The 144,179-nt window shown below is 40.2% G+C and overlaps 2 protein-coding genes across 10 annotated transcripts; one reads left to right on the forward strand and one right to left on the reverse strand.

The window, feature by feature from the left end:
- Positions 1-3,108: 3,108 nt before the first annotated feature.
- simc1 (SUMO interacting motifs containing 1) lies at positions 3,109-98,055 on the reverse strand. Of its 9 annotated transcripts, none has more exons than XM_073067620.1 (13): positions 97,919-98,055; positions 93,028-93,076; positions 91,707-91,735; positions 88,618-88,681; positions 25,319-26,332; positions 17,144-17,409; positions 14,305-14,374; positions 13,293-13,453; positions 12,096-12,215; positions 11,269-11,397; positions 10,996-11,152; positions 7,582-7,669; positions 3,109-5,056 (listed from the first exon to the last, which is right to left on the reverse strand). In XM_073067620.1, the coding sequence occupies exons 2-13, from the start codon at positions 93,046-93,048 to the stop codon at positions 4,833-4,835; spliced, it is 2,343 nt and encodes a 780-aa protein (XP_072923721.1). In that variant the 5' UTR covers positions 93,049-93,076; positions 97,919-98,055; the 3' UTR covers positions 3,109-4,832. The 9 variants fall into 9 exon arrangements, with proteins under 9 accessions (XP_072923721.1, XP_072923723.1, XP_072923724.1 ...); XM_073067622.1 differs by lacking the exon at positions 97,919-98,055 and adding an exon at positions 97,492-97,613; XM_073067623.1 differs by lacking the exon at positions 97,919-98,055 and adding an exon at positions 97,269-97,453.
- Positions 97,857-104,463, forward strand: thoc3 (THO complex 3). The gene is made up of 6 exons (XM_073067628.1): positions 97,857-98,083; positions 98,928-99,084; positions 100,215-100,419; positions 101,035-101,196; positions 102,599-102,699; positions 103,263-104,463. Exons 1-6 carry the CDS (start codon positions 97,904-97,906, stop codon positions 103,424-103,426), a joined length of 969 nt encoding a protein of 322 aa, XP_072923729.1. The 5' UTR covers positions 97,857-97,903; the 3' UTR covers positions 103,427-104,463.
- Positions 104,464-144,179: the final 39,716 nt, after the last annotated feature.

Below are 144,179 nucleotides of genomic sequence, written 5' to 3' on the forward strand. Positions count from 1 at the left end.
TTTTCCAGTCTTCTGGCACCATGCCAGAGTCCAATGATTTCTAATCCCACAACAATCTCTAATGCTACCGTTTTCAGAAGCCTTGGGTACAGTTCATCTGGTCCAGGTGACTTAAGTACTGTTAGGTCTTTCAGCTTTTTAAGCTCCTTCTCCCTTGTGAAATACTGCTACATCAGACTTTACTTTCTCCCTATCAAATTTCAAGTTGAACTCAATCATATTGTGATCACTGGTTCCTAATGGTTCTTTTATTAAGCTCCCTAATCGCCTCTGGTTCATTACACAACGCCCAATCCAGTATAGCTGATCCCCTAGTAGGCTCAATGACAACTGCTCTAAAAAGCCATCTCTTGGGCATTCAGCAGACTCTCTCTTGAGATTCCAATCGACCTGCATGTTAAAATCTTCCATGACTACCATAGCATTGCCCTTTTGACTTGCCTTTTCTATTTCCTGTCGTAATCTGTGGTCCACCTCCCAGCCACTGTTGGGAGGCTTGTATATAACTGCTATCAACATCCTTTTACCCTTGCAGTTTCTTAACTCAACTCACAAAGATTCAACAGCTTCTGATCCTGTGTCACATCTTTCTTCTGAATTGATGCCATTCTTTACCAGTAGAGCCACACCACCCCCTCTACCTACATTCCTATCCCTCTGATAGAACGTGTAGCCTTGGACATTCAGATCCCAACTATAACCGTTGTTCAACCATGATTCAGTGATGGTCACAACATCATACCTGGCAGAGGATGTGATGATCCCCCACCCCTTGTTAGACTGTTTGAGGTAACTTTTTTTTAAAAAAAAATTCTTTTACTTCTCTTCTAATATTTGTATATCTGTGCACTTGTAATGCTACTGTGACACTGTAATTTCCTTTGGGATCAATAAAGTATCTATCTAATGGGTTTTCTGTCTTTAGGAACCTCACTGTATCGGTTGCTGGACCCTCTAAACCATAGGTGTCAAACACAAGGCCCGCGGGCCATATCCGGCCCGGCGTACAATTATATCCGGCCCGCGAGATCATTTTAGATAGATCTATTATTTTAATTATTAATGGCCCGGCGATATGAAGCGCTGATAACACACAAACTACAGATCCCATAATGCAGCGCAACAGCAGCCGATAGGCGTCTTAAACCTTCAGTTCCAGGGACGTGACCGCATGATCACTGACATGTATGATGCAGTGAAGGCATTTCAAGTGAAGCTGCTCTTATGGGAGACACAAATGCACCAGTGCAACTTGCCTCATTTTCCCTGTTGCCAAGTAATGTTGAACCAGGTCGGCGCAATGATGTTCCCAAATGCGCACTTTGCTGATAAATTGAGCGCACTTCGCACTGAGTTCGCACGGCGCTTTGGTGACTTCGAAGCACAAAAAATTAGTTTCGAGCTGCTTCGCAACCCATTTGCCGTCGACGTGGAAACTGCACCTGTACAGATTCAGATGGAGCTGATAGAGCTGCAGTGTAATGGGACACTAAAGGCAAAGTACGACACTGCAGGGCCCGTACAGTTTATTCGCTCCATTCCTGAAGCAATGCCTCAGCTCCGTCTACATGCGGCTCGAACCTTGTGCATGTTTGGTAGCACATATCTGTGTGAGAAGCTTTTCTCAGTGATGAAGATTAACAAAACATCACACAGGAGTCGGCTCAGTGATGAACACCTGCAGTCCATCCTGAGAATCTCCACAACACAGAACCTTACACCAAACCTAAACGAACTTATTGCCAAGAAAAGATGCCAAGCATCCAGCTCTGACAAAACGGCATAAGAGCAAAGAAAACTGAGTGTTTTGATTTGTTGTTGTTTTAACTTTTGCTGAAAAGCACAAATTTTATTTATATTTTCAGGGTTTTTTTGCAGCATGCTCATATTTCTAACTTGTATAATACTGACTGGAGATATTTTTATGGAAAGCAAAATATTTAAGTTATTTAAAGTTTTAGTTTATTTTTTCTGGAATAATATTCCTGTCTGTTTTTATTCATATTTATGTTCAAAAAATGTTTAGTTTTAGTGTGTTCAATAAATGTTTATCCTGTTCGGCCCGCGACCTAAAGTGTGCTTTGAGTTTTGGCCCCATGTGCAATTGAGTTCGACACCTCTGCAAACTCTCTACTAGTCTGTTTATATTATCTGAGCACTGTCATTCATCCAGTAACTGAGATCTCTGCTCAGCCCAAGCCTCATATTCTTCTTCCCCATTCAGTGTCAGCTTGACTCCAAAGAACATTCTCAGCCTACGATAACTTTGGCTCTCTGCTTTTATCAATCAGTAACAGCCAAAACCAGCTCAGAACTTAAATCAACAGCTGAAGGACATATTAGACTTCTCACATCAGACAACTTTTTTCCAAACTTTGCAGAAATTAGAACAACCTGTCCTTAAAGTCTTCACCCTCAGCTATGTTTTCCCCTTCTCTACAGATGTGGACAGGCCATGGCCCTGCCTCTCCAGGTGCCCCTATCCTATCGGGCAGCATGACTTCAGTCACATCACTGGTAGTCTGGACCAACAGGACATCTGCACCAGCAGGAATTCGGACATCCCCACTCAGAACATGTGGATACCCTCTTTGTATCTCACCAGACCTTAATCCCTGCAGCAGCCATAATAAAGTACCTTAATTATGGACCACACTTTCCACAAACACTAGTTTAAACATTGGCTTAAACACACAAATAAACTGCTTAGTCAATTCTTATACAGCATTCAAGCCCAGGGGAGCCCCCACAAATGCAATCCACTCACTGGGTTTTGTACACAAACTTGGCTGGTTAGTTAGGTCTAACAACCACATGACTCAGTGGTGAGAAGGACATTGTCGGTAAGTAACACACATTTAGACCCCAAACCAGTCTACTGTCCCCCAGAAATCTGATCCCACCCAGCTCTCCCAAACTTCCCTCGTATCCCACTGGGAAGAAAGTTACAGCACATACAAGACAATCCTGATTGACTGACACTACAATCCTAAATTGTACAAAATGGCTATTATCTTTAGCCAAAGCCACAACACTCTTACTATCAGACACCATTGTTTTTGTAGAAAACTGCTAAAATAAATACTTTACAGCATTCTAACCAGGGCATTACATATAAAAAGTATGAGAAATACTTTTATTCAGAATTTTTGTATTCAATGAATAACAAAGAAGCTCTTAATCCATACATGTTTAGCTAACTTTATAGTGCAATATTATCTTACAGTAGAATCTTCATTATTTACCATTACAGGGGTTCCACCTACCCCGTCATACAATGGAAACTAGTGGATGAATAATGAATATTTGACTTTGACGTACATTAATATTCATGTACATTGGCTTGCATACAAGAAATATTTTGAACTTGTTGACTATTATGAAAAGAACCCTTAAGATACATAAAAATGATCAGGATGAAAGTAAGTATGCCAATAATAGTAAGATCAGTAGTGTGGTGGACAGCACAGAAGACTGGACAAAGGACAAAGAGGGATATAGATCAGTTGCAAATATAGCTGAAAAAAAGGAAGATGGAGTTAAAACTGGCCAAATGCAAGGTGTTGCACTTTGGGAAATCACATATAAAGAGACAGTATACTGTTAAGGGATTTTGGGCCCAAGTGCATAGCTCCCTGAAGGCAGCTATACATGTCGACAGGGTGATAAAGAAGGCACAATGGCATGCTTGCTTTTACTTGCTGAGGAATTCAGTTCAAGCATTTGGGAAGTTATGACGCAGCTTTATAAAATTCTAGCAGACAGCACGTGAGTTATTTCATACAGCTGTTGTTACCCCATCATAGGAAAGATGTGGTCATTTTGGAGAGACTGCAGAGAAAGGTTTACTAGGAAGCTGCCTGGATTAAAAGGCATGTGCCATAGGGAGAGTTTGGACAAACTTGGGTTGTTTTCTCCTACAGAGTGATTTTTTCCTTCCTGTTCCTGACTTGCACCCATACTATCTCAGTAGACAATCTGTCCGGATGTCCTCCCTTTCTGCAGCTAGGCCACACTTTCAACACATCCCACTGACTGCAATTTTGACCTATCAACTATCTCTCACACAGTCTCTCTACATGCTGCATCTACCTGTATATCAAATGCCCCATTCTCTGACCTATTTTGCATCTCCTGCCAAAATAGTTTAAAATTGTACAGTTATCTCACAGTTATCAATTTTTAAAAGAGACATGATGGTGGAATATCAATCAATCTCTTTTGCATTCATAAAAATTAGAAAATATAAACACATCAGGTATACAATTTTAACTGCCTCAACCTTTCAATAAAATTCATCCTTTAAAAAAGTAGAGAAACTCATTGAGCTAGGGGAATAATCAGTGTCAAACAGAAAACCATAAATCCAGGCATCAGATGATACATGATATGTAATAACCATTGTTTGAACAAATCAACCCTGAATTTGTGTTTGACCAAATAGATCACACAAACACAAAAGATCCCCTCTCACTATGACATTGCACATATAAATTCCATTTCAATATATTGAAGAAACCTGAAAATATCTGACAATTTGGATTTTAAAATTCAGAGGGGCAAAACCAGTAAGGCAAGACAACTTTGGAGGTAATCCCAGTCTTTTGATTCTGAATAAAGAAAATAAAGCCACAGTAGACATCTTTATAATATATTTAACAAATAGGTATGTGTCTCATTAGGAGAAGCCTTAATGACATGTTTTGAAAATAAATTAAAAAATGGAGATCCAAAATTCCAGTGCATCACATTGTGCAGGAAATGATAGCTGGTTAAAGGAAATCACAGTTTATATTGTATAAAAAAGTCTTTTCAAAATAAATGTAAAAAAATTATGTTCTATTTGCTGCACAAAGCAGTAGACCCCTCAGTAGACTGATCTGTTCTTCTAATTGTGGTTTCAATGGTCTTCCCACATCATTGAATACTCGGCTGTAGAATTCCTCCATATCTTTCAAAACTTCTTTCTCAGTGATTACATCATGTGTTGTGAGCACTGGAGGAATATCAGATAGAACATATTTCAACCGCTCTGTGATTGAAATTCTCAGGTGACCTAAGGGACATATTAAAGATATATTACAGAAATACTTCAGCAGAACAATAGTCAAGACAAACAATAATGGAGAGTAAATACAAATATTAAATACTAACTTTTTCTGCCTACTCACCGCCACTCACTACCCTTTCAAAATTGAACTATGTCCACAAAGAATTGAATTTAGATGGACTGGAAAGAATCATATGTAACATACCAGTACATCATGATTGCCGTCTCAAATTATTCAGGGCACAATCAACATTTCCCATTCATTTATTGTTGGATATCATCCAAAAGGTCAATAGGAAAATACTAACTAAACCTCTCAGCTTCCTTTGCTGCCTCCAACACCTAAAGTTCAATGAATTAAATAAAAGACAGAAGACTTATACATGAAGAAAGCACCCTTTTGTTGTTTTCTAAATAGGCACCATGCAAAATAATCTAAGTGGGTACTGGATAAAGAACCTACTACTTTCACAGTGTAGTTGAGGAAGCTAGATAGTTACATAGATGATATGAAATATACTCATGGTTTAAAAAAATTTCTTCTGAATTACTGGATTGTAAGTATCTTATACTTTTTAACAATAGTTCTCATTTTCTCTGGAAGTAAAACTTTTCCCCAATTACATTATCCCAGTCTTGGCTGATTGCCTTCAAATTCAGCGAGGGAACTGCACTCTGCATTTCATTTATATTTTTACACAGAAAACAAAATATTTGTTTTACACATTAAAAAAAAAGAGCCTAAATTCTAGTTCTGACCTATTGAACTTCAAGACAAGAAATTTGTTAAGCTACCTCTTGTTACACCACCATAAAATTGTTCTTATAAAAACTAATCTAAATTCTAGAAGTATTTTCCAGTCTACACAGCGGCAGAGATTTTGTGCCTTTGTCTTATTCTACCAATATGTATAACAATAGAGGCCCTTTGGCCCATCATGCTAGCTACTGGAAGCATTCAACCTATTTCCCCACACTCACATATTATTCTCTCACATATTCTCAGCCCTTTTGAGTATTTTTGCCATTTAGTTGCACAGAGGCGTAATTCATAGTTGCTAACTAAATTAACAACATCTCACTGGAATTAGGAAGGAAAGTAAAACGGCCATGGGGGAAAGTGTAAACTTCACAGAGAAAGCATTCAAGGTCTGACGAATCTTATAGAATTTTTTGAAGATGTAACTAGTAGAGTGGATAGGGGAGAGCCAGTGGATGTGGTATATTTAGATTTTCAAAAGGCTTTTGACAAAGTCCCACACAGGAGATTAGTGTGCAAACTTAAAGCACACGGTATTGATGTGAATAGAGAATTGGTTGGCAGACAGGAAACAAAGAGTGGGAGTAAACGGGAACTTTTCAGAATGGCAGGCAGTGACTAGTAGGGTACCGCAAGGCTCAGTGCTGGGACCCCAGTTGTTTACAATATATATTAACGATTTAGACAAGGGAATTAAATGCAGCATCTCCAAGTTTGCGGATGACACGAAGCTGGGCGGCGGTGTTAGCTGTGAGGAGGATGCTAAGAGGATGCAGGGTAACTTGAATAGGTTAGGTGAGTGGGCAAATTCATGGCAGATGCAATTTAATGTGGATAAATGTGAGGTTATCCACTTTGTTTGCAAGAACAGGAAAACAGATTATTATCTGAATGGTGGCCAATTAGGAAAAGGGGAGATGCAACGAGACCTGGGTGTCATTATACACCAGTCATTGAAGGTGGGCATGCAGGTACAGCAGGCGGTGAAAAAGGCAAATGGTATGTTGGCATTCATAGCAAAAGGATTTGAGTACAGGAGCAGGGAGGTTCTACTGCAGTTGTACAAGGCCTTGGTGAGACCGCACCTAGAATATTGTGTGCAGTTTTGGTCCCCTAATCTGAGGAAAGACATTCTTGCCATAGAGGGAGTACAGAGAAAGTTCACCAGATTGATTCCTGGGATGGCAGGACTTTCATATGAAGAAAGACTGGATCAACTAGGCTTATACTCACTGGAATTTAGAAGATTGAGGGGGGATCTTATTGAAACGTATAAAATTCTAAAGGGATTGGACAGGCTAGATGCAGGAAGATTGTTTCCGATGTTGGGGAAGTCCAGATCGAGGGGTCACAGTTTAAGGATAAAGGGGAAGCCTTTTAGGACCGAGATGAGGAAAAACTTCTTCACACAGAGAGTGGTGAATCTGTGGAATTCTCTGCCACAGGAAACAGTTGAGGCCAGTTCATTGGCTATATTTAAGAGGAAGTTAGGTATGGCCCTTGTGGCTAAAGGGATCAGGGGGTATGGAGAGAAAGCAGGTACAGGGTTTTGAGTTGGATGATCAGCCATGATCATACTGAATGGTGGTGCAGGCTCGAATGGCCAAATGGCCTACTCCTGCACCTATTTTCTATGTTTCTATGTCAAGATTGAACCTGTGAAGCACTACCTGTGTGACACTGCCCCAAGATGCCAGGGGCATAGGTTTTAGTGTTTACATCAGTGTCAGCTACATAATAAATTGAGACTGTGAGAAACAAAACTACTTACGTTTTGTCACCTCTTGATAGCTTAGAAGCAATAAACAAAGAAGTTGGACAAATTCATCCCAATATTGCCATTTGCTTGAATGATGGTCCTGAGAAAATGAACATTAATGTTGAATACCTAACATTTGCTTTAGAATTATTTCTCACTCATGTAACCTGAAGTTGTTTTTCCACATCGCAGGTCCAGGAAGAGGCCACTTATACCCAATAGCCTGCTTTAGCATTTAATCAATCTAGCCTGTTTCTGCTATTTTCTATGTACCCTTGATATCCTCACTTAACAATCTCATTCCTAAACACCCCAAATGCCCAGAATCTACACTATTTTAGAAGGAAGACCCCAATTTCACCTATTGTTTTGTGTTTAAATGAGCTTCAAAATTTCACTCATCTTCAGTATTGCATTTCATCATTACAGAAATCAGTCTGGCTACATCTCCTTAATCATATCTTAAACTCCAAAACAGGTTAATCTTCTATCTCCTATATTCAAAGAAACAAATTAAGTTTATGCAACTAGTCTTTACATTTTCACACTTTCAGTTCTGATATCTACTGAATGAAACAGTGTGGCACCCACTCTACTCTCAAAATATCTGAGGCACGTTGCTTCAAATGGATATGGATTTTAATGTTCACAGAAATGTCAAACTGGACAACAAAGTTAGACTGTCAGAAACAACTCTATGTGATAGAGGCATTCATTATTCAACAAGAAAGAATATTTATACAGGTGTCCCCCGTTTTTCGAACGTTCGCTTTACATCAACTCGCTGTTACGAAAGACCTACATTAGTTACCTGTTTTTGCTAACAGGTGTATTCACTGTTACGAAAAAAGGCAGCACGCGAAAAAGGCAGCATGTGAAAAAAGGCAGCGTGCGTGTCGAGCAGACTAGCTCCTCCCCCGGAACTGCATTCTAGCCCGCATTGCTTAAACATGTGCCTGTGAGCATCTGTGCTTTATGTCGATTTATTTTGTGCATCCGTTAGCAAGATGAGTTCTAAGGTATTGGAAAAGCCTAAAAGAGTGCATAAGGGTGTTACACCTAGCGTAAAACTAGACATAATAAAGCGTTTTGATCGTGGTGAATGAAGTAAGGATATAGTGAGTTTGGCTAAGGGTTTGTGGAAGTTGACGAAGATGATGTTGAAGAGGTTTTGGCATCCTATGACCAAGAACTGACAGGTGAAGAGTTATGAACAGGAAAGGATAATTGAAGCCGAAAGCAGTAGCAAACGGCCCAAAAGTGAAGATGTCCAGGAACTGAACGTGAAGCAACTGCGTGAGATATTCGCTACGATTGACAACGCTGCAATGATTGCAGAAAAGTATCTTTAATTTTGAAAGGGTACGTAGGTTTAGGGCAGGTTTGCAGAATGGTTTGAGTGCTTACAAAGAACTGTATGATAGAAAAATGCGTGAGGCTAAGCAGTCAAGCATACTATCGTTTTTCAAGCCTTCCACAGCAGACATGAAACTCGACCTTTGACATTCAGGCAGGTAGACACAGAAGAAGGTGACCGGCCTGCCCTGATGAAAACAGACGACAATGAGGTGACACCCCAGTGTCCCACTACCCCAACCTCTGACGACTCAGCCTAACACACCATCATCAGTGTCCTCACTGTCTTCCCGATTCCGGTAAGTGAAACTAAACTGGGCGTACATTATTTCCACTTTATATAGGCTGTGTATTCTTATGTGTTATTCGGTAGCTTCATAGCTTAAAGGTTACTGGAAAAAGTGCTTCTGCCGGAAGCGCTTGCGCTGAGTGTTTCTGTCGGGAGCGATTGCGCCGTGTTTTTGCCGCGAGTGCTGCTGAGAGCGCTTGCATGAAGTTTTCGCTGCGGTGGACAGTGCTGCAATAATTGTAGAAAAGTATTCCTACATTATATAGGCTGTGCATTCATCAGATCATTCCTGCTTTTACTATATGTTACTGTTATTTTAGGTTCTATATGTTATTTGGCATGATTTGGTAGGTCATTTTTTGGGTCTGCGAACGCTCACAAATTTTTTCCATATAAATAAATGGTAATTGCTTCTTCACTTTATGACATTCCGGCTTACGAACCGTTTCATAGGAACGCTCTACCTTTGAATAGCGGGGGAAACCTGTATCAGCTTCAAAGGGAAATTTTGCATAATTAAGCAAATGTTTCTAACATAAAGACAAACATTGTCAACTTTTTTGGTTGCTTTTTAGTACCTGCCCACTGGATGTTACAGCAAAGAAGAGAACCTCTTGGGCACAATGCAGCCATCCAAATGGTATTGAATTCAATAACTCAAGATAAATTATTTACTCTGTTTGTATCAGAATTGGGCACTGCTACAAATGATGTTTTAATTTTTCTCCATTTACTAGCAGCCTGAATTTATGTACATTTCCTATATCCGTTAGCATTTACATTCTTTTTCGGTGCCCCTTCTCTCTCTCTAATTATTCTCAATAATCCATCAACCAGATATATACCCTTTATCCTATCTATCCCTCTCCAACATCTTAACTTAAAGCTATCTTAATTTCCATTTCTGGCATAATATCTTGACCTGAAACATAACTCTAATTTTCATTCTGCAAATGATGCTTAGTCCATTAAGTGTTTCCAGCATTTTCAGGTTTTGTTATTGGAATTTAATCACTAGTATGCTTTGTATCTGATTATGTCTCTGCAATTCCTGGTTTCTATTTAGAAAATGCTCCATTTATTTTCCTGAATCCAAACTTGCTGAACTTACTCACAATGAAATCCACGTGTTATGGTTGTGGCTATTTCATCAGTCTCTTTCCTTTTGCAACATTCTGGTCCTATCTGCACTATTTTCTGCCCTAGCTGATGTAGAAAAATTAGGGTTTATACGCAAACATTAATTCTTCATCAAATGGTATACCAAAATAAGCAACAAAGGCTTACAACATAAGCACAATTTTTAAAACAGCAGCTTTTGATTAATTAAAAAGTACATACCATTTATTTAAATTTTGCATTAATACACAGATTGCCGTTACGTTGCTTATAAAACCATTGTCACACAGCACACAAATGGGCCTTCCAGCCCAACTCATCCACACCAACTGTGTTGCCCAGTAAACTAGTCCCATCAGGCTGCATTTGCCCACGTGGCCCAAGCTACCCCTTGTGCTTTTTTAAAATCTCTCATTTCTGGTCCTAAACCTTTGCCTTTTTGTTTCTAGCACCCCCTCATTGGGAAAAAGACTGTGTTTTCACCCGTCTATGCCCCTCCTGATTTTATATACTTCTGTCAGGTTACCCCTCAATCCCCTATTTTCCAGCGAATAAAATTCGTTTATGCAACCACTCCTTGTAAATTGGGCTGCCAAATATTGAATGTTGTTTAAAAAACTAAAACAAAATTTTTAAAAAACGGAGGAAAAAAGTGTACTTACATCAGTTTCCAAGGGAAATTTTGCATATTTAAGAAAATGTAGCACTTTTCCCAGTGACATCGGCAGAGCATTTTGTTTTTTAGTGCAATGGTCAAAGAGAAATTCTAGCAATTTGCAGCGCAGGAGTTGGCTCTCCATACTTGTTAACAACGTTAATCTTCAAGATGTAAGGAAAAATAGAAGTTATATTTAAACAGTCAACAGATACAGCCTATACAGCTGTTTGTATCATTTTCAAAATGTTAATTAATATAAAGAAGTTTCTGTGTTTACCTTTGTGATCTTTCAGAAATATAAATGAAGTGTTGAAATATTGCTTCTGCAATTTTATTTGAGCTGCAGGTTGGTGATCTGTCTACTTCTACAGCCAAAGTAAGCATCTTCTGAAGAAGACAAATAACTCTGGAGATTCAAGCAGAACAAGTGACAAGCACTGATTAGATTCAGATAAGGAACAGAGCCATGTCACAATTTGCCACCTTAAAATTTCTCATTAATTACATTGATATTTCAGTACTGGCCTTTATATAATAAACACATCTTTAAATATGCTAGCAAAATTCCTGAGGTTTCAGTACATACTCTATTCAAATATGCAATTTAAATTCTTAACATATCACTTTATTAAATGGACCATGCACACATCAGTTGCAGCACAAAATTAAAAGTGCTGCTGATTCCCACACATTTACATTCCAGGCACATCAAATGAATGATGATTATTAAATAACTCAAGTAATGTCGGCTATACAAAAAGAGTTCCAAATTACATATGAATAGAAGACATGCAAATAATAGGGCATAGTTACTGCTCCTTAAATAATTGGAATCAGATATGTGCCTACACTGAGAAGTACCAGAATTAGGAACCATTCAAACTGATCCCTCTCTCCCATCAACCATAACATAACTTAGTGAAGATGTGATTTCAGACTTCCTTCAGATGCCGCTTATTTCAATTTTTTTCATCATTTTGGTCCATATCTCACCAGCTGCTTAAGTTACTATAATGTCTAAAGTTTTCTATTTTATGCTCATCACAAACCTACAAGCTCATTAATATGGGTAACAACATATTGAAACATTTTACTGAAATTTACTCTGGATTTCTAGTGCCCACCACCGGATGGTTATTAGATGCTGATGATGTGGGGCCATTTTCCTCTTGAATTTCTTCAGAGTTCTTGGAGATAGTATCAATAAGCCACTTAATGACACTCCTGGCACAGAAAACAACAATATTTTAATTTATTGTTATTCACTTGCAGAATATGAAAAAAAAAGAACATTAACTTGTTAGGCACCCTGACTGAGATTAGATGCAGAATGTTTCAAGTAATTAATTATCTTTCTCAAGTAATCATAAACTCCCATTTTTAAAGAGGGGGTTCTAATTTCCTTTGATTGTTAACTGCCTAGCTTAGATTTCCTGAAGAAATGGAAAGGAACCATTTAGTTACGATATAGAGTTATTCTGCTCTACCTTCCTAAGAAGTTTTATGGATGACATCACATTTTATGCTGATGGCCATGTTTGATATATTTTAAAAAGCAGTACAGTTGTAATCACAGATCTAGAACTACTGCAACAACAGGGATTTTTAAAAACTCATTTTTAGGATTTACTGTCCATCAGCAGTTACATTGAGATGTTTCTATACAACTAAGAACTTTGTTTTAATGGATAGTAAGGATGTGTGAGTTGGAGTTACATATACAGATTTCCTCTTGTAAACAACATTTTCCTGATTATTAGTCCAGGTCTCTGAATTAATATCGACTATGTTACTGCAACCTGACATGGATGTTTAGGTTTGATGCTAACCTTTTGTACTTGAAAGAAAAGACTTAAGGTGAAAATCTGAAAAGACAGTATGGTATTCGGTAAAGTAAGAAAGATGAGTTTCTTAGTGTATTATTAAGGATAGTTCTACTGAAAGATCATTATTCAAAATATTGACTCAATTTCTTTCTCTGTAGATGCTGCTGTATATTTTCAACATTTATTGCTTTTTTTGGTCCAGACTTCCAGTTCATTATTGTTTTTCAAACTAAGGACTAACTTACATAGATCAATTTTCTGCATCTTCAGGGTGCTGTAGTTCATTTTGAGACTTGACATCAATACATCCAAACTTCAGAAATGAGTATGATGTGCAGATGTATTATGTCATGCATTTAACACTTGCTGATGCATCTACCAATGTACTTAAAAATATGAGTCTTTCAACAAATTACAATGTTTTCCTGGTAATAAAATGAAAAATTGTAGATTTGAAGAAGCTAAGGGCAAATACCTTACATTCGAAAATTTATCATCACAGGATAGAACAGACTTGGCTATGGATTTTTGGGGCATGTCATGTTTCAGTTGAAAATCATCTTCAAGAGTCTGAACAACATACTGCAGGAACAACAGTTGATTACTTCTGGCTAGTGAATCATTCTTGTGATGGCCCTTGAAATGCACAGACACAGGATTAGATAAGGACAAAGTTAAATGCATTTATTTTTGTTCATTGGCTCAAAAATAGTACATTGTACTTAACTTTACTTCTGTCTTCAAACTAAAGAATGCTATCACCATTGATAAATCAAATTGTAGCCTCCTCTATTATAGAATATAGAGACTTCTGTGAACAGTGGCCCTTCCATTCTCATGATATCACCCAGGTAACTTTAATTTGAAAACCTGAATACAGAAGTCACTAATATTGTTGATTGCAAATAGGTATATTTTTACAGGAATTCTTTTTAATAAGTCAGAATTCCAAAGATTCAAAGTGCATTTATTATCAAAATATGGATGTATACAACCATGAAATATGGATGGTAAGTATACAACCATGAAATCTGTCTTTCTGCAGACTGCCACGAAACAACGAAACACCATGGAACCCATTCACAGAAAACATCAAACATCCAATGTGAGGCCCCATTCAAGCTGACACCATTTTTCAGCTTTCGACCTACAACCAAAACCTCTCCAGTCCACATACCTGTCTGAACATCTTTTAGAAGTTGTTACTGTATTTCCCTTGTCTAATTTTTCAGGCAGCTTATTCAACACACATTGTAAGTGGGGAAAGGGTACACAAATAGTACAATGGCAGAGATTTTACTGTTACTGAAGAAAGATACATCTTCAATCTTAGCAGCAATTCAGCATCTCATGGAATCCGGAGGTGATAAAAATGAAGGATATATGAAGTGTACAAAAAAAATAAAATAAATTTAAAAATTGTTAAACTCTGCATCTAACATTTTAACAATAGTAATTGTCATTTTAAAAAACTCTATCTGAATTACCTTTTTCTCCACATGATAAGCCAGTTGTTCCCAATCCCACTGCACTGTGGAAATATTTGCAGGATGTAGCCTATTTAAATATAATGAAGCATTTATCAGATCTCATTTTATTAAACAGTCAATTGGTCAATTACTAAACACATACTTTGTAACCTGCAACAGCTCATGCGGTAAGCTCACAGCAATTGTTTTTTTCCCCTCAGACGCTGAGGAAGAGACTAGTTTCAATATTTTTGCTGAATTTAGCTAGCTGATTTTGGGAAGCTGAAGATGAGGCATGGTTTTGCATTTTGCCTTATAACCTTTGTGTAAAAAAAGGAATTCTGCTCACTACTGACACCCCAATGATGTTTGATGGAAAGCGACATTATGGCTGAAGTCAGAAGAGCACAAGACAATCTCCTGTTCAAAAACTGTCTTTGTAATGAGGGTCAGGAGACGGTTTGCCTTCTTAACCACTTTTTGGACTTGTCTGCTAACTTTTTTGAATCCTGCAGAATACCTAGATCTCTCTGAACTTAACTCATTTTCAATCTTTCTCATGTAGGTAATAATCTGTCTCTTGATTCCTCTTAATGAATTGTATGATGCCACACTTGCCCATATGTAAACTTCCATTTGCCAAGTATTTCCCCAACCATTTAATCTATCTCCTGCTATTAAAAAATCGCAATGTTTTCGCAACATGCCCTTCAATCTATTTTCACATCATCAGCAAACTTGGAAACAGATGAAGTAAAAGAATTAAGAAAAGGTACTTTAGGCTGTTTTGCAATTCATCAAGATCATGAGTTCTAATTTGCCTGAATTATATTTTCAGGGCAGTCTCCATATCTCCTTCATTTCTTTAGTATCATTCAAACAAAAAGAGTTCAGCACAGGAATAGGTTCTTTGATCCAGTATGCCTGCAATGACCAGTGCCAAATTAAACTAATCTTGATTGCCTGCGCATGGTCAGGATCCATCTATCCCCGTCTGTTCATATACCTGTCAAAATTCCTCCTGAGTGTTGCTGTCTCTACCACCTCCCCAGGCATTGTGTTAAGTATCCAAAACATCGACAGCTTACTCTTTTCCATAGAGAAGGGTCGTGGCCCAAAACATTGACCGTCCACAGATGCTGCCTGACCTGCTGAGTTCCTCCAGCCTTTTGTATGTGTTGCTTTGGATTTCAAGCACTGCAGACCTTGTGTTTGTGATAATACCACTAATACTGTGAGGTTTCTTTGGGGGATGCCTACCGTGAAGAAGTTCAAATCTTTCCTTCGGGGGTGGGGGGGGGGTTCAGTGAAACCTTATCTCACTGCTCCCCCTCTGTGATCTCTGCTGCCCTCCGACTCATCTATCATTGTCGTGGCTATCCCTCGAGGTCGAGGATGATGGTCTTAGTTCCGTTTCCACAGAGCGAAGATGCCTATGCGTGTATTTGTTTAACATGTACTTGATGTTGCACTCTAAGAAGCACACGATACTTCACAAATCAACCAACTGATTCCAATGGCATGGAAACCATGACGACTGGAGCTGATGGATTTGTCGCAGCCTTCATCCGCCTTCACAGCCGTTGAGTTCGAAGTAACTTCGTCCATTCGTTCCACTGCTGAGGTCTTGGTTGGGTTGTTCTTTGTCAGGGACCTCACCACCATGGGTGACCCTACCAGAAGCATAGCTCCAGACGTCATCACTCTCTGGATTTCAGGACCACACAAGCTTCTCCACCACGACAATGTGACAATCCAGGGAGAAGACGCACCTATCTCGTATCATCTTGTACTTCTTCCTCCTCTCCCCCCCACCTTCTTACTCAGACTTCTCTTCCTTTCCAGTCCTGATGAAGGGGCTTGCCTGAAACATTAACTGTTTACTCTTTGCCATGGAAAACTTTGAGCTTATCTGGAAGTGAATTCCTGTTGTCGTCTATGTTGAAATGAGAAAGGATGGACTGTTTCTTGTTTGGTGTTGTTATCATGCAGTATCTCAGACGCTTGAATATGGTTGGCCGATGGTGGTATATAAACTGCAGTCAAGATCACAGATGAGAACTCCCTTGGTAAATAGAATGGACTGCATTTGATCATTAGGTGTTCAAGGTCAGGGGAACATGTGTGTGGCAAAACTGCCACATCAGAGCACCACAGAGTGTTTATCATGAGACACACACCTCCACCTTTTGCCCTTAAAGAATCAGCAGTTTGGCCCAACCTGTGTAATGAGAAGCCGATGATAGTCATATCTGGCAAGCTGGCAGTAAGCCATATCTTGGTAAAACACAGAACACAGCAAGTTCTCATTTCCCTTCGATACATTAATCTTGCACTCAGGTCCTCAATTTTGTTCTCTAGTGACTACACATTTGCTAGCAAGATGCTGGGTGATGGGGGGCGGGGGGGGGGGTCTCATTCCAGTGTTTCACCCAAATTTGTCCAGCCTTTTTATTATAGCTAATACAATTTACTCAAGGTAACATTCTAGTGATCCTTCTCTTAGTGTGGTGAACAAAACTCTCATTATAAAATGATGGCCTGAGTTGTAGACACATCAGGCAGGAGCCTGTAAGAATTTTCTAATTTTCAATGAGTTCTTCTATCATTTTTCTGAACTCCAGAGAATACAGAATAAAAAATATGCTTTAATACTGGTACCTTTTTTGGTAACTTCCAACTTGGTCAGAAAACACTACATTATTGGTGAATCAACCAGTGCCAATGTGTAAATAATGCTGGAAATCTGTTTAAAAACAACAGAATGATACTTCCTGCAAGTGAACATTAAATGGATTGATGACACCAAGGTTAACTACATAAACTTTGATCTTAAAAAAAACAAATTAGTACATACTGTTGGATCTTCATTAGGGTCATATAAGCAGACATAATTGTGCTGGAGGATTCATTGCTCAGTAGTATCTTCTTGATTGTATACTGCACAATTTTATGAGGCGGATAACGGTGAGGGGATACAAAATCCATCAGAAACTGAAGGGTTCCTTGGCAAAAGTTTTCATCAATGGTGCTGTTTATCATACTGCACTGTCTCTGAGAGATCAGCTCTGGTTCCTTTGATTTATTTAGACAAGCTGTCGATGAATGAGAATTTTGATTTACCTGGTGTAGAGGAAAAACAAACAATGAACTAATTCATCAAGAAAAGCATGGTAGTTACTAAGTTAATTTCAACTATTTGAAGCACCGACCTTCCGGTTTGTGGTGTTGCTGCATTGTGCTGATTAGGATGGTGATACTGACTAGGAAGGTCAAAAAGCCACAAAGTCTATGCAAACAAAAGACTACATATCACAGTTGGTAATGAGTTAGCTGATCTCACTAGGAGAGCTCTGATAGACCACAAGTTAGGAATGCAAATCAGCCAGAGTTCATTTATCCTCTTGGCTGCCTTTTTGACACTGAGGTGAGGAGAAAAAAGGGGTTTGGCTCAGAGGCCTCAATTTTCAAACAGAAGTTAGTCTACAATTAAGGTTTATATATGGGGTATGGAGAGAAAGCAGGTACAGGGTTCTGAGTTGGATGATCAGCCATGATCATACTGAATGGCGGTGCAGGCTCGAAGGGCCGAATGGCCTACTCCTGCACCTATTTTCTATGTTTCTATGAGTGGTGGACATAGGGGCAAGGTACCAGATTGTGTCAGAATGAGAGGATAACCCAAGCCAGGCATTAGTGCTTTCAGGAACAGCCTAAAGTAGTAAGAACACTTCTCAAATATTAAAATTAATAAAAAATGCTGCAAATTACCATATACACTAAAAAATTCAGTGTTAATTATAGCAAAGATTGATAATCCAGCATCCTCAAGACTCTGATGGTGATGGAGAAGCAGATTTCTGGACTATTGGATATTACTCCAATTATACCTCATCACACTTTTACTATTATATGTACAAAAAATGCTCTGGTGAGCCTGGTAAGTTTAAAGAAGCAAACAAAATGGGGCCCCAGTGCACTTAAAGGGAGCATAGGAAACAGAGCCTGGTGAGCCAGATGCCAAAGCAATGGAATTTTCTGACAGTTATGTCGTGGATCACTTACATTTTACTGTATAAATACTTGTACCTCTTCTCATTATTTTCTTCTCTTTAACTACTTCGGCTACATGGGCCAGAAATGACTCCCAAGTTTCTGTCAACTCTGTGTCCAGTTAAGTTGTTTATAGAGGTTGGTCAGCAACATATTAATTTTCTGTATTAATACTTCTCCTCCTGCTACGAACCCAAGAGCATACAATGTCTGCAAAAGGCAACCCTGGATAGAATGGGAACTCATTGTGTGAGCAGAGAAGCTGATCTTAAGTCAATGGTCAGTTAGTAATTCTGTCTCAAGCTTTGATATATGTGTACATATAAATGCAAAGCTTTCATGTATGCATTACATATACATTACAACGCTCTGGTTTTGCAAAGAACACTACAATTTAAAAATGTAGTAAATCTTTAAAGACATTTTACTTAGCTGCAATGGCATTATCACATTCCATGATAATCTACAAATAATGAAGAAAAAATAATTTAGGTTGTATCTCAAGTACTCTCCAAGTGCACAACTAATACCTTGTCAGGAGGTGAACACAGGGTGGCGAATCTGTGGAATGCATTGCCATGGACAGCCGTAGAAGCCATGTCATTGGGTATATTTAAAGTGGAGGTTGATAGGTTTTTGATTAGTAAAGGCATCAAAGGTTACGGGAAGAAGACAGGAGGGGGATAAATAAATCAGCCATGATGGAATGGTGTAGCAGACTTGATGGACTGAATGGCCTAATTCCGCTCCTGTGTCTTCTGGCCTTATGGACCACCTAGAATACAATGTTGAAAAGTACCAGTACATCATACCTCAAATGGATGCCACAGAAACAACTGAGGCAGTGTTTATGAGAAACAGAAAAATAAGTGACAAGAGTTCTTACTTAAAATATATAGACCTAGAAATTCATCTGTACAACTGCAGGAAAACCAATACTGAAAATGGCACTAACACAGCATCATCCAATTTTACCTATGGTTTGAAGAGAGGTAACGTACATTATTCAAATCAAATTGTATTCTTGATGTGAGATTTTCCTGTACCCAGTGCCATTTCTCTGCTGCTCAGCTTACCCAAGTGATTTAAATGACAGTGGCCAACAGTCACATCCAGTGACATTTTCAACTACGTGACTGGTGCTGTTCACGCAGAGGCAGATTTACGCTCAAACAGAGCAGCATTAAAAGAGACATACACCTCTCTCCCACAGTTACAGGCAGATTCTTGTGCAAGTCTTAGAAAACAAATTTCAAGTAGAATGAACCAAACTAGAATTCCAGTCACCCCCAAGGAGGTTTTGGCAGGTTTCACCTCAAAATTAACTGAACAAAAATGCCTGAAGAAATACTGCAAAAAGGAGCTGTGGTGGCAAGCTCATTAGATCAGGAATGAGATGAGAAAGTGGAGAAAGTCGTTTGACTAAAAAGTGAGACTAAATACTTTTTCCAGCTTTCCTCAAGAGCTCTGACCACTGTAGTTTTTAAAATACAGCACAAAACAAACAACACATGGGGAGTGTTGACAAGGAATGAGTTTGAGCTTCAATAATTGAAGAGATATGGCACCGGGATATGCCGGACGGAATGTGTGCTGACACCTGTCGGCTGCCTCTAGCACGTCGAGTCATAGAATATAGCAGCACAGAAGCAGGCCATTTGGACCATCTAGTCTATGCTGCACCATTAATCTGCCTAGTCCCATCGACCTGCACCTGGACCATAGCCCTCTACACCCTTCCCCTCCATGTACCCATCCAAATTTCTCAGATCTTGAAATCGAATCAGCACCCCCCCACTTCCACTGGCACTTGTTCCAAACTCATTGCCCTTTGAGCGAAGAAGCTTCCCCTCCTGTTCCCCTAAAATATTTCGGCTTACACCCTTAACCCATGACCTATCTATATCCCTTATAATTTTGTATACCTCTATCAAATCTCCCCTCAATCTTCTTAGTTCTAGGGAATAAAGTCCTAATCTATTCAACCTTTCCTATACCTCAGGTCTTTTCACATTCCTTGTAAATTTTCTCTGCACTTTTTCAATCTTATTTACATCTTTCCTGTAGGTAGTTGACTAAAACTGCACACAAATACTCCAAATTAGGCTTCACCAACATCTTATACAATTTCAACATAACATCTTAACTCCTACACTCCATGCATTGATTTATGAAGGCCAAAGCATCAAAAGCTTACTTTATGACCTTAGCTACCCGTGATGCCACTTTCAAGGAACTATGGATCTGTATTCCCAGAGCCTTTGGTTCTACCGTGCTCCTCAGTGCCCTACCGCTCAACTTCCTGGTTTCTCCCACGAAGCCAATATTTAATCCAATTTACTACCTCATCTTGAATGCCAAGCAACTGAACCTCCCTGACCAAAACCCATGCAGGACCTTGTCAAAGACTTTGCTAATGACTATGCAGACAACATCCACTGCCTTACCTTCATCAACTTTCCTGGTAACTTCCTCAACTAACGATTAGATTGGTTAGACACAATCTATGCACAAAGCCCTAAACAGATCCTGTCTATCCAAATACTTCTATATCCAGTCCATTAGAATAACTTCCAATAACTTACCCACTACTGGCATCAGGCTCACCAGCCTATAATTTCCTGGCTCATTCTTGGAGCCTTTCTTAAACAAATGAACAATGTTAGCTGTCCTACAATTCCACAGCAGTGCACTGATGTTTCAAATCCCTCTGCTACTGCCCCTGCAGTTTCTGCACCAGCCCTCCCACAGGGTCCGAGGGAACATCTTGTCTGGCCCTAAGCATTTATCCACCTGAATTTGGCTCAGGACAGCAAACCTTCTCCTCTGAAATATGTATTACTTCGCTGCTACTTTGCCTTTCTATACACTCTGTACCTGTCTCCCCAGTAAACACAGATGCAAAAAAAAAATCCATTTATGATCTCCCCATCTCTCTCAGCTACATGCATAATTACCATTCTGATCTTCCAGAGGACCAGTTCTGTCCCTTGCAATCCCTTTGCTCTTAATGTATCTGTAGAAATCCCTAGTATTCTCCTCCACCTTGTCTGCTAGAGCAATCCTATTCCTCCTTTTAGCCTTCCTGATTTCCTTCCTAAGGGTTCCCTTGCATTTCCTATACTGTTCAAGTACCTCATTTGCTCCAACCTGCCTATACCTGCTACGCAAACAAGAGAAAATCTGCAGATGCTGAAAATCTGAGCAACACACACAAAATGCCGGAGAAACTCAGCAGGTCAGGCAGCACCTATGGAAAAAAGTACAGTTGACATTTTGGGCCAAAACCCTTTGGCAGGACTGGAGAAAAAAAGCCGAGGAGTAGATTTGAAAGTTGGGGGGAGGGGAGAGAGAAACACCAGGTGATAGATGAAACCTGGAGGGGAAGGGATGAAGCAAAGAACTAGGAAGTTGAATGGTGAAAGAGACAGAAGGCCACAGAAGAAAAAAATAATAGGTGTGGGGGGTAGGAGCAACATGGGGAGACAATGGGTGGGCAAGGAGATAACATGAGCGAGGGACAAGGGGATGGGAAATGGTGAGGGGGGGGGAGGCATTACTGGAAGTTTGAGAAATCGATGTTCATGCCATCAGGTTGGAGGCTACTCAAACGGAATATAAGGTGCTGTTCCTCCAGCCTAAGTGTGGCCTTATCCCGGCAGTGGAGGAGGCCATGGATGTACATATCGGAATGAGAATGTGAGTGGAATTAAAATGGGTGGACATTGGGAGATCCTGATTGTTCTGGCGGATGGAGCATAGAAGCTTGGTGAAGCGGTCTCCCAATCTACATTGGGTCTCACCGATATACAAGAGGCCACACAGGGAGCATCTAACACACAGGAATCCCAGTAGACTCACAGGTGAAGTGTCCGCAGGGATCGACTCCCTTATCCATTCATCCCTCCCCACTGATCTCCCTCCTGGCACTTACCCTTGCAAGTGAAACAAGTGCTACACCTGCCCCTACACCTCCTCCCCCACTACCATTCAGGGCCCCAAACAGTCCTTCCAGGTGAGGTGACACTTCACTTGTGAGTCTGTTGAGGTCATATACTGTGTTCGGTGCTCCTGGTGTGGCCTCTTGTATGTCGGTGAGACCTGACGTAGATTTTGAGACTGCTTCACCAAGAATCTACGCTCCATCTGCTAGAACAAGAAGGATCCTTCCTCCACCCCCTCCCCATTTTTCCTTTCTTCCATGGCCTACTGCCTCTTTCACCAATCAACTTCCTAGCTCTTTGCTTCATCTCTCCTTCTCCAAGTTTCACCTATTGTCTGATGTTTCTCTCTCCCCTCCCCCCACCTTTCAAAGCTATTCCGCAGCTTTTTTTCTCCAGTCCTGCTGATAGATTCTGGCCTGAAATGTCGACTACATTTTCCATAGATGCTGCCTGGCCTGCTGAGTTTCTCCAACATTTTGTGTGTTACACCAGCAATGCGCCTCCTTTTTTCTTAACCAGGGCCTCAGTTATCTCAAAAGGTTCCTTAAACCTATTATCCTTGCCTTTATTCTGATAGGGACATATAAACTGTACTCTCAAAATTTCATTTTTAAAGACTCCCTACTTACCAACTATACCTTTGCCAGAAAACAACCTTGTCCCAATCCACACTTGTCAGATCCTTTCTGATACATCAAAATTAGCCTTTCTCCATTTACAAATCTCAACCCAAGTCCCAGACCTATCCTTTTTCATAATTACCTTGAAACTAATGGCATTATAATAACTTGATACACGGTGTTCCTCTACACAAACTTCTGTCAGATTTAGGAGATTTAGTGCCGTGCTCTCTCCAGTGAGAACTTCTAAGTACTGATTGAGGCAATCTCCTGAACGCGTTTGACAAACTCTTTTCTATCCCACCCTATTACAGCTTGGGAGTCCCAGTCAATATGTGGGAAGTTAAAATCACCTACTATCACAAACTTGTAATAGTCTATAATCTCTCTACAAATTTACTCCTCTAAATCCCACGGACTGTTGGAGGTGACCTATAATATAATTCCATTAATGTGGCCATATCTTTCTTATATCCCAGTTCTACCCAAAAAGCCTCACCAGACAAGTGCTCTAGTCTGCCCTGATTGAGCAATGCTGTGACATTTTCCTTAACTAGTAATATCACCCCACCCTAAAACAATGGAACCCTGGAATATTAAGCTACCAGTCCTGTCCCTCCTGCAACCAAGTCTCACTAATAGCTACAATGTCATAAATCTATTTGCTGATTCATGCCCTAAGCTTATCTGCCTTTCCTACAATATTCCCTGCATTGAAATAAATGCAGTTCAGAAAATTAGTCCAACCATGTTCAACCTTTTGATTCCTGACTTTGTACGTAATTTCACAGCATCTTTCTGCACAATCTGTTCTGGTGCTCTGGTTCCCATTCTCCCTTCAACTCTAGCTTAAACTCCCTTGCACCCCCCCACCCCAATCCAAGCAGCACTAGCAAACTTTCCCGGTAGGACATTAATCCCCCTCCAGTTCAGGTGCAAAACGCACCTTCTGTACAGGTCCTACCTTCTCTAGAAGAGAGACCAATAATCCAAAAATATGAAGCTCTTCCTCCTGCTCCATCTCCTTAGCCTTGTGTTAGATGAATGATCTTCTTATTTCTGGCCTCACCAGCATGTAGCATGGGAAGCAATCCTGAGAACACAACCCTCGTATGTCCTGTCCTTTAATTTAGCATTTAACTCCCTGAACTCATCACCCCGCCTACCAATGTGGACTCTCACCCTCCCAATTAAGAATGGATGCTGTGGACTCAATCTGAGATGTCCCTGATCCACATCCTTAGGCTGTGTTGATTGTTAATGCAAACAACATTCTTCACTGAACACCTCAATGTACATGTGGTAAATAAATGCATCTGAAGGTTTCCTGAGGATTGGGGATTGTAGAAGGATCTGAAGAGTGCTGAGGCAGGTTCCTTGTGCAGGACGGTGGATAGGAGAGGTGTCTACAAGAGCATGAGTATTCGATATGAATGCCTGCACTGTTTTGGAGCGATACAATGCAGCTAATCGTTCATTCCAGTTGTAAATGCAAAAGCTGTATTTGTGGAGCGTTCCCTACTTTACTATTGAAATGCTTTGGTTCTTCCTCAACACAGGAGTGAGCTGCAAAGTGGCACATCCATTGTACGGCAGATCATGAGGCAATGTTTCTGAGTATGAGGTTGATTTTGATTCTGAGAACTGAGAAGGCACTTGTGTAATCATCTAATTCCAGCTTGACCTCAGCTCAAATAAACAATCATGCATGTTGTTATCCAACTGAACTATTACATGCATGTCTTGCTCTCCATTCAAAACTAGAGGTCATCAAAAGCCCGAGACCTAATCAGAGGGTTAAAGGGTAGCATGGAAATGATTTGGAGTTACAGTAATATTCACATCTGAACTACTGATTTGATGCACATACAGATTCGCAAGAGAGTTCAAACATAACATATATTCCAGGCCAAGCTCCAGTCAAAAGCCATCACCAATATAATTTACAGCCTGACGGAATGGGTCCAACAGCTTGGTGACAGAAGTAAAGAAGATTAAATTTATTTAAATGACAATACTTTGACAGATTTCATCATGATCCACTTAGCAAAATTAAACCAGGTAGGTTAGAAGGAGAGATTTCACTCTATGTTTCATAAAGATATACCGGGTAGGTTAACTGGTCATTGTAAATTACCCCGTGGTTAAGTTAGGGTTAAATCTGGGTCATTGGGGGTGCTGGGCAGTGCGGCTTGAAGGGCCAGAAGGACCTATTCCATGTTGTATCTCTAAATAAATAAATATTGTAATGGGGTTAGTGACTCAAATAATCAGATAGTCATAATCAAATGGCTTGACTTACAAACTTCCTTTTGAATCTGTGCTTGCTTCTGAAACAATGCCATAATGTATAGATTCATACACGTTACACTTTGTTTTATCGTTTGTGGTCATATTTTATCATACAGGTCTCACCTTGTGCCATTTTTCATTTCTAAGATGCCTAACAAACAAGTGCTGAACTGGTACTCCCATGAAATAGTGAAATTTTTTCAACAATTCTTTGTCCACAGAACTGTTTGGACTTGCTTCCTTAGTTTCGTTTGAAGTCAGTAAATGGCTTTCAGATTTGTTTGGTGATAGATTCTGATCATCACACTGATCCAAAGCCAAGGCACTGTCATGTGCTTTGCTTTCAATTGGTAAAGAACATAAATCACTTTCACTTTTTTGATCCTGACTTGGAAGCTGCTGCCAAGATTTCATTGCTGGCATATTTAGATTGGAAGCAAAATGGTAAGTATTCACTTTAAGATCCTCGGTGTCCTGGGGTATCAATGGTGGTACATCTTCAATATCCATACTTAAGTTTGCTTCAAGTTCATCAACTGTGAGGTCAGATTCCTGAGAGATGCTTTTAAGATCTTCCAAAAGACCTCCATTACTACTTGGTGATGAATATGGAACAACTACATCAGGGAAAAATGTTTCCAGAGATTCTACATCACTATTTATACTTGTGTCCGTAGCTGAATCTACACTGCAAATAGAACTGATACTTAATTGACTTGAAGTTCTACAGAAATCCCCATCTGTTTCAGTGATGTGGGAATCCCAGGTTTCATCAACACCAATGAAGTCTAGTTCTGGCAAAGTGTCTTCATTAGAAAGCTTTCTGGAAATTGGTAATGATGAATTCTCTTCAGTTGTAAATTCAGCTGTTAGAAGGGGAAGAACTTTGAGGTCAGGTTCTTCCCTGCCCTTTATTGAATCAGTCTGTAACTCAGGGGACAGGTGTCCTCCATTACCATTCATTAGATCTTCATCAGAATCCAGCATAAAATGATTCAAGTTGTTGGAAACAGGAATCTGTGGGCTTTGCTCTGCTTGGTAATAGTTAGTTGAATCGACCCACATACTCCCCATATCTTTAGTGCTGTTCACTTGATTGTGCACTTCATTCTCATCCCCTGTTAAATCAATATTTTCCTGAAAGCAGAGAAAACAAGAAATGTCCAATTATTTTACTTTGAATTTTAGAAACCTATTCTTTAAAGCAGGATTATCCTCAAAACAATATTTCCATATAGTCTGGAAATTTTTTGCACTGTGAACATCAGATAAAATTCTTTGGATCAATTACTCAGAGATCTAAGGCATCACAAGTCCAATGAAGATATGGCTTATTGTGCCCACTGTGTCACTCTGAATTGAAGAAAAGAAGTGATTTTGAATGAACGTGCAAAGAATCTAGATGCTAATTCCTCAGAATAATATTAACATGGTATTTTTGGTGATAGCATTTGTTATAAATGATTAGGAATAAAAAGTACAGGCAGTCCCAGGTTATTCAAAGGTTGTTCCTTAGAATTAGCTGTCCGCCATTTTCTCAGCAAGTTAGGAATGTCCATTTTCAATATTCTGTATCATATCATTTAGCATACACTTGCTATAATACTTCCGTTCAACTAACTATTCACTCTAACACGACCCATAAACTAATACTGTCAGATGTATGTGTTTGTGTTCTAAAAAACAGTATTTTTGTCACAGATAGTTGATGAGAAATAAGCAGTAAGACAGTAAGAACTGCTTTGTTCTCTGCAGTTTCAAGCACTCAAGCTTAGAGATGCCAGAAACAACAAGGAGTGAAAATGAAATTATTTCATTACTTCAGCATAAAGAATTTGAAGGCATCGACAATTACCTTGAACTTTACAATGAAATGAAGAAACGGAGGATGCAATCGTTTAAAGTATCGTATGAAGACTGTCCACTGCTTCGGTGTCTGCACTGATTTTTTCAGTTCAGTTAAACAAAAGAGCATGGCAACGTACACAGGATGAACATGTCAATAACTATTTGGAATTAATACAAGCAACACACTCATAATGCTGGAGGAACTCAGCAGGCCAGGCAGCATCTATGGAAAAGAGTAAGGGCTGGAGAAGGGGGAATCTGATAGGAGAGGACAGAAGGCCATGGAAGAAAGGGAAGGGGAGGAACACCACAGGAGGTGATGGGCAGGTGAGGAGATAAGGTGAGAGAGGGAAATGGAATGGGGAATGGTGAAGGTGTGGGGGATTACTGGAAGTTTGAGAAATTCATGTTAATGCCATCAGGTTGGAGGCTACCCAGATGGAATACAAGGTGTTGCTCCTCCAACCCGAGTGTGGCCTCATTGCAGCAGTAGAAGAAGCCATGGACTGACACATCAGAATGGAAAGTGGAATTAAAACAGGTGGCCACTGGGAGATCCTGCTTTTTTAGACGGCTGGAGTGTAGGTGCTCGGCGACACAGCCTCCCAATCAGTATTGGGTTTACTGATATACAGGAGCCCACACCAGGAGCACCGGATACAGAAGATGACCCCCAACACGACGAAGAGAGATGACATGGATGCATTGGGAGGTGAGGACCTCAATACAACAGCTATCACTAAAGAGGTAGTGCTGAGCAAACTTGTGGGCCTAAAGATAGACAAGCCCCCGGTCCTAATAGAAAGCATGCCAGGGTACTGAAAGAAATGGCAGAGGTTTGGTGATAACTTACCAAAATTCTCTAGACTCTGGGCAGGTTCTGGTGGATTGAAAGAAGGCAAATGTCACACCACTGTTTAAAAAAGGATGTAGGCAAAAGGCATGTAACTATAGACCATTTAGTAGTTGTGAAAATGACCATGACTATAGACCATGTGTAGTTGGGAAAATGGTTGATACTATCATTAAAGAAGAAATAGCGAGGAATCTGGAAAGAAATGGATCCATCAGGCGGATGCAGCATGGATTCAGCAAAGACAGGTCCTGCTGACAAATTTACTGGAGTTCTTTGAGGATATAACAAGCACAGTGGATGGAGGAGAACAGATGGACCTTACTCGGATTTCCAGAAGGTGTTCCATAAGGTACCAGATAAAAGACTTATCCATTGGATAAGGATGCAAAGAATTGGGAGTGAAGTATTGGCATTGATAGAGAATTGGTTAACCAATACAGAGTGTTGGGATACATGGGTGTTTCTCTGGTTGGCAATCAGTAGTAAGCTGTGTGCCACAGGGGTCAGTGTTGGGCCCGCAACTGTTCACGATATATGTTAACGATCTGGAAGTGCAGTGTATCTAAGTTTGCTGATGACACTGAATGGAACAGAAAAGAAAATTGTGCCGAGGATACAGAGAGATATAGATAAGTTAAGATAAGTGAGTGAGCAAGGATCTGACAGATACAATAAAATGTTGGTAAATGCAAGGTCATCCACTTTGGATGGAAAAATGGAAGATCAGATTATTATTTAAATAATAAAAAAACTGCAGCATGCTGCTGTGCAGAGGGACTTGGGAGTGCTTGTGCATGATGCACGAGGTTGGTTTGCAGGTACAGCAGGCTATCAAGAAGGCAAATGGAATGTTGGCCTTCATTGCTAGAGGGATTGAATTTAAGAGCAGGGTGGTTATGCTGTAACTGTACAGGGTACTGCTGAGGCCACGCCTGGAGTACTGCATGCAGTTCTGTTTTCCTTATTTGAGCAAGGAGATACTGGCTTTGGAGGTGATACAGAGGAGGTTCACCAGGTTGATTTCAAAGATGAGGGGGTTAGACTATGAAGAGAGATTGAGTCATCTGGGACCATACTGAAATTTAGAAGAATGAAAGGAGATCTTATTGAAACATATAAAATAATGAAAGGAATCAGCCATGATTTTATTGAATGGCAGAGCAGGCTCGACGGTCCAGATGGCCTACTCCTGCTCCTATTTCTTATGTTCTTAACAGACTCACAGCTGAATACAGTTTTATAGCACTGCAGAGGTACTGGCAGAGTTCTAATCTGTCCTGTTTTCATTTAAATATATACATTGTTACTCAGTTAAATGATAATTTGTCTTTTTGTACCTTAATTATTTCCATCAAACTTCAGCTATTTGAGGCAGCTGCTCAGTTGGGCCAAGATATACTGGTCCTGATGTGTCCCAAATCCAGGAATCCACTGTATTTGGCTGCCCGTGGAGACGCTCTTATTCCTAGCCAGAATTGCTCTATTTTCCTCTAATTTTATCCAGAGAATATTCTGTAGTACATACTTAACCAATTTATCTCTGGAATCTTATTATAATTACAAATGGAATCAAAGAACTGTAACTCCATTATATTCAAAATATAAATTACAATTGGCTTTTGTGAGGTCATAGCTTACAGTTTAAAACCAATATTTTTTGTTTATATTCAACAATTGAAGGTGATGAGATAAAAATCAACTTCACTGAAAACTGCGCAAACAAAACTATATTTTCATGTGATCTTCATATAATTTGCATGAGTAATCAGAAAATATTGTCTGAAAATTGGGGAAATAGATCAGAAAACATCATTAATATTGACCAGTGGTTAAAGAAAGGTAGAAGGAGTCAATTTTAGAAAACCTAGCCCATTTATTTTTCAACTCTCAGTTTGAAGTTAATAACTTATCAGTTAATAACTCATCAGGGGTAATTGATAAGTTTGTGGTCTAAAGTAGAAGGAGATGAGCTATTAACTTCAAACTTTCTGCATAATCCCTCAAGGAGTTGGCCTGCATCTGCATGTAACAAGAGCTGTAAAACTCATCTCCTTCTACCTTAGGCCACAAACTTATCAATCACCCATATGTGGACACTTTCTGGAGGTCCAGGATCCGTATGCTCCACGACTGCTGGACTAAGTGTGTAAATGTAGGTGGGGAATATGTTGTAAAATAAATATGCTAGGTTTTCCAAATTTGACTCCTTCTACCTTAGTCCACGAACTTATCACCCCTTGTGGATTGTTTTAGGTTAATGACTTCTCATCGGAACTGGAATGTGTTATTATCTAATATCTGCATAGGTACTGAATCTTGTTCTCACTTCAGCTGAAAACAATTCCATCAACTTTTGTTCCAATTTCCCTTGCTTTTGCATAGAAACACACAATTTAGGAATACGAATAGGCCATTCTGCCCTTCTGATGTGGTACATTATTTAATATGATCATCGCTGATCATCTACTTCAGTACCCAGTTCCCTCTTTTCTCACCAGGGCAACTATACTGCTATTTCCTAACTTTTGTCATTCCCTTACAGGGGATTGTGATTTATTTGTATTTCTTTCAACCTGCTATCCTGTGTTTTTGGGCACAATGTAACATCTGTATTGCGATGCTAAGCATTGTATTGTTGAAAACCTTCATTCAATGCACAAGGGTAACCAAACTTCTAGTCACCAATAATTTCAGTTCTGTCCCAACCGTGCCTGGATTAAACTCAAAGAAGAGCAAGTCATCCTTCAGTAACACACCTTTCCAAGTTCAACAATGAGCTCATTAATTTCACCAAAGCAAGTGATATATTTTATCAGCTAGCGACTACTGTTAGTCGAGAACAACTTACTTCCACTTCAGTTCAGTGGTTTCTGAGGTGATTGATGATGGGATGCTTTTTTTGGTTCCACCGTTTGGTCTCATTCATCTGCTTCTAATGATCTTTTCCCAAATAATTCAGAAATAAGTAAAATGCCTTTACCACCCATTGTCACATGACAGCAACACCATCTTTACCTTCAGGATTCTCATGGATCAATGATAATCTTTTATTTTTGCACATCCTCCTGTTCCCTACAAATAAATGCATTTCCAAGTTCTGATGAAAAGCCATGGAATAAAACATTAATTCTGTTTCTCTATGCATGGTACCTCACCTACTGAATACTTGCAATAACTTGCGTTTCTGTTCAAGCCAGGTATGATGGTTGATCCAGCTCTTTGTTTCCTTTGGAAAGGGCACAAAATTTCCATTGTGATTTCCGATGAAGGGAATTCATAATGATTCAAAGAGTCGTTTGACAGGTACTTCCTGCAGAAGGGCTCTTTTACGAATCCCATTCATATCACCTCTTGACATCTTTTACTCATCTCTGTATGTCATCTTGCACCTACATCAACCTGGTTATTTAAATTTCCCTACTTTCTTTCAAAACAGTCACTTAGCTTTCCTGTTCCTCTTCAACAGCTTTGACTTGTAGTTATCTGGAATGCTTTTAACCTAAGACTTTTCTAATCATAAGATACATTGGTATCGTCCAAAGGCAGTGCTGCAAAAAGGTGGCGTCTATCATAAAGGACCCTCACCATCTGGGACATGCCCTCTTCTGGATACCACCATCATGGTGGAGGCACAGGAGCTCTTAACGTTTCAGGTACAACTTCTTCCCCTTTGCCTCTCCATGAACACCACCTTGCTATTCCTCTTTCGCAATACTGATCTTTCATAACAGTTAGTAGTTTTTATGTGTTACGCTGTACTGCCGTCACAAAACAACAAATTTCATGACGAATATCAGTCATAATAAAGCTGATGCTACCTCACATAATACTTGGAATGTATTCTTGGAGTACCAATTGAAAAGGGGCCACACCATATGGTGTTCTCAGCAGTAGAGTGAGTACAAATAATTCAGTAAACTGGTAAATTGCAGTCTTAATGGCTTTTTTTTGGAGTGTATTTGAACACTTTATAGGCTAGCAGCACATGGATACTATTGTATCAACTTTCACTCTAGAACTCACTGATTAAAACCAATCAATACAGATGATACTATTTCATCTCCAGATTTTTTTGAAACTCTTCTGCAAAGGGCAGTGGGAAAAGTCATTGAATATTTTTAAGGCAGAGGCAGGTGGCGAAATGTACAATGGGAAGGTGGAAAGCAGAATTGTGGTAATAAATTGAGGTTATTTAGTTGAATTTATCAATATAATATTTGATTTTCTTCTGTTTAATTATTTTTTAGGGCAACACAGTGGTGCAGTTGAATGAGCCACTGCCTCATAGTACAAGAGTCTGGTTCAGTCCTTATCTTGGGTGCTATGTTCAGTCTGTGTATTCCTTGTGACCACATGCTCCAATTTTCTCCCACTTCCTAAATCTGACAGGTTAATTGACCTCTAAATTGTATAGTGTGTTGGGTGAATGGCAGAATCTTGCATGAGTTGTTCTGAGAGTACGGAGAATAAAAACCAATGGTATTAGCATAGGATTAATTTAAATATGTGACTGACATTCAGCGCAGACTTGGTTGGCCAAAAGGCTTGTTTCTTTGCTGTCAACTTTTATGACTATCAACCACATGACTATCCCATCAAACACCTCCACCATCTTTTCTCTCCGCTACCATTGGGAATGAGGTACAGAAGTCTTGGAACCACACCTGTAGTTTCAGGGGCAGTTACTGCCCTACAACCACACCAGCAGGCTCAGGGACAGTCATTGCCCTACAACCACACCTGCAGGTTCAGGGGCAGTTGTTGCCCTACAATCACACCAGCAGGTTCAGGAGCAGTTATTGTTGTACAATCACACCAGCAGGTTCAGGGACAGACAGACATTGCCCCACAACCACAAGTCTCCTGTAGCGGTAAAAATAAGATCCAATATCAAAAGAAAACAATAGCCGCCAGCCTGCAACCCCAAACGGAGTTGTTAATTCTTGCGTGGCAAGCCCACAGCTCCAATGATTGCTCCAAAGAGTCAAATTCTCTATTTCGATCCTTTATTGACAACTAGTGAACATACAATTAAGTATTATTGAGCATTATCTCAGCGGTCAGCAACTATATGACCTCTGCAGTCCCAATCTACAAACTGCTGCAAAATAAGCATGAAAACACAATTTATGCACTTTGCTTTCACCACACCACACTCAGATGATGAGTTACCATAATAAACAGAGAATACATGGTTTCTACACCTCCTGAACGGATTCTGTGACCTACAGACACACTTTCAAGAACACTTTACCACCCATATTCGCAGGATTATTTGTTCTTGCACAGGTTGCTTTCTCTTGCATGCTGGTTGTTTGTCAGCCTTTGTACATGTACAGTTTCCTGTAAAATTCTACTGTATTTCATTTTCCCCCATAAATGCCCGCAGAAAATTATCCCAAGTTAGTGTATTTAGTTTGAACCTTGACTATACAACCACAACTGGTTGTTTACCTTTGGTGTACTTTGTTCATTTATGATGACAGTTCTGTTTATTTCAGGGCTCAGGAAGGTGTGGTGACAGTAAACAACAGACATAGAAGAAAGGCTGTGCCTAAGTCAAAAACAAAATTGATTAGGTAACAACAGAGATGATAGGACATGGGAAGAGAAATGCTGAGACCTGACAAAGGAGATTCAATCTGTAACATTATTTCTCTTTCACAGGCTCTCAGCCCCCTGCTCTACTCACTTTACACCTATGACTGTGTGGCTAAGCACAGCTCCAATGCCATTTTCAAGTTTGCTGATGACACCACTGTTGTACACTGAATCAAAGGGGATGATGAATCGGCATATAGGAGTGAGACTGAAAATCTGAATGAGTGGTGCCACAACAACATCCTCTTACTCAATGTCAGAAAGACTAAGGAGCTGATTACTGACTTCAGGAGGAGGAAGCCAGAGAACCATGAGCCACCCCTCATCAGAGGTGGGGAGGGTCAGCAACATTAAATTCCTGTGTCACTATTTCAGAGGATCTATCTTGGGGAGCATCTTACGAAGAAAGCATGGCAGTGCCTCTACTTCCTTAGGAGTTTGCATAGATTTGGCATGACATCTAAAACTTTGACAAACTTCTATAGATGTGTAGTGGAGAGTATATTGACTGGCTGCGTCATAGCCTGCTATGGAAACACTAATGCTTTTCAATGGAACATCCTACAAAAATTAGTGGCTCAGTCCATCATGAGTAAAGCTCTCCCCACCACTGAATACATCTACATTATGTTATTAGTTTTGCTACAACAAGTGTATGGGACATTGGAAAAAAAGTTGAATTTCCCCATGGGGATGAATAAAGTATCTATCTATCTATCTATCTACATGAAACGGTATTGCAGGAAAGCAGCATCCACATCAGGGACCCCCACCACCCAGACTATGCTCTCTTCTCGCTGCTGTCATCAGCAAGGTACAGGTGCTTCAGGACTCACACCAGCAGGTCCAGGAACAGTTAACTATCAGGCTCTTGAGTCAAAGGGGATTACTTCACTAGCCCAGGGGCCTTTTATGCACTGTGGACCGGTTTAATATTGACAATATTCTTGCGGACCGGCCGACGGAGGGGGGTGGGTTTAATCACGACCGGAATATAGGTGATCAGTCAACTATCAGTCACTAATAAGTGGCTAATACACTCAATTTCGTTTCTAAAAGGGTTTATCTAACAAATTTAATATTAAAAACATAGCTCATATTTTCCTCGCATGAACATAGTGATAAGTCAATTATAACTCTCTAATAAATCAATAGCATCATAACATTTTTAGTAATGTTTGGATATTAAACACACAGCATATATTTTCCTCGTATGAATATATAAAATAATTGCAACACACTAGTGAGAGGACAAGGCAAGGGCCGGAGGTCCCTGTGCCGGGGCCTCGGCGGTCGCAGTCCGGAGAGAGCGACCGACTGAGCGAGGAGTGCGACAGGGCGCCCCCACCCCACCACCCCCTTGTAGGTAGGTAGGATCTATCTGCCGACAAAAGTTTGGCTCGAGGAATGACTTTCACTAGATCGCAGCGAGGTAGCCGCTCTGCTACTTATTAAACACAGCCCGAATTAGGTCGTCTGCAAATATTTTAGCACTGTGTTCCCCACGAACATTCGGTGTGCTAAACAGGTTCAGAGGCGGCGCGTTACCCGAGGGCAACCAGTGACGGCTGGCGCGAGGGTATCACTGCGTTTAGGAGACTGATGACACAGCGTGGGTAACGATCGTGCGTTCAAGTTCAACAGTGAGCGTGAGGAACGGTGCAGCTGACTCGCATCGTTTCCTCGCACTAGCCCCATCAATGAAATGTTCTCACAACCTATAGACTCACTTTCAAAGACATTCATCTCATGTTCTTGATATTTATTGCTTACTTATTACTATTACTTCATTTTTGTACTTGCACAGTTTGCTGTCTTTTGTACACTGGCTGAATATACAAGCTGCCGCTGTTGTGGTCTTTCAATTCCGTTATGGTTATCATTCAATGGATTTATAGAATACACCCACAAGAAAATGAATCTCAGGGTTGAATATGGTAACACTTTGATAATAAATTTACTTTGAACTCTGCCTGACCTGCTGTGTTTCCAGCATTTTGTTTTTGTTTTTATTACAAGATTCCCAGTGTCTGCAAGTTTTTGAAGTACACAAAAGGATTGGCGACGGGTCTCAAAGATTTCAAAACAAAGGGTCAGAAAGATGTGAGCAATTCTGTGCCAGTAAGTACAATACAAAACAAACCAGTGGCTGTTAACCACAACTAGGGAATGCTAGGAATCTTTCAAAGCTTGCTCTCCATTGTCTGATCTTCCAACCCTGGTTCCTCGCCGGGTGGATACTTCTTTGTGACGTCACACGCGCACCCCGACGGTTGCCAGCATCCAACATCGCGTCTAACTACCCATCACTGCTCGCAAACACTTCCGCTTTGTTTTTTATCTCTGGGTCAGTCACCAAACCCTGCTCACACTCACCCCGAAGGAGCAGCCTGGCTGCTGCGACCCCTGATAGCGGTTTCCCTCCGAGCAGTCACGCTGGGAGCGGCATAATCCGCAGCTTTCGGTCTTCAGGTCTCGGGCCAGGGTTGTCACCCCGACTATCTCCACGTCCGAGTCCGAGTCTGAATTGATCTCAATCACGTCCTCCATGACTCCGTCGTTCTGCCACTTCAAACGTGCCGTCGGCAAGGTTCCACTCGAGCTCTGGCCGCGCGGTTTTCCCCCGAGAGCGAGAGATACTCGCGAAACGGACGAGAAACGGTGACTCGGCCGTAGACTACCAAGGAGCCTGCCGCCATGTTTGAGACTGGCAGAGCTGTCAGCACCTGCTCGCTAGCGCCCCCTGCAGCCAATCCCAGTGCTGCGGCAGTGCCCCACCCTGAGCACTGTGCTACTCATGGAAGGACACAGCCCATTATTCTCAATCTCACATCTCGTGTTCAACTCCCACTCTGGGGAATAAGTGCACAAGTTTTAGACAGGAAAATCTACAATCCGAACCTTGTTGCAATGCAAGAAGTATCATCTTTCAGATAGGATATTAAATTGGGGCCCACAGTTACCAAGTAGTCTTTGCTCAGAATTTCATCTTTGGAGTTCAGTCAATATTCTGGTAAATTCACTCCCTGCAAGGCCAATACTTAATTCCTGAGCTGGAGCTGCTCATGATACTCCAGATATGGTCCAACCAGAGTTTTATACAATTTTTTTCTCCTCTCCTGTACTCCAGTCTGTTGCATAGTTTTGTGTTAGAATTGGTTATTTTTTCTATACCTTTCTTGACAATTTACACAAACTCCCATGTGTTTGTTTCTGGCTTCAATTATTCTCAAAGTACAGGGATGTATGTTGAAGGCAACATGACCTAATTTCCTGGACATAATTCTAATTGCACAAGCAATTAAATAATTCAGGTCCATCTGATTTGCCATTACAAATACCTACTTGCACCAGGGATAGGACAGACATTCTAGCTTTTGTTGATTTACTAGTGAGGTAAAGGGGAGTCAGAGACTTTGCTCCCGCTGTTTAGTGGGAGAATAGTGAGAAAGCAGGGAACTATAGACCGGTTAGCCTGACGTCAGTGGTGGGAAAGATGCTGGAGTCAATTATAAAAGAGGAAATTACGACACATTTGGATAGCAGTAGAAGGATCAGTCTGAGCCAGGATGGATTTATGAAGGGAAAATCATGCTTGACTAATCTTCTGGAGTTTTTTGAGGATGTAACTATGAAAATGGACAAGGGAGAGCCAGTGGATGTAGTGTACCTGGACTTCCAGAAAGCTTTTGATAAAGTCCCACATAGGAGATTAGTGGGCAAAATTAGTGCACATAGTATTGGGGGCAGAGTCCCGACATGGATTGAAAATTGGCTGGCTGACAGGAAACAAAGATTAACGGGTCCCTTTTGGAATGGCAGGCTGTGACCAGTGAGGTACCGCAAGGTTTGGTGCTGGGACCGCAGCTGTTTACAATATACATTAATGATTTAGATCAGAGGTGTCGAACTCAATTGCACATGGGGCCAAAACTCAAAGCACACTTTAGGTCGCGGGCCGAACAGGATAAACATTTATTGAACACACTAAAACTAAACATTTTTTGAACATAAATATGAATAAAAACAGACAGGAATATTATTCCAGAAAAAATAAACTAAAACTTTAAATAACTTAAATATTTTGCTTTCCATAAAAATATCTCCAGTCAGTATTATACAAGTTAGAAATATGAGCATGCTGCAAAAAAACCCTGAAAATATAAATAAAATTTGTGCTTTTCAGCAAAAGTTAAAACAACAACAAATCAAAACACTCAGTTTTCTTTGCTCTTATGCCGTTTTGTCAGAGCTGGATGCTTGGCATCTTTTCTTGGCAATAAGTTCGTTTAGGTTTGGTGTAAGGTTCTGTGTTGTGGAGATTCTCAGGATGGACTGCAGGTGTTCATCAGTGAGACGACTCCTGTGTGATGTTTTGTTAATCTTCATCACTGAGAAAAGCTTCTCACACAGATATGTGCTACCAAACATGCACAAGGTTCGAGCCGCATGTAGACGGAGCTGAGGCATTGCTTCAGGAATGGAGCGAATAAACAGTGTCGTACTTTGCCTTTAGTGTCCCATTACACTGCAGCTCTATCAGCTCCATCTGAATCTGTACAGGTGCAGTTTCCACGTCGACGGCAAATGGGTTGCGAAGCAGCTCGAAACTAATTTTTTGTGCTTCGAAGTCACCAAAGCGCCGTGCGAACTCAGTGCGAAGTGCGCTCAGTTTATCAGCAAAGTGCGCATTTGGGAACATCATTGCGCCGACCTGGTTCAACATTACTTGGCAACAGGGAAAATGAGGCAAGTTGCACTGGTGCATTTGTGTCTCCCATAAGAGCAGCTTCACTTGAAATGCCTTCACTGCATCATACATGTCAGTGATCAAGCGGTCACGTCCCTGGAGCTGAAGGTTTAAGACGCTGAGATGTGTTCTTATGTCAGCCAGAAACGCCAACTCACATTTCCACTTTTCATCCGCAAAACTGTGGAGTCTTTTCCTTTACTGCAATGAACTGACAGATTTCCTTGTTGAGCTTAAAAATTCTATTGAGAACTTTTCCCCGACTCAGCCAACGCACCTCTGTATGATAAGGAATGTCGGCAAACTCTGAATCTATTTCCCGCATAAAAGACTGAAATTGCCGGTGATTTAAACCTTTAGCTCGGATAAAGTTTATGGCTTGTGTTACAGTGCTCATTACATGTTCCATCTTTAGGACTTTACCACACAGCGTTTCTTGGTGTATGATGCAGTGATATGTTGAATTTCCCCATGGGGATGAATAAAGTATCTATCTATCTATCTATGTTGTTAACTCACCAGTACAGTTCTCCTCCTGCATCTTTACCCGCATCCTTCCCACTTAGTCCACTTTTTTCACCGCACATCGCCGGTGCTCCATCTGTTGTAAGTCCAATAAGTTTGTCCCAGGGCAATTTCATGTTGGTTACACTTTGACATACATTTTCAAAAATGTCTTTTCCTGTTGTTGTCCCGTGCATCGATTTAATGTTCAATATTTCCTCTGTAACGCACAAATTGGAGTCCACTCCTCGGATGAAGATAGCCAGCTGTGCAGTGTCCGTCATATCAGCACTTTCATCCACAGCAAGCGAGTATGCAATAAATGGGTTGCTTCTTTCAATCAACTGTGTTCTTAAATCAGTGGCTATCTCACAAACTATACTCAGCAACCCATCGGTTTTGAAAGACTCTTTTTTCAGAATCAACTTTTCTCTTCGCCATTGTTAGGGGTTAGCTTTGACTTCAGAATAGCGTTGTATACAGCAACAGACGCTTGACGCGGGAATGTTCCCGGGTAGCCTATCGGCAGCTGTTGTGCTGCATTATGGGATCTGTAATTTGTGTGTTATCAGCGCTTCATACCGCCAGGCCATTAATAATTAAAATAATAGATCTAAAATGATCTCGCGGGCCGGATATAATTGTACGCTGGGCCGGATATGACCCGCAGGCCTTGTGTTTGACACCTATGATTTAGATGAAGGGATTAAAAGTAACATTAGCAAATTTGCTGATGACACAAAGCTGGGTGGCAGTGTGAAATGTCAGGAAGATGTTATGAGAATGGAGGGTGACTTGGACAGGTTGGGTGAGTGGGCAAATGTGTGGCAGATGCAGTTTAATGTGGATAAATGTGAGGTTATCCACTTTGGTGGCAAGAACAGGAAGGCAGATTACTATCTAAATGGAGTCAAATTAGGAAAAGGGGAAGCACAACGAGATCTAGGTGTTCTTGTACATCAGTCAATGAAAGCAAGCATGCAGGTACAGCAGGCAGTGAAGAAAGCTAATGGCATGCTGGCCTTTATAACAAGAGGAATTGAGTATAGGTAAAGAGGTCTTTCTGCAGCTGTACAGGGCCCTGGTGAGACCCCACCTGGAGTATTGTGTGCAGTTTTGGTCTCCAAATTTGAGGAAGGACATTCTTGCTATTGAGGGGGTGTAACGTAGGTTCACAAGGTTAATTCCCGGAATGGCGGGACTGTCATATGTTGAAAGATTGGAGCGACTGGAGGCTTGTATACACTGGAATTTAGAAGGATGAGAGGGGATCTGATTGAGACATATAAGATTATTAAGGGATTGGACACGCTGGAGGCAGGAAGCATGTTCCCGCTGATGGGTGACTCCAGAACTAGAGGCCACAGTTTAAGAATAAGGGGTAGGCCATTTGGAACAGAGATGCAGAAAAACTTTTTCACCCAGAGAGTGGTGGATATGTGGAATGCTCTCCCCAGAAGGCAGTGGAGGCCAAGTCTCTGGATGCATTCAAGAGAGAGTTAGATAGAGCTCTTATAGATAGCAGGGTCAAGGGATATGGGGAGAGGGCAGGAACAGGATACTGATTGTGTATGATCAGCCATGATCACAGTGAATGGTGGTGCTGGCTAGAAGGGCTGAATGGCCTACTCCTGCACCTATTGTCTATTGTTTCCAAAAAAGGTTTATCAATTAAAACCAAAGGCCAAGTTTATGTAATTTTATCTTGTCACTAACAAATAAAGGTTTCAGTAAAACACAGTATAGAAAACTATCTAGAGACCTAACAATTGTTTCCTGGCGACATATAATTTAATGACAAATTTAATAAAAGCTAAATTAAGTAACCTTTGGTATTTAAAAATTCTGAAACCTGAAAGTCCAAAATATTCAGAGTAAAAAAACTAACATTTTTCTCATTAACTCTACCTTTTCCTCAGCAAGGTATCTTGCACTTTTGAACATAATTTAATCACCTCATTATTTTAAAGCCTTTCCCTGACCCCTCCATCCACTGCTCCAACCCCTTGTTACTAACTGTAGGCTTGCTTTATTTTTAACATAGCACATTATTCGACAGGCATCTTTCATTGTACAGCTCCCTTCTGTGTGCACGTGTTTGTATATTTGTGTGAGACAAGGGAAGAAAGCAAGTTAGGGAACCGATACGTTGAGCTGCAAGCTGGAATCTGCTAAGGCAGCAATATGCCTTAAAAACTTGACAGGTTTTTGAGAAGGTGATAGAGGTGCTTGATGAGGGTAAGACAGTGGACATTGTCTACATGAACCTTAGTAAGGCATTTGATAAGGTTCCTCATAGTAAGTTGATTCAGAAGACAATGATGCATGAAATAAGGGAGGCATAGTAATATAGTGGTTATCAAAATGATTTACAGTACCAGCAACCCGAGTTCAATTCCCCCTGCTGCCTGTAAGGAGTTGTATGTTTTCCCTGTGACTATATGGGTTCCCTCTGGGTGCTCTGGTTTCCTCCCACAGTGTGAAGATGTTGGAAAGGCTAATTAGTCATTGCAAATTGTCCCTTGATTAGGCTGGGATTAAATTGGAGGATTGCTGGGTTGACTCCACGCTACATCTCAATAAATAAATCCATGGTAAATTGCAAGTTTGGATTTGGAATTGCAAGTACCAATTGAAGAGGGGGAATAGGGGTGGGAAGTTGTTATTCTGGCTGCAGGTCTACGATCAGTGGTGTTCTGCAAGGATTGATCCTGGGGTTTCTGTCATTTGTGATATGCATCAATGAGTTGATGAAAATTGAGAAGGATGGATTAGCAAGTTTGTAGATAATACCAAGATTGGTGGAGTTATAGACAAGTATAAAGGATTGTAAGATGTAGATAGTTATAGATATGGGCAGAGAGGTGGCAGATAAAGTTTAATCCGGACAGTTGTGAGGTGTTGCACTTTGGGAGGTGAAAGGTGAAATTATGCATTAGTAGCAGACACCTTAGCAGCATTAATGTACAGAGGGATCTTGGGAACCAGGATGAACCTGAATGTGGCTATGCAAGTGGAAAAGTTGGTAATGAAAACATTGGGATCTTTGCCTTTATTGATAGGAGTGCTGAGTATAAAAGTCACGCTGCAGCAATATAAAGTATTAGTCAGAATGCACTTGGAGTATTCCTTGTATTTTCTGTTACCTGGATTAGAGGTTTATCCAAAGAGAGGTTGGATAAACTTGTGTTGTTCTTCCCAGAGCATCAGAAACTGAGGGGAGACCTGATAGAGGTTTTTTAAATTATGTGAGGCATTGATAGGGTAGATAGTCAAAATTATTCACCCAGGGTAGAAATGTCAAACACTAGAGTGAATGTTTTTAAGGTCAGAAGGAGGAAGTTTGAAGGTGATGTGAGGGGCAATTTTTTTCTTAAATGCAGAGTGGTGGCTGCCTGATATGGGTTGTCAGGGGTAGTAGTGGAAGCAGGCAGTTTGGTGGGGTGTAAGAGGCTTTTAGATAGAAACATAGAAAACCTACAGCACAACACAGGCCCTTAGGCCCACAATGCTGTGCCGAGACACGAGTATGAAGGGAATGGAGGGATATGCTTGAAATGCAGGAGGAGGACATTCAGTAGAAATCAGCATCAAGGTGGGCATAGCATTGTGGGTTGAATGGTCTGTTCAATGCTGCACTGTTCCATGATGATTAAGTGCTGGTCAAGATCATGGGGTGGTGCAATTGCTTTAGGAAATAACTGGCTCATGCATATATCATGACTTGGCCAAATTCCTGGCCACTAATTTACCAGATAGTTTGTGTGAATACAATGTGACCATCTGGAACATTTTCCTCTTTCATTCAATTAGTAGAGTAAAGCTAATAGGACTTGATGTTTCAATCCCTATGATAAGTTGGCACTCTCGATGTTGGTGGTGGGCTTGGAGTGGTGACAAGGAGGGTAGATACCTCAATCGGGGTCTTCTTTGACATTCTTTGACATTTTGATGATAAGTCCACGATGTCTCCAGAGGGCTCAATGGTGCTACCTGGCATCCCAGACACACCCCCCTCAGTTCCATACCCTCTTGTCTTCATCTTGCAGCCCAGTTGTTGTCTTTCCTTTTAATCCAAATCCAATTACTGCTTTCTTCTGCTGCATTTGACAAGGACCTGATAGCTTGTTGGAGTGAATAACCCCTCACTCCCATCTTCTTCAATAGACTGGTTGTCAATGTAGCCATGAATCCCCTGCATCCCACTTCTACAGGGAAAATCTTGGTCTTCCAGCCATTCTGGGCAGCTTCAGCTGCCAGTTCAGAGTACTTGGTCTTTTTCCTCTCATAAGCTTCTTCAACACCACCTTCCCATGGTACTGTCAATTCCACAACATATGCCAGCTTGGCTGTTGTGGACCACAGGACCATGTCTGGCCGGAGTGTTGTAGCCTCAATGTCTGGGGGAAACACAAGCTTTTTTCACAAGTCCACGTTCATTTTCCAATCCTGAGCAAACTGCAGAATACTTACCTCTTTTGGTGTTATATGGTGCTCTGGAGGTTGGCCTGCTGATACAAATCATGTGATGTGAACATTTCCTGCCAATGTTTGTGGGAGAACATTTGTGGTGATTTGCCTGTTTCAAGATTGATGCCAGCTGTCTGAGAACTTGGTTATGCCGCCCCTGGCTGAGGCTCGTGGTGCATCCTGTTAAAATGTGCCTTCGTGATCCAGGTGCTTGACAAAGAAAGCAAGTGGGTCTTCTCCCCACCACTGGTTCAGGTTCTGGGGTGAGGATAGGAGGTCATAAGTGGCTCTGACGACAAAACTTAGCTGAAATTCCTCCATCTTCCAGATGTCACGCTAGCTGAGTTACCTCTTTTCCAGGCTCTCCCAATTAGTCCATTGGCCCTGCTTGGCCATTGAGACGGCTCTGGCGTGTTGCTCTGCCTTCTCCTGTCTTCTCACCTCCTCCACCACGAGCTGTCTCTCCTGCACTGATGTTGCCTTGTGCCATTGAGGAGCCTTTGGGACGAGTCCGAGCCCGAGCCCGGCTCTCCCATGTTGGGCTTGGCCAACCACATCCCTGAAGTGAAGAGCAGACTTAGCACTCTGAACGGCTTCAGATGGGGTCCACTTCCTCCCCGTTGCCACATGGGGGGCCGCTGTTTGAATAGCAGTATCTTCAGATTCAGTGAGGGTAATGACCAAACTTGCTTAGGAGCATTTGAATTCTTCCACAAGACTTGTAATTGGTAATTCCAATTTGCCGTTCCCATACAGTCCAACAAGACATAAGCATCGTGGAAGTCCAAGCCACTGTTTCACATGTGTGCCGATCACTCTTTTGAGCTTTTCCACCTTGTTGATGGGGATTTCATACATTGTTAAAGGCCACATGAGTCTTGGGAGTATACCGAACTGGAAGCACCACAGCTTGAGTTTTCCTGGCAGCAAGATCTTGTTGATGCGAGCTATGTACATGATGGTATCCTTTTTGAGTTGTTTAAACTGCTCGGTGTCCTTGAGCTTAGCATCATACCATCGACCCAAGATCTTCACTGGCATTTCTGACACAGTTGGGACAGGTGTTCCATCAATATGAAATATTTTATCCATGACTTGACCTTTGACAATGGAGATGCTCTTGCACTTGCTGGGCTTCATTCTTGCCCATGTGATGTTTTGATGAAACTTTTCCGGAAGTCTCTTGGTACAGGCGACAGTTGTCATCAGTATTGTTATATCATCCATATAGGCTCGTATTGGTGGCAACCATTGACTGAACTGTAGCTGTTTTCCTCCTGCAGCCCATTTTGAGGCTCTGATAATGAGCTCCATTGCCATAGTGACGGCCAATGGGGAGATGGTGCACCCTGCCATGATACCTACTTCCAGTGGTTGCCACGCTGTGATGAAATCTGATGTTGTGAGACAAACCTGCAGATCCTGGAAGTAGTGTTTTACCAATATGAGTTAATCTATCCCATCCGTCATGATAGTTATGAAGCTGTGCTATCATGCAGTAGCTATACAGCTTTTGGAAAGTGCTATGTCACCACCAACTAAACAATGCTTATCAAATTGCAAGTTATCCAATTCATATGCATTGGTTTGTTTGTAGTTTCCCCAGGTGTTTGTTAGGTGCAGAAAATTACAGGTTTTGCTGGTCTTTAGTAGTTTTATAAGTGCAGTCCAGGTGAAATTGACTTTAAAATTGTAAAGGATTATAAAAACACAACCATAAAACATATCAAAAGTAAATCACTTATGCAAAGAGAAGAAATTACATCAATGCTCTGCACATATTTTTTCAAAGCTCTTAACTTTCTGTTTGTGTTACTGCATTTGAACAGAAATGAAGCTTAACAGCATGCATTTTACAATTAAGTTCTTTACTTTGATATTGAAAAATCTGCAAAGACATGAACTTTGATTTATAAGCCTGTTTCACCCTGTTGCCCTCTCCCTTTACACTCTGTTGCAAGAGGTTAATAAGCACACAGAACCTCCCAATATAAGCTGCCTTCCATTGTACCAAAACCATCACCCTTTACTCAGGTATACCACCTTACTTTCACTGTTGTTTGCCCTCCCCTTGCACATATAATATTGCAAACTCTTAGGTTTGTTTTTCTGAGACACCCCTGAAAATCCTGGGAAGCATCATAATGAAGTCTAAAGTAAAGTTTTTCCTTATTTCTTTCTTAGTTGCATGACTGATCTGAAGATTGTCCAGATATTAAGAAGTATCCATGTAATTTTATTGTACCAGCTAATATCAATAAATGAGCAAAATTACTTTAAACATTTTCAAATTTCTCTCCTTTTAGATAGGCATAGTGCTGAAGTAATCATGTTATCACAACCTATATTAAACATTCTCCACCATTATTGAATTGAATTGACTTTATTTCTTACATTCTTCACATACATGAGTAAAAATCTTTACATTACATCTCCATCTAAACGTGCAATGTGCAATCACAGTAATTTATAATAAATATAACAGTCAATGTAACATAGAATACACTCAAATCAGAGTGAGTTAATCAGTCTGATGGCCTAGTAGAAGAAGCTGTCCTGAAGCCTATTGTTCTTGGCTTTTATGCTGGACCTGGATTTTTTCAGGATTTTTTCCTGGATGGTAGCAGCTGGAGTAGATTGTGTTTGGGGTGACTCGGGTCCCCAATGATCCTATGGGCCCTTTTTACACACCTGTCTTTGTAAACATCCTGAATCATGGGAACTTCACAACTACAGATGTGCTGGGCTGTCTGTACCACTCTCTGTAGAGTCCTGCAATTAAGAGATGTACAGTTCCCATACCAGCCAATGATACAGCCAGTCGGGATGCTCTCAATTGTGCCCTTGTAGAAAGTTCTTAGGATTTGGGGGCCCATACCTAACTTCCTCACCACACAGCTAGTGTGTACAATGTGAGGTCCTTGGTGATGTGGATGCCGAGGAACTTAAAGCTGTTTACCCTCTCAACCCCATCCATTGTTGTCAATAGGGTTTAGCCCTTCTCCATTCCTCCTGTAATCCGCAACCAGCCCCTTTGTTTCTGCGATGTTGAGGGAGAGATTGTTTTCATGACACCACTGTGTAAAAGAGACGACTTAGTCCCTGTAGGCCATCTTCTTATTGTTTAAGATAATATAGTGTCTTCGGCAAATTTAATTAGCAGATTAGGGCTGTGGGTGGTGACACAGTCATGGGTATACAGGGAGTGAAGGAGGGGACAGAGTCAGAGGGGTGGAGGTGAGGGAGCCTACTCTTTACCAACTGCCAGTGATCTGACAGGAAGTCCAAGATCTAGCTGCACAAGGTAGGGTCAAGGCCAAGGTCTCTGAGCTTCTCGTCGAGCCCGGAGCTGGAACTATGGTGTTGAATGCTGTACTGTAGTCCAATAGCAGCATACTCACATAAGTATCCTTCTTCTCCAGATGTGTAAGAATGGTATATAGAGCAGTGGCTATTGCATCGTCTGTCGATCGATTGTGTCGGTAATAATTATACAATACTTAAATTGCATATAATTTGACAACATCAATGTTGAACCTGCTGTGATTTTTTATCTCAGCTTCTTATGGGTTAAAATATTTTAGAAATATATTTCCTATCCTAGTCAAATTTTCACCAAGTTTCAACAGTTGTTAGGAAGTGGCTATCTGTTAAGTGAGCTTGTCAGTACTGCACAGAAAGCACATCAAGGTTAACTGTATTATCTAAGGACTTAAATCAAAAATAAAAATTGTGCTTCACTTAGAAGAGACAAATAAAACTCTTAAAGAAAAGTTTAAGCAGACTCATTTTCTAATACCACCCTCTATCAGACTGAAAATGGCACATGTACACTCAGAGGCCACTTTATTAGATACATTTGAACATCCGCTCGTTAATGCAAATATTAAATCGGCCAATTATGTGGTAGCAAGTCAAAACATAAAAGCATGCAGGCATGGTCAAGAAGTTCAATTCATTCATGTGTAGTGAGGTGAGACATGTAAAACTGTTGTTGAGCAGCATGAGTTGGTGTGGCAAAGCTGGGGCAGGAAACGGGAGAAAGTGATGAAGCAAATGAAAGTTGTCAATAGGAGATGGTGTTGGGTGATAGGGGATGTATGGAGGAAGGTGAATGGCAGGTTTCTGGAAAACTGAAAAACGTGGTGATTTGAGGATTGCGGTAGCTTATCATCCAGTGATGATAGCAGTACACAGGATTTAAATAAAAGGAAGGAAGAGTTTAAGGTACTACTGAGTTTTGAGTGTGGACCTGTTTCTGATACTAATCTGATTAGATAACAAAGGGTTTGAAAACAAAACATGAGGCTATATGTGGCTGCAAGACGTTCAAGAGATGGGGCGCTCTTAGTGTTTTGTAAAAGTGAGGGGTTAAAAGCTATGGGATGAAGGAAATAACACTAAGGAATTGTATTGAATGACAGTGGCTTTGGGAAATAATCACAGGACAGTCTCTAGACATATTCATGGACTAAGTTAAATAGTTGGGGGAAAGTTGTTTACGCTAAACATTTAAAAGGGTTTTCTAAAAAGAACAGATAGTTTATCAGTGTTGATTAAATTTGATGGGAAGAAGTTATTGGACAGGGTTAATTTAGGTTATGATTTATATAGCTTGAGTCTATGTGCCCCCTCTAAGAGGCTTTCAGTGCCAGAAGTTAGGTCATGTAGCAGCTGTGTGTAGGGTATAAAGCAGTGTGATAGATGTGGTGGAGAACATGATTATAGTAATTGTGGAGAAGGCATTAGGCCAAAATATAGCTCTGCTTATGCAGGGTGTCCTGTATATAAGAGAACTCTGGAAGTGCAATGTCTTTGGGTGGAAATTGGCATATCATATGCAGAGGCTCTTCAGAAAGTACAGAATACTGTGTTAATTGGACCTTTTAATATCCAGAAAACAGATAGATTAAGGCCAGTGTGTAAAGTGCCTGATTTGTTGATTGCACATATCTGTGCAAGGTATTGTTGATTGTCAGTAAACTAAAATCTGTTACTTTCATGGTAGAGGTAGTAACAGCACAACCTAAAAGTAGGACAGAAAAAAAATTATATTAGAAGCAGCAGAAACCATCTAGAGATAAGTCTATAAGTCTGGAAGTTATTACTGATGCTTTACAAGGAGCAGGAAATAATATTCAGACTTCAAAGGAAGGTTATTAATGATTTTTCTGATCTTCCAATGGAATGCTTGAGAATTGTTAGCTAATGGTCAAGAATTTACCAAATAGACCTGATGTTATATGTGTACAGGAAACCTACTTGAAATCTTGTCTAAGTTTTGAATGCAAGTTTATGTTGATATGGAGCCAGTGATCATTAATGGAGAATGTGTGGAGCAGGTTAAGACCTACAAGTATCTGGGAGTACAGTTAGATGAGAAGCTAGACTGGACTGCCAACACAGATGCCTTGTGCAGGAAGGCACAGAGTCGACTGTACTTCCTTAGAAGGTTGGCGTCATTCAATGTCTGTAGTGAGATGCTGAAGATGTTCTATAGGTCAGTTGTGGAGAGCGCCCTCTTCTTTGTGGTGGCGTGTTGGGGAGGAAGCATTAAGAAGAGGGACGCCTCACGTCTTAATAAGCTGGTAAGGAAGGCGGGCTCTGTCGTGGGCAAAGTACTGGAGAGTTTAACATCGGTAGCTGAGCGAAGGGCGCTGAGTAGGCTACGGTCAATTATGGAAAACTCTGAACATCCTCTACATAGCACCATCCAGAGACAGAGAAGCAGTTTCAGCAACAGGTTACTATCGATGCAATGCTCCTCAGACAGGATGAAGAGGTCAATACTCCCCAATGCCATTAGGCTTTACAATTCAACCGCCAGGACTTAAGAACTTTTTAAAAGCTATTATTAATGCTTTTTGAGATAGTGATTTAGATGCATATCATATTTTTTACTGAGTTAAGTATTGAATGTAATTAGTTTTGCTACAACAAGTGTATGGGACATTGGAAAAAAGTTGAATTTCCCCATGGGGATGAATAAAGTATCTATCTATCTATCTATATGATGTGGCCGGAAAATGGGTATGAGGAAGAGCGGTTACACGTAGACATTTGGCAATTATGGTTGAATTTGGGGAAAGGATAGCAAATTACAGATAATACATTTTATAACCCTTGTGAAAGGTTATTTCCTTATATATTGGAAAGTGTGGGTGGAAATGAGGAAAAATAAGGTTACATGGTGTGGGGATTTTAATGCTCAGTCCCTCCACACCCCTGTTCCCATTAGGATTATCAGGAGATTTTGTTTCCTTTTTAAGCAGGGGCCCAACTCTGCTGCCATCCAGCACACATGTACACCCTGTCTGAATGGCCACCCATTCCCCAACTCACAGACACTCTCATTCTGTACTGGTCACTTTCCAGCTTTTAATACTCCCGTTTCACATATTTATGACTTGTTCTATTATAATCGTGCCATTAACATTATACTGTCTTTCATAGACATGGACCTCACACTTTATGTCAACCTGTCAATCTTTAGGGCATGCCACTCAGGGATGTGTTACTTTTGGATTTTGACTGTATGTGCTGTATATGACTATATACAGTATACTGAGTTTTGTAGCTTGCTCCAGAGGACTAATGTTTCATTTAGCTGTATACATGTGCATGGTTGAATGTTAATGAACATGAACTTGAACCAGCTCCTGTCCTTTCCACTGTCTCGTCCCACCTTTGGCCTTTCCCACTGTCTCTTGATTATTTATATTAGTACGACTACCTACTCTGGTACAGAATGTGTAAAATATCATCACCTTTGCTCCCAATTTCTGTGGTGAGTTCTATTCCCCTACCTCTTGAATTCCCGTTCACTGCCAAATATCCATAGCCAGACCTTGAACTCTTTTAGCTACGTTAACTATAATTCCTCCTACTCTGCTTCCTGGAAGAACCCCATTCTCTGTTACTGAGCATTTGTATGTGTTCTGATGACATTTTCTGCATCAGAGTTCCTAAGATGTCTTTTACTCTAATGGTGGCTTCCCCTCTTCCATACTTGACAAGACTCTCAGTCACGCCTGTTCCACTTCTCATCCTCACCAACTACCCTTCCACCTTGAGCAAGAATAGAGTTTCCTTTTTCTTCATCTTCCACTCCATTAGCCTCTACATCCAAAATATCATTCTCTATTTCTATTTGATGCTACCAATAGAGGCAACTTTTTCTTCCCTTTCTTTCAGCATTCCAAAGGAGCCATTCCCTACCTGTCTTCCTGGTTCACTCTGTCATCTCCATCAGTATGCACTCCCATTCTTGACACACCGGCTCATGCAACCGCTGCCCAGGAAATGAAACAGTTGGCTTTTTACTACTTCCCTTTGCACCTTAATGGATACAAATTTTCTTAGGCAAAGCTGTCATTCGCTTGGACTTCCGCTAATGTAGAGCACTAAATATGGTGTTCAGTGTGTTTGCAGTGTTGGAGAAATGAATGCAGATCGGAAGTCTGCTTTCCAGAACATTTTGATTCAGAATCTATAAGGTGACCTGGGCTCTCATTTTAATCCACATTCCATTTTCACTCTAATTTCTCTGACTTGCATTGTTTTATGCCCAACATAAATTTAAGGTTCATCAGCTGATTTTCTGACTAAGCAGGTAACAAATCAACATTCAATACTGAATTAATCATTTTCTGATAACCAATCCTCCTGGTTTGTGTCTGAATCAATTCAGACTTTCACTCACCCTGGATGCCGCTTAAATTGCTGAGCATTTCAAACATTTTCTGTTTTTAGTTCAAGTTTCCAGCAATGGCAAAGTTTTATATCTTGCTACCCTAGCACTAATTTATTTTTCTCATGCATTTCCTTCAGATGATCAACTGCAATTTGTTTCTCATTGGAAATTGTGCTCCACATATGTAAAGTTCTAATTAAATCACACTGAGAATACTGTGATTCACATCTTATTAAAGCACACAGTATGTTGGTTCTGAAAGAATGCAGTATTGACTTGCTAGAATGATATTTGGAATCTGAAGAATAATTTCTAAGGAAACATTACATAGATTAGGATTATATTCCATTAAATTTAGAAGATTGTGTAATTTGATTTAAGTTTTTGAGATTAAGGTAACTGAGTGACAACAGTACATGGAGAAAAACTATTTTTGCTAATCAATGAGTTCTAGAATAGTGAAATTAATCTAAAAAGTTAGAGGCAGGGCTTTCATGAATAACCAAGTCAGGTTAAAATTCTAGAACTGGTATATTATTGATAGACAAAAGTATGGGAAAAGATGTGTACATGGAGTTACTGTATGTAGGTCACAGATCAGCAGTGATCTTATTTGATGGAAGGATAAAGTAGCCCAATTCCAGTTCGTTATATTCCTAATAAAAATGGAAAGAATTGCTTTCTAGAAATGCATGTATTTTAGAGAATTTGGGACAGGGTTGAACCCAATGTCAAATACCATAACTTGTTGGTTTGGTTTTTTCTTGCAAGATAACATTTTGCATTGTCTATTGTATAAGACTTGAGCCTGAATTTCTTCATGTACAGGCCAAGTCAATGATGCTAGGAGAGGTTAATGGTAATGAAGAGGTGGCTTAAATTTGCATTGCACTTTTGACTGACATTATTCCCTTTAGATAGTTCTTAGAAACAAAAATAAATCAGCCAGAATACAAACTCCTTAAATCAACAATATACTTCTGATATTATTGGCAACCGTTGAACAAACAAATGACAAGAGGTTATGATGAGTAATTTTATATCAATTAATTACTCTTTCAAAGTATAGAAATTATTTTAAAATGATTCAGTAGAAAATGAACTTTACAGTTGTATTCAGGATATATAAAAATAGAACATGCCATGAATAGCAGAAAATACATTATTTGATGCGTTAAAGGTTGCTATTCTTAAATTCTAACCTTGTTCAGAGTTTTAGATTTAAGAGGAAGTGGTATCATAAACTAACTTGTCATTCAGTTAGCACAAATTCTAACTGAAATTTCCACCATAACTTGAAACACCTAACCTTGAGTGCAGTGGTAATATGCCACTGACCTTCAGAGGGATTGCAGCCAGAATGTTGAAAAGGCCAAGGTATCAGCCTGAACAAATACTCCTGCAAATGGCAGTTAACGAGGCTGAGAGAACATTCTGCAGTAGATGTCATTATTTCAGTTTACTACACTGTTTACCTGCCTTTTCACTAAAAACTACATCGGAGTACACCCCGGAGGTTTACATTTGTCATCAGCATCTGGTTTTAGTGTATAACAAGTCAAATCCTTGCAGCTCATAATGATAACCAATAAGCACTAATGTTGTCTATTTTTAGCCAGCAAATATCTCTTGGAAAAACAACTCTGTGAACAGCAGCAGTTACTTGAAGTAAACTACCTGTTTAATATGCCAAATTATTTAATAACTATTTTCAGCTGTTTGCTTAAATTTAATTATTTTGGTTATTTTATTAAAGAATTGTACCTAAGCATTGACTCACCAGAAAAGTACCTGTTTTTTGTTTAATTAAAAGAAGTTGAGTTTAGCATGAATTCCAGATTGTTATGTATTCATGGAGCATGAATGACAACAGAGTAGTAAGATGAAACATTTTTATTTGGTTGTACTGTGTGTTGGCCATGGCACACACTGGGCAATGTACCGAAAGCATTGAACCTGGACTGCTGAGGCAGAAAACATGTGCACCTCAGAGCGCGCACAAAAAGGAGGCCCAACTGATTCACCGTACCATCAATAGGTCGCATGCGTGCTTGCCACATTTTCGCAATTGGTCTGATACAGTTCATCCCCCCCCTCTCTGTAGATGGGAACCAAAAAGGAAAGCAGTAAGTTCAGAGGTTCATTTATGTCAAAGTATACAACTCGAAAATTCATCTTTTCCAGACAGCCACAAAACTAAGGAAGAAAAGAATGATTATCAACCCTAAAATCCCTCCTCTCCACAAAAAAAATGAACAAAAACGGAACAGGCACACCATCTCCAAATACTCCTCCCCCACACACAAAGATCAGGTGAAAAACACAGAATACAAAAAAAGAGATAAAAATGTCCAGTCCAAGTCTACATCCAAAATGCAGAAAATATCCTTCTCTGTAGCAGAGTGATCTCACCAGCGATTAAATAGTAGTTCCCACTCTCCAGAAGTAGAGCAATCAGTGAGGTCAACTGAGTATAATTCAGAAATGTCCGTCCTGCTTGCTACTGGTCAACTGGCCAGCACTCCATCGTGGACTGCAGCAGAGGACAGTTTCTCTCTCTCTGTGCCTTCCTGGTTAGAGGACATTGAGGGCAATGGGCTGTGAAACTCCCCTTCTCTTGAGCAAACTTCCATTGGGTTATCTGTTGGGACATTGGTTTCATTAGCAAAGGATGCTTCTGTAACTTCCCCGGGACCCCATCATTTTGCTGGTGTGTATTATTAAAATATTGCCTGACAATTTGTCTGTCAGTTCAAGTTCTGCTACTCGACTGTGACAATGCAAGCTCTCTTTTAGCCAGGGAGAGTAAATCTGAGGAATGTTGTGCCACAGACTGCAGTGGAAGCCAAGTCCATGGGTATACTGAAGGTGGAAGTTGATTGTTTCCTGATTGGTCAGGGCATGAAAGGATATGGTGAGAAGCAAGGTGTATGGGGTTGAGTGGGATCTGGGATCAGCCACAATGGAATGGTGGAGCAGACTCGATGGGCTGAATAGCCTAACTCTGCTCCTATGTCTTTTAGTTTTATGATCTAACAGTCGATAGCCAGTTTTCGTCCTGTGAGGTGTGCTTGTAGACTTTCTCTGGCATCAAACATTCGCGGCCTTGTGTGCGTATTGTATTTGTGTTCCGTGGCCTCTTGCCTGCCATAAATTCAGTCCTGGATGGCCAGCTGTAGGAGATCTGATCTGCTGTGTAAAGTGTGTTTAAACATTAATTCAGTGGGTAAAGCACTTGGAAATTCATTTGGGGTAACCTGACAATGGAAAAGGAAATTATTAATTTCATAATTGTCACCTTGGTTTACTTAGAAAGGCCTTATTTCCCCATTTGCACTGCTCAATCTGCCAGACTATTTGATGTGGTGTGATGAGGAGCCATTGTCAGCTGCCTAATCCCATTCTCAGTGCCAACTGTTACACAGTAAGAACAACAACTGAGTTGTAGGATTAAAGATTTTTTTTACTGCCATGTCAGCCACGTTACACGCTCTGCAACTTTCAGTGCAGGAGTGACGGACTGGGCTTGCCATGACAGAAAACATGCACACTTGAAAGCCTGGGCAATAAGAGTGCTGCTTGCGTGTAGGAGGTCCAATCAATTCACTGCTCGATCAATGGGCTGCATGTGCACTTGCCACATTGTCGCAGTATGTTTCAGTGTCCCCCACAGAAGACTATGGATCGGGTGCTAGGAGATGGGATTAATCATAGAATGGTGCCTGCTGGTCATTCTGGATGAGCTGGGCTGTAGGACATTCCATTTTGTACAACTCCATGATGATAATTCTACTCTAGCTGAGGTCTGACCAAGGGTTTATAAAGTTGGAGCATACACTCTCAAATTCTGTATTTGATACCCTGACCAATTAAGTCCAGTATTCCACTTGCCTTCCTAAACATATTATTTCCTGTGATGCCACCTTCAAGGATCTGTGGACATGTACTCTAATGTTCCTGATACTTCCTAACACCTAAGATATGTTGGTCATTAGAAAGTAGTTGCCTCTGAAGGGCTCTTCTCCAATAGCTCACTTTGATATGTCTGTCTCCTATTCTGAGGTTCCTAACCCATACTGAATGCCTGTATCTATGTCTCCAATAACATATTTTCAGCGATGAGCTATCTCTGCAATGATTGCCTCAGTGGAACAGAGAAAATGGTTGGTTTTAGCACATTGTGTGTATTTTGGAAGATGGATAAGCAGTTTTCCATGGATTCTTCAGTTACTTTGTCAAATCTACTGATAAGCAGAACATTTAAAAAATAACTTAAGGCAACAAACCACTATCAGAATCAGGTTTATCATCACTGGCATGCGACGTGAAATTTGTTAACTTAGCAGCAGCAGCAGTTCAATGCAATAATGCAATGCACTACAGTAAGTTCCTAGTCTTTCTAGACTCTTTCACCACGGCTGTAAAGTAGTTGTCTGCTGCTATTTATGTCCTTGTAGATAAGAATGGACAGCAGGCAAATCAGTGGTGAAAATACTGGCAGCACACTTTACTGGAGGCATAGTTATGATGTTGACTGTCCATTAGATGCATGCTTAACACTGCAAAAATTTAGGCACGCAATAGTGGATTGTGCGTATAAGTGCTTGGTCCTGTTACACAATTTCACCCAGGAATGTTCTACTCTGTTAGATAAAATTTTGCTGAAAGCAATCCAGTTTCTATGCTAATGGTTTCAGGCCAAAAATTTCTTATAAACAGATCATTTTCCCTCCTGAGGCACCCCCATATTTATTTGTGTTCCTGTCCTCACGTGTTCAACTGAATTTTGCACTGCTCAAGTAAACGTTTTACTTTAGTGACTGCACAAGCTTCGGTTCAGTAGTTACAGGCTTCAGAAGTGAAAAATAATTAGTGACTTATTTGACCAATTTTCGAGTTTTATTCAGTGACACAAATAAAAACATGGTACAGATGTCAATGCATTCAGATAGAACAAATAATGTTTTGACATTTTCATCTAAAAATCCTACTTTTCCGAGCCTATGTCCTAGAAGTTAATTAGTGATGGCATACTATTACAAAGAAGAATTCAAAATACAAATGTTTATTTTAATGTAGTAAGAGAAATGTATCTTAGAGAGCAAAGCACCAATGCGTCCATAACAAATAATCCTCACTCCCTCATGCTAGTTAAAAATTATTGATAAAGTACTACTAAAAGGGCAGGAAGCTTTCAGTCAGGTCATATGGACATGATGTTGCCAGGGATCAGAGAAAAACAGCTTTATTATCTGCACAAAATGCAATGTCAGTATTTTTGACTAAAGCAGCATCAGAAAAATTTATGTAAATGAGTGAAGTGGGGAGATACGGTATAATAGTTATCTGTTAATGATCTGGATGGTGGAATTGATGGCTCTGTGGCCAAGTTTGTGGATGATACAAAGATAGGTGGGGAAAGAAGTAGAGTTGAGGAATGAGGGAGTCTGCAGAAGGACATGAATACATTAAGAGAAGGGGGAAAGAAGTAGCAGATGGAATACAGTGTAGGGAAGTGTGTATATGGTAGAGGAATAAAGAGACTGTTTTGTGACCAGGGAGCATATTCAGAAAATTGAAGGTGCAAAGAGACTTGAGCATCCTTGTGTGGGAATCCCGAAAGGTTAACTTGCAGGTTGAGTCAGTACTAAGGAAGGCAAATGCAATGTTATTGTTTATTTTGAAAGGACTAGAATATCAAAGCACATATGTAATTCTGAAGCTTTATAAGGTATTGGTCAGATCCATATTCGCAATATTGTGGTCAGTTTTGGGACCCATATCTAAGAAAGGATGTGCTAGCATTGGAGAGGACTCAGAAGAAGTTTACTGTATGAGCATGATCCTGGAAAAAAGGGTTAATTTATCAGAAGTGTTTCATGGCTCTGGGCCTGTAACTGCTGGAGTTTAGAATTATGGGGGGGGGGGGAACACTTCATTGAAAGGGCTATACACAATGAATATGGAGAGGATGTTTCCAATTTTGGGACAGTCCAGAACCAGAAGGCATAGCTTCAGAATATAAGACCTCCCTTTAGAACAGATGAGGAGGAATTTCTTTAGCCAGAGTGTGAATCTGTGGTATTCAACTCCACAGACAGTTGTGGAGGCAGAGGTTAATAAGTTCTTGATTAATAAGGGCCATCAAAAATTACAGGGAGAAGGCAGGAAAACATGGTTGATAGGGGGAAAATCAGCCATTAGGTCCAAATGGCCTAATTCAGCCTCTATGTTTTATGGTCAATATTGCCCCATCTTGTACACACTGGAAATTAGAAGGATGAGAGGGGATCTGATTGAAACATATAAGATTATTAAGGGATTGGACATGCTAGAGGCAGGAAACATGTTTCCGATGTTGGGGGAGTCCAGAACCAGAGGCCACTGTTTAAGAATAAGGGGTAGGCCATTTGGAATGGAGTTGAGGAAAAACTTTTTCACCCAGAGAGTGGTGGATATGTGGAATGCTCTGCCCCAGAAGGCAGTGGAGGCCAATTCTCTGGATGCTTTCAAGAAAGAGTTAGGTAGAGCTCTTATAGATAGTGGAGTCAAGGGATATGGGGAGAAGGCAGGAACGGGGTACTGATTGTGGGTGATCAACCATGATCACAGTGAATGGCGGTGCTGGCTTGAAGGGCCGAATGGCCTACTCCTGCACCTATTGTCTATAATTTTGGTAGTTTGAAAGGCAAAAATAGCCAATAATTAGGTGTTTCACACATTACAAGGGAGCGAAGACATAGTACTGAAAAGTCCACAAAGGAATCTCAGGGCAGTCCAAATTTTGCTCAGCTGGATACAGATGCTGCACATTGCAAACTTTTGTGAGCAGGATACTGCCAGAGAAGCAGCATCAAATCTGTATTGTACTGGCAGGCATCCTAATCACACCCTAGTTTATCAAAGCGCTTCCTCTTCTCAACTCATATCTTTGTCCCAAACAGAACGCCACATGATGTCCTGTTGGAAAGAAAGTGGTGTAGTCCATGGCAAGGCTCAACGGGACTCCAAATCATGGAGGACTGAAGCTAAAAGGATTCCGGGTGTCTAAGCACAGAACTGCCAATGCCACTGAGCCAACATAATGTAGCCCTTCAAAAATTTTCTGGTTATGTGCTTATGAAAGATTCATACAATATTTAAAGATTTAATTTACAGTTCTTTGGACTCCCTTAAGAATTGAATGCTGACTCTAACTTTTTATCATGACATTTTGTTACGTCTGGCAGTTGTTGAACTTGCATGGACTAATGAGAAGTGGACTGATGCAAGACAATGGAGGAATGTGCACAGGTTTACTTTGGAGGAAGTGGAGTGAGCACAGGTGAGAAGGAAAGCAGTTTGGAAATTAGATTTTGGATGGGTGAACTAATTTTGCCTATACAATCTCGCATTAATGAGAACATGCTGAGAATTTCAGTTTGCACCGTATGGCTGTTAAATTGTGTGCCTAGAGCAATTTTATTTTTCCCTCTTCCTCATTTTAAAGGCAGTGTTCTGTCCCTGAATGTGTATCAGCACTTGCAATTTTGTGTGAAGCACAACATGAATCCAATTTGGAGACCCAACTGCTGTGTATTCAAGGACCTCTGGGTCTGCCTTTTCTTTTGGGGATATGGCTTCCTGTGAATTGCACCTCTGTGGTGATTCCCTCTTGTGCATATTAAGTTAAATCCCCTAAATCCTATTAATATTAATTTTAACTCTTAAATATAATTGTTTACCTTGGTAAAGTTGGGTTAAATGTGGAAGTCATTGGAGTTGGTCTTGAGTTCATGACGGGCTATCTCCTTTAGAAAGCCTCCCAAACTCATCCTTATCCAGCAGTAAAAACTATATCTTGCACCTTAGTCAACTCTCAAATCGTTTGTTCTTAAAGAAATATTTGCTGAAGAAAGAACGTCGGGAATTTTCTTTTCAGGAAATAAATGATGATGAGTGTTGTGAAACGCTGCATGCCTGGTTCCTGTAGGGTTTACCTCTGCCGTATAGAGCACACCTAGAAATGCATCTTTATAGAAACTTCAAACATGAGGGACAAAAAGACATCAGCAGGAAATTGAGATTTCAATTCTCCCGAATGGTTCTTTTGGGTAAAAAAATATCATGACTTCTTTCAAAATCTATGATCTACTTCCTTTAATTATTACTTCTCATTGGAACTACAAAGACATAAATCACATCAGAATAAATGGGAAAAGTTCAGGGGAGAAGCGGGAACGTTTATTCTGAATTTCCAGGCTTACAGGTGGAGAACTAGTGGAAGAGGTTGAGAGTTTTCACATCATGGAGATTTGTGTATGTAATGATAACATGCCAAATGGGAGGATGTGACAACAGTACCCCTACTAGAAGTGATTCTCCGTGTACCTGGTTGCAAAGCAAAAAAGATAAATGATTTTACTTGTCTGAGCAGAGTTAATGTGGAGTCACTTACAAGGTATCATGAAACCTTCACAGCTGCTTTTGTAAACTGGACACACACACACACACACACACACACACACACACACACACACACACACACACACACACACACACACACACACACACACACACACACACACACACACACACACACACACACACACACACACACACACACACACACACACACACACACACACACACACACACACACACACACACACACACACACACACAGTTCAACACCCAGCCTTCTGCACACAAAATAGAGCACACCCTTCTCTATAATTGGAGAAAGTAGCTCACGATAGACAAATAAAGGATGCAACTGATGTGGGACCCTTCAGTTCCAAAGGCTGACTGACCAATTGAAATAAAGACTGGCTACGATGGGTTACTCTGCTATTAAGCAGTGGAGAAGTGGAAATCATTCAGATTGATGGTGTGCACAAAATATATCAATGTTGTCATCAACTATCTCCCCATTTCACTCTTTTCACTACCTGTCTATTAGCTTGTCCTCAGTCAGCAGCCACAGTGCAGAAATGGTTCTCACACAGCTTCAGTGATGTAATTTGATTTTACTGAATTTGGTGATTTAATCACAGGTTCTTTTAGAAGTCAGGAGCAAGACACAAAAGTTGTTGCTTCACGATCGGTTTATGAAGAATTGTTAGAACAGAAGAAAACTTACCAGACAGTAGCAGGGGTAAAAGATTCAAGATGGTACTCAGCAGGTCGGGCAGCATCTGGGGAAACGAGCAGTCAACGTTTCGGGCTGAGATGTTGTCTGCTCGTTTCCATGGATGCTGCCCAACCTGCTGAGTTCCTCCAGCGTGTTGTACGTGTTGCCTTGACCACAGCATCTGCAGTGTACTTTGTGTTCAAGATGGTACTGCTTTGTGTTTAGTTATTTTATACTCCAAGATAAGAAAAATGCCATTCTAATCTATAGATAACAAAATAACCAGTCAGAAAGCACTTAAGTCTATACTGCAGTAAAAATTAATCAATGAGAAAACACAATGTAGAACAAAAAAGCTTCCAGAGTTAATTTCTTTAGCTACTGGAGGCATATTAAACTGTTTTGCATACTATAGCCACTTGGAATCCTAGTAATCAGTTACTTGTACTGTATATAAGCAATTGTATAAAATACAAGCAGATAATTAATTGTTGAACTGCAAAGAAAATGATAATTAAACAGTCCAACCAAACAGTTTCTAACCATTATCTGACAGCAACTCAGATAGGTGCTATTAGCAAGTTAATTAGCTAATGTAAATTATCTTTGGTTATAGATTGACAGGTTGATCAGTAGGGAATTGATTTCTATGTATGAAAGATACAGTCACGGGGAAATCAATACAGACTGGATTGGTAGGATTGCTTCAAGAAATAACATACTGTACATCAACAGATTGAGTGCCCCTTTTGTATCTGAAAGGAGTATGAAAGGATTAAATATATATGATAGAATTTTGTAGGGGAAGCTCCTATGAAGAAGAATTTGTGTCATCTGAATATGCTTTGCGAGTTCTGTTTGTGGGCATAGTATGCATTATTTGAGTAGATCTGCATGAGGCAAAGTAAGGCTAGTGGAAAAAAAAAATTCTAAGCCACTAATTACGGACTCAAGCCATTCATCATGTTATTATGTGGCTATTACAAAAGTGAATTGGTTTACGCTCTAGAAAATAAGGTGTTGTATCTGAATATTGGGATTAGTAGTGCAGATTTTTCACACATTAGCAATATTCATATTTCTTCCAGTTAAATAGTATAAGCTGTGACGCCTTTAAGAATCAAAAATTCAATCTGGTTGAAAATCAACCTGATTTTCACGGTGTATCTAAAATTCTCTCGCAACTTTCATTCTTGCATTTGATTTCAGTTTAGAAGATAATACAAAGTAAAATTTAGAGGAAATTGTACAGTTCCATTACTGCAAACTGTTGATTGGACTGTGGTCTTGTAATTGGGCCTAGCTGTAATATATGAGGACAGTTTGCAAACTAGCTTGTTAATCTCTCAGTTTTATACTAAGTTAAAATGTTTGAACAAGTAAGAACGTCATCATTATTTACCCAATACCTAAAACTGCTGCAGTACAATTTATTTGTGAGATTCACATTTGAAATTTTCTACCACCCAATATGAAATTGCTAAACCATAAATTTAAATAAATTGATGCAGGAAGTAGAGGCTATAATTTAGACTAACTAATATCTAATGAAAATTAAACAAAGCTGAATGATAGTAGGAGAGCAGAAGTGAGTAATGTTTTCATAATCTGTTTTGACGATCTTACAACAGAAGCATTGGATTCCAAATATCATGTTAATAAGTACTTACATTTCACTCATACTCACAGTCCTTGAAACATGCAACTCAGTAAAGCATAGACATGCCTCCTCCACAGGAATCTCAATCCAATGTGTTAACAAGGCAGCAGTTTCTTAATAAACTGAGGAAATCTTGGTAATTTTAAAATATATTACCTTACTACTGTAAAACGGGTCTTGACACTACACTGCCAGGGCTTTCAGGTCGAGCACAATGTTGATCTGCAGCTACATGAAATACTACAGAGATCTCTACCACAACCACTTCCTGTAACAAACACATCATTTCTTTCCTTTAGCACTACAAATGATGAAGTCATGACTGACAACATTTGGATTGTTGTTTTTCCCCTACTGTAATGAACTTCAATGAGGCAGAATTTTCTTTTCAAAAATGTATTGTTTTTCTTAAACCTCAAGTGTAATTGAATTTTTTCTTCAAATTAAAATAAAATTGAACCTGTTAATTTGGCACAGACAATATGTCTTACTAAACAGACCAAGTGAACCATTCATTGTTGGTATGCTTCGTGATTGCTGACTTCATGCAATCACAAATTTATCAAAATTGTGAATACAGATTTACCAGCTATAAATGATGCAATTGAACTTCTATTAAAGTGCTAGACATTTATTTTCACTTTCTAACTCCTCTAAACATATCAGCTCAAAGCAGGAATAAACCTTCAACAGAATCATCTCAGTTCCACTTCCTCCAATTCCATTTTCTACTGATCAACAAAACTATTGTTCTGTGTTTTGAATATAATTAGAAGCTGTCCTCAACAACTCCTTTGAGATGTGAGTAGCATCTCATCACCTACTGGGTGAAAAAACTTTTTCCATATCTCTGTCCTATTCTAGTCACCGGCCAGGGGAAACATGAACTCCGTATCTAACCCTGCCAAAGGCCCAGCTACTCATTTTTTTTTAAAGTCGCATTCTGTTTTTTTAAGAGAAAATTGCCCTTCTTAAAGATGAGTTTTACATTTTATCATTGCTACTAAAGTTATGAGCACTTCAGTTTGGATTCTGCTTGTGATTTCTGCATTGTCTGATCTTATCATGTACAACATATAACTTTGCTGATGAGCTAATGCTTTTCATTAATTATGCTGCAAAACTGATTTTTCTTAAATATTTTTCCACAATAATATTTCTGGCGGTTTCCATAACAGATACAGAAAGGAAATTGGTTTGAGAATTACTAAATAATGCCTGGGGAGAAGCACAGCAACCAAACTTGTCCTCAAAGCCCTTGTGTCAACAACCAGGTATTTCAAGCTAGAAATACTTACCTGCAATTATTTGATACTTGCTTCATGGCAGATTGATAGTTTTTAAATGTCTGCATCATTAGAGATTTCAGAACTGTAGTTTCTCCAGTATCTTGAATCTTAAGCAATGCACTTTAATCTTTCCCAACAAACTATGTGGACAATTTCTGCTTAGCAAATCTTTGACAAGCCAGACAAGCAAATATTTAACACCAGAACCAACTTTGCATTTAACGTCAGCAAAGCCAAAGAGCTGATTATCGACTAAAGGAGGAAGAAGCTGGAAGTCCTCGTTCCAGTCCTCTTTAGGGAACAGAAGCGGAGAGGGTCAATGGATTTAATTTTCTTTTGTTGTTAAATTATTAGAGGATCTGTCCTGGGACCAGCACATAAGTATTGTACCATGAAGTTACAGCAGGCAGTGCCTCTATTTTCTTAGAAGCTTGTCTAGATTTGGCATGTCACCAAAACTTTAAACTTCTATAGATGCACATTAAAAGTATACCAATTAGTTGAATCATGACCTGACATAGAAACATCAATGCCCAGGAATGGAAATGGCTACAGAAAGTGGTGGATACTACCTTAGTCCATCACAGGTAAAGCCTTCCCCACCATTGATGATATTTACATGAAGCATCCATCCATATACAAGAAAGTGGCATCCATCACCAAAGATCCCACCATCCAGGCCATGCACTTGCTACTACCATTGGGTAGCAGATACAGAAGTCTTATGTCCTACACCATCAGGTTCAGGAATAGTTATTTCCCTACAACTGTCAGGCTCCTGAACTGGAGTGAATAGCTTCATTCCTCACAGCTCTGAATTGATTTTAATCACCTATAGACTTGCTTTCAAGAACCCATTATAACTTGAGTTCTAAGTATTCTGTTGATACACATAATTTGTCTTTTGCAAATTTCTTGTTTGTCAGTCTTTGTTATGTATAGCTTTTCATAATATTCTATTGTATTTCTTCTTTCCTGTAAATGCCTTCAAAAAAATGAATTGCATTTATATGGGAACATATAAATATTCCGATAAAAAATTACTTTGACCTTCTAATACTAAGATCTTGTTAAGTTCAGCAGTGGAATGTCTGCCTTGAGCTTCCATTGAGCTGTCACATACTCTGTTGCTCTTTTAGTTTATTAATTGATATCCTATGCTTCAGTAGTTCCTAGCTCTGAATATTAATATTTCCTTGATCTAGTCAAGTGTTTCTGTGCAGTTATAAACTATGTGCTCAAATAATTTAGCTACCAATCTCCATTGGTCTCCAGTATCCTGGCAGATCATAAAGGGAAAGGGTATGTAGGTTCTAATGGTGCATGTATGAAATGGGCTGTGGGCACTGGTTTTGTGCTAATCTTTCTGCTGTAGAAAGATCAAGGCTACCAAATCTCATCTTTTCTATTTTCTCAGGCCTGGACTGTTTGACTCCCATTCCCTGATAACAGATGGCCTTGACCCTTTAAGTTCATGAAGCTCTGATCCATAGGCCCTGATCTTGATCCCTAACCCTCCCATCCTTTGAAGTTCTGATGGTATTGATTTCCTAGTGTCCGCCTTTCCAGCCAGCAGTGGTAGCGCTGAGGTGGTGCTTGCTGGTGCTATAGCACCAGCAGAAATTACAATAGCACCACCACGAAATTAACTGAAATTTGACATACAAATTGCAGCTGCTTTCTCTGTATAGTTTTGAATATCCTTTGTTTCTCCAGTTGATCTAGTGAAACAGCACCCCCAATTACCATAGCAGCAATAAAGTTATAAACTCTGTGCAAGTCTAAGGTCAGATCCACTCTACACTTCTGCTTATTCGTTTGTTGTCAATGTCTTGCCGTTGCTGTCCTCACTCAGATCAGTTAAGCTGATCTAAGATCACTTAAGGTGGTGATGTCACTTACTCTTACTCATGCGAGAGATTGATAGTACCTGACATTGTGCAGGATCCAGGTGCAGATCCATGGTCTCGAGAGAGAGAGAGGGGGGTGCATTATTTTGGTCGGTGTGAAAAATGGATTGATTTTTAGTGAGAAAACGACCTCATCCAGAGGAATCAGTGGTGTCTCATCCTGAGCCTGTCTGAATTGAATGTGACATGCAGAAAGAAGTAAGTGGGGATGAAGACGACAGCAGTTCATTGAAGGAGTGTGAGGGTGAAGTAGAGGAACAAGAAATGGAATGGGAAGAGAACGTGGATGAAGCTGCTCTTAGTGCTAGTGGGAATACTGTCCGTCGGCCAGCATTGTAAAAGTACCCTTCGCAACAGTTTGGCAATCAGCAAAGGAGTTTTATTCGTGGCTGTTTGACCTGTACTCCTGGCTGGAATATTCGATCATGAAAGATACTACGTTCTGCTTCGCATGCAGGCATTTCCTATGAGGAGGACATGGATTCCATTCTATCTTCACTGTCACCAGTTACTGCAAGTGGTGGAAAGCTACAACAGCTTTCAAAGCCCACCATGTAAGTGTAGCTCATAAGTTTGCTATGGAGGCATGGGCTGAATTCCGATTGAGAAAACAAGACGGTTCAAGATTGGGAAATATGCTTGATAAAGGACATGCAAAGATTGTCCAAGAAAATCGTGAGCATATGAGAGCAGTGGTTGAGTCTCTATGCTACACTGTGTGCCAAGGCATTGCCCAGCGAGGACACCGGGAGGATGATGGATTTGGCAATAGGGGAAACCTTGTTGAGTTGCTCAGTGTAATTGGGCAGTTTGATAAGACTGTAGCTAAAAAAAAGGACAATCCTGGAAATGCAAAGAACACCCATCACGATATCCAAAATGAAATTATGGGTATTATAGCAGATATGGTTAGACGTCAAGTAAGTGCAGAAATAAAGGAGGCTGAACGTTTTGCCATCATGGTGGATGAAAGTAAAGACTTGAGTAAAAAGGAGCAAATATCAGTGGTGGTGCGGTATTTGAATAATGACACAGTGCTTGAAGAATTCTTGTACTTTACTCCAGCAGAAGGGTTGGACGCAGAGTCGCTTCTTAAAAGCATTGAACAGACACTTGCCCAGTGTGCTATTGATAAGAACGCGTGTATAGGTCAGTGTTATGACGGGGCGGCAGTGATGTCCAGGTGCAATAATGGGGTACAAGGGATGTTCAGGGAAAGAGGTCCCACAGTCATTATATACACACTGACATGCTCACAGACTTAACCTTGTTTTAATGGATGTTGTGAGCAATGTACAAGTGGGTGAGTTTTTTGAAACTGTGCAGCTGCTTTACAACTTCTTTTCAAACTCTGTTGCCCACAATCTTTTGATGAATGTAACACTTACCCAACAGGCTGGTATATGTCTAGGGGAAAAGGAGATCCAGCCACTCACCAACCCCACCTCCCGTACACGCAGGTGCTGTGAGAATCAAGTTTATGCCGCGCGCACACACACAATATCAAACTCACACCAGATACCGTTATGGAATACACTTTAAAGATTTTACTAAAACTAAAAGAGTACTATGCAATACAGTATATATGAAGGAAAAGAAAATAAAGTAAAAGGTGCCAACTTATCAGAGTTCAGTCAGTTTAGTGCACATCGTTGGAGCTCAACCATCGAACCATTCGACCCCTCGTCACTTTCCTCCGACCTCCACGTCCTCGCACCTGGGACCACCCTCGGTGGTCGACCGAGCAGTGCAGCGCACGTCCACCTTCCTCGGCGTCTCCTTCCCGCCTCCCCTGAAAAGACCGCGAAACCCCCAAGCTCCCAGCCTCACAAGACAAAATAACATTCTCCATTGGTTAAAAAATGAATACAATCCCCATATCAGCAAGTCCAAAGCTAAACAACTGCGAGAGAAAACACTTATTAAACGTAAAAGCATTCCTACTCTCACAAACCAAAGAAGCCATTTTGATTAACATACACAGTAGATTGTACATGAAGAAACAGAGAGAACTGGAATCAACTGCACAGCCCGTAGAGTTGAAGAAATTGTCAGATACACGCTGGGCATGGCAATATACAGCTTTGTGGGCTATAAGGAAATCACTCCCTGCCATTCTAGCTACGCTACCAAATGCATGGAGGAAAACGGAGGCCAGAGCTGTAAATGGACTGATTGACGAGCAGTTTGCTTTACTTCTCACTCTGTTTGTGGATTTATTCCGAGTCACCAAGCTCATGTCAGACCAGCTACAATCTTCTAGTTTGAAGCTTTCATCAAAACAGGGAGAGGAATCATGGAGCAAAATTCAGGTAACAGCTAGGGATCTGTGTATCAAGGCCGGTATACAGAGCAGACCACATGAAAGGAGACAGGCGCAGCCACCCTGCTGCATACATGATTTTGTTATTGAGGCCCAAACCAAATGCACACCTGTCACATCCTCTGATGACCTTCGCAAGCACTGTTTCTATTCGGTTATAGACTTCTGACTGAAATGAAAGCACGGTTCTCAATTGAGACTTGAGTCCCAAACACAAGCTCTTCCTAGACAAGAATTGTCTTTGGCCAATGGCCCAATACTATGGAGTGACTGAAGTGAACTTGACTACAGAGCTACATCAGGTTTGGCGTCTGCTGGAAACAAAACAAAAGCAAGGACAGACAGTGAATGACATTGTTACAAATGAGGAGCAACTCTGATGGGCAGAAGGGTACAGAATCGCCAATGCCCGCCCCCCCCCCCCCTTTTTGAGAATCGCAAAATCGCTATTATTTCGGGTCTGATACCCAGGAAATGAGAGAGATACACAGCATGTCAGTAATGAGAGAGAGACAACGCAGGGATACACAAAGGTGGAATGTCTCCTATTGACAAAGAGAGAGATTACTGCTATTGTCTCTTGAAGAAGGAATTGTGTATTGAGTACTATTCTATTCATTGAAACCCCTCAGGGGGCAACCAGAGTGGTCTGGTTGAGGGATTGCATCATCCCAACCTGATTGACATCTGAGACCCCGTGAGTGGGGATAAAAGTCGGGTCTGGGGAACACCCCCCAGACGCACTAGGAGAGACGCTACGAGACCGGTGGGGGGTCTTGTGTGTGTGTCCACCCTTGCCTGGGTGACGAGTCCTCCACGGAACGGTCTAGCTAAAGGACGGAGACGGATCAAGATCGTAAAAGGAAAGTCGGCAAGTTAATAGCTGTTATTCTCTCTCTCTCTCTCTCCAACAATTGCAACACTGCGAACAACAACAACTGCAGCCTGTATGAACTGAACTTTATATTTCCATCGGACAATTCATTATCCCCTAGACAACGATAGAGCTTATTTCTTAATATTATTATTATACCCGCACTTTTAGGTTTAGTATTGATGACGTATATTATCTGTATATTTGTATTGATATTATTTTTGTGTATTTTTACTAATAAAAACAGTTAAAAATAGTATCATCAGACTTCAGCGGATACTCCTATCTTTGCTGGTAAGACACCCAGTTACGGGGTTCGTAACAACATTGTGGAATTTCTAGCTCTAATGAGACCCTACCACGATGCATTTATAGATTTATACAAACTAATCTGCATATCATACTCTGCCTGTGACATCTGCCTCATGCGAATGGAGTTTCTCTTGCCTCAGACGCCTCAAAAACTACTTAAGGAATAGCAGCGGCGATGCTCGGAACAGCAACCTGGCCCTGTTGGCCATAGACAGCTGGAGGACCAAGGCACTTGACATCCAGAAAATTATTGATGCTTTCGCCACCAATCACAACAACAGACGGATTGTGCTTCTCTGAAAAACTTCAATGGTGAGTGCAGTTGATATTTTAAAAATTTGGCCTATACTAATGCTGATTATAATTATTATTTTATGATGGATACCCCATAGTCCTTACGTTTCCTGCAAATCCTAAAATATTACATTTACTGCTATTAAGCCTACTGGTTTTGCTTAGACTTCCAAGCGGTGATACTGTTGATTTTTGTTTTAAATTCAGTAGCCGAATTAATTGAGGCATTGCATGGTCAGAGTACGATTTGTCCAACTCCTGGTAAAGACTTGCATCTGTTGTTTGCCTTATTTAACTTTAATAATGGTGTATATTTTGGCATTGTCTGACTATGTAATGCGAATAGCAGTGGACATTGTGGGTTAGTGTTGTGTTTTTCAGTTGAAAAGCACGCATTTAATGCTGATTGCGAGATTGGTGCGTGATTCATGTTGTGCGCTGTGGGTTGGATGCTCCGTTGGTTTGTTTGTTTATGCTCCGTGTAGCCCGGGTTGTCTCCGATGCTGTTGACACTGTCACAGTTCACAGTTCACTTCTATATTAGATCTATCAATTGCTGTTGTTTGTGAATCAACAGAGGCATTTATAGTAGGCACATAATGCTTGAAACTGACTTTTGGCTTTGTGAATACATATTACCATACAGTACATACCTCAGCACCATCACTGAATAATTCAACCCCACTGTAGCACCAGCAAGAAAAAAATCTCTGGTGCCGTCAATGACAGCCAGCCCCAATCTTTCAATATCTAAACGATTGCATCCCCTTCCTGACCAGTAGCTGGCCCTCATTGCTCCATGAACTCCAGGATCCAGCTTAAGTCCTAGGCAGCACATTTTCATGGTATACACTGTGTATCAATATTTCCCAGAACCTTGAACCTTGTAAGCACTGTATAATTTGAAGTGTCCTGTCAAACTTGTATAGTGACATGAAACAATATCATTATGGGTAAAAGTACACTTTCAGTTGCGTAATGCTGAAATAAACAGGGCTGTGTAATTGAGTTTCTAGTCCATTACTCTTTAGCTTGATTCAGCATCATGGATATTTCGTTATTATCAAGTACCAGTTGGCTTAAGTATCTACAACAACAACCACTCACTCAACGTCAATAAAACCAAAGAGCTGATTATTGACTACAAGAGAAGGAAACTGGAGATCAGTGAGCCAGTCATCATCAGGGCAGAAGTGCACAGAGTCAGTAACTTAAAATCCTGTGTGTTATCATTTCAGAGAATCTGTCCTGGGTACAGCATGTAAGTGCCATTGCAAAGAAGGCATGGCAGTGGCTCTAATTTCAAAGATTCTGCATATGACAGAGGAGCAGAAATAGGCAACTTGGCCCATTGAGTCTGCTCCATCATAGCTGATTTATTGTCCTTCTCAACCTCATTCTCCAATTTTCTCCTCCTAACCTTTCACACCCATACTAATCAAGAACCTATCAACCTCCACTTTAAATATACCCAATAATTGGCCTCCACACCTGTCTGTGGCAATGAATTCCACAGATTCACTACCCTCTGGCTAAATGAATTCCTCCCCATCTCTGTTCCAACTGGACATGCCTCTAATCTGAGGATTTGTCCACTGATCCTCAGTTATCCAGTTGTTGTGATGGAAAATAACTGGTTCTTTGAGTCTCAACAGTAGAGGCCTGGACACACACAGTTTTAATAATAAGGAATTCATTTACAAGGGGAAGTCGGGTCAACACAAGCAACTACAATACACAGGAAGCGGTGTGGGGACAGGGTACGGTTACACAAACAAAGAACAAGGGAAAAGCACTACAACAGCTATCCCCCTTGACCTTGGATAGCTGCGGCTCCCTTACCAGGACAAACAATAGACCTTCCCAAACATAAATCAATGCACTTACCTTCAATGAGATGGTCTGTAAGAAAGGGCGAGCCAAGGCCAAGTCTCAGCTTTTAAAGCATGGGGCTGGGCGAGATAATCCAATTAAGGTGACCAATAATTTAGGTGTGCATTGATTAGTTGGGAGGGACCAAATGTTGATTGGCATGTGGTGTGTCCTCCGACCAGCCAGGTGGCAGTGCATCTGTCATGTGGCTGGTATCTCTGGATACACCAGTATAGGAAATATTCTCTCAATGTCCACTCTATCTAGGCCTTTCAATATGTGATAGGTTTCAGAAATAAACCCTCAGTCTTCTAAACACTAGCGAACCATCAAATGTTCCTTGTATGTTAACAGTTTCATTCAGGAATCATTCTTGTGAACTTCCTCTGACCCTCTTTAATGCCAGCATGCCCTTTCTTAGATAAGGGGCCCAAATCTGTTCACAATATTTCAAGTGTGGTCATATCAATGCATTATGAAGCCTTAACATTGTATCCTTGCTCTCATATTCTAGTCCTCTTGAAATCAATGCTAACATTGCATTTGCCTTCCTTACCAATGTCAACCTACAAGTTAACCTTTAGGGAATCTGCACAAGGACTCTCAAGTCCCTTTTGCAGCTCTGATTTTCGAATTTTGGAAAATAGTCTAAGCCTTTAATTCCTTCTACCAAAGTGTATGGACATTCACTTCCCTCCACTCTATTCCAAATGCTACTTCTGTGCCCGTTCTCCCAATCTAAGTCCTTCTGCAGACTCCCTGCTTCCAATTAACCACCTCAGGTGCTCAAAAAGCCTTGGAGCCCATCGCTGTTTGGCTCCCTGCACAAACCCAAAGAGCTCTGTACAAGTGGAGTGACATTTGCAATTTTAAAGTCCTGTGGAACCGTTCCTCCAGAATCTAGTGATTTTTAAAAGATCATTACTAATGCCTCCACAATCTCTTCAGTTACCTCTTTCAGAACCCTGAGATGTAGTTCATTTGGTCCAGGTGACTTATCTACCTTCAGACATTTCAGCTCCCCGAGCACCTTCTCCTTTGCAATAGAAACTGCACTCACTTCTGCCCTGACACTCAAATTTCTAGCATATTGCTGGTGTTTTCCAGTGAAGATTGATGCAAGATATTTATTAAAATTGTCTGCTACTTTGTCTCTCATTACATAATTTCTAGCAGTTCAATTTCCACTCCCGCCTAACTTTTACTCTTTATATGGAAAAAAACTTGTGGTATTCTTTTTTATTTTATTGGCTAACTCACCTTCATATTTCATTTGTTCCTTTGTGGCTTTTTTTAGTTGCCTTCTGTGGTTTTTAAAAAGCTTCTCAGATCCTCTAACTTACCACTAACTTTTGTTGCATGTTCTCCCTTTTGCTTTTATGCTGTTTTTGACGTCAGCCATGGGTTGCCTCATTCTCCCTTTTTGAATACTTCATCTTTGGAATGTAATCTATCCCTCTGCCTTCTGAAATGCTCCCTAAAACAGTCTTTGCCATCATCCCTGCTAATGTCCCCTTCCAATCAACTTTGGCAGCTCTTCTCTGGTACCTCTGTAATTCCCTTTACTCCACTGTAATGATGATACATCTGACTTTATCTTCTCCCTCTCAAACTACAGGATGAATTCTATCAAATAATGGTCACTGCCTCCTAAGAGTTTCTAAACCTTAAGCTCCTTAATCAAATTTGGTTCATTACACAACACCCAATGCTGAATTAACATTCCCCTAGTTGGCTCAATCACAAAGCCATCTTTTCTCTCCTTATGGCTTTAAAATGCCATCTTGAAGGGATTTTACAAACTTTTCTTGGGATCCAGCACCACTCTGATGTTTCCCAAACTACCCGAATAATGAAATCTACCGTAACTATCTTAACACTGCCCTTTTTACATGCCCTTACTATCTCACACTGTAATTTGTGATCCACATCATGGCTACTGTTTGTAGGCCTGGATAGAGCTCCTATCGGGGTTTCTTTAATCCTTGCGGTTTCCTAACTCTACCCAGGATTCTACATCTTCTGATCCTATGTCACCTTTCTAAGGATTTCATTTTTTTTTTAACCAACAGTGCCATGCTACCCCTTTTGCTTACATGGCTCTTCTTTCAATACAATGTGTATCCTTTGATATTAAGCTCCTAACTATGATCTTCTTTCAGCCATGACTCAGAGATGTCCACAACGCCATACTTGCCAATCTCTAACTGTGCTAGGAGAACATAGAAACATAGAAAACCTACAGGACAATACAGGCCCTTCGGCCGACAATGCTGTGCCAAACATGTACTTCAGAAACTACCTAGGGTTACCCATAGCCCTCTATTTTTCTATGCTCCAAGTACCTATTCAAGAGTCTCTTAAAATACCCTATTGTATCCACCTCCACCATTGTTGTCAGCAGCCCATTCCATGCACTCGCCACTCTCTGCGTATATGTATATATGTGTGTATATATTATAAAAACTCTGACATCTCCTCTGTGCCTCCTTCCAAGCACCTTAAAACTGTGCCCTCTTGTGATAGCCATTTCAGCCCTGGGAAAACACTTCTGACTATATACACAATCAATCCCTCTCATCATCTTATACGCCTCTATCAGGTCACCTCTCATCCTCCGTCGCTCCAAGCAGAAAAGGTCAAGTTCACTCAACCTATTCTCGTAAGGCATGCTTCCCAATCCAGGAAACATCCTTGTAGATCTCCTCTGCACCCTTTCTATAGTTTCCACATCCTTCCTGTAGTGAGGTGACCAGAATTGAGCTCAGCACTCCAAGCTGGGTCTGACCAGGGTCCTATAGCTGTAACATTACCTCTTGGCTCTTAAACTCAATCCCATGGTTGATGAAGGCCAATGCACCGTATGCCTTCTTAACCACAGTCAATCTGCGCAGCAGCTTTGAGTGTCCTATGGACTCGGACCCCAAGATCCCTCTGATCCTCCACACTGCCAATAGTCTTACCATTAATACTACATTCAGCCATCATATTTGACCTACCAAAATGAACCACTTCACACTTATCCGGGTTGAACTCCATCTGCCACTTCTCAGCCCAGTTTTGCATCCTATCAATATCCTGCAGTAACCTCTGACAACCCTTCACACTATCCACAACAGCCCCAACCTTTGTCATCAGCAAATTTACTAACCCATCCCTCCACTTCCTCATCCAGGTCATGTATAAAAATCACAAAGGGGTCCCAGAACAGATCCCTAAGGCACACCACTGGTGACCGACCTCCATGCAGAATATGACCTGTCTACAACCACTCTTTGCCTTCTGTGGGCAAGCCAATTCTGGATCCACAAAGCAAGGTCCCCTTGGATCCCATGTCTCCTTACTTTCTCAATAAGCCTTGCATGGGTTACCTTATCAAATGCCTTGCTGAAATCCATATACACTACATCTACTGCTCTACCTTCATCAATGTGTTTAGTCACATCCTCAAAAAATTCAATCAGGCTCGAAAGGCACAACCTGCTCTTGACAAAGCCATGCTGACTATTCCTAATCAGATTATCCCTCTCCAAATGTTCATAAATCCTGCCTCAGAATCTTTTCCATCAAATTACGAACTCACTGGTCTCTAATTTCCTGGGCTATTTCTACTCCCTTTCTTGAATAAAGAAACAACATCTGCAACCCTCCAATCCTCCAGAACCTCCCCTGTCCCCATTGATGATGCAAAGATGAGGCTGAGCAATCTTGTCCCTCACCTCCCACTGTAGCCTGGGGTAAATCTCATCCAATCCTGGAGACTTATCCAACTTGATGCTTTCCAACAGCTCCAGCGCATCCTCTTTCTTAAAGTCTATATGCTCAAGCTTTTCAGTCTGCTGTAAGTCATCCCTACAATTGCCAAGATCCTTTTCCGCAGTGAATACTAAAGCAAAGTATTTGTGAAGTAACTCCGCTATTTCCTCTGGTTCCATACACACTTTTCCACTGTCACACTTGATTGGTCCTATTCTCTCACGACTTATCCTCTTGCTCTTCACATACCTGTAGAATGCCTTGGGGTTTTCCTTAATCCTGTCCACCAAGGCCTTCTCATGGCCCCTTCTGGCTCTCCTAATTTCATTCTTAAGCTCCTTCATGCTAGCCTTATAATCTTCTAGATCTCTATCATTACCAAGTTTTTTGAACCTTTTGTGAGCTTTCCTTCTTGACTAGATTTTCAACAGCCTTTCTACACCACGGTTCCTGTACCCTATCTCATTGGAACGTACCTTTGCAGGACGCCACACAAATATCCCCTGAACTTTTGTCACATTTCTGCCGTACATTTCCCTGAGAACATCTGTTCCCAATTTATGCTTCCAGCTAGCTTATTCTGTATACTGTATGCATTCAAATAAAATACCTTCAGTCCTGTATTTAGATTTAGATTTTGTTGGCATGTTACAGTTTAACTCTTCCCTGTCTGTAATTTTGCCCCTTCATCTGTTTGCCTTCCCCAGCCTCACTACACAATTCCTTATCCAACGCCCTATCACCCTCCTCCCCCACAGCTCTAGCAAACCTGCCCGCAAGGATATTGCTACCTGTTGGGATCAGGTGTAACCTGTCCTTTTTGTACAGGTCATACCTTTCCTAGAAGAGATCCCGAAGATCCAGAAACCAGAAACCCTGCCCCTATACCAACTCCTCAGCCACACATTCATCTGCCAGATTATTCTATTCTTACTCTGACTAGTGAGAGGAACAGGCAGCAATCTGGAGATTATTACCCTGTTGGTCCTGCTTTTCAGCTTTCTGCCTACACCATATATTCTTTCTCCAGGACCTCCTCCCTTTTCCTATATATGCCGTTGGTACCAATATGCACAACTCATCCAAGATGGCGGTGCGACGCAACTTGCAGCGGCCACTCTGGAGCTGATTATCTGTTATTTGTGAAGTGGGGTGCTGTGCGTAATCATAATTGATTGAAAACGGACGTGGGAGCATGGAGGAACATCGGAAAATCTCCAGGAAGACCTTCTTCGTTGCTGTTGCTGCTGTGAGGTCTGGGACTCTGCTGGGAAGAACAGGCCCCCCGTCCTCAGGGTCGCGTTGCCGATGGCTGTTGGTGAGGCCATCTTAATACGCTTGGCAGAGGATGGTGCTCGGAGAAGCTGTGCCGGAGGGGATGGTCGTCGGCTTGGAGGTTTGACGGACTTGGAGTCTGCTGCGGTCAGGACGCTCTCGGTGTGTGCTGCATCTGCAAGGCTGAGTCAGGCGGTGCCGTGGAAGTCCATAGCAGGGTGGGGACTTGTGCAAACTGTGTGGTGATTTCTTTTGAACTTATAGTCCTTTAACATCTTTGGACTATTTTTACTGTGCTCATAGTCTTTTTTATCAATTATGCTATTGTTTGCACTGTTGTAACTATGTGGTTTTGTGCAGGTCTTGTAGCTTTAGTTTTTGGTCTTGTTTGTCTGGTGGATTTGGAGCTCCTTTCCGGGGAACGCGCTAAGACAGTAGCGCCATATTAATACGCAGCAGCCTCTCCGGACTCTGGATTGGGGATTGCCAAACGTTATGTGGATTTTCTAGTGTAGTCTGTTTTGTCATATGCATTTGTGATATCATTCTGGAGGAACGTTGTCTCATTTTTTAACTGCATTGCATTTGTGGTTTCTAAATGACAATAAACTGAATCTGAACTTCTGGCAGCTGGTGCCCTCCCCATTTAGAATGCTGTGGAGCCAGTCTGAGACATTGTTGATCCTGCCACCTGGAAGATAACATACCATCTGGGTGACTCTTCCACATTCACAGAATCTTCTGTCTGCTCCTCTGACTATGGAATCCCCTATCACTACTGCATTCCTCTTCTTCCCCTTTCCAGAGACACAGTCACTGTGGCTTCCCCCTGGTAGGTAGTTCCTCCCTCCTCCACAGTATCCAAAGCGGTATACTTACTATTAAGGAGAACGACCATGGGGATATTCTGCAAGAGCTGCCTGAACCTTTTCCCTCTCCTGATAGTCACCCAGGTAGTTGTCTCCTGTAAATTAGGGGCGTCTACCTCCTTGTAAGACCATAAGACATAGAAGCAGAATTAGGCCACTCTGCTCTGCCATTCCATCATGGCTGATCCTGGATCCCACTCAACCCCATACACCTGTCTTTTTGCCATATTCTTTGATGTCCTGACTAATCAGGAAACTGTCAACTTCCACTTTAAATATACCCATGGACTTGGCCACCAATGCAGTCTGTGGCAGAGCTTTCCACAGATTCACTACTCGTTAGCTAAAAGAATTCCTCCTTACCTCTGTTCTAAAAGGTCATCCCTTCAATTTTGAGGCTGTGTTCTGGATAGCCCCACAATAGGAAACATTCTCTCCACATCCACCTTGTCTAGTCCTTTCAACATTCAGTAGGTTTCAATGAGATTTCCCCCCTCCACCCCTGTATTTTTTTTAAATGTAGTGAGTATAGGCCCAAAGCTGCCAAACTCTCCTCATATGCTAACCCCTTCAATCCCAGAATTGTCCTCGTGAACCTCCTCTAGACTCTCTAATGACAACACATCTTTTCTGAGATTTGAGGCTCAAAACTGCTGACAATACTGAGGGGGATGTCACGTGATGACGTAGGATCGAGATGTGGAAATCCAGCTCTCTCGTAAAAATCAGTAAAATAATGTTTAAATGAAGAAAAGTTAGTAAATACTTTTTAAAAATTACTTATAAACTACTCAGGATTGTCTTAAGATATGTCTCCTAAACAGAAGCAGAAGAAAACTACTACTTTGAAGACAACACAACACAACACAACACAAGGCCGGCAGCCATGAAAGAGCTTCGGGCTCAAGTGCATTTTACCTCCGGCGAAACAGAACAGGAAACTGCAGCAACATCAACCGTTTTTAAAAAAAAGCAACAGGAATTGCACATGCGTGAAGGAAGGGGCATGCGCAAACACGAGCAACCCAAACTACAAATCCCAGCTATGATCGGAACTGAAAGTGAAAGTGAATATGAGGTGGAATCAGATTCTCTGGATAAATCAGATGAAGATGAAGAGACAAACAAAGAAGAGCAACAGGAAGAGGTTGGAGGTGATATTGGAGACATAAAAAAATCTTTGGTGCAAATAATGCATGAATTAAAAGCATTAAAAGTAATAAAAAAGATATTAAAAATATGAAGATATGTTTGATAAAATGATGAAAAGACAGAACAAAATGGACAAGAAAATTAAAAACTTGGAAGAAACAATGGGAGACACCATTAATAGAGTGAATAAAATGGAAGATAATATTTCTGCCTGGACATCAGAAGGAAAACGGTTGTTGGAAAAAGTGGATGTACTTGAAAATTTTAGCAGACGAAATAATATTAAGATTGTTGGACTTAAATAAGGTATAGAGGGAGAGGATCCAATAAATTTTTTTCGAAAATGGATTCCGGAAATTTTGGAAATGGAAGAAGGAACCCAGTTAATTGAAATTGAAAGGGCTCACAGAGCCTTAAGATCAAGACCTCAAGTTGATCAAAACCCACGATCAATCTTGATAAAATGCTTAAGATATCAAGATAAAAAGATCCTGAAGGCGGCTGCCCAATGTGCCAGAAAGAGAAACGGGCCATTGATGATAGAAGGGAAAACAGTTCTTTTCTATCCTGATATAAGTTATGACCTTTTGAAGAGAAAGAAGGAATTTAACCCAGCTAAAAAAGTTTTATGGGAAAAGAGTTATAAATTTATATTGCGCCACCCGGCAACCCTGATAATTTTTTTGGATGATGGAAAAAGATTTTTTACTGATTATCGGGATGCGGAAGAATTTGCACAAGAACTCCCAAATATTTGCTAACCACAGCCAAAGATTTAAAAGTGAAACGGATTAAAGATGATGACAGGGACAGTGAATGGAGTTGATGGATGTTTAAGGACAGAAGAACATTTAAATATATTCTTAATTATATGATACAGGGGGAGAAAGGTAAAAATTTGAGAAATATTAATCGAGAGTAGTGATATAATTTTTTCTTCTCTTATATATACTTTTTTATGTTACGGGGGAGCTGGGGGAACTTCGGATTGATTGCTACGGGATTCACGTGTGTAATCATGGTGATTGCCATGACCCGTACAACGGAGGGGGTAATGTTGTGTTTTTTTTATTCACAACATTAGTAGGGAGGTATTTTGTTATTTTTTTCTTTATGATCTATTTTTCTTTAATCCTTCTTTCTTTGCCTGGACAATCGGGGGGTGGGGGGGAGGAGACACATAGCAACATGGAGAATTTTAAAAAGATTCCCCGAGGTACTACGAAAGTTGAAAAGTTAGGTATTACTATAGACTGGAGTAACCCTGTTAAAAATAATTACTAATTTACTGAATTTTTAAAGTTTTAATGTTAATGGGCTTAATGGACTGGTGAAAAGAAAAAGAATTTGAACATACATTAAGAAAATGAAAATAGATATAGCTTTTTTACAAGAAACACACTTAATAGAGATAGAACATCAGAAATTAAAGAGAGATTGGGTCGGAAATGTTATTGCAGCTTCATTTAATTCAAAGGCGAGGGGAGTTGCCATTTTGGTTAATAAAACTTTACCAATTAAAATACAAAATGTATTAATTGATTCTGCGGGGAGATATGTAATTATACATTGTCAAATTTTTTCAGAACTATGGACTCTTATGAATATTTATGCACCAAATGAAAATGATGTAACATTTATACAAGAGGCCTTTTTGAATTTGGCTGATGCACATGACAAAATACTCTACTTGGTCTTGTTTTAAAATTCAACTTTTTTGGACAAATTTAAGAGTTTTAATTGAACAAATTATTGGAACACAACTTCCACATAATCCAACATTATTTTTACTAGGTGATATTGAAGGGATAAAACCAAAATCCAAACTGAATAAATATCAGAAAGAATTCATAACAATTGCATTGGCAGTAGCCAAAAAGGCTATTGCAGTTACTTGGAAACCGGATTCATACTCAAGTATAGATTGTTGGAAGAATGAAATTTTCAGCTGCATTTCACTTGAAAAAATTACTTATAATTTAAGAGATAAATATGAAATATTTCTGAAAATTTGGCACCCTTATTTACAAAAGATAGGATTAAATATATAGGTGCTCTGAAGATAAAATTATTGGTTATTTGGGGAAAGAAATAAATATATATACTAAAGCTATTATGAACTCCATGGAGCATGTGGGGATCTTCCGATATCCAGGCATTCTTTCTTCCTTTCCTTTTTCTTCTCTCTTTTTTTCTCTTTCTACAGGGATATGTTGGGGGGAGGGGGGGAAGGGTTGATAGTTTTTTTTTCCTTCTGTAACCATTTGAAAATTCAATAAAAAAATTATTTAAAAAATGCTGAAAATACTCTAAATGCAGCTTGACTAGTGTCTTATAAAGCCTCAGCATTATCTCCTTGCTTTTATGTTCTATTCCCCTTGAAATAAATGCCGACACTGCATTTGTCTTTACCAGAGACTTGACCTGTAAATTAACCTTCTGGGAGTCTTGCATGAGGACTCCAGTCCCTTTGCACCTCTGTTTGAACCTTCTCATAAGGAACAATAGTCCGCACTACTGTTTCTTTTACCAAAATGCATTTCCAAACGCTCTACTCCATCTGCCACTTTTGCCCATTCTTCCAACTTGTCTAAGTTCTGCTGTAATCTCATTAATTCTTTAGCATTACCTACCCCTCCACCTATCTTTGTAGCATCTGCAAACTTTATCATAAAACTATCAATTCCATTATCTAAATCACTGACAAACAATGGGAAAAGTAGCAGTCCCAGTACTGACCCTCAGTACACCACTAGTCACTGGCAACCAACCAGAAAAGGCCGTATTTATTCCCACTTGCTGCCTCTCATCTGTCAGCCATTCGTCTATGCATTCCAGTGTCTTTTCTGTTACACCATAAGACTGTATCTTGTTCAGCAGCTTATGTGGCATCTATCAAATGCCTTCTGAAAATCCAAATAACATCCACTGCCTCTCCTTTGTTCACCCTGCTTGTTACTTCCTTAAAGAACTCTAACAGATTTGTCAAGTAAGATTTCCATTTACAGAAACCATGCTGATTTTTGACTTAATCATTAGTATCCCAGTAACTCCTGTCTATCACCTCCCTCATTCTCCTGTATGAGTCAAAGGTTGAGGTGCAGCTCCTGTTCCTTAACACAGTCTCTAAGGAGCTGCAGCTCGATGTACTTCATGCTGATGTAATTATCAGGGAGACTGCAGTCTCCTAGAGTTCCCACTGTTCACACAAAGAACATAACACTAACTCTGGACCCATTCTCAGCACACTTGTTATGTACCTATAGACAAAGGAGAGAGAAAGCAAACTTACTAAAAACTTACTTAGAATGTCTGCAGGTGCTTGTCAAGCCTGTTGAGCCGCAGCCTCCCACTCTAACACTGGCTACTCACTCCAACAATAGCTACTCTGCGCACACCTCCCATCTTCTTATTGGCTCAAATAAAAGTCACTCCCGAAGAGACTTGTTCTTTTCAACTGTATCCTGCCCTGCAGTGATGTCTCTCTACTGACTGTGCTTCATATAGACCTACAGGCAGTACCTGGGTTACATACGAGTTCCGTTCCTGAGTCCATCTTTAAGTCGGATTTGTACATAAGTCGAACAAGTACATCCAGTATTAGTTTGAGTCAGTTAGTCAAATGTTTGTGTCAGTATAGTATATATTTTACCTTTTGATGCATATAAAACACTTAAGAAATGTATGTATTCCAATAATTAAACCACTGCGTTGCTTAGTAATAATTGTAGCTTTCATCGGGGCAGCGCCTTTCACATGCTCCATTATTCTCACTTTATCGTTATCCTTTAAAATTGTTCTGATCGTTGACCGACTGTAGCCTAACGCTTTTCCAATGACCGATGGCGTTTCACCTCTTTCCAAACGCTTTATTATTCCAGTTTATTTTCAATCGTGATCACTTTCCGTCAATGGAACAGAAACACTGTGGGCAGCGACTCCTGAGCTTTGCCGGCTCCCGAGGTCCGCTGGGTCCTAAGGACCACCGCATTGAGACAGGCTAAATGGGACAAGTGGGGGCTGTGCTGGGTTTGGGTATTTGATCATCCACCATATTCCGTGTGGGAATTTAAACTGAAGGTGGCAGTGTTTTTTTTATGAGATCAAGTTGCGAACTTGACATCAACTGAGCACGGATGGTACGGGAGTCACTGGATCAACATCAACCCGGCACGGGAACAGTCTATCACTGGATCGAACTCGGGAAACTCCGTTCTCCAGCCCAGCGCTGATCTCACTGTGCCACCAGCCGACCAGAACGGGGGGGGGGGGGGGGGTCGGGCGGGGTCAGGGTGAATCTTACTAAGAAAAATTTTAAGCCAAATACAAAGTTAAACACTCAACACAGTGTCAACGGCATGACTTAAGATGGCGGACGGCGTTCTCCTTCCTCGGGTTCGTAAGTACAAGTTGTCTGTAAGTCGGATGTTCGTAACTCGGGACTACCTGTATTTCATTATTAAATGTGGATGCTAAAATTCTTTCAAAAAATAATGGCTAATTAGCTGGAGAATCTTCTAGCTAAAATTATCTCTCAAGACCAAACAGGTTTTGTAAAGGGCCATTATTCCTTCTCTAATGTTTGGAGACTGTTAAATGTTATATATTCATCCATTCCTGAGACTCCCCAATGTGTTGTCTCTCTTGATGCTGAAAAGGCATTTGACCAGAATTGAATGGAAATACTTATTTAATGTTTTAGAGAAATTCAGCTTTGTTATTCATTTTAATAAGTGGATTAGAATAATATATAAAAGCCCTATTGCTACTGTCATTACTAACAATTGCAGATCTCCTTTTTTTTGGCTTTCACGGGGTACGAGAGAAGGATGTCCGTTAAGTCTTTTGTTATTTAATTTGGTCTGGAACACTTGGCTATTGCACTTTGTGAACCTAAGATATTCATGGAATTTTCATAAATGGGACTATTCATAATGTCACGAATCCCCTGACAAGTTGAAAAGGACCAGCAGAAATGGAGCACACCTGGAGTCTGGTATACTATAATTAAGACTATATTTATTACTACTACGAATTAATATCATTAAAACCGGATAATTCGATACAGGTTATAAACTATTTTTATATATATCTTCCGTAAATGTGTGTGTGGATACAAAATAATAGTCCCGGAGGTAGATATCAGTCTTATGGTGCCAGGTAAGTTTAAGCAGTTCAGTTCACTTTGTGTTGCGTCAAGTTGAATTGATGGAGGGAGGGAGGGAGGGGGAAGAGGAGAGGGGAGAGAGGGGGGGGGGGGGGGAAGAGAGAGAGAGAGAGAGAGAGAGAGAGAGGAGAGAGAGAGAGAGAGAGAGAGAGATCGAGAGAGAGAGAGAGAGAGAGAGAGGAGAGAGAGAGAGAGAGAGGAGAGAGAGAGAGAGAGAGAGAGAGAGAGAGAGAGAGAGAGAGAGAGAGAGAGAGTTAATTGATTTGTTGTTTAAGTTGGCAGCTTTAGTTGTTCTTGCTTCCTAAGTCTTTAGAGTCACTTAGTGTGAACCCCACACAGACACAGACAGACAGAGCCCCTTCTAGGGAATGGTCTACTAACCACGGCACGGGTTCACCATCAGCGGACCCCCACAGGCAAGCTCTTACCCACACTGGTAATCACGGGTCGAAATTAATCGGTCCATGGCCTCCACCCTCGTGGTGGTCTTAAACTCCACCAGTGGTTTTTCAGGTAGCTTCAGCACTTCTCCCATATCGTGTTTCCTCTGCCGTTATCAGACCAAAAGTCTCAACTTTTTATCATCCATTTGAAATTCCAGCCATCCTTTAACTCAACCGCTCTGAGCTGTTACCATGGTGACCTCCCAGCTCGTGTCTCAGCTGGCGCCATACTCTCTCTCTCAAGGTCACAATTAAAAGTGTTATCAAAACCAAGTCAGAGTCCTCTCTCTCTTTTAATCACCTCCTTGTTCATAAGACTGCTGAATCTTCTAACAGTTTCTCACCTGCGTGACAATAAGATCTCCCTTTATGCTGATGATCTCTTAGTTTATAATTTCGAATCTTGAAGAATGCATTCCTAGTTTATTGAAACTACCAAACGATTTTGGAAAGTTTTTGGGATTTAAACTAAACGTTCATAAAAGTGAATCATTTCCCCTAAATGATTCTGATTCGATATATGATGACATTCCTTTTAGAGTTACAGACTCATTTAAATATTTAGGTATTATATCATTAAAAATCATAAAGACCTTTATAAAGCTAATTTAGTTCCTTTAGTGGATTTTATGAAGCAATTATTTTTAGATGGAATCCACTTACACTTTCGTAGTCAGTTGAATTCATGCAATTAAAATAATGATTTTACCAAAATTTTTGTATGTATTTCAAAATATCCCTATTTTTTAACTAAGAAGTTTTTCAATCAGGTTGATTCTATTATTTCATCTTTTGTCTGGAATAATAAAAGACCAAGAATTGCTAAATATAATTTACAAAAATTAAAAAAAGATGGAGGTCTTGCTTTGCCTAATTTAAGAATGTATTGTTGGGCTGTTATTATATGTTATATGTGTTTTTGGTTATATTGGGCTGATAGAAATGAACGACCACCTTGGGCTGATTTGGAATTGAATGCTGTGAAACATTTTCACTTAACCTCATTATTAGGAGCTTCTTTACTTGTACAACTGGCCAAAATTACTAATTTAAATTTATACCCTGTGATTAAGCAGTCCATTACGAATTTGGTTCCAGTTTCGTAATTTTTTTAATCTCAAAAATTTTAAACTTTTTAGTTTAATTTATTGAAACTATTTATTTAAACCTTCATTAAGTGATTGTACCTTTCTTCTTTGGAGGAATAAAGGAGTTTATTCCTTCACGGACCTGTTCCAAGATGGCCGATTGATGTCTTTTGAGAAATTAGTAACTAAATACTCTCTCTCATATTCACATTTCCTGCAATATCTTCAGGTCAGACCCTTCTTACAAAAATACTTAAATAATTTTCCATATATACAAGATTCTGACTTGTTAGATATTATTTTAAAAATGAATCCTTTAGTGAAGGGTTTTATTGCGAAAACTTTTAACTTATTGTTACAACAGCACAATTACCCGTCACTTAAGATTAAACAAGATTGGGAGAGAGAGCTTAACGTGACCCTGATAACAGAAGATTGGTTGCGGATTTTGAAGTTGGTTAACTCTTCTTCGATTTGTGCCAATCACTCTTTAATTCAATTTAAAATTGTACATTGTTACTATTTGACAAAGGAGGGACTGTCTAAAATGTTTCCTATGTTGATAGTCAGTGTGACAGATGTAAAACTGAGACTACCACATTGACAGATATGTTTTGGTCGTGTTCTGTACTGAAACATTTTTGGAAGTCTATTTTCTCTACAATTTCTAAATTTTTAAAAATTAATTTACAACCTAATAAATTGACAGTTTTATTTGGTATAATCCCTCAATGCCTCAATGGTATTTCTCCATCAGACCAACATGTAATTGCATTTGTTACATTATTGGCCAGAAGGGCTACTTTGTTGAAATGGAAAGATGCTTCTGCTCCTACTTTGATACAATGGTTTTCTCAGGTGATGTTATGTCTTAGTTTGGAGAAAATCAGAAGTCAAACTTTTGATCCTCGATTTGATTTTGAGAAAAGGTGGGGTTCGTTCACCCACTACTATCATCTGATTTGAGTTAATTAATATGGTTTCCTTCCGATTTTTCTTTAAATGGATTTGAGTTGGTGGATTGATGTTTTTTTGTATGGACGATTGTATGATGTATAGCTCCGGGGTTGTGCTTCTAATGGGTTTTCTTTTTTGTTTCTTTCAGTTAGTAGGGTTTTTTTTTGGTTAGTAGGGGTTCTTATTTTTTTTCCTTCTTTTTCTTTCAAAAAAAATTCTTAACACTTTATTTTTTCTTCTTATTATTGATATATTGCTTAGCTTTGTTAGTTATTTGTTAATTTATTCCTTATTGTATATAATGACATATTGATTTAATGTATCTTTTTTGTTAATCTTCAATAGTATTAATAAAAAAGATTTTAAAATGAAAATGCAATGATGTCTCTCACTCTGCATGCCATATAAAACTTTGACTTCTAAAGATGCCTGGTGGAGAATATGAATATGAATACTGATTGCATCACAGTCTGGTATTGAAGTACCAATGTCCTTGAATGGAAAAGCTATCAGGGCCTTGTATGGAAATACCATTGCCCTTGAATGGAAAAGACTGCAAAGAGTAGCGGATACAGTCAATAATGAGTAATATCCTCCCCACAATTGAGCATATCTACTACGAGCGCTGTCACAGGAAAGCAGCATCCATGACCAAGGACCCCCACCATTCAGGCAATGCTTTCTTCTTGCTTCTGTCATCAGGAAGGAGATACAGGAGCCTTGGGTCCTACACCACCAGGTTGAGTAACAGCTATTATCTCTCAACCATCAGTCTCCTGAACTAGAGTGGACAACTGATTACCACAGCATATGGACTCACTTTCCAGGTCTCTAAAACTCATGTTCTCAGTATTTATTATTATTTTGCACAATATGTTGTCTTTGTAAAGTTTTTTCATTGACACTATTGTGTTTCTTTGTACTGTGAATGCCCAAAAGAAAATGAATCTCAGGATGGTATATGGTGACATATGTCCTTTGATAATAAATTTACTTTAATTCACTGAAGTCTGTTTGAAGCTTGGTGAATAAGATATGGAAGTTAACATTGGAGATAGCAGATGGATTTATGCACTTCATTTAAATAATTATGAAGTTGAAATACTGGCATAAAATGTTCACTGTAACTTCATAGAACACCTGGTTATGGTTTTCATATTTTCAGACCAAGGTCAGTGCTCCGTGCCTATCCCTATTTCTCCTGGGAAGGTGTAAGCTGGTTTCCTGAACTGCTAATCCTTATGATGAAGCTACATCTACAGTTCTATTTGGTTGGACATTCTAGGATGTTGATCCCAGAATGTGAAACTTGGAGGTGGTAGGATCTATCCATATTTGCTGCTCTTGACAGTCTCATGGGTAGATACAGTCAAAATTTAGGGTTCGAGTAAATGCTAGCATTAATCTTGTAGACAGTGGTTTCCAGTTTGGGTGATGTTTGTCCACCTGAGTGGCTGTGGGAGTTTCTAAGAGGGCAATAAAGATGAAGGTTGTGGTGGGCGTTGGGGTAGTAAGGGGGGGGGGGGCAGCTGAGGGATTACAGGCTTAACTTAAGAAATGAATTACTTATAAGCATTTGATCCTCAGTGCCTCATAACTGATGACAATGATCATGTAATCATCTCATCTCTTGCTAACCCACTGTTCTCTTAGACTTTGCTCGAAGTACATGATAGTTGTTGAAAAGCAAAGTGACACTTGGTACATCATGAGAAATCTGGACTGAAGATTATTTCTGGATCCTGCCCGCACATTAATGTCCTTCACTACAGTAGTACAATGATAGCTGATATGACTACCAAATGTTAATCACAGTGAGGTAATTCAGTAAATTAGAGTACCCCATTGAACACCATAAAGTTCAGAATCTGCCCTTTCATATGGACTTATTCCAGTAGCAAACAACTAGTTGTTGCTTTTGTGTGTAAGTTTTATGATAAAGCAAACAAGAACTTCATGAAACTTTATTTTTAGTCACTTCATGAAAACTTTCAGAAACAGAAATATTTTAAAACATGCCTGGCAGCACTTCACAATGAAACAGTGATGGTTTGTGTGCTTCATACATTTCATTGCTCATTGCTAAATCTGAAAGGCCCATATTTTGGAGATGAACTGTTTCTGTCAGCAGTAAGGGAGGTTCTCAGTACAGTTTTGCATAAGTCACCAAACCAAATAATTAAAGTAACTCTGTTCAGATTCAAACAGATGAAATGTCTGAGAATCTGGAAAACACAATGTGTGATATAATTAGAACAACAGAATTTGCTCTGAGTCAACTTTGCCTGCTGTTGAATCTTTGCTTCTTGGTTATGTTCACTTTATAAAAGATAAATGCATGGGTCAAGAGTTGTTATTTGCAAGTGGACTAGAAACAGATACAAAGGGGGAGTTAATATTTCAGGTTGTTGAGCTTTTTTTTTAAAGACAAGGACATTCTGCTCACCTACATTCTTGCTTGTGCAACAGATGGGGCATCTTTAATGACAGGACGCCACCATGGGGTTATTTATTTTAAAAAAACTATATTTACCATTCACTGTGTAATTCAGGCATCTCGGTGCAAAAAAAACGAGCGATCAATTGTACAAATCATTGAATACTGCTGTGACAGCAGTAAGTAAAATCCCATGCTCTCAATTCTTGACTATTCTGAGAGCTTTGTATTGAGAATGATGAACTGTTTGAGAGCTTACTGATGCAAATAGATCTCTGATGGCTCTCAAAAGGAGCTTGCCTGAGATGCTTTTATGCACTTTTTGAAACTGATAAGATTATTTGAAGACTTGAATCCTTAGTTCAGTAATCAACCCAAGAATAGGCATATCCTGACGAAGGGTCTCGGCCCAAAACGTCGACAGTACTTCTCCCTATAGATTGCTGCCTGGCCTGCTGTGTTCCACCAGCATTTTGTGTGTGTTGTTGTTAATAGGCATATTTGCTTATTTGACAGAATTATTTACCAAGTTTTATCTTTAACCCTATTTAAGTGCAACATTTGTTGTCATGTTACTTAAGAAAGAATACCAGATGATCTTCAAGTATACTGTGCCCACCTGGGTGAGCTGCATAAAGACATGTTAGAGAGGTTCCAGGATCTTCTCTCGATCCAAATTCTAGATTGGGCAATAAATCTATTCCAGAACACTTGAAATGATGAATTAACAGGAAGGATGGAGAAAGACCTGATCTTGCCATGAAATTACTTTGAGCTGAAGCTGAGGTTCAAAAACTCATGGCTGCAGAAAGCCATCTCTGAAAGTTATCCTATACCGTGGAAAAAGGTCAAGTTCTTTCAAAGCAATGAAACAGATTACAAATTACTGAAAATGGGGATCTGAGATTACCTCTGAGTGACATTCATCCTGACGTTGAGAAGCTGATATCATTGCACCAAGCCCGTCCATTTCACTGAAAGATGGAAAAGCAATGAAGTAGTGAATAGTTGGGACTATTATGTACAGTATGCTCTAAAATTGTTAATTTTTTTTACTATGATTAAATAAAGAAACAATTTTATTTGTAGCTTTAACTAGATTTGAATATTTTTTGCAACTACTTGTCATTGATTTTGAATATGCACTTACCATTTTCTTTCATTGTGCTTCGTAATTCAAAAATGTTTATAGCTTTTATGTAATGGGCGAAAGGAAGAGGGGAGCACTGGGCACATGGTAACCCAAAGAAGTTTAGGAACTACTGGGAATACCCATAGAAGCTAAAACACTCTGGGGCAAGAAGGGATTTATGATGAAGGTGGTGGATCACCAAAATTAAAATTAAACAATGATGCCAATCTAGAACTTCAACCTATCATTAAAGCTTACTTTTCCAAACTGACATTTGACATTGATTGATGACACTCTTGAATGCTCAGTGTGTTACACACATAAAATGCACCAAAGAATTTCATATGCTACATAATGCCATCTAGAGTTGTTAATTGTATTTAACAAAGTTTTGTGCTGCCGATCAATCAAGCAACAAAAAAAATTATACTTCTTAATGTAATTGAACTTTTAGGCCACTCTCCCTTGACTCAAGGACTAATTACTGAAATTAAAATACAAGATATTTGCAGGTGCTAGAAATTCAAAGGTTATCAATAAATACAATTGATTGCAAAATGATTGCAGCACGATCATCAATTGCCAAATCCCTCCTCCCACATGAAAAAACTGAAAAAATGGATAAGCACATTGACTACCAAATTCCCCTCTCCACACAAAAAAGTGAGAAGATTGGGCGATTAAAAAACACAGTATATAAAACTTGTAAGATTGAAAAAAAGTCCACATCCAAAATGTAGAAAAAGCCAGGGGAACACTCTCCAGGTGCAGTGGCAGGCTCTCCCTTCTCCGGTACAGAACAACTGATCAAAAGGCAAGCAGCTGGCTCTGACCCTCTGCACTCGCTTCGATGCTTCAATCTCCCTTTAATTGGTGAACAATGGAAGCTATAATTGGCAAAATGGAGCCAAACATTTGCTTGAGTCCCGTCCTGCAGCCTGCCTCTGCCTTCCAGAACCCTCTCACAGACTGCAGAGGGCTGAAGCACCTAAATGATCTCCAAAGTTCTGCAATCATCTTGATGTTTCAATCATCCTCATTGCTTTAATCGGCAAAGAATGAAAGCTATAATCGGCCCACACACCATCCTGCAGCCTTCTCACTATGAGGTTCCCTCACACTGCCTCTGCCTCCTGGAACCTTCTTGGAGACTGCAGAGCGCTGAAGCACCCAAACGATCTCTAAACAGCAAAACACAGGCTCCAACAGTTCCAGAATCACATTCAAGATGAGAAACAAATGCAAAAGACATAAAAGTAAAAAACGTGGTTTCATGAACTATCCAGAAGACGTCAACCAAAGGAGCACTGTCTACAGGCACCATCTTGACTGGGACCAAGGCTCCAGCTGTGTTCAGAGTAACACACACAAAATGCTAGAAGAACTAAGCAGGTTAGGCATATGTATAAAAAGGAATAACGAGTCCATATTTCAGCCCAAGACCCTACATCAAGATGGGAAAGGATGGGGGAGGAAGACAGAATTAGAAGGTGAGGTGAGGGAGCACCAGTAAGTGATAGGCAGGTGAGAAGAGAAGGGATAAGAGGAGAGCCAGAATGGGGGGGGGGGGGGGGGGGAGAGAGAGAGAGAGAAGAGTGAGAAAGAGGGCGAGAGAGAGAGAGAGGGAGAGAGAAAGAGAGAGAGAAAGAAATTACAGGAAGGTAGTGAAATTGATGTTAATGCTGTCAGGTTCAGTATCAGGCTATCCAGACAGAATATGAGGTGTTGCTCCTCCAACTTGAGAATGGCCTCCTCGTGGCAGTAGAGGTGGCTATGGACTGACATGTCAGATTGGGAATAGAGAACCCCACCTTCTTATCTTGGCTTCTTCCCCCTTCTTCCAGTCCTAATGAAAAGTCTTGGCCCAAAATGTTGATTCTTTATTCCTTTCCATAAATGCTGTCTGTCCAGCTGATTTCCTCCAGAATTTTGTGCGCACTACTGAAATAATTTATTTTTGCATTGCATATACAAATATTTGGAAAGTGATTGAAGCTTTGTAAGCACATTGTCACTTCTAAAAGTGTATTATGCACAATGATTGTGGTGGCAACAGATAATACATAACTGCAGCTGCCCAAATAAACCATTAGAACTCCCCTGATCCAAGTTTAAATGATCGTTGACTTTTTTCTCTGCTTTTCTTCTACTTACATTCTTTTTACCAATGTTTTTTAAAGTATCAGCATGATCACTCTGCTGCTCTTCTGGAAGGAAAAAAAATCGGTCTCGTATGGAAGAGATAAAAGGAAAAGAAAAATGAGATTTTAGTTTCTTTTCCTAAGAAGGATGCCTGAATTATCTGCATTTATCCCATGTAAGTGCCATAAAATGTAGGACTCACATTGTATTCATCTTGCTTGCAAGCACCAATTACCCAGCTGTGGTAATTAAATGATGCTGGAGGAGCCTTATGGTGGAGCTTGAAATTTTGAATTTCCCTTTATTTAAATGGAGTGGATCAAACTGCTAAATCCGTGCCAGTTTAGAGCAGCAAGTACAATCAATGACAGCTGCAAGTGAGAAACATTAATATCATTTAAAAATAACTAGTTTGTTTTAAATTTGGAATTAGGGAGGTACTTAACTGAAAATCAGACAACTGCCAACTGCTCAGTCCACACTCAACTGGCAGCAACTTCTGGCCCATGATTAAAATTTGCCTGCATACATGAATAAATAGACATAAAAGACATCTTTGCCTGCAAAGCTCTGTGACACACGATGGTACAGATGTCTGGGTGCTTTGTTTGCTTCTGCAGTAGCAATAGGTCACAATTAACACAAGGAAGGTTCTTCACTGCAATCCAAATCTCGTGATTATGATTACAATTTGCTTTTTAGGATTTGAACACATTAATTCAAACCTCTCAGATGCAGGAACACAGAAACCCATCTGTTTGAAAAGGAAATACAATAGAAAATAATTTGTTAAAAAGAAGCAGTACGAAAGGAGAAAAATTCTGTATGTATTTTTTAATATTTGAATACATTTATGGCATTTGGGGTGGCGGGTTGGCTTATGAGTGTTACTGAGCATCCACAGTACTTCCCTTTAAATGTTGAAACTCTGCCATGATTGCCGTGAGGCTAATTGTCAAGTCAACAACTGAAATTCAAAGAGCAAGTACTGTGATCCATGCTGCTTCTTATAGATGGAAATTTCTCTGGCAATGAAAAGACACATGCATTTGCACCACAAAGATAATCATCTCATGTCTAATCATTTTCAAAGGTATCCGTTTAATGCAGGTGCATCAGATGGGTTATCTGACACTGCAAGAACACAGCTGATGAATTTCCTGACAAGAATACTGCTGTAGATTTGTGGTGGGATTTGAAAATGGGGAAATGTAATAAATGGTATAATTCCTTAGCAACATGTTGGCTTAACACACTTTAAAAAAAAAATTTAATTTCTAGACCGTGGAATGTATTTCTTTTGGATCGTTATAACATTCAGGTTTAAAAAAATGAGATTGCTTTTTATGTTTTCCCTGTATTTTATCCTTTACTTAATTCAGTTTGTCTTTTCCTGTCCTTTATTATGCTCTCTGAAATAAATTTTGACACTGAATTCACTATTCCCACCGATACTTCCTGTTTGCAAATTATTCATTCGTCATGTTGAAGGATAAATGACATGAACAGCCTTTGCTTGTTCACAAAGGTTACAGATCCCTGTAAATGGTATTATTCTGAGATAATTAAGGGCAATAATTTCCTGTTAAAAATCGATCAGAGATTCAAATAAATTAAATGGCTGATAATCAGTGGCAAAAACCTTACCAATATTGCATATATATTTTAAAATGCAACTACTGGAAATCTAAAACTCCTTTGAAGCCACTTCAACCTAAAATGTTTATTTTGTTTCACTTCCATAGATGTAAACTGACCTGCATTTTCTGTTTTTATCATACACATTTTTGCAAGTTGAAGTTTTACACAATGGCCAGGAAAAAGATTATGCATTATCTTAGCTTTGTAGAAAATGTGTTTTCCCTCCACATTCTCTGATAAGTTTCACTTGCCCATTACCTGTGACCTCAGTGACACTTGCTAATTCCCTGTTCCTTTTCCTTTCATCTTCAAAAACATAACCTCCCGTCACTCTATACTCTCAGAAGTCAGGCTGCTTTCTTGTGCAGTTCCCACTCAAATGTTCAGCTACCTTGACATACTTACTCTGTTATTCCATCTTGTCATAGTCCACTTTCCACTGCTTTCTCGACTTCTAAAATTGAAAACCAAATTTTGGTTATTTTGCTATGTACTGAAGAATATGAATAAACACAGGAGTTGATAGGCCACCATGGCTGCTTGAAAAATGTATTGAATGTTCCTCTCTGCCCCTTGTGAATTTTCCAAGTTATAACTAATTTATCTTTCAAAGAACAACAGATTTTTTTACTCTGTTAAAGTATGTCTGCAAGATAACATAAAAACAATTAATCTCTAGGCAATATCTTTGCTGATAAAAAGTTAATGTTACAGATCAGTGACTTTTCTTAAGTTTGAAGACTGGAGGATGAATGTGATTTGAAGAATCAATACTGTATAATATTGTGTTATGCCAGGGAATTTCAGTTGAGGTAGTGAATTCAATGTCAAGTTTAGGTACAGATATCACAGATGCCTGATTCTAATACTGAATAATTCACAAAGAACATGACCACATGATACATACAGAAATACAAATTAAATAATGATTTTTGGTATTTGTTGAACATTACAGTTAAACATGTACACATTTAAGTAGATTGCAGTCACCAACTATAATAAGGTCATGGTGTTTGGGTGTTACTTACATGATATCAGATCGTGAAAATAAAGTCAGAAGAGCTATTGATATAAACGTAATTGAACATAAAGTATGCAAAGTATTGTTCCATACAATCTGCTTGCATTGACAGTAAATGTAGTGGAGAATCAGCTGTTTTTATATTCATTGTTGCTATACATACAATGAACATTGAAATCATACCTAAATTACAAAGCACCTTAGTACTGGTCAATCTGGTCATGTACTTTTTAAATCTCAAAATTATCTTTTTTGGTGAAACAATGTATTCCCTTCCTGTAGGGATTAATTCATTAGCATGAGGCGGAGGGTGAGAACAAGGAGGAGCTTATTATGGTTGATAGGAAAGGAAGTGTGCTAGGTACAGGTGACACTGTTGGAGAGCTTGCCGACAATGGTGCAGGGGAAAACAGTCTGGTAAACCAGAAGATAGCTAAAAGGCACTAATGTGATAGATCTCATCAAAACAACAGATCTGAAGGAGATGGAGAAACTGTGAGTATGGAATGGAGGCCTTACAAGGAGCTAGGTGTGAGATGTAGTTAAAATTGCCTATAAAGGAAATTACAAAACTATTCTTGAGTTGGAGATAATGATATCACAGAAAAGTCAGCTGTGAACCAAGTGAAGAGTGAGAACAGAATAGGAAATGGTAGCAAAGGTAATCACTTAAAAAAATTCTGTATGGCTGTACAAAACCCTCATAATAGAGTTCAGAAAACAGCATCAACACAATCATCAATATAATAGAAAAGGAGTTTAAGGAGGGGGTCTTAAAAAGAACTGAAAGCCTTGTCAGTTTCCATTGTTAGTTCAAAGTTCAAAGTAAATTTAATATCAAAGTACATATGCGTCACTATATATAGCCCTGAGATTCATTTTCTTGTGGGCATACTCAATAAATCCAATAACCATAATAGAATTAATGAAACATTGCACCAAAAGGATGGACATCAGTGTGCAAAAGACAACAAACTGTGTAAAAATAAAAAGAAAGAGAAAAAAGAAATAATAATAATAATGATAATAAATAAGCAATAAATATCAAGAACATGAGACGAAGAGTCCTTGAAAGTGAGTCCATAGCTTCTGGAAACAGTTCAGTGATGGGGCAAGTGAAGTTATCCCCTCTGGTTCAGGAGAGTGATGGTTGAGGGGTAATAACTGTTCTTGAACCTGGTGGTGTGAGTCCTGAGGCTCCTGTGTCTGCTTCCTGATGGCACCAGTGAGAAGAGAGCATGTCCTGGGTGGTGTGGGTCCCTGGTGATGGATGCTGCTTTCCTGCGACAGCACTCTGTGTAGGTGCGCTCAGTGGAGGGGAAGGCTTTACTCATGAGGAACTGGGCTGTATCCACTACACTTAGCTGGATTTTCCAATCAAGAGCATTGGTGTTTCCATATCAGGCCATGATGCAGCCAGTCAAAGAGCTGATCACAGATTACAGGAGGAACGGAGACAACATCAATGGGACTGCAGTTGAGAGGGTGAGTAGTTTCAAGTTCCTCGGTATACACGTCACCGAAGATCTCACCTGGACTGTACACGCTGGCTATGTGGTACAAAAGAGGCACACAGTGTCGCTTCCACCTCAGGCCACTGAAGAAGTTCAGCATGAGCCCCCAAATCGTCAAGACCTTCTACAGGGCCACTACTGAGAGCATCCTGACTGGCTGTATCACTGTCTGGTTCGGGAACTCGCTGGCATGGAGAGTGGTACAGACAGCCCAGCACATCTGTGGATGTGAACTTCCCTCCACTGAGGACGTCTACAGCAGCAGGTACGCAAAGAAGGCCTGGAAGATCATCGGGGACAGCAGTCAACCCAACCAGAAACTGTTTCAGCTGCTTCTATCTGGCAAGTGGTATCACAGCATTAAAGCCAGGACCAACAGGCCTTTTTCTACAAGCCATTAGACTTATAAATTCAAATGTCTGTACATTGTGACTATCATAACACAAAGATTTTTACACCCCCATGTTGTGGGATGGATGTAAGATTTAAATAAGTTCAAATTCAATATACTCTTCACAACACATCGAAAGAAGTTAGTCAAAGTTATAGATGTCATGCCAAATCTTCGCAAACTCCTTAGTAAGTAGAAGTACAGCTATGCTTTCTTCATAATTTCACTTACGTGCTGTGCCCAGGACAGATCCACTGAAATGAAAAATCCAATGAGTTTAAAGTTGTTGACTCTCTCCAGCTCTGATCCGCTAATGAGGACTGGCTCATGGACTTCTGGTTTCCTCCTCCTGAAGTCAATAATCAGCTCCTTGCTGACATTGAGTAAGGGGTTATTGTTGGGGCACCACTCCGCCTGATTTTCAATTTCCCTCCTATATACTAAATTGCCACTACCTGTGATTCAGCCTACATCAGTAGTGTCATCAATAAACTTAAATGTGGCATTGGAGCTCTGCTTAGCCGCAGTCAAAACTGTAAAGTGAGTGGAGGAATGGCTAAGCACACAGCTTTGTGGCGCACCTGTGCTGATGGAGTTTGTGAAAGAGATGTTGTTGCCAGTCCAAACTGACTGGTGTCTGCAAGTGAGGAAATTGAGGATCCAATTGCATGAGAAGGCATTGAGGTTGAGATCTTGGAGCTTATTGATTAGTTTTGAGGGGATGCTAGTATTGAATGATGAGCTGTAGTTGATAACGAGCATTCTAATGTTCCAGGGTTGAGTGAAGTCAATGGAATAGCATTTGCTGTGAACCTATTGTGCTGGCAGGGAAACTGGAGCAGATTCAAGTCACTTCTCAGGCAGAGAGATGTTTTATCACCAACCTCTTATCACTGTGGCAGGTGGCAGTCATTGAGGCCAGTTACCATGATTTTCCTAGCCACCAGTATAACTGAAGTCTGCTTGAAGCAGGTGGGTATCTCGTTCTGCTGAAGCGAGAAGTGAGTTACATTTTTGAGTTAGAGAAAGTGAGTGAAGCTAAAGCAGAGGTAAATTAGTTGATGGCTTCTGCTAAAACAGGTGCTTCACCTAGATAACGAAGATTAGAAAAAAACTGGAAATACTCAAAGTAACAGGTGGTGGGAGTCGGTGAAATATATGAATTTGCAAATGGAGCATCTCTGGAATGGAATGGTGAGGCCAGGGTACCATAGAGAGAAGTTGGAGAGATCATCTAGTTGAGGTGGTTAATTAGAGAAAGAAAGAAACAAAATACAGCATAAAAGTAATAAAATGCAGGAAATAGTCACCAGGTCAGGATTTGCTGGAGGATAGAGAAAATTTGCTTGATACTACATGCACAGTATGCTGGAGGAACACAGCAGGTCTATGGAGAGGAATATAGATTCCATCTCCTTCACCTTTTCTATCACCCCCAGCTTCTCATTTCATACCCCATCCACCTACCTCCCCCCTCACCTAGTTTCATCAGTCACTAACTTGTACTCCTTCCCCTCCCCCACCTTCTTATTCTGGGTATTCCCCCTTCCTTTCTAGTCCTGATGAAAGACCTCGGCCCGAAAGGTCGGCTCTTTAATCCTTTCCAAAGATGTTGCCTGACCTGCCAAGCTTCTCCATCATTTTATATGTAACCTTGGATTTCTAGCAACGTCAGTATCTCTTACTTTTATGTAGCTGATATCACAGGTACATAACCTACTTGGAATGGCAAAGCTGTATCGGTACTGTTCGGAATACTCCATATCAATGTTGTGTATAATCTCCTTGCGTTCACATCCAATTCCACCAGCAACAAACAATAACATAATTAGCTTCCTTAAATCATGTGCAGTCAATTCTGAAACCCCATACTATTTAGATAATATACTTTTTCCCCCGCCGAAATGGACATTTCAAAGTATTCTGTAATCTACACCATTTACCACAGATGCTGGCAATATGAAACAAACAGAGAAAATGTTGTAATTGGAGCGGACCAGACAGCATTAACCCCCTCGGTGACAAATGGACTGTCACTCCCACACCGACTGCTGCTCCCTCCGCGTTGTAAATAAAGTTTTTGTTTATAAATAAAGTTTGATTCGCAATATATGGTTGTACCATTTCTCTAATAGGGGTTTAGTAAACCGCAGACTTTTAAAATAGTGAAAGGAAAGTTTTTTTAAAAATTCAGGAAAGAGAAACTCTAATTTTTGTATATCTAATTAGCCAGCATAGGCCTTCTTGTACCGTACCGTATTTCGCTTTGCAGCCGAAGCGGAGAAGTGTCGGCTGTTACGTTGCCCGTCACCCCCCGGCCCCGGCGGTGGGTGCCGTGGCCCAAGCCGCACGACCATGGCGGCCACTTACCTGCTCGAGACTCAGGAGCATTTCAAGACCAACGGCCGCACCAAGGAGTTCTCGGCACACGCCGCCAAGGTCCACTCGGTGGCTTGGAGCTGCGATGGTCGCAGGCTTGCCTCCGGCTCCTTCGACAAGACGGCCAGCGTCTTCGTGTTGGAGAAAGACAGGCTGGTGAGCGAAGCGAGCCGGGCTGCCCCCGCCGAAAACCTTCCTCACTTGCCCTCGATCCCTCCTCTTTCCCCCCCACCTCCCGGCCGGATCCCTCCTCTTTCCCCCCCCCCACCTCCCGGCCGGATCCCTCCTCTTTCCCCCCCCCCCCCACCTCCCGGCCGGATCCCTCCTCTTTCCCCCCCCACCCCCCCGGCCTCCTTACCCCTACCGCTCACGTCCCCTCGTTTCCCCCTGCGCTCCCCTCCCCCTCCCCCTGCGCTTCCCTCCCCTCACCTCGTTTCCCCCTGCGCTCCCCTCCCCTCCCCTCCCCTCCCCTGCGCTCCCCTCCCCTCCCCTGCGCTCCCCTCCCCTTCCCTCGTTTCCCCCTGCCCTCCCCTCCCCTCCCCTCGTTTCTCCTGCGCTCCACCTCCCCTCTGTATCCCCATCATCTCTCCCCCCCTCTCGGCTTCCTTGTCCTTCAGAATTTCCATTTCTTCTACATTTGTGTCATTGCTCCAGCTGCCTCAGAAAGACAACACACTTCTGAGAAACGTGTACAGGACAGAAACAACTCACTAAAATTATCTACAGTAAAACTGATTTGATGGTATATATTATTTTAATAGGTATTTCACAGTGTTGTAATACATTTTCCAGTAAAACAGATAAGATTAAAGGGAGTACTGGAACTGGGACCCTGGTAGGTAGAAAGGGACACTGCAAATAACATGTCAAGTCAGATTCTGAGCAAAGGTGATTTCTAAATAGTTGGGTTGTAGATTATTGAATTTTTACTGTAATTAATATCTAATTACATAGATGATCTGAAAGTTTTATTCTTGTTAATTCTATTTATATTTTTCAGGTTAAGGAGAATAACTATCGTGGTCATGGTGATAGTGTAGACCAGCTCTGTTGGCATCCTACCAATGCAGACCTTTTTGTGACTGCTTCTGGTGATAAAACTGTTCGAATCTGGGATGTCCGAACTACAAAATGTGTTGCTACTGTCAACACAAAAGGTAATTTAGAAGAGATTTAGTCATCACTGCAGTACATTTAAATCTTCTGGTTGTTGTATTCCAAAATTGGGAATGATTAGATTATTATAGTAAAATCACTTAACACCAGTATAAATAATTGATCTTCTTAATGTGCTGAGTTGTTCTCACTGGACTTTGGAAAGCTTAATGTGCTTTTGAAAAACCATAACCAGTGTTTAATGTAATTGAGAGAAATGTGGCCTTCATCCTACCGAGTCTGCGCCTACCATCAAGCACTGTATTCACCCGAATTCTATCCTAATATATTTTATTAACCATGCATTCTCATCAACTGCTGTTTTGGCAGTTGTGGGTATGGTACGCTGGCCTTGCAGACCCCTTTAAGCCCCCCTCACTTTTTATGTTCTCTCCTCCTTTAGAATGCTGCTTTGACTTCTTTAGTCAATCATATTGGTTGGCTAAGTGTATCAGCTTGTGTTATATTTCTATGAAATGCCGGTTATATTTTGTTATATTTAATTGTAGGGTATTATTCCCTTTTCCTGTTTGTATTAGAAACAGGTTTATTATCACAGACTCATGAAATTTGTTGTTTTGTGGTAGCAGTAGAATGCAAATCAAAAATTAGTCTGATGGTTAGAAGCTGATCTTACAATGTTCAGATTCTTGTACCACCTTCCTGATGTTAGTAATGAGTTGAGAGCATTTGTTGAATGGGGAGGGACACCGCTGTTTGAAGCACTGCCTCTTGAATATGTCGTTGATGGTGGGGAGCTCTATGCTGGCAAGAGTCTACAACTCTTGGCAGCCTTTTGTGATCCTGTGCATTGGAACCTCCACACCAGGCTGTGATGCAACCAATCAGAATACTGTCCATCTTGCAGAAATTTGCAAATGCCTTGGTCATACAACATCTCCCCAAACTCTTAACAAAGTGGAGCCACTGGCATGTCTTCATGATTGCTTCAGTGTGTTGGGCCCAGGATCCTCTGAGATGTTTACACTCAGAAGCTGTCCACTGATTCCTCAATGATGACTGGCAAGTATGGAATTTGGATTGTATTACCTGTGTTGTCTTGACTTTTTGTTATAATAAAGGGAATGGCTGCATTGTATTCTGTCTAGAGACTGAACATATTTTTTATTAGGTGAGAATATTAACATCTGTTGGAGTCCTGATGGCCAAACAATTGCTGTAGGAAACAAAGACGATGTCGTAACTTTCATTGATGCTAAGTCACACCGATCAAGAGCTGAAGAACAGTTTAAATTTGAAGTAAATGAGATATCTTGGAATAATGATAATGATATGTTTTTCCTAACCAATGGCAATGGCTGCATCAACTTACTCAGGTAACATAAATTTTTGAAATTTACTAAGTGGGCTGACAAAGATGTGTGTAATTGAACTGTAGGGTATATTAGAGTCAGATGTTGTATCCTGAGTTGGTGATCAATCTTATCTATGTATATATGAATAATTCACTTTCAGACTTTATATAAAATTACTAGTTTTGAATTTGTTCTTGATCAAATTAAAAGTTAATTTGTAAATTTAGGACTGTGGCAGAACTGTACCAATAATTTTAATTTTTTTGCAAGGGGTAGCAATCTGATGAATATTAACATCTGATCAATTGTTTAGACAAGATTTGGGAATGGGGTATGTATGGAATCAGCTTCTGTGGGCAGTATGATCATTTGAAATTTAAATTCTGCAGATTTTGGGGTGGGAGGGAATGGGTGGTCAAGAAAACAAAATGCATATTATTATAACACTTCTACCAATATAAATTTACCTTAGACTTATTGGATCACTATATTTGTATTTTTTGAACAGAACTACATTATTTATTACTATTCATGTTTGATCTTACATTTGCCTGTAGTAAATTGAGGTTGTTCAAAATAACTTAGTGAAATAATCTGATATTACTGTTTTTAAGTTTTTTTTTATTTGTGTTTCAGTTACCCAGAATTGAAACCTATTCAGTCAATCAATGCACATCCTTCGAACTGCATTTGCATTAAATTTGATCCAACAGGCAAATATTTTGCTACAGGGAGTGCTGATGCACTGGTGAGCCTTTGGAGTGTGGATGAGCTTGTGTGTGTAAGATGCTTCTCCAGGTTAGTTGGCGTTGGAATGTGCTCAAAATATTAACTGTTAAATTTGGACTAAGAATGGAAAATAAACAAGATATTGCATCTGATTTTGTTACATTGACTATTTTTCAAATCATAGCTGTGATGCAAGTTTTTCATGGTATTAATTCTACATCAAAATATATTCATTTGAATTTGTACTTTACAAGGAGAATTGTTTGTGCAGACAGTTAAAAAGAAGTTATTCTATGTTGTTCTGTATGAAAATGGTCTTCCTAAGGAAGTTTGACTGTATGGTGGAGTCAATCATTTATTTAGTTCTTTCTAAATGTGCCTGAGATTCAAAGCACATGAGTTTAAATGCTTTTTTAAACTGCTGTTTGCATTGCTTTGATAGATTTATGCAGATTCTTGAAAACTTTTTGCCATTTTCTGAAAAATTAGTTAAAGATGTGGAGTACAATAAAACACCAATGTTATCTATCTTATTTATCTTAGTTTGTTTGTGCATTATCCTGCCATTCTGCATATTTGAGAATGCTGATACAATTGTTTAACACTTAACTCCTTCACACCACATATTCTTTGCTGTCTGTTTATATGAGTTGCAATTGGAATTTGCTAACGCAAAGTTATCTAAAGACTGAATAAGGCTATCTGGAAGGTGTAATGTCCATACTTCTCTGAAGCTTTTTTACTTGTTGATCTATATGGCCACCTGCTTTGTTTCTCATATTTCTCACAACATAGATGGGTGGGGGGGCAATCAGGTCTATTCTTGCTCTAGATTAGATGAAGATAGGTTGAGCAGATGAAGGAGGACGAGTGGCATCTGATAGAAATATACAGATGATAAGAGGCATAAATCAAGTGGATAGCCAGAGACTTCTTCCCAGGGTGGAAATGGCTATCACCAGCGGGCATAATTTTAAAGTGAATGGAGGAAGTATAGGCGGGATGCCAGAGGCAATTTTTTTTTTCCAGAGTTGTGAGTATGCGGAATGCCATGGCGGTGGAAGCAGATATATTAGGGGCATGTAAAAGACATGTGGGGGGAAAAATAGAGCTATATAGGAGGGAAGGGTTAGAATGATTTTAGGATTAAAAGGTTGGTACAACATCATGGACTGAAGGGGCAGTACTGTGCTGTAGTGTTCTATTGCAGTAATGAATTAAATTACCAACTAGCACCTCTTTGGGAGGTGGGAGGAAACTAGATCATCTGGTGAAACCAGGTGGAGCATGAAGGAGAACGTGCAGGCTCCACATAGGCAGCACCAGAGGTCAGGATTGGAGGCATGAGCCAACAACTTTACCTGCAGTATTAGTGTGCTGCATCACCAACTTATTGACAATTTTTGCTTTTGCCAGGCATTAAAATTTTGTTACGGAGTTTTGTACAGCTTTGTTTCTTTCTTTCTTTCAGACTTGACTGGCCTGTAAGAACATTAAGCTTCAGCCACGATGGAAAAATGCTAGCATCAGCTTCTGAGGATCACTTTATAGACATTGCAGAAGTGGAAACTGGTATGAATTTGTAAATCAACATGGTGTTAATTGGTAACCATTGGTATCATTCTAGAAGTTAAATTTCTCTTGCCTGGCTGCCTCTTTAGAAAACTAATTATATGCCTGTAGTGAATACTACTTAAGTGGAACTTTTTAAGTTTCTACTGGCTGTCTGCAGGTTTATTTGTTGAACTGCTAACCTTTGATTAAAGTTATGATTGTGGCTCCCACACGCTCTTTATTTGAATCCTCAGCCTGCAGAAGAGATTTTGTTGTCAGTTTTAACATTTATCCCAAAGATGAAAGGTCATGACTAACCACTGGACCTGAGTATCTTTTTAAAAGGATAGAACTAGAATAGTTTGTAATATTACTAGAACAAAAATATAACTGAGTAAAGCTGCATACAATTAAAAATATAAGAACAGTGAAAACATCTGCATCCCATGGCTAAATATATTTCTGTGGAATATTATTCTGACTGGTTCTGTGAGTATGATAATATTATGAAAACTGCAATGGTAATTGTCTAAATTATCTTTTATATGATGTATATTTTAAAAAGAAAATTCTTCCAATAGGTGAAAAGCTATGGGAGGTGCAATGTGACTCGCCTACTTTTACTGTAGCATGGCATCCGAAACGACCACTCTTGGCTTTTGCTTGTGATGACAAAGATGGCAAGTACGATAACAGTCGGGAAGCTGGAACTGTTAAACTCTTTGGACTCCCTAATGATTCTTGAAACGATACTCCTGGACTTCAGTACATGTTGCTCAACGAGTGAAACATGCAAAAGCTACTTTGGACTCTAATCTATTGGATGATCTTTGTAGAAAAAGTGCTTTTATTTTTTTAAAAACTATAATGTGAGTGCATATTGAATTTGTATGCTCATACTATAGTTTTCCACTTAATATGGAAATGTGTGTTCATGAATATTCTTCGATAAATTTGATATAAATAAAGCTTTTGTAATTAATGTGCAAATGTATTAAAATATGCAGATGACAGTATTTGACAGGAAAGTAGAAATTAACTTGAATATTTTTTACATATAAAGTGCCACATACAAGATGTCTAATGCACAGTTGATTTCCCCCCCCCCCGTTTGTACATTCAATTTCCTATCTTTAGAGCTGTAAAAGGTAATTTCACAAGGGTGTTAAGAACTACTGAATTTTAAAATTGCAACTTAGTACATTATTGAACATTTTTTTATGAATTATTAAGTTTTCATTTTTACTATTCCATTCAGGAAAATCTTGTTGCAGTGGTTTAACTTGATGTAGTTGTATTAGATGACAGTGTTCTAGAAAACACGATGTTAATGATACTCTTGTCCCAAATTCACATTGGTTTAAATTTGATTGTTTTATAGCTACCTTGTTTATCAGATATTAATTTGATATCATAGGTGCAGTTTTTAACTTTTTCGGGAAGTTTTACCTGTTACATGCAGCGCCACAACATTATAGTTAAAAGGAAATAAATTTATAGAGCTATTGGATAAGTGTAGATTTGGCACCAGTTACCAAATCAAAGGGGTTCCAGAGTTTTCAAAGCAATGCAAAAGACAGTTTTTGGCATTTTGTCTGGTCCAGTGTATTATAAGTAAAGGTTTAAGGATTCTCTTTTATGTTGGCTTGAAAATTACATGTTTGATGTTTTTTTTTTAAAGATAACATGTCAACTCAAAAACGTGGCAATAACCTGAATTTTTAAGGTCTATATTAAGAATAAACTTTGGACTTAATTGTTTTGGATAATAATTTCCATTTACATTCTGTGTGTGCTTAAATTTATAAACATCTTTTTAATACAACAATTAATAGGATTTAACCCCACAGTGAAAAATGTAAGGGGAGGGAAAGCAGGATGGGTAAATCCATGTTTTCAGCAAATTCATTTCCAACTACTTAATACTTGCCTGTTGTGGTATTTTGAATGTTGTCATTGCAGAAAAAGGTGCCTTAATTTGAGGCTGATTCTGGAAATGAATCCATACCAAGCTTGCAAAAAGAAATATTGGGTTTTTGTCTTCTGTTCTTTGGTGGACTTTGGATGTTTGACCACAGTGAAGCTGAATCATAACTATGTACTTTGTAGCATTTGAAGTGTGCATATTCAATTTGAATTGGCTGACAGTTGTGAGGCTTAAGACAAGTTAAAACTTGCAGTACAAAACAAGTGCACACTAGTGGTGTAAGTTGACATTTCTGATCAATTACAGTGGATTCTGGTTAATTGGGATGCATCAGGACCAGTACATATTTTCCCAATTAATTTTTGGCCAAGTTAGCCGAAGTTTCAAGTCAGTCCAGTTTATTGTCACTTCACTATATACATGTATATGGGAGACAACTTTTCTCTGAACCAAGGCGTAAAACACAGTAGTACACAGAGCACACATTAACTTAGGGAAGTAAATCTACAAAATAATTGTGCATGGATAAACAAAGTAAAATGCATAAATTAAATATTGTATGGTACAGTACAAATTATCCAATGTCACCGCATGTGATGCAACAGGGACTTCAGAAGCAAAATGGCCTGAGGGAAGAAGCTGCTTCCCATCCTGACCGTTCTTGTTTTTAAGCATCGGACTCTCTTGTCTGCCGGTAGAATGTCTTAAGAGGATGTTGGATAGATGGGTGGGATCCTTGATGATAATAATAAGGGCCCTGTGTATGCAGCGCTCCTATAAAATGTCCCCGATGGATGGTAGGGAGACCCCTATGATCCTTTTGGCTGTTCTCACCATCCTTCGTTGGAACCTCTGGACCGATGCTCCCATACCAGATGGAGATGCACCTTGTCAGGATGCTCTCAATGGTGCTACTGCAAAATTATTTTAAGATGGTTGGGGGAGGGGAGAGCCTCGCTTGCCCCAACCTTTCTGGGAGTGTAGGCGCTGCTCTGCCTTTTTATTCAGTCAGGTGCCTTGCCGTTAGGTGTGGGTGGTCATGTCTCTCCCATCTATCACAGTCCCTAACCCTCTGAATTGTAGTTGTTGCCTCCCCCCCGAATTGTAGTTGTTGCCTCCCCGTTTTTAACTGTGATGTTAATCCATCTATCATTTTCATTCTCTGCCTCTGCTTCTTTCTCCTTCCAGCTTTCCAGTTGTAACTAAATGTTCTAATGTCTCTCTTTGCATGATGTGTCCAAAGAATCTTCATTGCTGTTTTCTGATTTTTTTAAAGTAATAGAAACATAGAAAATAGGTGCAGGAGTAGGCCATTCGGCCCTTCAAGCCTGCACCGCCATTCAGTATCATCATGGCTGATCATCCAACTCAGAACCCTGTACCTCCTTTCTCTCCGTACCCCCTGATCCCTTTAGCCACAAGGGCCATATCTAACTTCCTCTTAAATATAGCCAATGAACCGGCCTCGACTGTTTCCTGTGGCAGAGAATTCCACAGATTCACCACTCTGTGTGAAGAAGTTTTTCCTCATCTCGGTCCTAAAAGGCTTCCTCTTTATCCTTAAACTGTGACCCCTCGTTCTGGACTTCCCCAACATTGGAAACAATCTTCCTGCATCTAGCCTGTCCAATCCCTTTAGAATTTTATACGTTTCAATAAGATCCCCCCTCAATCTTCTAAATTCCAGTGAGTATAAGCCTTTCTTCATATGAAAGTCCTGCCATCCCAGGAATCAATCTGGTGAACCTTCTCTGTACTCCCTCTATGGCAAGAATGTCTTTCCTCAGATTAGGGGACCAAAACTGCACACAATATTCTAGGTGCGGTCTCACCAAGGTCTTGTAAAACTGCAGTAGAACCTCCCTGCTCCTGTACTCAAATCCTTTTGCTATGAATGCCAACATACCATTTGCCTTTTTCACCACCTGCTGTACCTGCATGCCCACCTTCAATGACTGGTGTACAATGGCACCCAGGTCTCGTATCTCCCCTTTTCCTAATCGGCCACCGTTCAGATAATAATCTGTTTTCCTGTTCTTGCAACCAAAGTGGATAACCTCACATTTATCCACATTAAATTGCATCTGCCATGAATTTGCCCACTCACCTAACCTATCCAAGTCACCCTGCATCCTCTTAGCATCCTCCTCACAGCTAACACTGCCGCCCAGCTTCGTGTCATCCGCAAACTTGGAAATGCTGCATTTAATTCCCTCGTCTAAATCATTAATATTGTTACGAATGTGCCGCAACTCTGAGGGGCCGAAGGGTACAAAGCTGCCCCCTCCTTTTTGAGAATCGCAAGATCGCAATTAATTTGGGTCTGGGACCCAGGAAATGAGAGAGAGACACACAGAATCCACAAGGTTTGGAATGTGTCCTGGCCTCAGCGAAACAAAAACCACTGATAACGGCTATTGTCTCTTGGAGACGGGATTGTGTATTGAGTACTGTACTATTCATTGAAGCCCCTCAGGGGACGACCAGAGTGGGCTGGTTGAGGGATTGTATCATCCCAACCTGATTGACATCTGAGACCCATGAGTAAGGATAAAAGAGGGTCCGGGGAACAACCCCTTTAGACGCACCAGGAGAAACGCTAGAAATCCCGTGACAGCGTTTAATAGCGACAGCTGGTGGGGGCTCGTGTGCGTCCTTCCCTTGCCTGGGATTGGCGGGCTCACCACGGAAGAACGGCTTTAGCTAAAGGAGAGGCCACAAGTGAACGGCCACACCAACGAGACTCCGATGGATCGAAATCATAAAAGGAAAAGCCGGCAAGTTTTTCTCCAAATCTCCCTCTCTCTCCAACCATTGAAAACCCAACGGTCCCCAAAGGCTGCAGCCTGAGTGAACTTTATATTTCCATTGGACAATACATTATCCCCTAGACAATGATAGAGCTTATTTCTTATTGATTATTATTATACCCGCATTTTTAGATTTAGTATTGACGACGTATATTATCTGTATATTTGCATTGATATTATTTTTGTGTATTTTTACTAATAAATACTGTTAAAAATAGTATCATCAGACTTCAACGGACCTCTCTATCTTTGCTGGTAAGTGACCCAGTTACGGGGTTCGTAACAAAGTGGGGGCCTCGTCTCGAGATTTGATACCAAATTGGAGGGCCAGTGAATCGGGCTTTTAAGTCCAAACGTGGGTCTGGTTGCGCGGGTAACCAGACGGGAAACCAGCAAAGATGGACGTTGGCGAATTTATAGAAAACCCGACTCTGGAGGCGCTAGAGGCTGCCACAAAGTCGGACTTGATAAATATTGCGAAAGGACTAAATCTCACAGAGGTGAGGTTGTCGATGAAAAAGCGGGAGGTGCGGAGGGCCATAACTCAGTATTATATTGTGAAGAATGTGTTTTCGGCTGAGGTATTGGAAAATATCCCTGAAAAGGTACCCACTAGTGGGATGGCTCAGTTAGAGTTGGAGAAATTAAGGTTGGAACATGAAATTAAGTTAAAACAGCTGGAAGCAGCCGAAAAGGAAAAAGAGCAGGACAGAGCTGAGAAGCAGAGGGAGCATGAAATTAAGTTAAAACAGCTGGAAGCAGCTGAAAAAGAGAAGGAAAGGGCCGAAAAAGTGGAGAGAGCTGAGAAGGAGAGGGAATATGAGGAGAAGGAGAAACAGAGGCAACATGACTTGGACATGGAGAAGTTAAGGCAAGAGCGAAGAGCACAAGGGTCAGACTGAGAGGAGCGGTTTAATGTTAGTCAGGAGTTTAGGTTAGTACGTCCGTTCGAGGAGACGGATGTTGATAGTTATTTCTTGCATTTTGAAAAGGTGGCAGTGAGTCAGAAGTGGCCCAAAGATCAGTGGGTGGCATTGTTACAAAGTGTGTTAAAAGGGAAGGGACAACGGGCATATGCGGCGTTGTCCATGGAGGAGGAGGAGTCTGAGAATTATGAGAAAGTAAAGGAGGCCATTCTTCGGACCTATGAATTGGTACCTGAAGCGTATAGACAAAAGTTCAGAAATTTAAAGAAATGGTGGAATCAGACGTATGCAGAGTTTGCCTATGAGAAGAGTGTGCTCTTGGATCGCTGGTGTGCAGCAGAAATGGTGGAAGAAGATTTTTGGCGTCTCAGGGAGTTAATTCTGATTGAGGAATTTAAAGGTTGTGTTTTGGATGATATCCGGATGTATTTGAATGAGAAGCCGAATAAGTCCATCTCCGAATTTGCTAGGTTCGCAGATGAATATGCCCTAACCCACAAGACAAAGTTTTCCTCGAATAAGAGTTACCAGAAAGACCGTGGGAACGGTAGAGAAAGCCCGCCGGCTGAGGCAGAAATTCAGCCCAGAGATAGTGGTAAAATTTAAGGAGGAGGAAAGGCAAGACGGCAGGAGAGGTCCTGGCTAGACCTGTTTTAATTGTGGAAAGGTGGGTCATATTGCATCTAAGTGCCTTGCTCCGAGGAAGAAGACAGGAAAATGGAAAGCAGCAGTCCCTACAGGATGTGTTGTGGTGATCAGTAAATCGACGAGAAAGCCCCAGGTAGACAGAATACGAGAGGGGCCTGAGAAATTTATTGCAGAAGGAACTGTGTCTATGAAAGAGGGAGACACACCAGTTCCAGTGTGGATCTGGAGAGACATGGGAGCTGAACTGTCATTGATTCGCAGTACGGTACCAGATTTTGGTCCTCAGACTGGAGAGGTAGCTTTGAGAGGCATAGGAAAAGGGACAGAAGCAGTGCCTTTGCATAGGATCATTATAAATTGTGAGCTGGTATCTGGACCAGTTGAAATAGAGGTGTGATCAGAATTTCTGAGAACTGACGTGGTCGTCCTTCTGGGTAACGATTTAGCCGGGGGTGCGGTTTGGTCAGCAATGAAGCTGACGAGCAAGCCTGTAAGTGTTGAGGTCCCGCCCCTAGATTCAAAGATCTATCCCGCATGTGCAACCACTCGCAGCATGTCGAGAAAGGCAGCTGAGAACGAGACCAGTTTAAATCCGGCCAGTATCGATTTGGCCGAGATGTTTTTACCGACCCTGTACCAAGAGGAGTTAGAGGGTGGTAAAACAGAGAATAGGAAAGTGAAAGAGAGTAAGGGAGAGGAGGTAGACCAACCCTTAGCCAGGAGGAAATTTATAGAGGCACGAAGTAAAGATGAGAAACAGATAAGGCTGTTAGAAGGTCCAGGGTTGGACATGGAGGATCTGTCTGGTTTGGCAGAACTGTTTGAAGAAGTTGAAAATTTTAAATGTGTTCCCGATAATGAAATGAGGGCAGTCCTAGATGAAAAGGATGCCATTACCTTGAAGAAGTCTGCTGGGTTGGCAGATGAGGTTGTTTCAGCCCGCGGGGTTGAGTTTACTCCGGAAGGGAGTTGCCCAGAGAGGAACTGGGAGGATCAGGGGAATTTAGAATTTGAAAAGGGTACGGGTATTGAAAGCCTGGAAGAGGCAGATGTCCCGTTTGAGTGTGTTCAAGATGTGGATGCACGTGGTACTGAACCTAGTAATGGAGCTCAGAAAAAGTCTGAGGTATTTGATTCAGTTGAAAAGGAATGCAGTCCTTGTGGGTCAGATGGACTTGAAAGGGTTAACCTTGGTGCTAGTGGGAAGTGAGAATTCCCAGTTGTTTGTGTTCGAAGGTGTGTTAAAAGTTAGTGAGGAGATAAAAGGTGGTGAGGTGAATATTATTATTGAAGGGAAAGGGAAAAGTGTAGTTCCTAAATTGAATGAAGAAAATTTAAAGTCTGGATTGATGTCAGAAGCAGCAACCAGGCTACAGAGACAATGGCTTGGTAACACGGTGCCTGCGAATCAATTACAGGTTGATTTGGAATGTAAAGGTGCCCCACACGCTATTGTTATTCAAGAGTGTGCTGTGAAGAGGCAGAATCTGAAATGCTGTTTGGACAAAGAGGGATTGCTTGCAGAGTTTAAACTGAAAACTAATAGCATGAAGGGTCCTGAAGATAAAACTAATAACTTGCTTAAAATTAAAGAATTGTGTGGAAATTTGGAAAATGGTCTAAGTTTGGAACACATTGTTGATAAAATAACTCCTATGAAAGGAGCATGTGAAAGCCTATTCCACACTAGTATACAAGTTAACCACGTGGGAGTTAACTGGAAAAGGGGCGAGGGTTGACGGGATGCCATTTTAAATAACAGGATCCGGTTTTAAGGGATTTCGACAAAGCATGTGAATAATAAAGACAACCCCATGGAAGATTGACTGTTAGGTTTGAAAGACTAGTATTTGCATGAACGTTTGTAATATACACGTAAGCTAAGATCACAACTCTTTAGTTTTTGTTTGTTAAAGAAAAGGAATAAAAATAGGTGGTTATCAAATTGGAGTCTGATGCTACAAGAATTTATTAAGGTACAAGATGTTAAGATATTAAAGGAAGTGACAATGTAATCGCTAACTGTTTAGATGCTGAATTGAATGTATAACTGTATTACTCTGTAGTGAAAAAAAAACTCTTTTGTATTGTGTTAGATTCTGAAATCCTGTAAGACTCTGTATTAGTTCATTTTTACCGGTGGTAAAAATCTTAGAAGGAAGGGGGTGTTACGAATGTGCCGCAACTCTGAGGGGCCGAAGGGTACAAAGCCGCCCCCTCCTTTTTGAGAATTGCAAGATCTCTATTAATTCGGGTCTGGGACCCAGGAAATGAGAGAGAGACACGCAGAATCCACAAGGTTTGGAATGTGTCCTGGCCTCAGCGAAACAAAAACCACTGATAACGGCTATTGTCTCTTGGAGACGGGATTGTGTATTGAGTACTGTACTATTCATTGAAGCCCCTCAGGGGACGACCAGAGTGGGCTGGTTGAGGGATTGTATCATCCCAACCTGATTGACATCTGAGACCCCGTGAGTAAGGATAAAAGAGGGTCTAGGGAACAACCCCTTTAGACGCACCAGGAGAAACGCTAGAAATCCCGTGACAGCATTTAATAGCGACAGCTGGTGGGGGCTCGTGTGCGTCCTTCCCTTGCCTGGGATTGGCGGGCTCACCATGGAAGAACGGCTTTAGCTAAAGGAGAGGCTACAAGTGAATGGCCACACCAACGAGACTCCGATGGATCGAAATCATAAAAGGAAAAGCCAGCAAGTTTTTCTCCAAATCTCTCTCTCTCTCCAACCATTGAAAACCCAGTGGTCCCCAAAGGCTGCAGCCTGCATGAACTGAGTGAACTTTATATTTCCATCGGACAATACATGATCCCCTAGACAACGATAGAGCTTATTTCTTATTGATTATTATTATACCCGCACTTTTAGATTTAGTATTGACGACGTATATTATCTGTATATTTGCATTGATATTATTTTTGTGTATTTTTACTAATAAATACTGTCAAAAATAGTATCATCAGACTTCAACGGACCTCTCTATCTTTGCTGGTAAGTGACCCAATTACAGGGTTCGTAACAATATATATTGTAAACAACTGGGGTCCCAGCACTGAGCCTTGCGGTACCCCACTAGTCATTGCCTGCCATTCTGAAAAGGTCCCATTTACTCCCACACTTTGCTTCCTGTCTGCCAACCAATTCTCTATCCACATCAATACCATACCCCCAATACCGTGTGCTTTAAGTTTGCACACTAATCTCCTGTGTGGGACCTTGTCAAAAGCCTTTTGAAAATCTAAATATACCACATCCACTGGCTCTCCCCTATCCACTCTACTAGTTACAGCTTCAAAAAATTCTATAAGATTCGTCAGACATGATTTTCCTTTCACAAATCCATGCTGACTTTGTCCAATGATTTCACCTCTTTCCAAATGTGCTGTTATCACATCTTTGATAACCGACTCTAGCATTTTCCCCACCACCGAAGTCAGACTAACCGGTCTATAATTCCCTGGTTTCTCTCTCCCTCCTTTTTTAAAAAGTGGGGTTACATTAGCCACCCTCCAATCCTCAGGAACTAATCCAGAATCTAAGGAGTTTTGAAAAATTATCACTAATGCATCCACTATTTCTTGGGTAACTTCCTTAAGCACTCTGGGATGCAGACCATCTGGCCCTGGGGATTTATCTGCCTTTAATCCCTTCAATTTACCTAACACCACTTCCCTACTAACATGTATTTCCCTCAGTTCCTCCATCTCACTAGACCCTCGGTCCCTTACTATTTCCAGAAGATTATTTATGTCCTCCTTCGTGAAGACTGAACCAAAGTAGTTATTCAATTGGTCTGCCATGTCTTTGTTCCCTATGATCAATTCACCTGTTTCTGACTGTAAAGGACCTACATTTGTCTTGACCAATCTTTTTCTTTTCATGTATCTATAAAAGCTTTTACAGTCAGTTTTTATGTTCCCTGCCAGCTTTCTCTCATAATCTTTTTTCCCTTTCCTAATTAAGCCCTTTGTCCTCCTCTGCTGGTCTCTGAATTTCTCCCAGTCCTCAGGTGTGCCGCTTTTTTTTGCTAATTTATATGTTTCTTCTTTGGACTTGATACTATCCCTAATTTCCCTTGTCAGCCACGGGTGCACTACCTTCCCTGGTTTATTCTTTTGCCAAACTGGGATGAACAATTGTTGTAGTTCATCCATGTGATCTTTAAATGCTTGCCATTGCATATCCACCATCAACCCTTTAAGTATCATTTGCCAGTCTATCTTAGCTAATTCATGTCTCATACCTTCGAAGTTACCCTTCTTTAAGTTCAGAACCTTTGTTTCTGAATTAACTATGTCACTCTCCATCTTAATGAAGAATTCCACCATATTATGGTCACTCTTACCCAAGGGGCCTCGCATGACAAGATTGCTAACTAACCCTTCCTCATTCCTCAATACCCAATCTAGAATGGCCTGCTCTCTAGTTGGTTTCTCGACACATTGGTTCAGAAAACCATCCCGCATACATTCCAAGAAATCGTCTTCCTCAGCACCCCTACTAATTTGGTTCACCCAATCGATATGTAGATTGAAGTCACCCATTATAACAACTGTTCCTTTATTGCATGCATTTCTAATTTCCTGTTTAATGCCATCCCCAACCTCACTACTACTGTTAGGTGGCCTGTACACAACTCCCACCAGTGTTTTCTGCCCCTTAGTGTTATGCAGCTCTACCCACATGGATTCCACATCCTCCAGGCTAATGTCCTTCCTTTCTATTGCGTTAATCCTAATGTCCTTCCTTTGTTTTGTTTTCGTTCTCTGTAGAACTTCGTCGTTGGTTATCCTGTCCGTATATGATTTGCATAGCATTCTTCTGAGGAACCACATCTCTGCTGCATTGATTCTTTTTTCCATTGCATTTGTGATGGTCCATGACTCACAGCCATACATCAATATAGGAAGAAGGTAGCAGCTGAGAGTTCTAAGGCAGATGTCAATTGCTATTTTCTTGTTCTTTAGGATGTTTCTCATTTCTGTAAATGCTGTTCTTATCATTGCTATTCTTGCTTTTATGTCTGTTTCGCATTTGCCATCAGATGTTACCCATGATCCAAGGTACTTGAAGTTGTGAACTTGTTTCAGGATTTCATTTCCCAATATGATCCTGCAGTTTGGGTATCAGGTTTCTTTGATATTTCCATTACTTCAGTTTTATTTTTGTTTAAGTTTAGGCCGAGTCTTTCACTCTCTGTGTTGATGGTAGATACTAGTTTCTGTAAATTTACTTTACTGTTTGCTATCAGTACTGTATCATCCGCATAGTGGAGGTTGTTGATATTGTATCCTCCTATACTTATTCCAGGTAGGTCTTGTATGGTTCTCACGATGTTTTCACTATACAGGGAGAACAGGTCTGGTGATGGAACACAACCCTGTCTGACTCCTCGCTTTATTGTCTGATATTCACCAATCTCGTTGTCTATCCGTATGGCTGCACTTTGTTGCCAGTAGAGGTTCCTGATTATTCTTAGATCTTTTCTGTCGATATTAATATCTTTAAGCATTTTCATGATGACTTGGAGTTTCACTGTGTCAAAGGCTTTTGTGTAGTCAATGAAACAGAAGTATAGGTCTTGTTGTATTTCTATTGACCTTTCGATAATATTTCTGAGAATATAAGTTGTGTTTGATGTTCCCTTGCCTTTGACAAAGCCACACTGTTCTTCACTGATCTCTGGTTTAATTTTGTTTCTTATTCTGAGCATGATGATTCTCAGTAGTATTTTTGTGGCTCATTAAACTAATTGTTCTGTGTTGTCCACACTCTGTTGCACCTGGTTTCTTTGGCAAGCAAGCAAAAGAAAAGTGGCTTAAGGACAAATGTGAGTTAACAGAACAATTGCAGAAGACCAATAACAGCAAATGTATCCAGAACGAAATCAGAGATCACAAATTGGAAGAAAAACGGGGCAACAACAGGATGTATAAAAGCAAAAGACAGATCTACAATTATGGAAAAAGGAAAAATACCATACATTCTGGTGTATAAGCCGAGAGTTTGGCCCTAAATTTTGGTCCTAAAAATAGGGGGTCGTCTTATACAGAGGGTGCCAACTTTGGAAAAAAGAATACATGGAAGACAGGTCATATTTATTGGCTGTTTTTGAGTCAAATTCGTTCAACTGTCGACGCATGAATTCTTTGAATGGTTTGTTTAAACTCACATCTCGTGGCTGGAGCACAGACGTCAACCCACCGGGGATGCCTGCAGTGTCCGTACTTTCAGCTTTCAATGCTGCTTTTGTCTCACCTGACAAGTGCGCTTTGAACCAGAGAGGTAGCGACTTTTCCTTCCCGAAACCTTCGGGACGTCAATGCCACACCTCTTTAACCCGCTTCGTCCATCCAGCAGCGTTCTTGAACGTAAACAACACCCCGCGGGAATTTTCTGAGCAATCTTTGTTTTTTGTCTCAACATAAGGTCACGTCTATTCATAAAGCGGGAGCACCAACTTCGCGTAGCTTTGAAATTTTCGCTGACCTCACGGTGTTTTTTGGCCCATTTCAACACTTGATTTCGAATCAGTTCTCTGGTAACGATGTATCCAGACGATCGCTGGTGATTCACCCACTCTAAAACCTTTTCTTCCAGTTCCGGCCACTGGCATGTTTTCCAGCGGTTTGCACATTTCGTCTCTGGCATTTCCCTCAGCGTGTCCTCTGCCTTTCTCCACTCTCACTTGTTTCTCATTTACACTAAACTTCTTAGCAGCTGCAGAATTATTCGTTCCTTTAGCAAAATCAACAACCTTCAGCTTGAAGCCAGCATCATATCGCATTCGTTTAAATATTTTGTACATGGTGGTTGCAAACTCAATACTGAGTACGCACACTGATCCCACCACTCCGTGTTATGTTTTAACCAGATTACGATGCTCGCTAAAATGGTTTCACGGGGGTTACATTTCAGAGGATTCTTTACCATCGGAGACCTAATCCAAAACTTCCCTCCCTGATTTATTTATTAAGAATTCGCTTACAACAGTCTACAATGTGTGGGCCTGTTTTCTTAGCAGGTACTGGTTCACAAAATTTCCAGGGTCCGGATCCGGTAAAGCTGAGTACCGGCATGTGAGATCTTGTGATCTTTTCTGGGTAAATCAAAAACCTCTACAAAAGGGGTCGGCTTATACAAAAGTAACATGAAAAAGTCACTTTTTTAACCATGAAAATGGGGGGGGGGGTATCGGTTTATACTCTGGAATATATGGTAATGCAAAGCTGGTCAGAATACATCAAAGACCTATAGGACGACAAAGACTGAGAGGGCAACTTTGATATTGGCAACAACAAGGAGGGCGGAGCCATACTGAAAGAAGAAGTGGAACATACTATGAAGAAAATGTGAAAGAGGAAATCATCAGGACCAGATAACATTCCAGTTGAACTAGCTGAAAATTTTGGTGTAGAGAAGTTAACACTCTTATTGAATAGAATATACAACAGTGGCAAAGTACCAGAAGATCTTTTAAGGGTGATATTCATTGCCTTTTTATTCAGGGAGATGATAATGAGGGACTGGGTGAGGTTGTCCATGATGTGAACTTGATGCACTTACCTCTCTCTATAGAGGAGCGGTAAGGGAGATGGAGTGGTTCATCTGCAGCTTTCTAGAAGTTCACAATCATTTCTTTGGTCTTCTCCACATTCAGACTTTGATTGTACTCTCACACCAGAGTCCACCAGCTGTTCCATTTCCTCTCTGTACTCTGACCCAACACATTGATGAGGCCAACCACTGATGTGTTATCTGCAAACGATACAGTTGGAGCTGAACTCTGTGACAGTCACGCGATGGTAGCGTGAACAGCAATGTGCTGAGCACACAGTCCTGGGGAGTGGCAGTACTCGGTGTAATGGGACTATAGACGTTGCTGCCCACACTGACTGACTGTGGCATTTCTGATTTTAAAAAGTCCAGGATCCAGTTACAGAGGGAGGCATTGAGACCCAGCAAGGACAGTTTCCCCACCAGTTTCTGGGGTCTGAAGGTGTTAAATGCCGAAATGAAGTCTATAAAAAGCAACCTGGCATATGAGGCCCCATTTTTCAGGTGGGACAGGTCAGCGTGGATGCCAGAAGCAATGGCATTGTCAGTGAATCATTTCGAGCAATAAAGGAACTGGAAAGGATCCAATGTCGCTGGGTTAAAGGCTTTAATGTGCTCTGTGACCAGCCACTTAAAGCATTTCATAATGGTTGATGTTAATACCACAGGATGATATTCATTTAGGTAGGTGGCACTGGAATGATGGCTGGTGCTTTGGGGGGACAATAGAATATGTTGAATATGTCTCTCGGCACCTCATTTAGCTGGTTTTTCTGAACCTGACCTGATATGATACCGGGCCCCATGGGTTGATCCTGGCCAGGGTCTTCTTCACCTCAGCTTCAGCCAGATGAAATGTCTGCTCCTCTTGGGGTGAGGGGGGAGAGGTTTCTTTCTCGCCAGCTCTTTGTTCTGTGCATCAAATGGGTATTAAAGATATTCAGCCTGTCGGGGAGTGAGGTATCTTGGTCGCTGATGTTCAGGGTAGAATTGTAATCTGTAATCCTAATTTCTTGCCACATATGTCTCGTGTCTCTCATATCACAGAAATGGTTGCATATTCTCTGAAAATGCTCCTGTTTTGTCTTCTTGATGGAGCAGGAAAGCACAGTTCTTGCTTCCCTGAAAGCTGCCATGTCCCCGATCTAAAGGCAGCATACTGATCCCTTACTCTGCAGTAAGCCATGGCTTCTGATTTGCCCTCACACAGATAAGAAATAGTTAAAAAGATATTTCTAAAAAGACAATCTATGTTAAAAATTATCTATTTAAATGAAATACAGAACAGCTTAGAATACTGCCAATAGTACTACAGTACTATAATAGTTATTGACAGAAGAGTTGTCCATGAGTAAACTGCTGTTTACTTGCCAACTATCGGTGATAAAAATCACTGCTCTTTGAATGCAAAAACGCACAACTGACGCTATTTTAAAAACTCTTCGCTCTAAGTACGGTGTAGTGTCTAACGGCCACGCAAATGCTTGTGAATTTTGCTAGTTGGAACCTGTTCGGCACCAGTCTCCTGTCCCAATTAAGTGGCATAGTGTCCCAAATAAACAAAGAGAATCCTGGCTATTTTCTCAATGTTTGTTATTTACAAGTTGAACTAAATAAGCGGTGGCCCAATTAACTGGAGTGCACTGTATTTGTAATCAGAACTGAAAAAAGATCAATGAAGCTTTGAACTGAAGAGAAGGTGGAGAGTGCAGAGGGATTATCTGATACGATGCGGACCAAATTTATTAAGGTAATAACTACTTCAAATATCGGCAGTTCAAATAAAGTGATACAGAAATAATTTGAAATTGTTCTGGGACTGCTCCTTGAAGCATTGTTGGGAGTAATTGTAGAGGCCAGAAACAGGATAATAAAATAGGGAACTGAAGTTGGCTAGTGCAGAACAAATAAGGATTTTACCTACAGTGTATCTGAAGTACTGTACTTTATTTAAAATAACATAGATTACCACTTCCAGTAGAAGTGGTAGAGGCAGGTTCAGTATTGTCATTTAAAGTAAAATTGGATAGGTATATGGACAGGATAGGAATGGAGGGTTATGGGCTGAGTGCGGGCCAGTGGGTCTAGGTGAGAGTAAGCGTTTGGCATGGACTAGAAGGGCTGAGATGGCCTGTTTCCGTGCTGTAATTGTTATATGGTTATATATTATGATGATGCTTAACAGAATTAGTTTTATAGAAAATTGGGGAAAAGCTGCAGTTGCTGAAAATGTGAAGTTATAACAGAAAATGATAAAATGATGAAAACCCAGCAGAAAATGCAACTTCTGTGGGGGGTGGGGGAGAGGAAGAGTCAATCTTTTAGACTGAAAATCTTTTGTTTAGTAGAAGTCAAAATTAAATGATGCCACTCAATATCAGCATTGCATTTTTCTAAATTGAGTCTAATAAATTTGGACACAGGGTAAGGAGGCCTTTTTTTTCCATTTGCTTTTTATTCATCCCAACCTGCAGATGACTGATTACTGTTACATAAGAATTTTGCTCTTTTTACTGTGTCAATCTTTCTTTCCAGAGAAGTTGGCACTTTGACTGTTTCTGTAATAATATACCAATTTTGTTCTTGGTAATAGCCTTGGTGAGAATCAGGTTTTGGTTACCTTTTAATATCTTAAATAGCTTGCTCAAAAAGGACTTTAATTGTACATTGAAAGATACATGTCTTAGGTCCTGTAATGAATACTAACCTATTTCTTCTCATGTCACTCTTGAATGGTACTGCTGTAGCTCTATTGTATCACTATTGTGATGGTACTTGTGTATTTTTTTAGTATTCTGTATTGCAATTAGAATATACAAGTTAAGTGTTCAAAAAACTTTCAATGGCAAGCATAATTAAATTGAAAAGTTCAACCACTGGTAGAGGAGAATGTGGCAGGAGGAGGACTATGTGGGTGAGTTTTTAAACGAGAAGCTTGCATTAATATTTACCAAGGAGAGGGGTGTGAAGGATAATGAGGTCAGTGTGGAGAATGTTAATGTGGCAGTGCATTTTGAGAGTAGTGTCAGGTCTCTTAAAGAACTTTAAAATGATAAGGGCCTGATGAGATTATTGATAGTAGTAAGAGGTGAGATTACTGGTGCCTCGACCAATTTCTTTATGTCTTCTCTAGTTACAGGCAAGTTCCTGGAGGACTGGTGAGTAGCTAATGTTGTTCCAATATTCAAGAAAAGAAATGGGGATAAACCTAGAAACTATTGTGCTGCAATGTTCTATGGTTCTATGGTTCTATTAAGTGTTAGGGAAGTTGCCAGAGAGGAATTTGAGACAGGGTTTATGGGCATTTGGCTATGGCTAATTTGGGACAGTGAGCATGGCTTTCTGTGGGGCAAGTCACAGTTGAGTTTTTTGAGGTAAGGGAGGTAGATATGGATATTGTCTATATGCATTTTGGTAAGATGTTTGACAAGGTCCCTCTTGCAAGGCTTAGTCAGAAGATTAAAATGCATGGCATCCATGTGAGTTGTCTGTTTGCATTCAGAATCGACTTACCCATAGAAGAGAGAGGGTAATGGTCAATGAGATTTACTCTGGTTTGAGGTCTGTGAATGGTGGTATTCTGCAGGAATCTGTACTAGGACATCTACGATATATACAAATGATCTGGATGAAAATGTAGATGGGTGGGTTAGTAAGTTTGGAGATGATATGAAGATTGACAGTGCTATAGACCGTAGAAGACTGCCATATGATACAGTGGGATATAAATCAGTTGCAGATATGGGTGAAGAAATGACAGATGGTGTTTAGCCTGGAAGATCAAACATTAATAATAATAAATCAAACAAATAGTAATTCATAGCAAAACCCCTAATAGTGTTAATGTGCAGAGAGATTTTGGGGTCAAAGCCCATAGCTCTCTGAAGGTGGCTACATAGGATGGTAAAGAAGACATATGACACGTTTGCCTTTATTAATCAAGGAATTGATTTTTAAAGTCAGGAAATTAAGTTGCAGCTTTGTAAAACTCAAGTTAGTCTGTATCTGGAGTATTGCATTCATTTTTGGTTGCCATGTTATTGAAACGATGTCGAGGCTTTGGAGTAGGGGCTGAAGAGATTCCTCATGATGCTGCCTCAATTAGAAGGCATGTTTTATATAAATGAGGTTAACTTGGGTTGTTTTCTCTGGAGTGGAGCGACTGAGGGGAAATCTGATAGAGGTTTATGAGAGACATAGATATCGAAGACATCTAGTATTACTTTCATCAGTATTGAAATGTCTACTACCAGAGGGCTTGCATTTGAAATAAGAGGGATTGTTCAAAGGTAATAGGTTAGACAAGTTTGTTTTCACCCAGAGTAGGATTGCTTGGAATGCACTTCCAGGGAGGTGGTGGAGGCAGATTGATTGAGGCATTCAGGAGACTCCTAGATAAGCACATGAATATGCAGGAAATGGAAAAATATAGACAGTATGTAGGCAGAAAGGATTAGTTTAGTTGGGTATTTGATTATCAAATTAGTTTGGCATAACATTGTGGGCCAAAGGATCTGTTCCTGTGCTGTACTGTTGTATGTTCAATGTTACTTATTTGGAAGACTACCTTGAGTAATTGTACTGATTAAATTTTGATTTGTAATAGGTACTATATTTCCTTATAAATAAATCCCGATTCTCCTTTTTTTGTCTTTTAAGGTGGAGTGTGTGACTCCTGTACAACTCTTTGTGTCTCTGTGAAATCCAAGCCTAGCAGCAATTCTCATAGTTCTTGTAAGGATTCTGTTTACTTTTTATCCGGTATACATCACACTAAAGTTTGCCAGTTGTAACTAGCTTATTTTTCTTTGTGCCTTTATGTGATGAAGGTAAAAGGTGTCCTTTTGAAGTTAGGAATTTAATAGGAGGCCCTCTGTTGGTAGAGTTCGACCATGGATGTGGTGTCCTAGAGTCCATGTGATGTGCCAGCCAGTACATTAGTCAGAGTGGTACGATATGGAGAGCAAGCTGTTGCCCATTTAACATACCCCTGTTGTAATAGAACAGTGTTGTAAAGACTATTAAAGCAAGTACAAGTATTTTAACATGGTACAAGGTTGAGAAGCAAAGTATGATGGTCAGTTAAGTTAATTGCATGCTTTCTGCAAAAGAAATTTGGTTAAGTAGAATTGTGTTTAAAAATTTTGCAGTCTGCTAAGGTCAGAACAATAATTGAGTCTATTGGGATTGTGTTTGTAGCAGGCAGATTATCAGGCATAGAACAAGTGCATTAAATCTTAATATTCTTTAAACAATAAATTGGTGGCAGAACACTGATTAAAAGAGAAATAGAATAAAGGAGAGGTTGAAACATTCAAAGGGCCATGTCAATATAGCAAAGTGTGCTTGCAACAGAATGCAAGACCATTAGCATGAGGGTCCCACACAAGAGTAGCACAGTCTGAGAGATAAAACCAGGATGATGAAGAATAATTCCAGTTGTGAATATTTAAACTGGGAGAGAAATGAATACAATTTCAAATATGTTATTGAATTGAGGAGTTAAGGTAGCTTAGGAGAGCCTGTTTGTTAACATGTAAGTTCACAGTGAAAAAACATTTACAATTGGAGGGTTGGACAGAGACAGAAAAGCCACCCAGGTGGAGGAGATTTTGCAGCTATCAAAACACAGCAGATGGAAAAGAGCCTTTCCCATCTCTTGTTTTAAGGAACCAATTGATTATCATTAGTAGGTAATGCGCTTTTTTTTACTTGGTGCAATTTAATGCAGTAGAAATGGTGCCTTCTTAGAGATAATGGAAAACACCAGGAACTGGAGCTAAAAGAAAGTACCTTGGGGGTGGGGGGGGGGGGCATTAGAGACATTAAAGGAAATGAAAACTGATTAAACCCCTGGACCTGACTGACTGCATCTCAATGTTTTGTAGGAGGTGGAAAATGTGATTAGCATCTGAGTACATCTAAGATGGAGGTTAATTAATGTTTTGATATTAAGGTTATTAATATATTAATATATTAAGATATTAATGGATTAGGAGGTTCATGGAAGAAAGTGGTGCTGGGGTAAAAGTTCACTCACAATCTTAATTGTATAGTGGAGCAGGCTCAAGCAGTTGGGCAACATTTACCTACTTTATGTTGCAGAGGAAATAAAAACAGAAATACTGTATTACTGAAGGAATAAACTTTACTTGCTGGAATTTATACTTATTATCATATATTAGTGATTCAATTTAGAAATCAAAGGAAGTTCACTGTCTTCATATTCATCTTTAGTATTTAAAAAGCCAGTATCTGTGGAACATTGACGGGAGTGAAATCACAATTATTGTTTCGTATATGACTATGAAGGAAAACCTTACATGAATTAAATCGTAATACTTGGTTAATATAACTTTATACAAATAACTAAGGGATCTAGAAAGAAGAGTATAGAAGGCAAGTGAACAAAGTGCACATAACTCTTATGCACAACCCAGTTAGCTCATTCTATCATGACCTTACCTTTTTCCATTATTGTCTTCTTTGACAAAGATGGAGCTTTTATTTATCTGATTCAAAGCCAACAAAGTTCTTTATAGGAATGGACTTCTATCAGCATTTTGCTTTTCAGGTCAATGTGACTTTGATGAGCACTTCCACTTTTCAGTCGAATCTGATGTATTGGTTGCTTTAGGGTTCAGAAAATGTACAGGGAACTAAGTATATTGTAGATGTACACGCTTGCCCTTATGTTGTGATATCACTAATTTGTCAGTAGATGGCAGCATTACTTTATAATCAGAAGCAAAGAGTCAGCGCTTTAAAAAAAGCTTAAAAAATCCAAGAAGAGCATCTCATTCATATAATTAATTTATGGTTATAACTAGTTAAATTATTTGATATTTTGTTCTTTGGCAGTGAGTTGACTTGGTTGTTGTTTCATTATTATTAATGCATTTTGAAATTTACTTAAGGCTCATTACTGGCAAGCTGAAAAATATAGTGAGGCAAGGCACAACTGACTATTGGGTGAGGAAAAACTTTGTTTTGTATTCAATGCAGACAGATCATTTCATTACAACAGTGCAATGAGGTGATACAAGGAAAAGCAATAACAGAATGCAGAATAAATTGTTACAGTTACAGATAAAGTGTAATGGAGATAATTAGGTGTGAGGCTAGAATGAGGTAGATTCATTTTTCTGTACTAGGGATTTTTCTGTACTAGGGGACTGTTCAATATTCTTTTAACAGTGGGACAGAAGCTGCCATTGAGCCTGGTGGTACATGCTTTCAGACTTTTGTGTCTCCTGTTGGAAGGGGGAGGGAGAGGATAGAATGTCCAGTGTGGGTGGGGTCTTTGATTATGTTGGCTGTTTTATTGAGAAAGTGCGGAGTGTAGTCCATGGAGAGGGGGCTGGTTCCATAATGTGCTGAGCTGTGCTGACTACTCTATGCAGTTTCTTGTGGTCTCGGTCAGATGTGTTGTTATACCAAGTCCTGATCCATCTGGACAGGATACTTTCCATGGTGCATTGATAAAAATTAGTGAGGGTCAAAGACAAAATGTCAAATTTCTTTAGCTTCCTGAGGAAGTAGAAGCACAGAAGCACTTTCTAGACTAGGACAGGGTATTGATGTTGTTTTCTTTTAGGAACTTAAAGCCTTCAGCCCTCTTGACCTCAGTGCCTTTAATGTAAACAGGACAGTGTGCACTGCTCCTCCTTCCTAAAGTCAATCACCAACGTGTGTGTGTGTGTGTGTGTGTGTGTGTGTGTCTACGTATATACATATATTCAATCTTTCATGATGACACCCAGAGGTTGGCAAAGTGAAGAAGTTGAAGCTGGATGTGAAGTCCAGGGATCGTTGAGTACGGGGGTCAAAGTCCAAATATCGAAAGCTGGAGTTGGCGACTCTGGAGGTTGGAGGCCTGATGTGTATGAGTCTGCAAGGCTGGGACGAAGCACTGGAAGTTGGAGTCTGGATACTGCCTGTTTGTGAGAATGGCTGGGTGGTTGGCACAGTGGTCTGTTGTGGTTGTTGTTGCTTGTGTGGTTCTGCTGAACACTTCGGGCATGCTATAAATATTTGGTGACACTTGTAGGCTTATCCCGGCACATCCTAGGTTGTGTTGGTTGTTAATACAAATGGCACATTTCCATATATATGAATCTGAATCTGATAATGTTTAAGCTTGACTTTCAAATATAAACTGTTGATCTCCGTTTGTTAGCATTAGGGAGATCAGCCTGTAGATTTTACATGAGTGGTTGGCTGGAAGTAAATAAAGGTCCAGGTTTTTAATGGATTAAAATAATTGATCACATTTATGATACTTTCATTTCAAATATTAAACAAAAGCATGGAATTTAGCTGATAGAATTTACAGTATATATTTATGGGCCAACCCTTGTGTGCCCCTTCTAAATGCATTATCTTGGTTTTCTGGAATGCACTGTGTTGCCATTTTTTTTCCCTCATCTGATCACCTGAATATATTTCTAACATGTGCAACTTTGTTCTTACTGTCAACAACATGGCTGATCTTAGTATCATTTAAAAATTCCTCAATCATTCTATGCAAAATTGAATTTGATATTGTATAAACTAAATATATGCTGTATCTATGGTTTCCTATCTTAGAAACAGAATCAGCATCAGGTTTGTTATCACCAGCAGCAGTTCAGTGCAAAACATAATATAGAATAAATAAATAAATCAATCAATCAATCTATCAACCACAGTATATATACAGTATATTGAATAGGTGAAAAATCATGCAAAAACATCATATATATATTAAAATAGTGAGGTAGTGTCCAAGGGTTCAATGTCCATTTAGGAATCAGATGGCAGAGGGGAAGATGCTGTTCCTGAATCACTGAGTGTGTGCCTTCAGGCTTCTGTATCTCCCATCTGATGTTAGCAGTGAGAAAAGGGCATGCCCTGGGTGCTGGAGGTCCTTAATAATGGACGCTACCTTTCTGAGACACTGCTCCTTGAAAATGTCCTGGGTACTTTGTAGGCTAGTACACAAGATGGAGCTGACTAAATTTACAATGCTCTTCTGCTTCTTTGTGCAGTGCAGTAGCCACCCCCCCATACCTAACAGTGATGCTCTCCACAGTACATCTATAGAAGTTTTTGAGTGTATTTGTTGACATGTCAAATCTCTTCAAACTCCTAATGAAGTATAGTCATTCTCTTGCCTACTTTATAACTGCATCAATGTGTTGGGACCAGGTTAAGTCCTCAGAGATCTTGACATCCAAGAACTTGAAGCTGCTCACTCTCTCCATTTCTGATCCCCCTATGAGGATTGGTATGTGTTCCTTCGTCTCGCCCTTCCTGAAGTCCACAATCAGCTCTCTGGTCTTACTGACATCGAGTGCAAGGTTGTTGCTGTGACACGACTCCACTAGTTGGCATATCTGACTCCTGTATGCCCTCTCATCTCCATCTGAGATTCTACCAACAATGGTTGTATCATCAGAGACACCACTAGTCACTGGCAACCAACCAGAAAAGACCCCCCTTTATTCCTACTTGCTGCCTCCTGCCTGTCAGTTATTCCTCTGTCCATGCCAGTATCTTTCCTGTAACACCACAGGACTTTATCTTGTTAAGCAGCCTCATGTGTGGCACATTATCAAATGCCTCTGAAAATCCAAGTAAATGGCATCCTCTGCATCTCCTTTGTCCACCCTACATTTCCCAATACTTCATTCCATCTGCCATTTTCTTGCCCATTCTTCCAATTTGTCTAAGTTCTGCTGCAATTGCAATGCTTCCTCAGCACTACCTACCGCTCTGCCTATCTTCATATCATCCACAAACTTTACCACAAAGCCATCAATTCCATTATCTAAATCAATGACAAACAAAGTGAAAAGTAGCGGTCCCAATACTGACCCCTGAGGAATCAGAATCAGGTTTACTATCACCAGCATGTGATGTGAAATTTGTTAACTTAGCAGCAGCAGTTCAATGCAATACATAATCTAGAAGAAAAAAATAATAAATAATTAAGTAAATCAATAATAGTATACATATATAGAATAGATTAAATATTGTGCAAAAAACAAATAATGTATATTAAAAAAGTGAGGAGGTGTTCAAGGATTCAATGTCCATTGAGGAATTCGATAGAAGAGGGAAAGAAGCTGTTCCTGAATCACTGAGAATGTGTCTTCAGGCCTCTGTACCTCCAACCTGAAGGTAACAGTGAGAAAAGGGTATGCCCTGGGTCTGGAGGTTATTAATAATGGATGCTGCCTTTCTGAGACAACGCTCCTTGAGGATGCCCTGGGTACTTTGTAGGCTCATACTCAAGATGGAGCCGACTAAATTTACAACACTCTGCAGCTTCTTTTGGTCCTGTGCAGTAGCTCCCTCTCCCAGCCTCCCCCCCCCCCCCCGCCCCGCCAGTTCTGTACATTTTAGAAGATCTATTTCAATATTTGGCCTCAAGATTTTTTCAATCTGTTTACAAAGCTCTCTGCTAAGTAGAATCAGTTTGAAATGATTCACCGTAACTGCTATTTTAAGTTGCAGTCCATAATGTTAAACTGTCTTGAATTTCAGCACATATTGTCTTTTGCTTAAAGAGCTTATGCAGAAACGGTTGTCAAAACAGCAATGTTTATGTTTTTTCAGTAAAGGATGCTTTTCCAAAATTGAGATTGAAACAGAGGGTGTGAAATCTGGCACATGCAAGGCTCTAGCTGGGAATATTACATTTTAATTTTATAGAGTAAAGGCGGAAAATGTCTTCCATTCTTGTGCTTATACATCCTGTTACCCCTTAATAAAAAATCTAAGGCACTTTAAGGGAAAAATACTTATAATTAGAGCTCTAAAGCTTAATCCATCATGAAAGTATCACTGCAGTTTATAAAAATTTAATAGCCTTTTGCTACATTTCGTGATGAAGCAGTATTCCTTTTTGATTAATTTGAAAGGAATGAAACTCATTTGCCTTATAGTATCACACATTCTCTTACCATGGTTTGAGTACATTTTTCAATCTATGAATACTTCCAGTCTATAAAGGCACCCTAATTTAAAAACACACATTTCTAGTTCTAAGATGCTTTGCAGTCACTGGTGTGAAGTATCTGTTCTAATTCAGGAAATATGATAGCCAACTTGCATACATGTATTAATAACTACATAACCTGATATATTATTGTTCATTGAGGAAGAAATACAATAAAGGAAACTTCATTCTTGTTCAGTGTCATGTCTTTGGAACTTTTACATCTAATTGAAAGAACTGAAGATCAATAGGTGAATATATCCTCTGAAGATCTTTCAGCAGTCTAAGGGACTGAAGTATAAGCTTTGATTTTTGTGCTGGGATAGGACTTGAACCTTTGATCTGTTGACCCAGAGGTAAATGTGTGATTAACTGAGCCACTGTGAAAATCCAGAAGCTACTGGTTGCATTGTTATGGTTATCATTGATGAACACAGAGATAACAGAAACAACGTCACGTTAGGCTAATTACCTTCAATTCCCATCATAAAGACAGGTGAAATAAAGGTACAAAGTTCAAAATAAAATTTATTATTAGAGTACATTCATGTCACCACATACAACCCTGAGATCAACACGTACAACACACTGGAGGATCTCAGCAGGTCGGGCAGCATCTGTGGAAATGAGCAGTCAATGTTTCGGGCCGAGACCCATCGTAAGGACTGATTGTGTTTACAACCCTGAGATTCTTTTTCTTGCGGGCCTGCTCAGCAAATCTTGGAATAGTAACTGTAAACAGGATCAATGAAAGAGCAAGAGCATAGAAGACAACAAACTGTGCAAGTGTAAATAAACAACAATAAACAATGAGAGCATGAAATAACAAGATAAAGTGTCCTTCAAGTGAGATAATTGGTTGTGGGAACATCTCAATAGATGAGCATAGTTATCCTCTTTTGTTCAAATACCTGATGGTCGAGGGGTGGTAACTGTTCTGGAACCCAGTGGTGTGAGTTCTGTGGTCTTTGTACAATCACTAGTGACTGAATTTTTAATAAAATTGTGGAAAAAATGCTGCTGAATAAATTATTTTGTTGTGAATAATAATTTATTTTAAAGTTTGGTTCTTAAATCCTGAGGACATTTACTGTTACAGTGTATTTTAAGAAGGAAACAAAATTAAAATATTTTTATATCTATCTTTCCCATGTAATACTCGGTGCATTTCCTGTAAATGGTTTTAAACCATTTTAAATTTACTCCCCCCCTCCCCTCCCGTTTTCTAGTTTATAAGACCCGGTAAGAATGATCTAACCTAATTGTTTGGAAGGCATCATTGTTGCTTTCATGCTCACCAATGTCCTGCAGGGGGTGCCACCTCCAAGTAGGCTGCAGATGAGTGGAAATCGCTATCAAATATATGGACAACTGTTCATAAGATGATTGTAGAACACTCCTCTGTCACAGTGCAATGCGGGAGAATATACTCTGTGAAATAGATCTTCAGAGTTTCTTTTATGTTGGGAGAAATGCCCCCTTTCTCACAATTTTCTCAAGGCAAGCTGTTGGTTTGCAGGAAAAGTGCAATGAAATGTTGGAACCAGAATGAGGGGTTGAACTTTAGATTCTGCATAGCATTAATTTATGTTTTGAAACACATTTTGTGAAGTATTTTTGTGTTATAGTTAAGAAATTAGAACATCTTCCACTGGCAAGCACTCATTTTTTAAGTAATTAGTGTTACAGTCAGAATAGGCTGTCTGATCTGCAGTGGGCTTTTTGATCTTTTTCTCCCTCAGCAACCCTCTTTTAGCATCAGACCCAGCTCTGTTGGTTCTCTCCTTATTCGTCTAATCATACTAAGAGTTAAATCTATTCAGATTTATTTATCATAAGTACATCAATTACATACAGTGAAATTCAGTGATATTCAGTATGCTGGGGATAGCCCATAAGTGTTGCCACACATTCCAGTGAAGTTTGATCTGGCAGAAGTTGAACGGTTCATCAGAAAGGCAAGGTCAGGTTCAGTGCCAGGACCTAATGGAGTGCCATATAAGGTGTTCAAGAAGTGTGAAGAGCTGATGAAATACTTGTGGAGATTGTTAAAGGTGGTATGAAGATAAGGTGTTCCTTTGTCATGGAATGAGGCTGAAGGAGTATACATCCCAAAGGAAGACAATTCTACTGCATTGAATCAGTTCTGATCAATTTCACTCCTGAATGTAAAGGGGAAGATTATGTTTATGCGTTCTAGCAGAAAGAATATCTTTATTTGTGATAGAGAATGGATGGGTAAATACATCTGTGCAGAAGGTAGGAATACCAGGCTAGAGTATACTAGTATGATATGGCATACCATCTAGGAGTCAAGAAGGTTGAGAAGAAACCTGGCTGTAGTTTGGCTTGATCTTGCAAATGCGTATGGTTCTGTTCCCCATGCCCTGATTGAGTTTGCGATGGAATTCCAATGGATTCCTGCTAAGGTGAGGAACTTTGTTATGCAATACTACAATGGTTTCTGGATGAGTTTTCCACTCAGCAGTCTACAACTAGGTGGCAGAGCTTGGAAGTTGGTATCCCAATGGGATGTGCGATTTCACCCATCCTTTTTGTGTTAGCCATGGAGGTCATTGTGAGGGCTGCAGAATTAGTGGGACCAGGTTTCGCACTTGATGGTGGAGGGGAGTTACCACCAATATGAGCGTTCATGGACGATCTCACCCTTTTGGGTCCTAGCACGGAGGCAGTGGGAAGTGTACTATCTAGACTCGAGGAGCTAATTGATTGGGAAAGAATGAAGTTCAAGACCAAGAAGTCAAGGAGCCTTGTTCTTAGGAGAGGAAAGCTGGTTGACTTTCATTTCACCCTTTGTGGAGAGGAGATTCCATCAGTTAAGAGTTAAGAGCCAGTTAAGAGCCTCGGGTGATGGTACACAGAGGAGCTGAGAGACACCAAGAGGGTTCAAGAGACAGGAGAACAGATCAGTAGAGGTCTGATGTCTGTCGACAAGTGTGGCTTGCCTGGCAAGTTGAAATTGTGGTGCTTGCAGTACGGACTGATGCTACAGATAACGTGGCCACTAACTGTCTATGAAGTGGCAATGTCCCATGTTGTGGCAATGGAACGGAAGATCAACAAGTATGTGAAGAAGTGGTTTGGAGTACTGAGCAGCCTCACCAATGTTGCAATCCACAGTAACCAGACAAAGCTTACTATCCCAGTGCAATCCCTTGTTGAAGAGGTCAAGGTAGCCAAGGTAGGATCATTCTTATGCTTCGAGACTCAGAAGACCCTGTCATCAAGAACATCCAGTCGGATGTGAGATCAGGCAGGAAGTGGTCAGCCCATGTCGCAGTTGATGAGGCAGAGTCTAGACTGAAGCACAAGGAGACGGTTGGGGATACCCAGCTGGGCTGCCAGGGACTTGGATGGACAACCCACAAGTGGTGGTCATCTTCTACAGGTAAGGAGCACCGTGAGCTTGTAACGCAAGAAACATGAGAGGTAGAAGAGGAGAAGAGGTTAGCTAAAACAGCTGGCCTAGCCAAACAAGGGGCTTGGACCTGGTGGGAAAGTGTTGAACAATGACATCTTTCTTGGAATGTTCTGTGGCAGATGGAACCATTCCACTTTTCTTTTCTATGCAGAGCAGCATACGACCTGCTCCCAACACCTGCCAACCTCAGCACCTGGTATGAAGATAAGACAGACAGGTGTGCTGCTTGTGGCGAGAAGGGAACACTTCAGCATATTTTGAGTGCATGCAGAGTCAATCTTCCCAGCGGCATGTACACTTGGAGACATAACGATGTTCTCAAGGTTGTAACAGAAGAAGTTGAGTAGAGAGTACTGCAGCACAACTTATCTCATGCCCCATGCTGCACAGAACATCGCATATCATTTGTGAAAGAAGGCTCTAAGTCAAGGGTGTGCAGCGCAAGCCCACAATCAAGCATACTTTCCTCAGCCAATGATTGGTGTGTCAAAGCCGAATTGGATGAGAAATGCAGTTTCCTGGGGCAAATAGCTTTCACCACATTGTGTGCAGATGTAATCGTATGGTCTGACACCAGTAGAGAAATGATTATTGGTGAACTCACAGTCCCCTGGGAAGACAACATCGATGAAGCCCATGAGCACGAGTTAACCAAGTATGCAGAATTGAGATCAGAGTGCAGAGACAGAGGGTGGAAGGTCTCATGCTATCCATTCGAAGTAGGGTGCCGTGGCTTTATTGCGTTCACTTTCCAGAAGTGGCTGCGTGACCTTGGCTTCACTAGAAGAGAGATCAAGTCAATCAGCAAGGCTGTAGCTGAGGCAGCAGAGACAGGATCATCATGACTGTGGACCAAGTACGTCCAGAGGGGGAGATAGTCGGACAGTGTATCCATCCTTTGCAAACCCTTCACTAGTTGCATAGACACCTGAAGAGTAGACTATCTGTTGGATGGAAGCGACCAACAACTCTGATAGAGGCAGATGCCAAGTTGTTAAGCTCATCAGTGGGAGGTGGTGCTTTAGCACTGCTGGCCCACCACCTCGAGGGAGTCTTGATCATAAGCGGGCCAAAACTCCTGAAGACAGGTGGCAGATCAACTGATGATCCCACTGGTGATGGCACAGGACAGTTAACATCTTAGTCCAAGTGTATTTTCAATTCTGCCAACATAGCATGTCCACAACATTCAGCAGCAGAACACAAGGATCAACAGCAACAAGAGAACAAAACAAGCCAATTTCTCACCCTCCCACCAACCACACACTCAGACAGGCCTCTAGCCCCACGACAGGCCACAAGTTCCAGTATCCGACTCCAAGAGAAAGTTGTATTGATGTTCTTCTGTTAGGGGAAGGTGGTTATTGTGAAAGTCTTTTTGTCAGCAGGAAGTTTGTCAATACCTCACACACCATCCCCAGGTGACTATAAATTGCACAACTATAAAATTAACCAGAAATATTGGGGATTGAAGGAATGACCAGTCGAAATTAACTAATAGCTATGCCGTAACTAGTTGATGATCATTTTAAACAGAAATAGTGGGGTATTTTTCATGCCAGCTGGTATTGTATTCGGTTGTCAGAATTGAAAAGTGGAACACAAATCTCTAAACTGTCAGTTACAATTACTGATGTCATTCTCTGGTTGTTTTGCATATATCTGATGGATGTTAAATGCAGATGTGCTAAGCTCTATATTAAAATACTGCCTAGAACACATTATTTTCAGGGCACTTTATTTTGTAACTTGAAGGGCACAAGGGATGAACACAAAAAAAGACATGATTTGCCACCAGCTGTTTACAGGCACAGTTGAGGTTCTGTTGCCTAAGGTTGGTCAAAGTCAAAATGTTGAGTTTACAGCCATATGTACCAGTACATGTACGTACAAGTGCAATGAGAAACTTACCTGCAGCAACATTACAAGCACATGTATCATATAAGCTGCATCCATAAGGAAAGCATAAATTAACATAAATTATACACAATTTTCCACGAAAGACCACAATTAGGACAGCAAAAAGAAGGGGAAAACAAAGTCTTGTCCATTCCATTTTGAAGATTAGCCCTAGAAGTGGCTTACTTGATCATTGTTTTATCCAGAAATAATTAATGGCGGAGGCAACAAAGAAAAAAAATTAGGTGGCTAAAATGCATTCATCCCGTTACACTGTCATATTATTTATTAAAATCTCCCTTTTGAGAGGGTTAAGAATTTTTTTTTTGCTCCACATTTTTTCCTTCTGTTTCCTAATAAAGAGGATGATATTTCTGTATCTTCACATAGACAATTGTGAGTCCCTGGAATTCCTTACTTAGTGGATTGTGGAGGCTAAGTAATTTGGGACTGTTATGATACCAGCCCCCTCCTTCCGGAGAATCGCAAGATCGCTATTAATTCGGGTCTTGGACCCAGGAAATGAGAGACAATGCAATGGATTTGACCATTGTTCTTAGAGACACCTGTGTGAATTGCAACTTTATACTACGTGCCAGCTATCAGGGACATGGACACCCTCGGGCAATGTGGGGTGGAGATTGTATCACCCTACCTTGATTGACATCTACAACTCTGCAAGTCAAGATAAAAAGGGGACTGCAGGAGGCAGTACACCAGCGACGCACTAGAAGGAGACACCATTGCTCATCACTCCCGTGAGGACGGGAAGCCGTTCGGGAGCCACGTGTGATTCGGTTCCCCTAGCCTGGGGAACGAGTGGCTGATAACCCTGAAAAGGACTTCGAACTGACAACGGGGAACCCACGTTCCCGATTCAACGATTTGAGTCCAAAAGGCTGGCAAATTTATTTTCTCTCTCCAACACGTGAGACCCCAGCGGTCCCCGTAAGGCTAAAAGCCTGCATGAACTTCAGAGACTTTGATATTTCCATCGGACAATATTTTTACCCCTAGACAAACGATAGAGCTACTTCTTATTGTTGATTATTACTATACCCGCGCTTTAGATTGAGTAGTGACGACGTATATTATCTGAATGTTTGTATTAACCTTACTTTTGTGCCCCTTTATAAATAAAAACGTTTAAAAATAGTACCATCAGACTTCAGCGGACCTCTCTATCTTTGCTGGTAAGTGACCCAGTTATGGGGTTCATAACAGGACATTTAAAGAGGAAATACACATAAGTTTTTGAATTATCAGGGAGTTGAAGGCTGGTGGGATCTGGCTCAGAAGTGATCAAGCTTGAGGTCAATCAGCCACAATTATGATGAACAATGGGAAGAGCACAAGAAACTGAGTGTTTGACTCATCCTTCTGCTTTCATTTGCTCAAAGACGATTAATTTTCTGTTGACAAGATCAAAGCATTCTTTCCTGGATTTGTGATTGAATTTGGAAAATATTGACACTAAGTTAAAATTACTAAGACAGCTCATAATTAGCCATTGGCAACAATAGCAACTTGTGTTTGAATATAACCTTCAGTGTAGTGAAATGCTCCAGGGAATTTCACAGGAATATTTTAAATCAACGTTCGATGCTGAACTATGTATAGCTGCCAAATTTATCAGTTTTAAGGTACATCTCAGATGAGGAAAGAGAGAAACAGTCATAGAGAAGTTAAAGGAGAGAATTCCTAGGTTGAGAGGCAAGGTGAACCCGCCAATAGTGAAGAAGGTTATAGAGGGAGATTTGGAGTGCACTGGAGGGGTCTGAGAACAAGAAAGACACTTAAAACTGAAGGTCTACTGGAAGGGTCAGTGAGTACAGGGTGAATGTTAAAGAGGGATTCATTAAAACAATGCAATATTCTCAATTGTGAATGTGATGCAATAAAACCCATGGCATTTCTTGAAAATCATGTTTTTTTTGTAAAGCTATATATTTTCTAAGAGATGTAGATAAAACAAAATGTAGTAGGGAAATCAAAAAAAGTGCAATAAAATACAGTGGATTCTGGTTAATTGGGGCTGCTGCTTATTTGGGACAACTCTTAAAGAACAAAAACTAATTGAGAAACTTGTCCGGATTCCCTTTGTTTATTTGGGACACTGTGGTGCTTAATTGGGGCAGGAGACTTTCCAAACAGGTTCTAACTACTGCCAGTTGTGTGCATTTGTGTGGCTGTTAGATGCTTAGAGCAGACAGTTTTTGAATAGCGTCAGTTGCATATATTTGTGTCCAAAAAGCAGTGAGTTTTTATCACTGATGGTTGGTATTAAAATAGCAGTACGACAATTCAGAACTGTTTTGCTCACTGCCATTTCAAGGATTCAGGCTTGAAGATGCCAGCCGCCGGGAGTGAAAGTGAAAAGATTTCACTACTTCAACAAGTTAGGAACTACAAAGAATTTGAAGGTATCCACAAATATCTTGAATGTTACAATGAAAATAAAGATTTGGAGGATGCAATCATCAATATATATGAAGGCGATCTATTATCTGCATTAGGTGTTGATTTTATTCACTGTGTACATTGGATGAATACTTCCATCGATAATTATTAGGAACTAATACACAGTCTTATAGTTCTATGGTACTGTTGGTAATGTTCTATTTTGTTCTGTATTTCACTTAAATACATAATTTGTCACTCATTTTGTCTTTCTTTTAACTATTCTTTTAACTTCTATTAATTTTTTATGTCTATTTTTTAAACTATTTCAATGAAACTTTGGCTAATTAGGGCAGCTGCTTAATTGGGCCAAAATGTACTCGTTTCAAAGTGTCCCAATTTACTGGAATCCACTGTATATACACAGAAAGCCAGACTGGAACACAAGACATGGGGATTGTGTTTATTGAAAATTGAAATTCTTGTGGTCTTTTCCCCAGAAGCATTATACATGTTGCTTTATTTTTGGTTCAGTTTCTACTTAAGTTCCTGAGCCTCTGAAATATTATGTAGCTCGTGGTCTGGATCTGCAGTTTTGCTCTAATTCAGAATGCCAGATCTGCATTAGTACATCTGCAATTATATAAAATGCATTTTATAATATTTCCTCATCTTAATGGAACTAAAGATTTGTTGAAGTGGCAGTAAGTTAATAGAAGAAACAAATTTCATCCCTTGCTGTTTTTTATGATCTAACAGCACTTTCTTTATTTTTGTACATCAGCTTTCAGCTAAAAATGAATTAATATGAATAGATGAACATAGAAATTAGGAGCAAGAGTACATTGCTGTGGCCCTTAATGCCTTCTCTTCCACTTAGTAAATTCATGGTTGATCTGACTGTTACTCCTCCACAGTCTATTGATTCACAATAACCACTCACACCTTACTTGTCAAGAACTTATTTACATCTGCCTTAAAAGATTTTGCTTCTAGTGCTCTTTGACTAAGAGTGTTCCAAAGAATTCCAAACACTCTTTAAATTATATCATCCATCTCTGTAATAAGTGGGTGATCCCCGGTCTCAGATTGTTCCACTATAGGAATCAAACACCCACACACGCCCTCTTAAGACCATTCAGGATCTAATATATGACAATCACATCCCCTCCTACTCTTCTTAGCTCCAGTGAATGCAAACTGACTGTTCAACTTTCATAAGATAATCCACAGATTCAATTCCATTCCAGATATTAGTAATAGTACTCTGAACTGCTTCACATTAACTTTCTTCCCTAAATATGGAGACCAATACTGTACAATTCTCCAGATATGGTTCTTTGCCATAATATCAAAGAAGATTTATCTGATTGTCATTTGTTATGTAAAACTTTGCTGCCATTTTTCCTTACACTGCATCAGTTATTTCAGTGCTTTGAGATGTCCTGATGTCACAAAAAGTGCTAAATAAATACAAATCCTTTTAGTTTAGTTTCAGTTAGTTTCACATGATTTTACAGGAGAATGTCATTTCTGAGGTAACTTGATATGCAAGAGCTGTGATAACACCACAGCTTCCTGACAAACAGTTCTCTCATGGTTGGCTGCAAACAGAAGGTAAATCTGCCAAATGCATTGAGACTGACTGTGCTCCCAGCCCAGTTAATAGCTGGGCCTTTGTGAATTTGGCAGGTTTAGCTTTTGGAGTACAGCCAAATATGAGAAGACCTTCTGTGAGAAATGAATGATGCTAGCTCAGGACTTTTCATAGTGAGAGGAGAGCTCCATAGTACTTCTTGGTAAAGGGAGAGATTAGTTTATGTTCCATTTCAAAAAACATTTAAAATCCATCTGTTAGCTCAACTAAATGTAGGACCAACTTTAACTTGCCAACAAATGTGTAGATGGATAATTTTATATGTTTTAAAATTTTTTATTGAGATGCAGTGCTGAATAGGCCCCTCCAAACTTTCAAGCCATGCCACGTGCCACCCAGCAATCCCTGATTTAACCTTTTCCTAATCACCGGACAACTTACAATGATCAATTAACCTACCAATCGGTATATCTTTGGACTGTGGGAGGAAACTGGAGCACGCGAATGAAACCAACGCAGAGAACGTACAAGTTCCTTTCAGGCATTGGCAGGAAATGAACCTGGGTTGCTGATGCTGTAGGTCATTGTGCTAACCACTACACTACCGTGCCACCTTCAAAAAATAAACAAATCAATAGGTGTACAACCCTTGCCAATTTTTAATATACTTTATGTTGTAGTTGCTTAAGTAAACCAAGCAAGGTTGCTTTTCAGTTGCTCTGAGGTAACAGTTATTACTGATGTTGGTGGAAAATTTGTATACAATTTCTAAAATTGTTCTATTGGAAATGAACTTGTGTCTCTGATTGCCTCCAGCACTACGTTATATGATTTCGAATCATGTCAACAAGCAAGGTCAAGTGCTTAAGTTTTGATCAGTGCTACTTTGATTGATTACAGCTGGCCTGGTGTTAGGTGTTCAACAACATCTGCAGCAAATTGTGCAAGAAGAAATATTTTCAACATATTTGCATTTATATTTTTAATTATTAGATTTTTCTGATGACTCACTCATGCAACAACTACCTTGGCAATAAATCAAACTATATGATTCACTAGAGCTCAAGATGATTTTTAAAATTTTTATTCTGTTAAAGCCTTTTTCCCTGACCTTTAAAAAAAACTGACTGACAGTGGTAAGCCTAGAATAATTATACTTTCTCTTTTACTGTTCCTTTAATCTTCCCTTCTTGCTTCTGTTCCTTTTTCTGGTTCTGATTTTTATTCCAGTTTATATAATTCCCTTCTCCCTCATCTCAGTTCCTTTCCATTTCTCATGCACCCTCACTTCAGCTGCATCAAGGTAATTGTTACTGTTGTTGCTGGAGAATTTATGTGCAATTTGTTAAATTGTTCTATTGGAAATGAACTTGTGTTTATAATTGCCTCCAGCATTACACTGTGATTTCAAATCATGCCTTTAGTTCAGTGTCTCTCACCTTATTTTCCCTTCTTGTTCACTTTTCTTGACTAGCCTCAGTTACAAGGGGTACAGAATACCACATGGTTTTTGCTGTTAATTGTTTTCTATTTATGCCAAGTACATGAATATTCAGCTTAGTTGAGTTACAATTTTACGATCAAATACTCTGTCAGCATAGCGCAGTTGATACTTAAAGAACAACTGCCATGAAGCCACACTTTAGTGTAACTCACTGCCACTAGGCAGTGTAAAAACTGAGAGAAAACTAAAATGTGGAAATGTGTTAAAAACAGTTTACCTTAAGATTTAGATTTAACTTTTGCATCAAAGTATTGCACAAAGTTCTTAGCATTTCCCTGTAAGAGTAGCTGCATAAATGGCATGATCATTGCTGTTTTGATCTTCTCACAATTGTAGCCCCAAATGTTCCTCAGAACCAACTATTAACATATCCTGCTAAACATTAATAGAATGATTCAGATATAAATAAGGGATATATTAGTGAACAATCATAAAATGTGACATGAAAGCGGCAGTTTTCTAGCTGCTTTCAAGTTGATGCCTAACAGGACTGAGTGAAACTCCTACTAGAGGTTCAATAATGGTCAGATTTTCTTTTTTTCAAACCCAGTGACCATGTGGCCTGAATGGATATATAGCGAACATCTGGCCTATCAACTGAGCATGTTACAGGTGCTTGAATGAGAGCGGTAGATATTGTATAATAATGTCTTATTGAAGGGGAAAACTTTTCACTTAGCAGTTTTCACTTGTAAGTGTTAAATAACCAGTGTCACTTTTGTATTTGTAAAATGTGGGAGATATTCACAGCTTTGGCTGAGTTATTCAATTCTTTTTCAAGAAAATCCAGATGGTAAATTTTATTTATCTTGAGATAAAATCCTAAGCAATTAATCTTGAAGTTATATCTCTGCATATGTATGCAAAATGGAGAGAAATGTAACAAAAAATAGTGAGAAAATTACTGCAGAGTTATGGGAAAGGGGTCATGGAATGAATGGCTGAATGGCTTGCTAATGCTGAGATCTTGTGTGGGCACGTTAGGGCAAATGGCACACCTTTCTTATTATAATGTTTTAGTGACGCCTCAGTACTGATTATATACAGGTTAACTTGTGTATTCCTATATATCTAAAACTGTATCACCTTTCTTTATTTTAATATATTTCATTTGCTGAAATACAAACATTTAAATCTATAAAAGTTATGAGCCTTGGACATAGATATTGTCAAGGGCAGTTATTTAGGAATCAATAAGAAACACCACAACTTATAGACTCACTTTCAAGGACTTTAAAAAGCAGGAAGTTTTTCAACGGGAGTCCTTGATGGGAGAGCGGGATAGACACAGTCGCATTCTTGCACAAGTCCGGCGAAGAACTTTAAGAACCCAGTCTCCGTAAAAGAAGGATACCATTGTTGCAGTGGTCTCAGTCAGAGTGGTAAGGCCTTGGCTCAACAGGGCTACAGCGAGAACAGACAGAGGCAGGGAAAGTAGGTAAGTTTATTCCTTATTTCTTATTTCTTTTCTCTTATCTAACTCCTAAGAGAATAGGGAGTATATCTTCAAGGCCAGTATTGTGTTCTGAGTGTCAGATGTGGGACTTCCGGGAGACTACCAGCTCCCCGATGACCACATCTGCACCAGGTGCACTGAGATGCAGCTCCTTAGAGACTGTGTTAAGGATCTGGAGCTGCAGCTCGATGGCCTTCGGCTTGTTAGGGAAAGTGAAGAGGTGATAGATAGGAGCTACAGGGAGGTAATTGCCCCAAGGCTACAGGAGACAGATAAATGGGGAGGAGGAGTGGAAAGGAAGAATGTCAGATAGTGGAGAGCATCCCTGTGGCTGTTGCCCTCAATGATAAGTACTCCATTTTGAGCACTGTTAAGGAGTGGGGGGAGGGGGGAGAACCTACCTTTGGGAAGCAACAGTGTCTGTGCCTTTGGCACTAAGTCTGGTCTTGTGGCTCAGAAGGGTCGGGAACTGAAGAGGACGGCAGCAGCAACAGGGGACTCTATAGTTAGGGGGACAGATAGGTGATTCTGTGGATGGGAGAAAGAATCACGGATGATTGTTTGCCTCCCAGGTGCCAGTGTCTGCAATGTTTCTGAGCGTGCACACAATATCCTGAAGAGGGAGGGTGAGCAGCCAGAAGTCGTGGTACATATTAGTACCAACAACATATGTAGAAAAATGGAGGAGGTCCTGAAAACAGAATACAGGGAGTTAAGAAGGAGGACCTCAAGGGTAGTAATCTCCGGATTGCTGCTTGTGATAATAGGAATAGAATGAGGTGGCAGATAAATGCGTGGCTGAAGAATTGGAGCAGGAGGCAGGGATTCAGATTTCTGGATAATTGGAACCTCTTCTGGGGCAGGTGTGACCTGTACAAAAGGGATGGGTTGCACTTGAATCTGAGGGGAACCAATAACCTTACTGGCAGATTTACTAAAGCTGTTGGTTTAAACTAATATGGCATAGGGATGGGAACCATTATGATAGAGCTGAGGATGAGCCAGCAGATGATGGGTGTAACACGAATGTAAGGAAGGGCAAGCAAAGAGTTAAATTGTACTACAGAACCAAAATTCAAAAGGGCGAAGAATGCATGTAGTATTTAGAATAAGGTGGATGAACTCATGGCGCAATTAGAGATTGGTCAGTATGACATTGTGGGCATCACTGAGTCGAGCCTGAAAGAAGGCCATAGTTGGGAGCTTAACATCAAAGGATATACTTTGTATCAAAAGGACAGGCAGGAAGGCATAGGTGGAGGTGTGGCTCTGTTGGTAAGAGATGGAATTACATCTCTAGCAAGAGGTGACGTAGGGTCAGAGAATGTTGAATCTTTGTGGGTGGAGTTGAGAGACTGCAAGGGTAAAATAAAATTATGGGTATCATATATAGGCCGCCAAATAGTAGCCAAGATGTGGGGTTGGGATTGTAAAGGAGCCTGGAAAAGGCATGTATTAAAGGTAATGTCACAATTGTAATGGGGATATGAATATGCAAGGGGATTGGAAAAGATCAGGTTGGTGTCAGATTGCTAGAGGGAATTTGTAGAATGCCTACAAGATGGGTTTTTAGAGCAGCTTGTTCTTGAGCCTACTAGGTGAAAGGCTATCTTAGATTGGGTGATGTATAATAACCCTGATCTTATTAGGGAGCTTAATGTAAGGGAACCTTTAGGAGGCAGTGATCATAATATGATTAAATTCACACTACAGTTTGAGAGGGAGAAACATAACTCATATGTATTGGTATCGCAATGGAGTAAGGGGAATTACAGAGCCCTGAGAGAGGAGCTTGCCCAGGTGGATTGGAGGAGGCTACTGGTAGGGATGACGGCAGAGCAGAGGTGGCTGAAGTTTCAGGAAATAGTTTACAAGGCACAGGATAGATATGTCTCACAGAAGAAGTAGTTCTCAAATGGCAGGGATAGGCAACCGTGGCTGACACAGGAAGTTAGGATTGCTGAAAAGCCAAGGAAAAGGCATACAAGGAAGCAAAAGTGAATGGGAAGTTGGATGATTGGGGAGCTTTTAAAATAAAAAAAAGCAAAAAGAAGGGAAAAGATGAAATATGAGGGCAAACTAGCCAATAGTATAAAACAGGATACTAAAAGTTTTCTCAGTTAAATAAAGAGTGAAAGCGAGGTGAGAGCTGATACTGGACCACTGGAAAATTATGCTGGTGAGGTTGTAATGGGAGGGCAAAGAAATGGCAGATGAACTTACTAAGTACTTTGCTTCAGTCTTTACTGTGGAAGGCACTGGCAGTGTGCCTGAGGTCTGTGAGTGTCAGGGAGCAGGAGTGAGTGCCATTGCTATTACAAAGGAAAAACTGCTAGGCAAACTGACAGGTCTTAAGGTGGATAAGTCACCTGGATCAGTCTGACTACATCCTAGAGTCCTGAGAGTGGTTGCAAAAGAGATAATGGATGCATTGATCATGATCTTTCAAGAATCACTTGATTCTGCATGGTCCTGGTGGACTGGAAAGTTACGAATGTCACTCCACTCTTTAAGAAGGGAGAAGAGCAAAAGAAAGGAAGTTATAGGCCAGTTAGCCGAACCTTAGAGTTTGGGAATGTGCTGGAGTCTATTATTAAGGATTAGTTTTCTGTGTACTTGGAGACTAATGATAAAATAAGTCGAAGTCAGCGTGGTTTCTGTAAAGGGGAATCTTACCTGACAAATCTGTTAGAGTTCTTCGAGGAACTAACAAGTAGGGTGAACAAAGGAGAGGTAGTGGATGTCATTTACTTGGATTTTCAGAAGGCATTTGATAATGTGCTACACATGAGGCTGCTTAGCAAGATAAAGTCCTGTGGTGTTACAGGAAAGATACTGGCATGGATAGAGGAATGGCTGACAGGCAGGAGGCAGCGAGTGGGAATAAAAGGGGGTCTTTTCTGGTTGGTTGCCAGTGACTAGTGGTGTTCCTGATGATACAACCGTTGTTGGTAGAATTTCAGATGGAGATGAGAAGGCGTACAGGAGTGAGATATGCTAACTAGTGGAGTGGTGTCGCAGTAACAACCTTGCATTCAACATCAGTAAGATGAAAGAGCTGATTGTGGACTTCAGCAAGGGTAAGATGAAGGAACACATACCAATCCTCATAGGGGGATCAGAAATGGAGAGAGTGAATAGTTTCACGTTTCTGGGTGTCAAGATTTCTGAGGACCTAACCTGGTCCCAACGTATCAATGCAGTTACAAAGCAGGCAAAAGAGTGACTATATTTCATTAGGAGTTTGAAGACATTTGGTATGTCAACAAATATACTTAAGAACTTCTACAGAAGTACCGTGGAGAGCATTCTGACAGGCTGCTTCACTGTCTGGTATGGAGGAGGGGGGTTACTGCACAAGACTGAAAGAGGCTACAGAGGATTGTAAAATTAGTCAGCTCCACCTTGGGTACTAGCCTACAAAGTACCCAGGACATCTTCAAGGAGCGGTGTCTCAGAAAGGCAGCGTCCATTATTAAGGACCCCCAGCACCCAGGGCATGCCCTTTTCTCACTGTTACCATTAGGTAGGAGATACAGAATCCTGGAGGCACACACTCAGTGATTCAGGAACAGCTTCTTCCCCTCTGCCATCTGATTCCTAAATGGACACTGAATGTTTGGTAACTACCTCACTTTTTTAATATACTGTATATTATTTCTGTTTTTGCACAATTTTTAATCTATTCAATATATGTATACTGTAATTGATTGTTTATGCATTATTTTTTTCTTTTATATTATGTATTATATTTGCAGTTCAACTGCTATATTTGCATTGAACTGCTGCTGCTAAGTTTACACGACACATGCCGGTGATAATAAACCTGATTCTGATTCTGATTCCTCAGGGGTCAGTATTGGGACCGCTACTTTTCACTTTGTTTGTCATTGATTTAGATAATGGAATTGATGACTTTGTGGTAAAGTTTGTGGATGATATGAAGATAGGTGGAGGGGTAGGTAGTGCTGAGGAAGAATTGCAATTGCAGCAGGACTTAGACAAATTGGACGAATGGGCACAAAATTGGCAGATAGAATAAAGTGTTGGGAAATGTATGATAATGCATTTTGGTAAAAGGTGCAATAGTCCGGACAATTATCTAAATGGGGAGAAAATTCAAACATCAGAGGTGCAAAGAGACTTAGGAGCCCCTGTGCAAGACTTCCAGAAGATTAATTTACCAGTTGAGTCTGTGGTAAAGAAGGAAAATGCAATGTTGGCATTTATTTCAAGGGGAATAGAATATAAAAGCAAGGAGATAATGCTAATAATGTAGTCAGGCCACTCTTGGAGTATTGTCAACATTTTTGTGCCCCATAACTCAGAAA

The sequence above is a fragment of the Hemitrygon akajei genome, chromosome 15 (assembly GCF_048418815.1).
Source record: "Hemitrygon akajei chromosome 15, sHemAka1.3, whole genome shotgun sequence".
NCBI lineage: Eukaryota > Metazoa > Chordata > Chondrichthyes > Myliobatiformes > Dasyatidae > Hemitrygon > Hemitrygon akajei.

Bases quoted from the DNA above. Each gene is read 5' to 3' on its own strand.
- simc1 (XM_073067618.1), bottom strand. From the start codon at position 95,877: ATGAGCCAGTCCTCATTAGCGGATCAGAGCTGGAGAGAGTCAACAACT. The intron at 11,153-11,268 runs GTAAACACAGAA...TACATCTTGAAG, and splicing joins ATTTCTGAAAGATCACAAAG to ATTAACGTTGTTAACAAGTA. The intron at 7,670-10,995 runs GTAAGTACACTT...TCATTTTCTCAG, and splicing joins AATTTCCCTTGGAAACTGAT to GACCATCATTCAAGCAAATG.
- thoc3 (XM_073067628.1), top strand. From the start codon at position 97,904: ATGGCGGCCACTTACCTGCTCGAGACTCAGGAGCATTTCAAGACCAAC. The intron at 99,085-100,214 runs GTAATTTAGAAG...ATTTTTTATTAG, and splicing joins TGCTACTGTCAACACAAAAG to GTGAGAATATTAACATCTGT. The intron at 101,197-102,598 runs GTTAGTTGGCGT...TCTTTCTTTCAG, and splicing joins TGTGTAAGATGCTTCTCCAG to ACTTGACTGGCCTGTAAGAA.